We start from the raw sequence: 144,179 nt of genomic DNA on the forward strand, positions 1-144,179 counted from the left end.
TGAGGCACCTAATTGTCAGCACACACATAAGTACTAGAATCTGTAGTGAACTGAGAAGTTTGTTACGCTTGTTACGTTTGCCACGTGCGGACATCCGTTACCATCAACAGTTCCTTATGCATCTACAGTGGACTACTTGGGGATTGGAAAACTGTGGGACTGGACGACTGGGGGACTTGACTACTCGGGGACAGGACTATTTGACTACTAGGGGATTGGACTACTGGGGGACTGGACTACTGGACTACTGTGAGACTGGACTAATGGGGGACTTGACTACTGGGGGACTGGACTAATGGTGGACTGGACTACTAGGGGACTGGACTACTGAGGGACTGGACTACTGGACTACTGTGAGACCGGACTAATGGGGGACTGGACTACTGGGGGACAGGACTACTGTGAGACTGGACTACTGGGGGACAGGACTACTGGGAGACTGGAGTACTGGGGGACTGGAGTACTGGGGGACTGGACTACTGGGAGACTGGACTAATGGGGGACTGGACTAATGGGGGACTGGACTACTGGGGGACTGGACTACTGGGGGACTGGACTACTGGTGGACTGGACTACTAGGGGACTGGACTACTGAGGGACTGGACTACTGGACTACTGGACTACTGGGGGACTGGACTACTGGGGGACAGGACTACTGGGAGACTGGAGTACTCGGGGACTGGAGTACTGGGGGACTGGACTACTGGGAGACTGGACTACTGGGGGACAGGACTACTGGGGGACAGGACTACTGGGGGACAGGACTACTGGGGGACTGGAGTACTGGGGGACTGGACTACTGGGGGACTGGACTAATGGGGGACTGGACTACTGGGGGACTGGACTACTGGGGGACAGGACTACTGGGGGACAGGACTACTGGGAGACAGGACTACTGGGGGACAGGACTACTGGGGGACAGGACAACTGGGGGACAGGACTACTGGGGGACTGGACTACTGGGGGACAGGACTACTGGGGGACAGGACTACTGGGGGACAGGACTGCTGGGGGACTGGAGTACTGGGGAACTGAACTACTGGGGGACTGGACTACTGGGGGACTGGACTAATGGGGGACTGGACTAATGGGGGACTGGACCACTGGGGGACTGGACTACTGGGGGACTGAACTACTGGGGAACTGGACTAATGGGAGACTGGACTACTGGGGGACTGGACTACTGGGGGACTGGACTACTGGGGGACAGGACTACTGGGGGTCTGGACTGCTCAGGTAGTGGTCTACTGGGGGACTAGAGTACTGGGGGACTGGACTACTGGGGGACTGGACTACTGGGGGACTGGACTACTGGGGACTGGACTAATTGGGGACTGGACTAATGGGGGACTGAACTACTGGGGGACTGGACTACTTAGGGGACTGGACTACTGGGGACTGGACTAATTGGGGACTGGACTAATGGGGGACTGAACTACTGGGGGACTGGACTACTAGGGCACTGGACTACTGGGGGACTGGACTGCTCAGGTACTGGTCTACTGGGGGACTAGAGTACTGGGGGACTGGACTACTGGGGGACTGGAGTAATGGGGGACTGGACTACTGGGGACTGGACTAATTGGGGACTGGACTAATGGGGGACTGAACTACTGGGGGACTGGACTACTTAGGGGACTGGACTACTGGGGACTGGACTAATTGGGGACTGGACTAATGGGGGACTGAACTACTGGGGGACTGGACTACTAGGGCACTGGACTACTGGGGGACTGGACTACTAGGGCACTGGACTACTGGGGGACTGGACTACTGGACTACTGGGGGACTGGACTAATGGGGGACTGAACTACTGGGGGACTGTACTACTAGGGGACTGGAATACTGGGGGACTGGACTACTGGACTACTGGGGGACTGGACTACTGGGGACTGGACTAATTTGGGACTGGACTACTGGGGGACTGGACTACTGGGGACTGGACTACTGGGGGACTGGACTACTGGGGGACTGGACTACTGGGGGATAGGACTACTGGGGGACAGGACTACTGGGGGACTGGACTACTGGGGGACTGGACTACTGGGGGACTGGACTACTGGGGGACTGGACTACTGGGGACTGGACTAATTGGGGACTGGACTACTGGGGGACTGGACTAATGGGGGACTGGACTACTGGGGGACAGGATCACTGAGGGACGACTAATGGGGGACTGGACTACTGGGGGACTGGAATACTTGGGGACTGGATTACTGGGGGACTGGATTACTGGGGGACTGGGCTACTGGGGAACTGGACTACTGGGAGACTGGACTACCGGACTACTAGGGGACTGGACTACTGGGGGACTGGACTACTGGGGGACAGGACTACTGGGGGACTGGACTACTGGGGAACTGGACTACTGGGAGACTGGACTACTGGGAGACTGGACTACCGGACTACTAGGGGACTGGACTACTAGGGGACTGGACTACTGGGGGACTGGACTACTGGACTACTGGGGGACTGGACTACTAGGGGACTGGACTACTAGGGGACTGGACTACTAGGGGACTGGACTACTAGGGGACTGGACTACTGGGGGACTGGAGTACTGGGGGACAGGACTACTGGGGGACTGGAGTACTGAACTACTAGGGGACTGGACTACTGGGGGACTGGACTACTGGACTACTGGGGGACTGGACTACTAGGGGACTGGACTTCTAGGGGACTGGACTACTGGGGGACTGGACTACTAGGGGACTGGACTACTGGGGGACTGGAGTACTGGACTACTAGAGGACAGGACCACTGGGGGACTGGAGTATGGGAGACTGGACTACTAGGGGACTGGAATACTGGGGGACTAGACTACTAGGGGACTGGACTAGTGGGGGACTGGAGTACTGGGGGACTGGAATACTGGACTACTGGGGGAGTGGACTACTAGGGGACTGGACTACTGAGGGACTGGACTACTGGACTACTGTGAGACTGTACTAATGGGGGACTGGACTACTGAGGGACATGACTACTGGGGGACTGGACTACTCGGGGACGACTACTGGGGGACTGGACTACTGGGGGACTGGACTACTGGGGGACTGGAGTACTGGGGGACTGAACTACTGGGGGACTGGACTAATGGGAGACTGGACTACTGGGGGACTGGACTACTGGGGGACTGGACTAATTGGGGACAGGACTACTGGGGGACTGGAGTACTGGGGGACTGGAGTAATGGGGGACTGAACTACTGGGGAACTGGACTAATGGGAGACTGGACTACTGGGGGACAGGACTACTCGGGGACTGGACTACTGGGGGACTGGACTACTGGGGACTGGACTAATTGGGGACTGGACTAATGGGGGACTGAACTACTGGGGGACTGGACTACTTAGGGGACTGGACTACTGGGGGACTGGACTACTAGGGGACTGGACTACTGGGGGACAGGACTACTAGGGGACTGGACTACTTAGGGGACTGGAGTACTGGGGAACTGAACTACTGGGGGACTGGAGTACTGGGGGACTGAACTACTGGGGGACTGGACTACTGGGGGACTGGACTACTGAGGGACTGGACTACTGGACTACTGTGAGACTGTACTAATTGGGGACTGGACTACTGGGGGACATGACTACTGGTGGACATGACTACTGGGGGACTGGACTACTGGGGGACTGGACTACTGGGGGACTGGAGTACTGGGGGGCTGAACTACTGGGGGATTGGACTACTGGGGGACTGGAGTACTGGGGGACTGGACTAATGGGGGACTGAACTACTGGGGAACTGGACTAATGGGAGACTGGACTACTGGGGGACTGGACTACTGGGGGACTGGACTACTGGGGGACAGGACTACTGGGGGTCTGGACTGCTAAGGTACTGGTCAACTTGGGGACTAGAGTACTGGGGGACTGGACTACTGGGGGACTGGAATACTGGGGGACTGGACTACTGGGGACTGGACTAATTGGGGACTGGACTAATGGGGGACTGAACTACTGGGGAACTGGACTACTTAGGGGACTGGACTACTGGGGACTGGACTAATTGGGGACTGGACTAATGGGGGACTGAACTACTGGGGGACTGGACTACTGGGGGACTGGAGTACTGGGGGACTGGACCACTGGGGGACTGGACTACTGGGGGACTGGAATACTGGGGGACTGGACTACTGGGGGACTGGACTACTGGGAGACTGGACTACTGGGGGACTGCACTACTGGGGGACTGGATTACTGGGTGACTGAACTACTGGGGGACTGGACTACTGGGGAACTGGACTACTGGTGGAATGGACTACAGGGGGATAGGAATACTTGACTACTGGGGGACTGGGCTACTAGGGAACTGGACTACTGGGAGACTGGACTACCGGACTACTAGGGGACTGGACTACTGGGGGACTGGACTACTGGGGGACAGGACTACTGGGGGATTGGAGTACTGAACTACTAGGGGACTGGACTACTGGGGGACTGGACTACTGGACTACTGGGGGACTGGACTACTAGGTGACTGGAATACACTGGGTCTGGACTACTAGGGGACTGGAATATTGGGTGACTGGACTATTGGGGGACAGGACTACGGGGAGACTGGACTACTGGGAGAGTGGACTACTCGGGGACTGGACTACTGGGGAACTGGAATACTGGGGGACTGGACTACTGGGGGACTGGACTACTTGGGTACTGGACTACTGGACTACTAGAGGACAGGACTACTGGGGGACTGGAGTACTGGGGGAATGGACTACTGGGGGACTGGACTAAAGGGGGACAGGACTACTGGGGGACTGGAGTACTGAACTACTAGGGGACTGGACTACTGGGGGACTGGACTACTGGACTACTGGGGGACTGGACTACTAGGGGACTGGACTACTAGGGGACTGGACTACTAGGGGACTGGACTACTGGGGGACTGGAGTACTGGACTACTAGAGGACAGGACCACTGGGGGACTGAAGTACTGGGAGACTGGACTACTAGGGGACTGGAATACTGGGGGACTAGACTACTAGGGGACTGGACTAGTGGGGGACTGGAGTACTGGGGGACTGGACTACTGGACTACTAGGGGACTGGACTACTGGGGGACTGGACTACTAGGGGACTGGACTACTGAGGGACTGGACTACTGGACTACTGTGAGACTGTACTAATGGGGGACTGGACTACTGGGGGACTGGACTACTGGGAGACTGGAATACTGGGGGACTGGACTACTGGGGGACTGGACTACTGGGAGACTGGACTACTGGGAGACTGGACTACTGGGGGACTGGACTACTGGGGACTGGACTAATTGGGGACTGGACTAATGGGGGACTGAACTACTGGGGGACTGGACTACTTAGGGGTCTGGACTACTGGGGGACTGGACTACTAGGGGACTGGACTACTGGGGGACAGGACTACTAGGGGACTGGACTACTTAGGGGACTGGAGTACTGGGGAACTGAACTACTGGGGGACTGGAGTACTGGGGGACTGGACTACTGGGGGACTGGAGTACTGGGGGACTGAACTACTGGGGGACTGGACTAATGGGAGACTGGACTACTGGGGGACTGGACTACTGGGGGACTGGACTAATTGGGGACAGGACTACTGGGGGACTGGAGTACTGGGGGACTGGAGTAATGGGGGACTGAACTACTGGGGAACTGGACTAATGGGAGACTGGACTACTGGGGGACAGGACTACTCGGGGACTGGACTACTGGGGGACTGGACTACTGGGGACTGGACTAATTGGGGACTGGACTAATGGGGGACTGAACTACTGGGGGACTGGACTACTTAGGGGACTGGACTACTGGGGGACTGGACTACTAGGGGACTGGACTACTGGGGGACAGGACTACTAGGGGACTGGACTACTTAGGGGACTGGAGTACTGGGGAACTGAACTACTGGGGGACTGGAGTACTGGGGGACTGAACTACTGGGGGACTGGACTACTGGGGGACTGGACTACTGAGGGACTGGACTACTGGACTACTGTGAGACTGTACTAATTGGGGACTGGACTACTGGGGGACATGACTACTGGTGGACATGACTACTGGGGGACTGGACTACTGGGGGACTGGACTACTGGGGGACTGGAGTACTGGGGGGCTGAACTACTGGGGGATTGGACTACTGGGGGACTGGAGTACTGGGGGACTGGACTAATGGGGGACTGAACTACTGGGGAACTGGACTAATGGGAGACTGGACTACTGGGGGACTGGACTACTGGGGGACTGGACTACTGGGGGACAGGACTACTGGGGGTCTGGACTGCTAAGGTACTGGTCAACTTGGGGACTAGAGTACTGGGGGACTGGACTACTGGGGGACTGGAATACTGGGGGACTGGACTACTGGGGACTGGACTAATTGGGGACTGGACTAATGGGGGACTGAACTACTGGGGAACTGGACTACTTAGGGGACTGGACTACTGGGGACTGGACTAATTGGGGACTGGACTAATGGGGGACTGAACTACTGGGGGACTGGACTACTGGGGGACTGGAGTACTGGGGGACTGGACCACTGGGGGACTGGACTACTGGGGGACTGGAATACTGGGGGACTGGACTACTGGGGGACTGGACTACTGGGAGACTGGACTACTGGGGGACTGCACTACTGGGGGACTGGATTACTGGGTGACTGAACTACTGGGGGACTGGACTACTGGGGAACTGGACTACTGGTGGAATGGACTACAGGGGGATAGGAATACTTGACTACTGGGGGACTGGGCTACTAGGGAACTGGACTACTGGGAGACTGGACTACCGGACTACTAGGGGACTGGACTACTGGGGGACTGGACTACTGGGGGACAGGACTACTGGGGGATTGGAGTACTGAACTACTAGGGGACTGGACTACTGGGGGACTGGACTACTGGACTACTGGGGGACTGGACTACTAGGTGACTGGAATACACTGGGTCTGGACTACTAGGGGACTGGAATATTGGGTGACTGGACTATTGGGGGACAGGACTACGGGGAGACTGGACTACTGGGAGAGTGGACTACTCGGGGACTGGACTACTGGGGAACTGGAATACTGGGGGACTGGACTACTGGGGGACTGGACTACTTGGGTACTGGACTACTGGACTACTAGAGGACAGGACTACTGGGGGACTGGAGTACTGGGGGAATGGACTACTGGGGGACTGGACTAAAGGGGGACAGGACTACTGGGGGACTGGAGTACTGAACTACTAGGGGACTGGACTACTGGGGGACTGGACTACTGGACTACTGGGGGACTGGACTACTAGGGGACTGGACTACTAGGGGACTGGACTACTAGGGGACTGGACTACTGGGGGACTGGAGTACTGGACTACTAGAGGACAGGACCACTGGGGGACTGAAGTACTGGGAGACTGGACTACTAGGGGACTGGAATACTGGGGGACTAGACTACTAGGGGACTGGACTAGTGGGGGACTGGAGTACTGGGGGACTGGACTACTGGACTACTAGGGGACTGGACTACTGGGGGACTGGACTACTAGGGGACTGGACTACTGAGGGACTGGACTACTGGACTACTGTGAGACTGTACTAATGGGGGACTGGACTACTGGGGGACTGGACTACTGGGAGACTGGAATACTGGGGGACTGGACTACTGGGGGACTGGACTACTGGGAGACTGGACTACTGGGAGACTGGACTACTGGGGGACTGGACTACTGGGGACTGGACTAATTGGGGACTGGACTAATGGGGGACTGAACTACTGGGGGACTGGACTACTTAGGGGTCTGGACTACTGGGGGACTGGACTACTAGGGGACTGGACTACTGGGGGACAGGACTACTAGGGGACTGGACTACTTAGGGGACTGGAGTACTGGGGAACTGAACTACTGGGGGACTGGAGTACTGGGGGACTGAACTACTGGGGGACTGGACTACTGGGGGACTGGACTACTGAGGGACTGGACTACTGGACTACTGTGAGACTGTACTAATGGGGGACTGGACTACTGGGGGACATGACTACTGGGGGACTGGACTACTGGGGGACTGGACTACTGGGGGACTGGAGTACTGGGGGACTGAACTACTGGGGGACTGGACTACTGGGGGACTGGACTACTGGGGGACTGGACTACTGGGGGACTGGAGTACTGGGGGACTGAACTACTGGGGGACTGGACTACTGGGGGACTGGAGTACTGGGGGACTGGACTAATGGGGGACTGAACTACTGGGGAACTGGACTAATGGGAGACTGGACTACTGGGGGACTGGACTACTGGGGGACTGGACTACTGGGGGACAGGACTACTAGGGGTCTAGACTGCTAAGGTACTGGTCAACTTGGGGACTAGAGTACTGGGGGACTGGACTACTGGGGGACTGGAATACTGGGGGACTGGACTACTGGGGACTGGACTAATTGGGGACTGGACTAATGGGGGACTGAACTACTGGGGGACTGGACTACTTAGGGGACTGGACTACTGGGGACTGGACTAATTGGGGACTGGACTAATGGGGGACTGAACTACTGGGGGACTGGACTACTGGGGGACTGGAGTACTGGGGGACTGGACCACTGGGGGACTGGACTACTGGGGGACTGGAATACTGGGGGACTGGACTACTGGGGGACTGGACTACTGGGAGACTGGAGTACTGAACTACTAGGGGACTGGACTACTGGGGGACTGGACTACTGGACTACTGGGGGACTGGACTACTAGGGGACTGGACTACTAGGGGACTGGACTACTAGGGGACTGGACTACTGGGGGACTGGAGTACTGGACTACTAGAGGACAGGACCACTGGGGGACTGAAGTACTGGGAGACTGGACTACTAGGGGACTGGAATACTGGGGGACTAGACTACTAGGGGACTGGACTAGTGGGGGACTGGAGTACTGGGGGACTGGACTACTGGACTACTAGGGGACTGGACTACTGGGGGACTGGACTACTAGGGGACTGGACTACTGAGGGACTGGACTACTGGACTACTGTGAGATTGTACTAATGGGGGACTGGACTACTGGGGGACTGGACTACTGGGAGACTGGAATACTGGGGGACTGGACTACTGGGAGACTGGAATACTGGGGGACTGGACTACTGGGGGACTGGACTACTGGGAGACTGGACAACTGGGAGACTGGACTACTGGGGGACTGGACTACTGGGGACTGGACTAATTGGGGACTGGACTAATGGGGGACTGAACTACTGGGGGACTGGACTACTTAGGGGACTGGACTACTGGGGGACTGGACTACTAGGGGACTGGACTACTGGGGGACAGGACTACTAGGGGACTGGACTACTTAGGGGACTGGAGTACTGGGGAACTGAACTACTGGGGGACTGGAGTACTGGGGGACTGAACTACTGGGGGACTGGACTACTGGGGGACTGGACTACTGAGGGACTGGACTACTGGACTACTGTGAGACTGTACTAATGGGGGACTGGACTACTGGGGGACATGACTACTGGGGGACATGACTACTGGGGGACTGGACTACTAGGGGACTGGACTACTGGGGGACTGGACTACTGAGGGACTGGAGTACTGGGGGACTGAACTACTGGGGGACTGGACTACTGGGGGACTGGAGTACTGGGGGACTGGACTAATGGGGGACTGAACTACTGGGGAACTGGACTAATGGGAGACTGGACTACTGGGGGACTGGACTACTGGGGGACTGGACTACTGGGGGACAGGACTACTGGGGGTCTAGACTGCTAAGGTACTGGTCAACTTGGGGACTAGAGTACTGGGGGACTGGACTACTGGGGGACTGGAATACTGGGGGACTGGACTACTGGGGACTGGACTAATTGGGGACTGGACTAATGGGGGACTGAACTACTGGGGGACTGGACTACTTAGGGGACTGGACTACTGGGGACTGGACTAATTGGGGACTGGACTAATGGGGGACTGAACTACTGGGGGACTGGACTACTGGGGGACTGGAGTACTGGGGGAATGGACCACTGGGGGACTGGACTACTGGGGGACTGGAATACTGGGGGACTGGACTACTGGGGGACTGGACTACTGGGAGACTGGACTACTGGGGGACTGCACTACTGGGGGACTGGATTACTGGGTGACTGAACTACTGGGGGACTGGACTACTGGGGGACTGGACTACTGGTGGAATGGACTACAGGGGGATAGGAATACTTGACTACTGGTGGACTGGGCTACTAGGGAACTGGACTTCTGGGAGACTGGACTACCGGACTACTAGGGGACTGGACTACTGGGGGACTGGACTACTGGGGGACAGGACTACTGGGTGATTGGAGTACTGAACTACTAGGGGACTGGACTACTGGGGGACTGGACTACTGGACTACTGGGGGACTGGACTACTAGGTGACTGGAATACACTGGGTCTGGACTACTAGGGGACTGGAATATTGGGTGACTGGACTATTGGGGGACAGGACTACGGGGAGACTGGACTACTGGGAGAGTGGACTACTCGGGGACTGGACTACTGGGGAACTGGAATACTGGGGGACTGGACTACTGGGGGACTGGACTACTTGGGTACTGGACTACTGGACTACTAGAGGACAGGACTACTGGGGGACTGGAGTACTGGGGGAATGGACTACTGGGGGACTGGACTACAGGGGGACAGGACTACTGGGGGACTGGAGTACTGAACTACTAGGGGACTGGACTACTGGGGGACTGGACTACTGGACTACTGGGGGACTGGACTACTAGGGGACTGGACTACTGGGGGACTGGACTACTAGGGGACTGGACTACTGGGGGACTGGAGTACTGGACTACTAGAGGACAGGACCACTGGGGGACTGAAGTACTGGGAGACTGGACTACTAGGGGACTGGAATACTGGGGGACTAGACTACTAGGGGACTGGACTAGTGGGGGACTGGAGTACTGGGGGACTGGACTACTGGACTACTAGGGGACTGGACTACTGGGGGACTGGACTACTAGGGGACTGGACTACTGAGGGACTGGACTACTGGACTACTGTGAGACTGTACTAATGGGGGACTGGACTACTGGGGGACTGGACTACTGGGAGACTGGAATACTGGGGGACTGGACTACTGGGGGACTGGACTACTGGGAGACTGGAATACTGGAGTACTGGACTACTAGAGGACAGGACCACTGGGGGACTGAAGTACTGGGAGACTGGACTACTAGGGGACTGGAATACTGGGGGACTAGACTACTAGGGGACTGGACTAGTGGGGGACTGGAGTACTGGGGGACTGGACTACTGGACTACTAGGGGACTGGACTACTGGGGGACTGGACTACTAGGGGACTGGACTACTGAGGGACTGGACTACTGGGGGACGACTACTGGGGGACTGTACTAATGGGGGACTGGACTACTGGGGGACATGACTACTGGGGGACTGGACTACTGGGGGACTGGACTACTGGGGGACTGGAGTACTGGGGGACTGGACTACTGGGGGACGACTACTGGGTGACTGGACTACTGGGGGACTGGACTACTGGGGGACTGGAGTACTGGGGGACTGAACTACTGGGGGACTGGACTACTGGGGGACTGGAGTACTGGGGGACTGGACTACTGGGGGACTGGACTACTGGGGGACTGGAGTACTGGGGGACTGGACTAATGGGGGACTGGACTACTGGGGGACTGGACTACTGGGGGACTGGACTACTGGGGGACTGGAGTACTGGGGGACTGAACTACTGGGGGACTGGACTACTGGGGGACTGGAGTACTGGGGGACTGGACTAATGGGGGACTGGACTACTGGGGGACTGGACTACTGGGGGACTGGACGACTGGGGGACTGGACTACTGGGGGACTGGACTACAGGGGGATAGGACTACTGGACTACTCGGGGACAGGGCTACTGTGGAACTGGACTACTGGGAGACTGGACTACCGGACTACTAGGGGACTGGACTACTGGGGGACTGGACTACACTGGGTCTGGACTACTAGGGGACTGGAATACTGGGGGACTGGACTACTGGGGGACAGGACTACGGGGAGACTGGACTACTGGGAGACTGGACTACTCGGGGACTGGACTACTGGGGAACTGGAATACTGGGGGACTGGACTACTGGGGGGCTGGACTACTGGGGTACTGGACTACTGGACTACTAGGGGACAGGACTACTGGGGGACTGGAGTACTGGGGGAATGGACTACTGGGGGACTGGACTACAGGGGGATAGGACTACTTGACTACTGGGGGACTGGGCTACTGGGGAACTGGACTACTGGGAGACTGGACTACCGGACTACTAGGGGACTGGACTACTGGGGGACTGGACTACTGGGGGACAGGACTACTGGGGGACTGGAGTACTAGGGGACTGGACTACTGGGGGACTGGACTACTGGGGGACTGGAGTACTGAACTACTAGGGGACTGGACTACTGGGGGACTGGACTACTAGGGGACAGGACTACTGGGGGACTGGAGTACTAGGGGACTGGACTACTGGGGGACTGGACTACTGGGGGACTGGAGTACTGAACTACTAGGGGACTTGACTACTGGGGGACTGGACTACTAGGGGACTGGACTACTAGGGGACTGGCCTACTAGGGGACTGGACTACTGGGGGACTGGAGTACTTGACTACTAGAGGACAGGACCACTGGGGGACTGGAGAACTGGGAGACTGGACTACTAGGGGACTGGAATACTGGGGGATTAGACTACTAGGGGACTGGACTAGTGGGGGACTGGAATACTGGGGGACTGGACTACTGGACTACTGGGGGACTGGACTACTGGGGGACTGGACTACTAGGGGACTGGACTACTGAGGGACTGGACTACTGGACTACTGTGAGACTGTACTAATGGGGGACTGGACTACTGGGGGACATGACTACTGGGGGACTGGACTACTGGGGGACAGGACTACTGGGGTACTGGACTACTGGGGGACTGGACTACTGGGGGACTGGATTACTGGGGGACTGGAGTACTGGGGGACTGAACTACTGGGGGACTGGACTACTGGGGGACTGGAGTACTGGGGGACTGGACTAATGGGGGACTGTACTACTGGGGGACTGGACTACTGGGGGACTGGACGACTGGGGGACTGGACTACTGGGGGACTGGACTACAGGGGGATAGGACTACTGGACTACTCGGGGACTGGGCTACTGGGGAACTGGACTACTGGGAGACTGGACTACCGGACTACTAGGGGACTGGACTACTGGGGGACTGGACTACACTGGGTCTGGACTACTAGGGGACTGGAATACTGGGGGACTGGACTACTGGGGGACAGGACTACGGGGAGACTGGACTACTGGGAGACTGGACTACTCGGGGACTGGACTACTGGGGAACTGGAATACTGGGGGACTGGACTACTGGGGGGCTGGACTACTGGGGTACTGGACTACTGGACTACTAGGGGACAGGACTACTGGGGGACTGGAGTACTGGGGGAATGGACTACTGGGGGACTGGACTACAGGGGGATAGGACTACTTGACTACTGGGGGACTGGGCTACTGGGGAACTGGACTACTGGGAGACTGGACTACCGGACTACTAGGGGACTGGACTACTGGGGGACTGGACTACTGGGGGACAGGACTACTGGGGGACTGGAGTACTAGGGGACTGGACTACTGGGGGACTGGACTACTGGGGGACTGGAGTACTGAACTACTAGGGGACTGGACTACTGGGGGACTGGACTACTAGGGGACAGGACTACTGGGGGACTGGAGTACTAGGGGACTGGACTACTGGGGGACTGGACTACTGGGGGACTGGAGTACTGAACTACTAGGGGACTGGACTACTGGGGGACTGGACTACTAGGGGACTGGACTACTAGGGGACTGGACTACTAGGGGACTGGACTACTGGGGGACTGGAGTACTTGACTACTAGAGGACAGGACCACTGGGAGACTGGACTACTAGGGGACTGGAATACTGGGGGATTAGACTACTAGGGGACTGGACTAGTGGGGGACTGGAATACTGGGGGACTGGACTACTGGACTACTGGGGGACTGGACTACTGGGGGACTGGACTACTAGGGGACTGGACTACTGAGGGACTGGACTACTGGACTACTGTGAGACTGTACTAATGGGGGACTGGACTACTGGGGGACATGACTACTGGGGGACTGGACTACTGGGGGACAGGACTACTGGGGTACTGGACTACTGGGGGACTATGGGGTACTGGACTACTGGGGGACTATGGGGTACTGGTGTACTGGGGGACTATGGGGTACTGGTGTACTGGGGGACTATGGGGTACTGGTGTACTGGGGGACTGTGGGGTACTGGACTACTGGGGGACTACTGGGGGACTTGACTACTGGGGGACTATGGGGTACTGGACTACTGGGGGACTGTGGGGTACTGGTGTACTGGGGGACTGGACTACTGGGGGACTTGACTACTGGGGGACTATGGGGTACTGGTGTACTGGGGGACTGGACTACTGGGGGACTGTGGGGTACTGGACTACTGGGGGACTACTGGGGGACTTGACTACTGGGGGACTATGGGGTACTGGACTACTGGGGGACTGGACTACTGGGGGACTATGGGGTACTGGTGTACTGGGGGACTACTGGGGGACTATGGGGTACTGGACTACTGGGGGACTTGACTACTGGGGGACTATGGGGTACTGGACTACTGGGGGACTGGACTACTGGGGGACTATGGGGTACTGGTGTACTGGGGGACTATTGGGTACTGGACTACTGGGGGACTACTGGGGGACTTGACTACTGGGGGACTATGGGGTACTGGACTACTGGGGGACTGTGGGGTACTGGACTACTGGGGGACTATGGGGTACTGGACTACTGGGGGACTGGACTACTGGGGGACTATGGGGTACTGGTGTACTGGGGGACTATGGGGTACTGGACTACTGGGGGACTGGACTACTAGGGGACTGGACTACTAGGGGACTGGACTACTGGGGGACTGGAGTACTTGACTACTAGAGGACAGGACCACTGGGGGACTGGAGAACTGGGAGACTGGACTACTAGGGGACTGGAATACTGGGGGATTAGACTACTAGGGGACTGGACTAGTGGGGGACTGGAATACTGGGGGACTGGACTACTGGACTACTGGGGGACTGGACTACTGGGGGACTGGACTACTAGGGGACTGGACTACTGAGGGACTGGACTACTGGACTACTGTGAGACTGTACTAATGGGGGACTGGACTACTGGGGGACATGACTACTGGGGGACTGGACTACTGGGGGACAGGACTACTGGGGTACTGGACTACTGGGGGACTATGGGGTACTGGACTACTGGGGGACTATGGGGTACTGGACTACTGGGGGACTGTGGGGTACTGGACTACTGGGGGACTGTGGGGTACTGGACTACTGGGGGACTGTGGGGTACTGGACTACTGGGAGACTGTGGGGTACTGGTGTACTGGGGGACTATGGGGTACTGGTGTACTGGGGGACTATGGGGTACTGGTGTACTGGGGGACTGTGGGGTACAGGACTACTGGGGGACTGTGGGGTACTGGACTACTGGGGGACTATGGGGTACTGGACTACTGGGGGACTGTGGGGTACTGGTGTACTGGGGGACTGGACTACTGGGAGACTGTGGGGTACTGGACTACTGGGGGACTTGACTACTGGGGGACTATGGGGTACTGGTGTACTGGGGGACTGGACTACTGGGGGACTGTGGGGTACTGGACTACTGGGGGACTACTGGGGGACTTGACTACTGGGGGACTATGGGGTACTGGACTACTGGGGGACTACTGGGGGACTATGGGGTACTGGACTACTGGGGGACTGGACTACTGGGGGACTATGGGGTACTGGTGTACTGGGGGACTACTGGGGGACTATGGGGTACTGGACTACTGGGGGACTATGGGGTACTGGACTACTGGGAGACTGAACTACTGGGGGACTATGGGGTACTTGACTACTGGGGGACTATGGGGTACTGGACTACTGGGGGACTATGGGGTACTGAACTACTGGGGGACTATGGGGTACTGGACTACTGGGGGACTATGGGGTACTGGACTACTGGGGGACTATGGGGTACTGGACTACTGGGGGACTATGGGGTACTGGACTACTGGGGGACTATGGGGTACTGGACTACTGGGGGACTATGGGGTACTGAACTACTGGGGGACTATGGGGTACTGGACTACTGGGGGACTATGGGGTACTGGACTACTGGGGGACTATGGGGTACTGGACTACTGGGGGACTATGGGGTACTGGACTACTGGGGGACTATGGGGTACTGGACTACTGGGGGACTACGGGGTACTGGACTACTGGGGGACTATGGGGTACTGGACTACTGGGGGACTGGACTACTGGGGGACTATGGGGTACTGGTGTACTGGGGGACTTGACTACTGGGGGACTGTGGGGTACTGGACTACTGGGGGACTTGACTACTGGGGGACTTGACTACTGGGGGACTATGGGGTACTGGTGTACTGGGGGACTATGGGGTACTGGACTACTGGGGGACTATGGGGTACTGGACTACTGGGGGACTGTGGGGTACTGGACTACTGGGGGACTGTGGGGTACTGGACTACTGGGGGACTTGACTACTTGGGGACTGGACTACTGGGAGACTGGACGACTGTGGCCGATGTTGACGTCAGGAGGAAATGATGGTGTTAACGACGAATGGATCGGGGAGGTGGGTGTGACTTTAAATTGGCCAACTTCCATAGCGGCATGGGTTGTTCGCCTACATTTGTGTCTCAGAATCACAATCTCACAATCTTTGAAATTACATCAAATACAACATACCGTAGCCTTGTTAACATACGTGGGTGAACGTATTTTATCAATGTCACATATATCGATGAGGCACACGCCACCAGTGGCACATTCATGATTAACATAAAATTTAAATACCTAACCTTAGGCATTAACGCCAGTTTTAGGCTTCACCTCAGTGTGTCAGATGTTGTCTTGACGAGTGGGTGTTCACATTCGGCAACACGTGGCTGCATTATAAAACCATACTTTGCTCAGCAACCCTTGGTTGATTCTTTACCCTGTAAAGTACACAAACCAAATACCTTGCTCTCCGGTTTCACCTCATGTTTTGACTTAATGAAGACTGGCATGTCTCTTTACGAAACCGATCAGCTTTGGGTAGATAGGCTGAATACCGCCGTGATGCCCATGTGCTGACTGTCAGGTGTTGTGGGGGAGGTACATGCGGGGCGGGCGGCCGTGTCTTCTTGACGATTACCAGTCAGGGTTTGTTAGCATTTGGAAATATCATCGATCTGCCATCTCCGTCTGTTGACGAAACCGTTGCGAAACAATACACAAGTTTGGGGTGACATTGTAGACACATGGGGATGTTATCGTTAAACTCAATACAAGTTGTTAACATAAACGCAAAACAAATATAACAATGTTATTTAAGAAAACAAAATTCTCATCTTACGAGATGTTTCTGGAAGTGGCTAACACGATATGATCCTAAATTTGATGTACTGCGTTGATTCGGTTGCAAATTATTTGTCCACATGGTCCCCTCCGAGGTCCACATCCTTGTGCAAGCGATGCTGGAGTACCTGGACCCCGCTGCTGTAGAAAGCACCTTCATGCTGGAGTACCTGGACCCCGCTGCTGTAGAAAGCACCTTCATGCTGGAGTACCTGGACCCCGCTGCTGTAGAAAGCACCTTCATGCTGGAGTACCTGGACCCGCTGCTGTAGAAAGCGCCTTCATGCTGGAGTACCTGGACCCCGCTGCTGTAGAAAGTGCCTTCATGCTTGAGTACCTGGACCCCGCTGCTGTAGAAAGCACCTTCATGCTGGAGTACCTGGACCCCGCTGCTGTAGAAAGCACCTTCATGCTGGAGTACCTGGACCCCGCTGCTGTAGAAAGCACCTTCATGCTGGAGTACCTGGACCCCGCTGCTGTAGAAAGCGCCTTCATGCTGGAGTACCTGGACCCCGCTGCTGTAGAAAGCGCCATCATGCTGGAGTACCTGGACCCCGCTGCTGTAGAAAGCGCCTTCATGCTGGAGTACCTGGACCCCGCTGCTGTAGAAAGCGCCTTCATGTTGGAGTACCTGCACTCCGCTGCTGTAGAAAGCGCCTTCATGCTGGAGTACCTGCACTCCGCTGCTGTAGAAAGCGCCTTCATGCTGGAGTACCTGGACCCCGCTGCTGTAGAAAGCGCCTTCATGCTGGAGTACCTGGACCCCGCTGCTGTAGAAAGCACCTTCATGTTGGCGTCTAATGTCCTCCTCAGCAGACATGACGTCATCATCATTTCCAGAATGCATTTCATTCTTTACGCTTGGTGAGGGTGGAAATCTGACGGTGCCAAATCTGGTGGATACGGAAGATGTTCATGTAGTTCAAAGGTTCAAAGCATGGCAACAACAGACGTGTACAGCTTCATTATCCTGGTGGAACAACACATGTTTTGGGAGGTTTCCACGACGTTTAGCCTTGATAGTCTCCTGTAGTTGTTTACGCAGTGTTCGATATTAGATCAGAACTTTGGATCAGAACTTTAGATCAGAACTTTAGATCAGAACTTTGCAAGGTTTCTGAATCCTGTAAACAAACGCCCCAGGTCCCGAAACTAAACATCTAAATGTTAACAAAATGTTAAATGTTAACATCCAAACATGTCATCCGAAGAAGTCTGTCCCTTCAGCTGGCAAGATGATGGCTTTGGTTTTCTGGGATTCCACACGACTCCCACTTGTGGACCAACAACGGAAAGGTCAGAGCATGAATAGTCGCTATTATCCTAATCTGCTTACCAAATGCATCAAAATATCCAAGCTATACAACTAAAACTAAAGGTGTGTTGTTCCACCAGGTCAATGCACCTGCGCATCAGCAAGTTGTCACGAAGGCTGCCGTGCATGACCGTGGCCTTGAACTCGTTCAACATATTCCGTGTTCGGCAGATTTGGCACCGTCAGATTTCCACCCTCATCAAAATGTAAAGGAAGAACTTTGGTTAAAAAACATCATTTCTGCCGTGGAAGACCATGTATACGACCTGGAGGAGGCGTCCACACCTGCAGGGTCCAGGAACTCCCGCATCGTGGGCAGACGTGTGTCGGCCTTTGGGGGGAATTATGATAGTAATAATTATGAAGTAATAAGCAGGCTCCATGAATGCACACCAGTATCGTTAGTTGCAGAACTTTCCGTCGTATGGTTCAAGATATTTACAAAAAAGGGATCTATTTTGTTTGACAAACTGTTTTCAAGTAAAATTGGATTTAACAAAAAGTTGAAATTTAATCAAAAGTGAAATCGATGCTCGTTTTGTTACTGCGCTACTCATTGACCATGGAAAACAAATGATATTTGTCAATATTGGTAGTAACCAGCCGTTGCTGATGAGAGTTGTTGATACAAGAAAATAATCCATACTGCGCTACGTTTTAATGAGTTACTGCCAATGGCTACAGGTCGATGCGAGGGGATATATAACAGGGAGTTATCTCTTTAACTGTACAGCTTAACCTCAACAATGAAGGTGTTCCTCATCTGCTGCTATTTTGTCTTCCTAGCCGGTAAGCAATTTTTCGAAAGCCTGGTTTAAAAACACAAGCCTTAGGTTGACCATTCCAATGTAAAATGTTGCACCACTGCCACCTGTTGATAACTTTTTCACGCAACGTTCATTTTTGCTCGCATTGATTTTGACCTTTGTTCGTGGTATTACAGCGTTACATATCTTAACATTCGCGAACTAAATTTCACTACCCCTTTCTACGATTTCCAAACGTTCTCCCCGTATTACAATGATCGCTCACTGTCCTTTCATGTCCCCTACCTTTGACATATTTCCTAGGAATATTCCATCCTTCAGGTACTGTTCTATTCCCCTCCTTCGCTTTGATTTTCATGATTCCTCGCCATATTCCATCCATCAGGTACTGTTCTATTCCCCTCCTTCGCTTTGATTTTCATGATTCCTCGCCATATTCCATCCATCAGGTACTGTTCTATTCCCCTCCTTCGCTTTGATTTTCATGATTCCTCGCCATATTCCATCCTTCAGGTATTGTTCTATTCCCCTCCTTCGCTTTGATTTTAGATTCCTCGCTATATTCCATCCTTCAGGTATTGTTCTATTCCCCTCCTTCGCTTTGATTTTCATGATTCCTCGCCATATTCCATCCATCAGGGACTGTTCTATTCCCCTCCTTCGCTTTGATTTTCATGATTCCTCGCCATATTCCATCCATCAGGTACTGTTCTATTCCCCTCCTTCGCTTTGATTTTCATGATTCCTCGCCATATTCCATCCTTCAGGTATTGTTCTATTCCCCTCCTTCGCTTTGATTTTAGATTCCTCGCTATATTCCATCCTTCAGGTATTGTTCTATTCCCCTCCTTCGCTTTGATTTTCATGATTCCTCGCCATAGTCCATCCTTCAGGTATTGTTCTATTCCCCTCCTTCGCTTTGATTTTAGATTCCTCGCCATAGTCCATCCTTCAGGTATTGTTCTATTCCCCTCCTTCGCTTTGATGTTCATGATTCCTCGCCATATTCCATCCTTCAGGTATTGTCCTATTCCCCTCCTTCGCTTTGATTTTCATGATTCCTCGCCATATTCCATCCTACGATATTGTTCTATTCCCCTCTTTCGCTTTGATTTTCATGATTCCTCGCCATATTCCATCCATCAGGTACTTTTCTATTCCCCTCCTTCGCTTTGATTTTCATGATTCCTCGCCATATTCCATCCATCAGGTACTGTTCTATTCCCCTCCTTCGCTTTGATTTTCATGATTCCTCGCACTAGTCCATCCTTCAGGTATTGTTCTATTCCCCTCCTTCGCTTTGATGTTCATGATTCCTCGCCATATTCCATCCTTCAGGTATTGTCCTATTCCCCTCCTTCGCTTTGATTTTCATGATTCCTCGCCATATTCCATCCTTCAGGTATTGTTCTATTCCCCTCTTTCGCTTTGATTGTCATGATTCCTCGCCATATTCCATCCATCAGGTACTTTTCTATTCCCCTCCTTCGCTTTGATTGTCAAGATTCCTCGCCATAGTCCATCCTTCAGGTATTGTTCTATTCCCCTCCTTCGCTTTGATTTTCATGATTCCTCGCCATAGTCCATCCTTCAGGTATTGTTCTATTCCCCTCCTTCGCTTTGATTGTCATGATTCCTCGCCATAGTCCATCCTTCAGGTATTGTTCTATTCCCCTCTTTCGCTTTGATTGTCATGATTCCTCGCCATATTCCATCCATCAGGTACTTTTCTATTCCCCTCCTTCGCTTTGATTGTCAAGATTCCTCGCCATAGTCCATCCTTCAGGTATTGTTCTATTCCCCTCCTTCGCTTTGATTGTCATGATTCCTCGCCATAGTCCATCCTTCAGGTATTGTTCTATTCCCCTCCTTCGCTTTGATTTTCATGATTCCTCGCCATAGTCCATCCTTCAGGTATTGTTCTATTCCCCTCCTTCGCTTTGATTTTCAAGATTCCTCGCCATAGTCCATCCTTCAGGTATTGTTCTATTCCCCTCCTTCGCTTTGATTTTCATGATTCCTCGCCATAGTCCATCCTAAGATATTGTTCTATTCCCCTCCTTCGCTTTGATTTTCATGATTCCTCGCCATATTCCATCCATCAGGTACTGTTCTATTCCCCTCCTTCGCTTTGATTGTCATGATTCCTCGCCATAGTCCATCCTTCAGGTATTGTTCTATTCCCCTCCTTCGCTTTGATTGTCATGATTCCTCGCCATAGTCCATCCATCAGGTATTGTTCTATTCCCCTCCTTCGCTTTGATTTTAATGATTCCTCGCCATAGTCCATCCATCAGGTACTTTTCTATTCCCCTCCTTCGCTTTGATTTTCATGATTCCTCGCCATAGTCCATCCTTCAGGTATTGTTCTATTCCCCTCCTTCGCTTTGATTGTCATGATTCCTCGCCATAGTCCATCCTTCAGGTATTGTTCTATTCCCCTCTTTCGCTTTGATTGTCATGATTCCTCGCCATATTCCATCCATCAGGTACTTTTCTATTCCCCTCCTTCGCTTTGATTGTCAAGATTCCTCGCCATAGTCCATCCTTCAGGTATTGTTCTATTCCCCTCCTTCGCTTTGATTGTCATGATTCCTCGCCATAGTCCATCCTTCAGGTATTGTTCTATTCCCCTCCTTCGCTTTGATTTTCATGATTCCTCGCCATAGTCCATCCTTCAGGTATTGTTCTATTCCCCTCCTTCGCTTTGATTTTCAAGATTCCTCGCCATAGTCCATCCTTCAGGTATTGTTCTATTCCCCTCCTTCGCTTTGATTTTCATGATTCCTCGCCATATTCCATCCTAAGATATTGTTCTATTCCCCTCCTTCGCTTTGATTTTCATAATTCCTCGCCATAGTCCATCCTTCAGGTATTGTTCTATTCCCCTCCTTCGCTTTGATTGTCATGATTCCTCGCCATAGTCCATCCATCAGGTATTGTTCTATTCCCCTCCTTCGCTTTGATTTTCATGATTCCTCGCCATATTCCATCCATCAGGTACTTTTCTATTCCCCTCCTTCGCTTTGATTTTCATGATTCCTCGCCATAGTCCATCCTTCAGGTATTGTTCTATTCCCCTTCTTCGCTTTGATTTTCATTATTCCTCGCCATATTCCATCCTTCAGGTATTGTTCTATTCCCCTCCTTCGCTTTGATTTTCAAGATTCCTCGCCATATTCCATCCTTCAGGTATTGTTCTATTCCCTTCCTTCGCTTTGATTTTCATGATTCCTCGCCATATTCCATCCTTCAGGTATTGTTCTATTCCCCTCCTTCGCTTTGATTTTCATGATTCCTCGCCATATTCCATCCTTCAGGTATTGTTCTATTCCCCTCCTTCGCTTTGATTTTCATGATTCCTCGCACTAGTCCATCCTTCAGGTATTATTCTATTCCCCTCCTTCGCTTTGATTGTCATGCTTCATCTCTGTGTTATAGCCTTCGGGTACAGTTTTAGTGCCGTCCTTCGATATAATAAAATATTTTTTCGCATACATGTCGGATGACAAAAGTGCTTCCTTGGCACGGAAAACGTATCACAGAACAGATAGTTGTCTTGTTCAGCGGGGATAATTCTTCAAACAACGTCAACAGTCTACGCCAACGAGCAGATAAATACGTAGGTTATGCAACTTCAAAGGGAGCTATATGAGATCCTGATGTCGGTCTTCTAGGGCGCACGTGACTCTTGGACTAGAACACTGGGTCTTCACATAACGACAGCCACCAAGTTTCCACCGTGCTTCTTTCAGCAGAAATTTCTTGTGGCTAATTGTCGCTTTTATTATTACCCTACGATTTACTGAGAACCAAGAACAAAACAAACTCGAATCCGACAGCAACTCACAAGGTAACCATGGTTACCCGGTGGCACTTACACTGTCAAATAAGTGTTTAGGATGTGGACACGGACATGACGTGTTTAGATCTAAACATGATTAGGAATGTGTTTGATCTGTCCTCAACGGGAAAAACCTTTGGTGTGTTCTATCCAAACGCATTTAGGTGAACACACATGAAATGAGCAATCGTTTCACAATATCCCCATAACAAACACAATTTCCCCCTGAACCATACATGTTCAGAATTTATACACATTAAAACATGTATATGTATATGTAAGTATTATCTACGTATATGTAAATGTCATCTACGTATATGTAAGTATCATTTACGTATATGTCAGTGTCATCTACGTATATGTAAGTATCATCAACGTATATGTCAGTATCATCTACGTATATGTAAGTATTATCAACGTATATGTCAGTATCATCTTCGTATATGTAAGTATTATCTACGTATATGTAAGTATCATCTACGTATATGTAAGTATTATCTACGTATATGTAAGTATCATCTACGTATATGTAAGTATTATCTACGTATATGTCAGTATCATCTACGTATATGTAAGTATTATCTACGTATATGTAAGTATCATCTACGTATATGTAAGTATTATCTACGTATATGTAAGTGTCATCTACGTATATGTCAGTATTATCTACGTATATGTAAGTGTCATCTACGTATATGTCAGTATCATCTACGTATATGTAAGTGTCATCTTCGTATATGTAAGTGTCATCTACGTATATGTAAGTGTCATCTACGTACATGTAAGTGTCATCTACGTATATGTAAGTATATCATCTACGTATATGTAAGTGTCATCTACGTTTATGTAAGTATTATCAGCGTATATATAGAATACTAAACAAGCCCCCGTGTGATACCAATTTTATGAAACGAGGGAATAGTTCTGGTACCTGACGAGCGAAAGCGAGTCAGATACCATAACTATTCACGAGTTTCATAAATTGGTTTTACACGGGAGCGAGTTTAGTATTGTATTTATTACTGGCTATTTATAACGTTTTTAGAATTATACTGTTGAGTGTGAATTGGCTGACACCTACACGATCCACGGCATAATCCAACTGAGTTTAACACAGTAATACTTCAAATACGTCAAAAGTTGAAACGTATGAATTTAATACCATCCAACGGTTCACCTTTAGAATTCAGGCGTCCGTTCCACAAAATTATCGTAGCGTTAAGGTTATCGCAACTTATATACTTTAACTTAGACCAACGACTGTCGTCGCGCTACCGTAAGATCGCCTTGTGGAACGGGGCCTTGCACCTCAAAGTTTACAATCACGTCACAATACCCGATGACGTAATTTGTGGAATTTTGTTGCAAGATCCTTCGGCGAAACAATTCCATGTGACGTCAATCTAGCAACAAGGTTGCTGGGGTCATCGAGTGTGCATAAGCTCCTCTCAGTTATCTATCATCTCCACACGCAATGTCGTTGAATAAGCCAAGGGATGTTGAGAGCTTTCAATATTTGTTCGTGAAACGTGTTCCGAGAGTACATAAGCACGCGTTTTGGTATTACACAATGTGTAATACAGCTGTATGTTTATTATATGGGTGATCTCTTCACGAGCAAGTAATAAATTTCAGTATCATCTACGTATATGTAAGTATCATCTACGTATATGTAAGTATTATCTACGTAAATGTAAGTGTCATCTACGTATATGTAAGTATTATCTACGTATATGTAAGTATCATCTACGTATATGTTAGTATCATCTACGTACATGTAAGTGTCATCTACGTATATGTAAGTATCATCTACGTATATGTAAGTGTCATCTACGTATATGTAAGTATTATCTACGTACATGTAAGTATCATCTACGTATATGTAAGTGTCATCTACGTATATGTAAGTATTATCTACGTATATGTCAGTATGATCTACGTATATGTAAGTATTATCTACGTATATGTCAGTATCATCTACGTATATGTAAGTATTATCTACGTACATGTAAGTGTCATCTACGTATATGTAAGTATTATCTACGTACATGTAAGTGTCATCTACGTATATGTAAGTATTATCTACGTATATGTCAGTATGATCTACGTATATGTAAGTATTATCTACGTATATGTCAGTATCATCTACGTATATGTAAGTATTATCTACGTACATGTAAGTATCATCTGCGTATATGTAAGTGTCATCTACGTATATATGTAAGTATTATCTACGTATATGTCAGTATCATCTACGTATATGTAAGTATAATCTACGTACATGTAAGTGTCATCTACGTATATGTAAGTGTCATCTACGTATATGTAAGTATCATCTACGTATATGTCAGTATCATCTACGTATATGTCAGTATTATCTACGTATATGTCAGTATCATCTACGTAGATGTTGGTATCATCTTCGTTGATGAAAGTATTATCTACGTATATGTCAGTATTATCTACGTATATGTCAGTATCATCTACGTAGATGTTGGTATCATCTTCGTTGATGAAAGTATTACGAACGTAGTTGATAAAGACATTTTAGACAGTGGCACTAATAATACCCTTCCATACTGAGAGAAGCTTGTCCAAGCGTCCCTGTCTTACCTCACTATATCTACAACGATATTTCGCCACAGGTACTTCTTTCTACTTAAGTAATCGAAACACGAATCTTGACCGCATTATTCCAACTATAAACAATATGACAAATTTATCTTACACACTCTCAATACCAACAACATTCGTTCTGTAAATGACGTCAGTGTCTCGCCTCAACAGGAAGTTGAACAAAGACTGTTGACAGCTTCCTTCATCCGGGTCCTCACCTCAACAGAGGAACATAACGTTACACCGACACCTTGAAATAAGCAATAAATTAATTGCAAGGACATCAAACAAACAACCGTTATCACCCCCAGCTGGCGGGGATTATCTGATATGTCCACTATCTGTTCATCTGTTATCTGTTGTCATGTTATCTGTATAGTTCATGTTAAAGAATTGGTAAATTGACGCCATCTTGTTAAGTTGATAGTTTTACAACCTCGACCAGATGCCATAAACAACTGTCCGGGTGAATAAGTGTTTGTTACAATGTATTTATTGCAGAGTAATCTATATCGTGTACATTGACCACATGTCATGAATCTTGATGACATTGATAATGTGATGGTTAGGTGAGAGAGAAGAATGTATGAAAATATATGTTAATTATTCCTATCACGTTATTATTGTCTGTTTATTGATATTTTTTTATAACATTTGCACTTATACGGATTAATACATGAATATAGGATAATATAAAAGGATCATAATTATGTTAATGTAGTTATATTTTCTGACAGCGTCATATTTCCCAAATACATTGATCCCACGTATATCGGCTAAAGGTTGAGTTGAAGTGAAATGGAGGTTAACGTTGCACCTATATAGCGACACGCATGCACGTGTGTGCGTGTTTGTGTGTGTGACTGCGTGTACTAGCCCGGACTTGTGCCTGTCTTAGCCCTTGAGATGCCATAGTTTAACATGAATACCCCACTCAGACACGGTATACTCCGGTGTTTTATCACTTTATGCCGAACGCCAGACAGAGTAACAACAAGTACCATCTTTTAACGTATTTTAGTATGACGCGGCCGGGGATCGAACCCCGTACCTTCCGCTCTCCGGGCGGACGCTCTACCCCTAGACCACGGAGGCGACCGGCTTTAGTTTGAACCAACACAGAACGTAACAAACAGTATGATGAAGCAAGTCGAATTAGGAGATAAACCTTTAATCGAAGATTAGAAACCTTTGCATTTTTATACCCACTACGAAATGGAAGGGGAAAATAGGAATGAATGCTGTCCGTCCGTCCATCCGTCCGTCACGTTTCGTTTCCGGAGCAGAACTAAAAAACCTTGAGAGATATGTTCACCAACCTTGGCACATAGATAGGGCTAGTGGTGAACTGGTACCTTTTGACAGTTTGGGGGGTTTTGAAAAGAATATTTTACGAGTCTCCAAAGCAATGACTTTGACTTTGACTTAAAATGGGAGTAATGCTCGTTTCCATAGCAGATCTTTAAAACCGTAAATATTTCCTGTCTTGCACACAACGGATGTGTCATATTGGGGTTATATGGGTATTTCATGCTTGTTTTCAATTATCTCAATTCTGACAACGTTAGATAATGGACAGGTGAACATGTTTAGGAATGTGTTTAATAGGCGAACATGTTTAGGAATGTGTTTAACATGTAAACATGTTTAGGAATGTGTTTAACAGCTGAACATGTTTAGGAATGTGTTCAGCAGCTGAACACGTTTAGGAATGTTTTTAACAGGTGAACATGTTTAGGAATGTGTTTAACAGGTGAATCTGTTTTGGGTCTAAACGTGTTTAGACTTGTATTCTCCAGGATATACCACGTTCACAACATTCTGTTGAATACCCCAACCCAGCCAGAAAATGACGGGGAAGCCAGACACCATCAATAGCAGTTTTCTGTCCTGCAGTGTGTCTGGGGAGTGTGACTGAGCATTGTCTGTGTGATGACAATACCCTGGGTAATCGACGTTGTTACAAATGTTTGTACGTCACATCTGTCGGGAAATCTAACTTCAGTTTCCAGGTAAACATGTATTCAAAATGTGGACAATGCTGTCAGAAAACCTAATTGGTTTTAAAAGCAGGACACTCTCTTCAACTGTAGTGTACTCGTTCATTTGTCAGCTTGACCACCTTTGTTTAGAAAATAAATTGTAGCATGATGTCACGTCCGGAAGGGTAGGTAACTTAATCGGCTTCCACTGTGGGTGTTTCCTCAAATACTCCCCAGAAGAGTAAGGGGTATTAGAAATAACAGTCGATTACAGAACCACAAACATGTAGCGACTGATGGTAATGGATTGATGAGAAAAGGGAAGGACTAGGTGTAACATGACAGTCAACAGAAAATCAACAGAACATGGCGATATATTGTCAATGTGCAAGCAGCCAAGAAAGATGACAGGTGTGTGTAGTCAAAAAATGAACGTTTGAGATGACTTGATCGATGCCCCCACGATTGGTCAAACATTCGTTTTTGCGGTGTGGTACGGTTCGAACCAATCTCCATATGACAATTTGAGGGAGTCTTTTCAACTCCTTTCGTGGCCCAGTTCGGCTAACGTAGCGGGTGGCCTTTGGCGTCTGCGTACACGTCTCCCAATCATGACCCAGACGTGCTCTGTGGAGAAAAACGAATAAGCAGAAAAACGACTTGTGTGTCACATACATCTAAGCAGAAAAACGACTTGTATGTCACAGACATCTAAGCAGAAAAACGACTAGTCTGTCACAGACATCTAAGCAGAAAAACGACTAGTGTGTCACATACATCTAAGCAGAAAAACGACTAGTGTGTCACATACATCTAAGCAGAAAAACGACTTGTATGTCACATACATCTAAGCAGAAAAACGACTTGTATGTCACAGACATCTAAGCAGAAAAACGACTTGTATGTCACAGACCTCTAAGCAGAAAAACGACTTGTATGTCACAGACATCTAAGCAGAAAAACGACTTGTATGTCACAGACATCTAAGCAGAAAAACGACTTGTATGTCACAGACAACTAAGCAGAAAAACGACTTGTATGTCACAGACATCTAAGCAGAAAAACGACTTGTATGTCACAGACATCTAAGCAGAAAAACGACTTGTATGTCACAGACAACTAAGCAGAAAAACGACTTGTATGTCACAGACATCTAAGCAGAAAAACGACTTGTATGTCACAGACATCTAAGCAGAAAAACGACTTGTATGTCACAGACAACTAAGCAGAAAAACGACTTGTATGTCACAGACAACTAAGCAGAAAAACGACTTGTATGTCACAGACATCTAAGCAGAAAAACGACTTGTATGTCACAGACAACTAAGCAGAAAAACGACTTGTATGTCACAGACATCTAAGCAGAAAAACGACTTGTATGTCACAGACATCTAAGCAGAAAAACGACTTGTATGTCACAGACATCTACGTAGAAAAACATGTCGTATGTCACAGACATCTACGTAGAAAAACATATCGTCTGTCACTGACATCTACGTAGAAAGGCATCTTGTGAGTGACAGATCTACACAGAAAAACTTCTTGCAGATCACAGACATCTACGCGGAATACGACTTTGCGTGTCACTGACATTTACGTCGAAAGAAAATACCGTCTTGTATGTCACATACATCAACGCAGAATAAGATCTTGTGGGTCGCAAATATTTATGCAGGAAAAGTGTTTGTAGGTCGCGGACATCTACCTACGCAGAAAATAAACATCCGGCAGGTCACAGACACTTCAGCAGAAAACGTCTTGTATGTCATAAACATATACGCAAGGAAATAACTTGCGGGTTGGGGACATTTACGCAGAATGACATTTTGTATATCACAGACATCTACTCAGAATAACATTGTGTTGGTCGCAGAATTCTATGTAGAAGAAAAAACGTCTTGTAGTTTCCAGACATGTACGTAGAAAAGTAATGTTTGGCAGGTCACCGACATTTAAGCAAAAACATCACTTGACCGGGCAAAGATATCTACGCAAAGGTCACAGACATATACGCAGAAGAAGATCTTTTTTGGTCGCAGGCATATACGCTGAAAAACATCTTGCAGGTCGCGGACATCTACGCAGAAAAACATCTTGGATGTCGCAGGCACATACGCTGAAAAAAAACCATATGACCGGTAATAGACATTTTATCAGAAAAGTTAGCTGTTGGCATGTCACAGACATTTAAGAAGTAAAAACCTGGAAGGTCACAGACATCAGCTGAAAATGAACCGATAACACAAGGGTGCAATAACACTTCCATAGTTAATTATAGTGGCAACACGTGAATAGTTTATCATGGTGGCAATACGTGAATAGTTTATTATAGTGGCAATAAGTGAATAGTTTATCATGGTGGCAACACGTGAATAGTTTATCATGGTGGCAATACGTGAATAGTTTATCATGGTGGCAATACGTGAATAGTTTATTATGGTGGCAATACGTGAATAGTTTATTATGGTGGCAATACGTGAATAGTTTATCATGGTGGCAATATGTGAATAGTTTATCATGGTGGCAATACGTGAATAGTTTATTATGGTGGCAATACGTGAATAGTTTATTATGGTGGCAATACGTGAATAGTTTATCATGGTGGCAATATGTGAATAGTTTATCATGGTGGCAATACGTGAATAGTTTATTATGGTGGCAATACGTGAATAGTTTATCATGGTGGCAATATGTGAATAGTTTATCATGGTGGCAAAACGTGAATAGTTTATCATGTCGGCAATACATGAATAGTTTATTATGGTTGCAATACGTGAATAGTTTATGATGGTGTCAATACGTGAATAACTTCTTTGAGTGGCATTTAGAAGTTGGTGTGATGAATACGTGAATAGTTTATTATGGTGGCAATACGTGAATAGTTTATCATGGTGGCAACACGTGAATAGTTTATTAAGGTGGCAACACGTGAATAGATTATAAGGGTGGCAACACTTTCACAGATAATTATGGTGGCAACACTTAAATAGTTTATTAGAGTGGCAACCCTTAAATAGCCCTGTTGATGTTAGTGCCCTGATATTGTTGTGATATTGCCTTCATGTTGTGATAGTGTCCTGATGTTGTGATATTGCCCTGATGGTGTTGTGATATTGCCCTGATGGTGTTGTGATATTCCCCTGAAGTTCTTGTGATTGTGCCCTGATGTTCCTGTGATATTGGCCTGATGGTGTTGTGATAGTGACCTGGTGTTGTTGTGATAGTGCCCTGATGGTGTTGTGATATTCCCCTGAAGTTCTTGTGATTGTGCCCTGATGTTCCTGTGATATTGCCCTGATGTTGTTGTGATACTGCCCTGATGTTGTTGTGATACTGCCCTGACGTTGTTGTGATATTGCCCTGATGTTGTTGTGATATTGCCCTGATGTTGATGTGATATTGCCCTTATGTTGTGATATTGCCCTGATGTTGTTGTGATATTGCCCTGATGTTGTGATATTGCCCTGAAGTTGTTGTGATATTGCCCTGATAGTGTTGTGATATTACCCTGATGTTGATGTGATAGTACCCTGATGTTGTGAGACTGCCCTGATAGTGATGTGATAGTACCCTGATGTTGATGTGATAGTACCCTGATGTTGTGATACTGCCCTGATGTTGTTGTGATATTGCCCTGATGTTGTTGTGATATTCCTCGATGTTGATGTGATAGTACCCTGATGTTGTGATATTGCCCTGATGTTGATGTGAGAGTACCCTGATGTTGTGATATTGCCCTGATGTTGATGTGGTAGTGCCTGATGTCCTTTTATAGTGCCCTGGTGTTGATGTGATATTACCCTGATGTTGTGATATTGCCCTGATGTTGTTGTGATACTGGCCTGATGTTTTTTTGATATTGCCCTCATATTGATGTTGTGATAGTGTCCTTATGTTATTATAATGCACTCATATTGATGTGATAGTACCTGATTTTGTGATAGTGCCCTGATGTTGTGATATTGCCCTGATGGTGTTGTGATAGTGCCCTGATGTTGTTTTGATAGTGACCTGATGTTGTTTTGATATTGCCCTGATGATGTTGTAATATTGCCTTCATGTTGTTGTGATAGTGTCCTTATGTTATTATAATGCCCTGATGTTGTTGTGATATTGCCCTGATGTTGTTTGATAGTGCCCTGATGTTGTTGTGATAGTGCCGATGTTCCTGTGATATTGCCCAGATGGTGTTGTGATAGTGCCCTGATAGTGTTGTGATAATGTCCTGATGTTGTGATAGTGCCTGATGCTGTTGTGATAGTGCCTGATGCTGTTGTGATAATGTCATGATGTTGTGATAATGTCCTGATGTTGTGATTGTGCCTGATGCTGTTGTGATAGTGTCCTGATGTTGTTGTGATAATGTCATGATGTTGTGATAGTGCCCTGATGCTGTTGTGATAGTGTCCTTATGTTATTATAATGCCCTCATATTGATGTGATAGTACCTGATTTTGTGATAATGCCCGGATGTTGTGATATTGCCCTGATGGTGTTGTGATAGTGCCCTGATGTTGTTGTGATAATGTCATGATGTTGTTGTGATAGTGCCCTGATGTTGTTGTGATAGTGCCCTGATGGTGTTGTGATAGTGTCCTGATGTTGTTGTGATAGTGCCCTGATGGTGTTGTGATAGTGCCCTGATGTTGTTGTGATAGTGCCCTGATGTTGTGATAGTGCCCTGATGTTGTGATAGTGTCCTTATGTTATTATAATGCCCTCATATTGATGTGATAGTACCTGATTTTGTGATAGTGCCCTGATGTTGTGATATTGCCCTGATGTTGTGATAGTGCCCTGATGTTGTTGTGATATTGCCCTGATGTTGTTGTGATAGTGCCCTGATGTTGTTGTGATAGTGCCCTGGTGTTGTTGTGATATTGCCCTGATGTTTTGATAGTGCCCTGATGTTGTTGTGATAGTGCCCTGATGTTGTTGTGATAGTGCCCTGATGTTGTTGTGATAGTGCCCTGATGTTGTTGTGATAATGTCATGATGTTGTTGTGATAGTGCCCTGATGTTGTTGTGATAGTGCCCTGATGTTGTTGTGATAGTGCCCTGGTGTTGTTGTGATAGTGCCCTGATGTTGTTGTGATAGTGCCCTGATGTTGTTGTGATAGTGCCCTGATGTTGTTGTGATATTGCCCTGATGTTGTTGTGATAGTGCCCTGATGTTGTTGTGATAGTGCCCTGATGTTGTTGTGATAGTGCTCGATGTTGTTGTGATAGTGCCCTGATGTTGTGATAATGTCATGATGTTGTTGTGATAGTGCCCTGATGTTGTTGTGATAGTGCCCTGATGTTGTTGTGATAGTGCCCTGATGTTGTTGTGATAATGTCATGATGTTGTTGTGATAGTGCCCTGATGTTGTTGTGATAGTGCCCTGATGTTGTTGTGATAGTGCCCTGATGTTGTTGTGATAATGTCATGATGTTGTTGTGATAGTGCCCTGATGTTGTTGTGATAGTGCCCTGATGTTGTTGTGATAGTGCCCTGGTGTTGTTGTGATAGTGCCCTGATGTTGTTGTGATAGTGCCCTGATGTTGTTGTGATAGTGCCCTGATGTTGTTGTGATATTGCCCTGATGTTGTTGTGATAATGCCCTGATGTTGTGATAGTGCCCTGATGTTGTTGTGATAGTGCCCTGATGTTGTTGTGATAGTGCCCTGATGTTGTTGTGATAGTGCCCTGATGTTGTTGTGATAATGTCATGATGTTGTTGTGATAGTGCCCTGATGTTGTTGTGATAGTGCCCTGATGTTGTTGTGATAGTGCCCTGATGTTGTTGTGATAATGTCATGATGTTGTTGTGATAGTGCCCTGATGTTGTTGTGATAGTGCCCTGATGTTGTTGTGATAGTGCCCTGATGTTGTTGTGATAGTGCCCTGATGTTGTTGTGATAGTGCCCTGATGTTGTTGTGATTGTGCCCTGATGTTATACGACATTGATGTCTTGTTCTGGCTGCAGCGGCTGGGCGAGTCCGGCGACTGATCGGAGGGGGAGATGCACAACCTGGTTCCTGGCCTTGGCTCGGCTCCCTACAGAAGCAGCTCAGTGGCTCCTTCATCCATCTCTGTAGTGTCAGCATTATGAACGACAACTGGGCCCTGACCGCCGGACATTGTGTCGACAACACATCATTGTAGGTACCTCACGCGCCCATCCAACCCCCTCACGCGCCCATCCCACCCCCTCACGCGCCCATCCAATCCCCTCACGCGCCCATCCCACCCCCTCACGCGCCCATCCCACCCCCTCACGCGCCCATCCCACCCCCTCACGTGCCCATCCAAACCCCTCACGCGCACATTCCACCTTTTCACACATCCACCCAACTTCCTCACACACATCACCTATTGTCTGCCGATTGTGATAGTGGTCACAGCAGGATACACATGGGGTTTTGTCTGCCGATCCTGATGATGGCCACAGCAGTATACACATGGGGTGTTGTCTGCCGATTCTAATAATGGTCACAGCAGGATACACATGGGGTTTTGTCTTCCTACACAAGAGATTTTGTCTGCCGATTCTGATTATTGTCACAGTAGGACACACATAGGGCTTTATGTGTGCAAATAGTGATAACGGATTCAGTGGTACACACTTGTTAATAGCTTTCACCAATCAGTCACTCACACCATGTACATTAGGACTCAATGTAAACTAAAAGGCAGAGGAAAATAAGTCGGGCCATCTTCCCAAGGCAAGGGAGATAACTAACAGTGAAAGTCCTTGCCGAACTCAGCTGGAAGCTCCAGCTCGATCGTAACGCCATCATTGGCTATTACAAGTTGACCAATCAGATCCCACCTCTCATGTCACTTGCATCTGCTCCAAGCAAATTGGCGGTGACCAGTCAGAACGATCTGATCGATAATCAAGATCTTTATTGTAACAAAACGTGTCTTACATCGCAAAGTCCATCAGATCACCTGAGCACCTTGAATAAAAACAGGAAATGATTTGGAAAATATCTGTTGACGCCCAGTTGGTGGTACACTATGCTTTGCAAATCCTGCAATCGCCCGAAATCTGCAGGACATTTTTCGAAACGGATGTCGGTTTCGTTACGTAATTTTGATTGTTCTATGCATAGACTCGTTAGTCCAGGGTAAATGTAACTCCATAATTCCTGCCAAGTTCGGCAAGGTTAGAAACTGGATTTCTATAGTCAGAAAACTCCCTTGCCTCTGGAAGATGAGGTCGGGTTTAAAGTATGTGTAAAACATAGAAAACAAAATAAGTTTGTTTAAAAGCAATTTTATGTTATAAAGTAATCACTGGATATTCGTCGTTTAGACACACACATTCAACACATGTACACGTGGGGTAAGAAAATTGACTTTGTATGTAGCATTTAATCTCTATCACTAATGACGTGTGTGAGCTCCCGCTGCATTAATGCACGCAATCACACATCTTCTCATGGATGACGTCAAACGTCGGATGACGTGATTTGGTATTCACTGCCATTCTTATCTCAGTGCTTGTTCAAGCTACTTGTAGGTTCTGCGCACCGTGAGGTCGACAATGAATCCGGCTGTGATCCCACAGACGTTCTATTGGGTTCATATCCGGGGAACAGGCCAGGGAAGAACATTGACGTTGTCCTTATTGCGAAAATCCTGAGTCGCGCTGGCAGTATGGGGTCTGGCGTTATCGTGCTGAAAAAAGTCCCCTATGTCTGGTTTTTAAGAAAGGGAGTACGACTGTTTGCAAAACTTGATGCCTGCACTCATTGGCATTCATATTGCCTTGGATTATCACTAAGCGCGCCTTCTTGTTGCCACAACTGCCGCCCATACAATGTCACTTCCGCCACTGTACATATGCACCTCGCGAACGCATGCTAGTGCCAAACGTTTTCCCCGACGTCTGTAAACTCTCTGTCTGTCGTCATTACGAAATAAACACACGTGTCTTGGGTCTGTCTGTCTGTGTCTTGGGTCTGTCTGTCTGTGTCTTGGGTCCTCCTGTCTGTCTGTGTCTTGGGTCCTCCTGTCTACCTTTGTCTTGGGTCCTCCTGTCTACCTGTGTCTTGGATCCTCCTGTCTACCTTTGTCTTGGGTCTCCTGTCTGTCTGTGTCTTGGGTCTCCTTTCTGTCTGTGTCTTGGATCCTCCTGTCTACCTGTGTCTTCGGTCCTCCTGTCTGTCTCTGTCTTGGGTCTCCTGTCTACCTGTGTCTTGGGTCCTCCTGTCTGTCTGTGTCTTGGGTCTCCTGTCTACCTGTGTCTTGGGTCCTCCTGTCTGTCTGTGTCTTGGGTCTCCTGTCTACCTGTGTCTTGGGCCTCTTGTCTGTGTGTGTTTTGGGTCTGTCTGTCTGTGTCTTGGGTTCTTCCGTCTACCTGTGTCTTGGGTCCTCCTGTCTGTCTGTGTCTTGGGTCCTGTCTGTCTGTGTCTTGGGTCCTCCTGTCTACCTGTGTCTTGGGTCCTCCTGTTTACCTGTGTCTTGGGTCCTCCTGTCTACCTGTGTCTTGGGTCTCCTGTCTACCTGTGTCTTGGGTCCTCCTGTCTACCTGTGTCTTGGGTCTCCTGTCTGTCTGTGTCTTGGGTCTCCTGTCTACCTGTGTCTTGGGCCTCCTGTCTAACTGTGTCTTGTGTCCTCCTGTCTACCTGTGTCTTGGGTCCTCCTGTCTGTCTGTGTCTTGGGTCTCCTGTCTACCTGTGTCTTGGGCCTCTTGTCTGTCTGTGTTTTGGGTCTATCTGTCTGTGTCTTGGGTCTCCTGTCTGTCTGTGTCTTTGGTCCTCCTGTCTGTCTGTGTCTTGGGTCCTCATGTCTACCTGTGTCTTGGGTCCTCCTGTCTACCTGTGTCTTTGGTCCTCCTGTCTACCTGTGTCTTTGGTCCTCCTGTCTACCTGTGTCTTGGGTCCTCCTGTCTACCTGTGTCTTGGGTCCTCCTGTCTGTCTGTGTCTTTGGTCCTCCTGTCTACCTGTGTCTTTGGTCCTCCTGTCTACCTGTGTCTTGGGTCTCCTGTCTGTCTGTGTCTTGGGTCCTCCTGTCTACCTGTGTCTTGGGTCCTCCTGTCTGTCTGTGTCTTGGGTCCTCCTGTCTGTCTGTGTCTTGGGTCTCCTGTCTACCTGTGTCTTGGGTCCTGTCTACCTGTGTCTTGGGCCTCCTGTCTACCTGTGTCTTGGGTCCTCCTGTCTACCTGTGTCTTGGGTCCTCCTGTCTGTCTGTGTCTTGGGTCCTCCTGTCTACCTGTGTCTTGGGCCTCTTGTCTGTCTGTGTCTTGGGTCCTCCTGTCTGTCTGTGTCTTGGGTCTCCCGTCTGTCTGTGTCAAGGGTCCTCCTGTCTGTCTGTGTCTTGGGTCTCCTGTCTACCTGTGTCTTGGGCCTCTTGTCTGTCTGTGTTTTGGGTCTGTCTGTCTGTGTCTTGGGTCTCCCGTCTGTCTGTGTCTAGGGTCCTCCTGTCTGTCTGTGTCTTGGGTCCTCCTGTCTACCTGTGTCTTGGGTTCTGTCTACCTGTGTCTTGGGTCCTCTCCGTCTACCTGTGTCTTGGGTCCTCCTGTTTGTCTGTGTCTTGGGTTCTCCTGTCTACCTGTGTCTTGGGTCTCCTTTCTCTCTCTGTCTTGGGTCCTGTCTGTCTGTGTCTTTGGTCCTTCTGTCTACCTGTGTCTTGGGTCCTCCTGTCTACCTGTGTCTTGGGCCTCCTGTCTACCTGTGTCTTGGGTCTGTCTGTCTGTGTCTTGGGTCCTGTCTGTCTGTGTCTTTGGTCCTTCTGTCTACCTGTGTCTTGGGTCCTCCTGTCTACCTGTGTCTTGGGTCCTCCTGTCTACCTGTGTCTTGGGTCTCCTTTCTCTCTCTGTCTTGGGTTCTGTCTACCTGTGTCTTGGGTCCTCCTGTCTACCTGTGTCTTGGGTCCTCCTGTTTGTCTGTGTCTTGGGTCCTCCTGTCCACCTGTGTCTTGGGTCTCCTTTCTCTCTCTGTCTTGGGTTCTGTCTACCTGTGTCTTGGGTCCTCCTGTCTACCTGTGTCTTGGGTCCTCCTGTTTGTCTGTGTCTTGGGTCCTCCTGTCTACCTGTGTCTTGGGTCCTCCTGTCTACCTGTGTCTTGGGTCCTCCTGTTTGTCTGTGTCTTGGGTCCTCCTGTTTGTCTGTGTCTTTGGTCCTTCTGTCTACCTGTGTCTTGGGTCCTCCTGTCTACCTGTGTCTTGGGCCTCCTGTCTACCTGTGTCTTGGGTCTGTCTGTCTGTGTCTTGGGTCCTGTCTGTCTGTGTCTTTGGTCCTTCTGTCTACCTGTGTCTTGGGTCCTCCTGTCTACCTGTGTCTTGGGCCTCCTGTCTACCTGTGTCTTGGGTCTGTCTGTCTGTGTCTTGGGTCCTGTCTGTCTGTGTCTTGGGTCCTCCTGTTTGTCTGTGTCTTGGGTCCTCCTGTCTACCTGTGTCTTGGGTCCTCCTGTCTACCTGTGTCTTGGGTCCTCCTGTTTGTCTGTGTCTTGGGTCCTCCTGTTTGTCTGTGTCTTGGGTCCTCCTGTCTACCTGTGTCTTGGGTCCTCCTGTTTGTCTGTGTCTTGGGTCCTCCTGTCTACCTGTGTCTTGGGTCCTCCTGTTTGTCTGTGTCTTGGGTCCTCCTGTCTACCTGTGTCTTGGGTCTCCTGTCTGTCTGTGTCTTGGGTCCTCCTGTCTACCTGTGTCTTGGGTCCTCCTGTCTACCTGTGTCTTGGGTCCTCCTGTTTTTCTGTGTCTTGGGTCCTCCTGTTTGTCTGTGTCTTGGGTCCTCCTGTCTACCTGTGTCTTGGGTCCTCCTGTTTGTCTGTGTCTTGGGTCCTCCTGTCTACCTGTGTCTTGGGTCCTCCTGTCTACTTGTGTCTTGGGTCCTCCCGTCTGCCTGTGTCTGCCTATCGCTAGCATCCATGTTCTACACATTTTCATGACGTCAGCTGTACGGTAACGCGTTTTGTGTTTAAGCGATGTGTTTATATATTCTGCAGTTGGGTGATTCTAGTGAACCAATTAACTGTTAAAAAATATTGAATCAATTGTTGTTTTTTTAAACTGAACAATATGAGCATTTTCTATTGTCTCTTAGTTTATATACATATTATTAATGGAACTGTTTGATGAAATGAATGTGACAGGTTTTAACTGATTCATTCATTCATTCATGACAGCTGAGGCAGCTGACATTGAATGCACATGTGTTTCATGCCAGTCGGCTGTACATACAATTGAGTTCGACCGATGCTGAACGTCCCTGTAGAACAGTCATGTGGCAAGGCTCGTGTCATCTGTGTCATCTGTTCTCAATCATATCTAAATCAGAATACATGTAGCAAGCGTGACGACTATATAGTTGGGTGAGCAGTCAGCAGCATAGGAACAGGCTGTTGTTTCATCAACCCCTCAACTACAAAGGGGCCACACATTACATACGTACAGTCACTACAGGGATAAATTACATACATACAGTCACTACAGGGATACATTACATACATACAGTCACTACAGGATATATTACATACGTATAGTCACTACAGGGATACATTACATACTTACAGTCACTACAGGGATAAATTACATACATACAGTCACTACAGGGATACATTACATACATACAGTCACTACAGGATATATTACATACGTATAGTCACTACAGGGATACATTACATACTTACAGTCACTACAGGATATATTACATACATACAGTCACTACAGGATATATTACATACTACAGTCACTACAGGGATACATTACATACTTACAGTCACTACAGGATATATTACAAAGGGGCCACACATTACATACGTACAGTCACTACAGGGATACATTACATACATACAGTCACTACAGGGATACATTACATACATACAGTCACTACAGGATATATTACATACTTACAGTCACTACAGGATATATTACATACTTACAGTCACTACAGGATATATTACATACATACAGTCACTACAGGATATATTACATACGTACAGTCACTACAGGATATATTACATACATACAGTCACTACATGATACATTACATACATACAGTCACTACAGGATACATTACATACGTACAGTCACTACAGGATATATTACATACGTACAGTCACTACAGGATATATTACATACATACAGTCACTACAGGGATACATTACATACGTACAGTCACTACAGGATATATTACATACGTACAGTCACTACAGGATACATTACATACGTACAGTCACTACATGATACATTACATACATACAGTCACTACAGGATACATTACATACGTACAGTCACTACAGGATATATTACATACGTACAGTCACTACATGATACATTACATACATACAGTCACTACAGGGATACATTACATACGTACAGTCACTACAGGATATATTACATACGTACAGTCACTACAGGATATATTACATACATACAGTCACTACAGGATACATTACATACATACAGTCACTACAGGATACATTACATACATACAGTCACTACAGGGATACATTACATACATACAGTCACTACAGGATATATTACATACATACAGTCACTACAGGGATACATTATATACTTACAGTCACTACAGGATACATTACATACATACAGTCACTACAGGATATATTACATACTTACAGTCACTACAGGATACATTACATACATACAGTCACTACAGGATATATTACATACATACAGTCACTACAGGATACATTACATACGTACAGTCACTACAGGGATATATTACATACATACAGTCACTACATGGATATATTACATACTTACAGTCACTACAGGATACATTACATACATACAGTCACTACAGGGATACATTACATACATACAGTCACTACAGGGATACATTACATACATACAGTCACTACAGGGATACATTACATACATACAGTCACTACAGGATATATTACATACATACAGTCACTACAGGGATACATTACATACTTACAGTCACTACAGGATACATTACATACTTACAGTCACTACAGGATATATTACATACTTACAGTCACTACAGGATATATTACATACATACAGTCACTACAGGGATACATTACATACGTACAGTCACTACAGGGATACATTACATACTTACAGTCACTACAGGATACATTACATACATACAGTCGTTACAGAATACATTACATACATACAGTCACTACAGGGATACATTACATACATACAGTCACTACAGGATATATTACATACATACAGTCACTACAGGATATATTACATACATACAGTCACTACAGGATACATTACATACATACATACATACAGTCACTACAGGATACTTTACATACATACAGTCACTACAGGATATATTACATACATACAGTCACTACAGGGATACATTACATACATACAGTCACTACAGGATACATTACATACATACAGTCACTACATGGTACATTACATACATACAGTCACTACAGGATACATTACATACATACATACAGTCACTACAGGATACATTACATACATACAGTCACTACATGGTACATTACATACATACAGTCACTACAGGGATACATTACATACATACAGTCACTACATGATTCATTACATACTTACAGTCACTACAGGATACATTACATACATACAGTCACTACAGGATACATTACATACATACAGTCACTACATGGTACATTACATACATACAGTCACTACAGGGATACATTACATACATACAGTCACTACAGGATTCATTACATACTTACAGTCACTACAGGATACATTACATACATACAGTCACTACAGAATACATTACATACATACAGTCACTACAGGGATAAATTACATACTTACAGTCACTACATGGATACATTACATACATACAGTCACTACAGGATATATTACATACGTATAGTCACTACAGGGATACATTACATACTTACAGTCACTACAGGATATATTACATACATACAGTCACTACAGGGATACATTACATACATACAGTCACTACAGGATATATTACATACGTATAGTCACTTCAGGGATACATTACATACATACAGTCACTACAGGATATATTACATACATACAGTCACTACAGGATATATTACATACGTAGAGTCACTACAGGGATACATTACATACTTACAGTCACTACAGGATATATTACAAAGGGGCCACACATTACATACGTACAGTCACTAAAGGGATACATTCCATACATACAGTCACTACAGGGATACATTACATACATACAGTCACGACAGGATACATTACATACTTACAGTCACAACAGGATACATTACATACTTACAGTCACTACAGGGATACATTACATACATACAGTCACTACAGGATACATTACATACATACAGTCACGACAAGGATACATTACATACTTACAGTCACGACAGGATACATTACATACTAACAGTCACTACAGGGATACATTACATACATACAGTCACTACAGGATACATTACATACATACAGTCACTACAGGGATACATTACATACATACAGTCACTACAGGGATACATTACATACATACAGTCACTACAGGATATATTACATACATAGAGTCACTACAGGGATACATTAAATACTTACAGTCACTACAGGATACATTACATACTTACAGTCACTACAGGATATTTTACATACTTACAGTCACTACAGGATATATTACATACATAAAGTCACTACAGGGATACATTACATACGTACAGTCACTACAGGGATAGATTACATACATACAGTCACTACAGGATACATTACATACGTACAGTCACTACAGGGATACATTACATACGTACAGTCACTACAGGATATATTACATACATACAGTCACTACAGGATATATTACATACATACAGTCACTACAGGATACATTACATACATACAGTCACTACATGGATATATTACATACTTACAGTCACTACAGGATACATTACATACATACAGTCACTACAGGGATACATTACATACATAAAGTCACTACAGGGATACATTACATACATACAGTCACTACAGAGATACATTACATACATACAGTCACTACAGGATACATTACATACATACAGTCACTACAGGGATACATTACATACTTAGAGTCACTACAGGATACATTACATACTTACAGTCACTACAGGATATATTACATACTTACAGTCACTACAGGATATATTACATACATACAGTCACTACAGGGATACATTACATACGTACAGTCACTACAGGGATACATTACATACTTACAGTCACTACAGGATACATTACATACATACAGTCGTTACAGAATACATTACATACATACAGTCACTACAGGGATACATTACATACATACAGTCACTACAGGATATATTACATACATACAGTCACTACAGGATATATTACATACATACAGTCACTACAGGATACATTACATACATACATACAGTCACTACAGGATACTTTACATACATACAGTCACTACAGGATATATTACATACATACAGTCACTACAGGGATACATTACATACATACAGTCACTACAGGATACATTACATACATACAGTCACTACATGGTACATTACATACATACAGTCACTACAGGATACATTACATACATACAGTCACTACAGGATACATTACATACATACAGTCACTACATGGTACATTACATACATACAGTCACTACAGGGATACATTACATACATACAGTCACTACAGGATTCATTACATACATACAGTCACTACAGGATACATTACATACATACAGTCACTACAGGATACATTACATACATACAGTCACTACATGATATATTACATACATACAGTCACTACAGGGATACATTACATACATACAGTCACTACAGGATATATTACATACATATAGTCACTACAGGATATATTACATACATAAAGTCACTACAGGATATATTACATACATACAGTCACTACAGGGATACATTACATACATACAGTCACTACAGGATATATTACATACGTACAGTCACTACAGGGATACATTACATACATACAGTCACTACAGGGATACATTACATACATACAGTCACTACAGGGATACATTACATACATACAGTCACTACAGGATATATTACATACATACAGTCACTACAGGATATATTACATACGTACAGTCACTACAGGATACATTACATACCTACAGTCACTACAGGATACATTACATACATACAGTCACTACAGGGATACATTATATACATAAAGTCAGTACAGGGATACATTACATATGTACAGTCACTACAGGATATATTACATACATACAGTCACTACACGGATATATTTGTCTGCCACAACTTCAACTGTTTCCCAACATTTCCCACTGTTCCTCTACATGATCAATTGTTCCCTTACATGTTCAACTGTTCCCTTACATGTTCAATTGTTCCCCTACATGTTCAATTATTCCCCTACATGTTCCACTGTTCCTCTACATGTTCCGCTGTTCCTCTACATGTTCAACTGTTCCTCTACATGTTCCGCTGTTCCTCTACATGTTCAATTGTTCCCCTACATGTTCAACTGTTCCCTTACATGTTCAAATGTTCCCTTACATGTTCAATTGTTCCCCTACATGTTCAATTATTCCCCTACATGTTCCACTGTTCCTCTACATGTTCCGCTGTTCCCCTACATGTTCAACTGTTCCCCTACATGTTCAGCTGTTCCCTTACATGTTCAACTGTTCCTCTACATGTTCAACTGTTCCTCTACATGTTCAACTGTTCCTCTACATGTTCAACTGTTCCTCTACATGTTCAGCTGTTCCTCTACATGTTCAACTGTTCCTCTACATGTTCAGCTGTTCCTCTACATGTTCAACTGTTCCTCTACATGTTCCACTGTTCCTCTACATGTTCAACTGTTCCTCTACAAGATCAACTGTTCCTCTACATGTTCAGCTGTTCCTCTACATGTTCAACTGTTCCTCTACATGTTCAGCTGTTCCTCGACATGTTCAACTGTTCCTCTACATGTTCAACTGTTCCGCTACATGTTCAACTGTTTCCCTGCATGTTCCACTGTTCCTCTACATGTTCAGCTGTTCCTCTACATGTTCAACTGTTCCTCTACATGTTCAACTGTTCCTCTACTTGTTCAACTGTTCCGCTACATGTTCAACTGTTTCCCTGCATGTTCCACTGTTCCTCTACATGTTCAGCTGTTCCTCTACATGTTCAACTGTTCCTCTACATGTTCAACTGTTCCACTACATGTTCAACTGTTTCCCTGCATGTTCAACTATTCCTCTACATGTTCAACTGTTCCCCTACATGTTCAACTGTTCCTCTACATGTTCAACTGTTCCTCTACATGTTCAGCTGTTCCTCTACATGTTCCACTGTTCCTCTACATGTTCAGCTGTTCCTCTACATGTTCAACTGTTCCTCTACATGTTCAACTGTTCCACTACATGTTCAACTGTTTCCCTGCATCTTCAACTATTCCTCTACATGTTCAACTATTCCTCTACATGTTCAACTGTTCCTCGACATGTTCAACTGTTCCTCTCCATGTTCAGCTGTTTCCCTGCATGTTCAACTATTCCTCTACATGTTCAACTGTTCCTCTACATGTTCAACTGTTCCTCTCCATGTTCAGCTGTTTCCCTGCATGTTCAACTGTTCCCCACTCGTGGTTTGATGCCCCATGTGTTCCATTGTTCCCCACTTGCCAAAATGATTAATTGTCTTCGTCGTGTTCTCGGTTCCAGTCCTCTGTCAGGCTACAAGTTGCGTTTCGGCGTCAAAAATCCAACCGCGACATCACCCGACCAACAGGATGTTGGCATCTCCAACATCATCATTGTAAGTACCACTCCTCTCCGACGACAGCCTTATGTATCAGTACCACACCTCTCCTCCGACACACTTATGTATCAGTACCACTCCTCTCCCCCGACAGCCTTATGTATCAGTACCACTCCTCTCCCCCGACAAACTTATGTATCAGTACCACTCCTCTCCCCCGACAAACTTATGTATCAGTACCACTCCTCTCCCCCGACACACTTATGTATCAGTACCACTCCTCTCCCCCGACAGACTGATGTATCAGTACCACTCCTCTCCCCCGACAGACTTATGTATCAGTACCATTCCTCTCCTCCGACAGACTTATGTATCAGTACCACTCCTCTCCTCCGACAGCCTTATGTATCAATACCACTCCTCTCCTCCGACAGACTTATGTATCAGTACCACTCCTCTCCTCCGACAGCCTTATGTATCAATACCACTCCTCTCCTCCGACAGACTTATGTATCAGTACCACTCCTCTCCCCCGACACACTTATGTATCAGTACCACTCCTCTCCTCCGACACACTTATGTATCAGTACCACTCCTCTCCCCCGACAAACTTATGTATCAGTACCACTCATCTCCCCCGACAAACTTATGTATCAGTACCACTCCTCTCCCCCGACAGACTTATGTATCAGTACCACTCATCTCCTCCGACACACTTATGTATCAGTACCACTCCTCTCCCCCGACAAACTTATGTATCAGTACCACTCCTCTCCCCCGACAAACTTATGTATCAGTACCACTCCTCTCCCCCGACAAACTTATGTATCAGTACCACTCCTCTCCCCCGACAAACTTATGTATCAGTACCACTCATCTCCCCCGACAAACTTTTGTATCAGTACCACTTCTCTCCCCCGACAGACTTATGTATCAGTACCACTCATCTCCTCCGACACACTTATGTATCAGTACCACTCCTCTCCCCCGACACACTTATGTATCAGTACCACTCCTCTCCCCCGACAGACTTATGTATCAGTACCACTCATCTCCTCCGACACACTTATGTATCAGTACCACTCCTCTCCGACGACACACTTATGTGTCAGTACCACTCATCTTCTCCGACACACTTATGTATCAGTACCACTCCTCTCCTCCGACACACTTATGTATCAGTACCACTCCTCTCCTCCGACACACTTATGTATCAGTACCACTCATCTCCTCCGACACACTTATGTATCAGTACCACTCCTCTCCTCCGACACACTTATGTATCAGTACCACTCCTCTCCTCCGACACACTTATGTATCAGTACCACTCATCTCCTCCGACAAACTTATGTATCAGTACCACTCCTCTCCCCCGACACACTTATGTATCAGTACCACTCCTCTCCCCCGACACACTTATGTATCAGTACCACTCCTCTCCTCCGACACACTTATGTATCAGTACCACTCATCTCCTCCGACACACTTATGTATCAGTACCACTCATCTCCTCCGACACACTTATGTATCAGTACCACTCCTCTCCTCCGACACACTTATGTATCAGTACCACTCCTCTCCGACGACACACTTATGTATCAGTACCACTCATCTCCTCCGACACACTTATGTATCAGTACCACTCCTCTCCCCCGACAGACTTATGTACCAGTGCCACTGCTATCATTGATGACAACGTCACTTCCTAGACTTATAGACCATATTGACCCCAACACGTAAATGTGGTATCATTGACGACAATGTCACTGCCCAGACTTATAGACTATATTCACCCCAACATGTAAATGTGCTATCATTGACGACAATGACACTGCCTAGACTTATAGACTATTGACCCCAACACGTAAATGTGCTATCAATGACGACAATGTCACTGCCAAGACTTATAGACCATATTGACCCCAACACGTAAATGTGGTATCATTGATGACAATGTCACTGCCCAGACTTATAGACCATATTGACCCCAACACGTAAATGTGCTATCATTGACGACAATGACACTGCCTAGACTTATAGACCATATTGACCCCAACATGTAAATGTGTTATCATTGATGACAATGTCACTGCCCAGACTTATAGACCATATTGACCCCAACACGTAAATGTGCTATCATTGACGACAATGACACTGCCTAGACTTATAGACCATATTGACCCAACATGTAAATGTGCTATCATTGATGACAATGTCACTGCCCAGACTTATAGACCATATTGACCCCAACACGTAAATGTGGTATCATTGATGACAATGTCACTGCCCAGACTTATAGACCATATTGACCCCAACACGTAAATGTGCTATCATTGACGACAATGACACTGCCTAGACTTATAGACTATTGACCCCAACACGTAAATGTGCTATCAATGACGACAATGACACTGCCCAGACTTATAGACCATATTGACCCCAACACGTAAATGTGCTATCATTGACGACAATGTCACTGCCCAGACTTATAGACCATATTGACCCCAACATGTAAATGTGCTATCATTGACGACAATGACACTGCCCAGACTTATAGACTATATTGACCCCAACACGTAAATGTGGTATCATTGACGACAATGACACTGCCCAGACTTATAGACCATATTGACCCCAACACGTAGATAACCTGAAAGCGAGACAGTCAAATCAGGGACACTGTCTGTTTAGTGAGTGAGTGCGTATCGCCCCGTGTGGGGATCTGAGCTATATATACAGACTCCCTGGTCAAATCAGCATCTTCTCTTCTCAGCACCCTCAGTGGTCCCGCCGAGGATACGGTGAACCCAACGACCTTGCCCTCTTGAACTTTGACCAAACATTGACCTTTAACGAGGGGACACAACCCGCACTGTTCAACATCTCCACATCCAGTACAACACCGCCGGAGTCGGACATCAATGACTGCTACCTCGCCGGCTGGGGAGCGGAGAAAGGTGGGTCGCGTCTAATTGTCACATGAACTGCAGTTGAACTGGGTCCATCCCATTATGAAGGCACAACTGTGTAGATATCCCATGGCAGAACATGCCCTATGCCGACATCCGCTGTTCTCGGACCCTAACACTGAACCAGCTTTATGCATACGTTGTCTCTTCGCCACATCTACCGTCGTGTCAATCTATATGTAGAGAGGGGCAGGTGACGAATGCGTGGCGCCGTTCAGAATCCGCTGATCGTGGAATCTAATGTCAGCTTCAACAGATAATGATCTTTGGGCTGTCAGCACCCGTGTTGGTCCATGCTCCGGTACCCCGCCCCTTACCCTAAAGGCCCGCCCCCAATGAAGATGCGAGTCAGTATGGGTCTTCAGCAGCCTTTGCTTGTCTCCCCGTGAAGATGCGGCTTAGAACTGGTCTTCAGCAACCCTTGCTTGTTGTAAGAGGCGACTAACGGGATCGGGGTGTCAGGCTGTACTGTCACTGGATTGTCTGGTCCAGACGCGATTACTAACAGGCAGCCGTGAAAAAACAGGAGGAAATACTGAGTGTGGCGTTAAACAACAACCAAGTACCCGGATGATTTTGGCCTTTCCTTTAACATAATGATGTAATTGTACAAGGTAACACTACCTCCAACTCAGTGTGCCATACCCTTCCATGTAGTCGGCGTGCTGCCATGTCAGCAACTTCACAATAAATCAGAACCGTTCAACTAATTCAGTCCGCGAACTCCGTCATCCAGGCGACTGAGATTAAACCCCCGATCAACCAGACTCCAGGGAGCATCTTGGGACATGACTTTGGTGCTAGGGTAACTCGGGTACCCATGACAAGAATACTCTCTTCCTTACTCTGTTGCGTGCACATGTTATATGGCATTCTGTTGTTTCAAGATGTCAACTGGACTGTTCCCGATTCACTACAGCAAGCATCAACCCGAGTTATCCCCCTTGCTGACTGCCACAAATTCTTGAGCAGCATCCAGCCTCAACAACTCTGCGCCATCAACACCGACAGTCCAAACACCATCTGCCACGTGAGTCGCCTTGTTACCCTAGGACGCGTACGACGTTATGAACAGACTTGTATAACCACAAGTCTGACAGATACTATACAGAGATATTGTTTTATCATATAATGGGTAGGTTTCTCGGCAGGATAAAGCCAACGGATAAAAACGGTATCCGTTGGGGTCATATGAGGTAGAGATGCAAATATCAAAGGTCAAGTAGGGACTACTTTCACTGTTTATAAACAAACGTGGCGTAGCCCTTGTCATTCGGCGATCGAGTCAGAATTAACCATCGGGAATCTGGAGAAACCACGGGGATAATAAGTATCATTTCAGAAGAACTGTCTTATATACTGAAAATCAGTGTCTAAATGTGACGTAGCTTAGGCATTTTACAAGTTTAGGCAACTTTGGAGATATGAATTGCGAAACAATTTTCGCACTAGCCAAGCGGGATCACTTTACATATCTGTTCTTGTAGATCCCTGCGGGTTGGAACCTTTTCCACAAATTAAAACAGTTGGATTTGGCCGAAATATGTACGAATTGTTACCTTGTTTCGTTTTGTCGATGTGTGTACATCTGACTGCACTTCGTAACGTTATAACAGGACCGGCCGACTGTCAACAACGTCTATAGCTGACTGTGGCCGTGACGTTTCACAGACTAGGGTTAGAATATCTTCTCTTTGATAAAGGGCAGTTACTCTATCGGACTGACCGATGGATTGCCGCGTAAGGCAAGAAAAGACAATTTGTCTTGTCAGTTGTTGTTTTGCATATATGTAGTTACGCCACTGTATAAGACACAGGTTTCTCTTGGAACTATATTGGCTACTGTCCGATTGACACATCACTTACCCACTGACGTAATATATATTAATGCGGACATTCCAGGAAAAATTGCAATGTTTAGATAAAATTTGTGAGAGATGGAAAGAGATTTTCGAACAGAATTGAATAATGACATTATATGATAAAGAGGTTATCACGCTTGTGTGTTTGGGGATGGTAAATGTCATGTATTTGGAATAAACACCATGTATTAAGCTCGCCAAGGCTTACTAAATACAATGTTTATTTCTAATACAGGAAGTTTACCATCCCCAAACACACTGCCGTGATAACCTCTATTTATCATCCAAAACTGGCTTCCACAGGAGATATCGCTTTGGTGAGATCAAGCGATGTCTACTTTTCAGATATCGCTGCATCACAATGCTTTGCAGACCATTGTGACGTCACAATCAAAGGCATCACTAATGGTTCCGCGAATGAAGCTGTTAGCAGTACTTTTTACTTAAGACACTGTCAACATGGGGCGGTATTCATAAACATTCTTAGAGTGCTAAAGAGGTCTTAAGTCTGAGAAAATTCTTAGAAATACCAAAAGTTACTCTTAAATCTAAGAATTTTCTTAGCGAGTTAAGAGTATTCTTAAGAAAATTCTAAGAATGTTTATGAATACCGCCCATGGTCTACAAACTGAAAAAGTTGGAAGATGTGTTGAATGATAAATAAAATCTTACCCTCGTGTCTTCTGATATGAAATATATCAACACTCGTTGATAAAAGTGGAAACTCGTGTTGATATGTGTGTACCACACAAGCGTCCTCCCAGTAGGGAGTCTTCCGTCCGCTGTCAACCCCTCGTGTGTACCACACAAGCGTCCTCCCAGTAGGGAGTCTACCGTCCGCTGTCAACCCCTCGTGTGTACCACACAAGCGTCCTCCCAGTAGGGAGTCTACCGTCCGCTGTCAACCCCTCGTGTGTACTTCACAAGTCGGCTCACTGTTGTTGTGCAAGTTGACGGAATCATAAATTATTACTTTTTTTTATTTTGTAAGATGCGTAACGGGTAATACACGGCATGTTCCGTACTGGCGTATGTCCTCGCCTGAATTCTTAGGTAGATTTATAGATAGAGCTACACACTGAGTCTGTTCATGGGTTTTGCTGAAGTGGCAAATGTCCCAGACTATTAGGCTAGTACGTTGCTAATATCAGGCTAGTACGTTGCTACTATTAGGCTAGTACGTTGCTACTATTAGGATAGTACGTTGCTACTATTAGGTTGGTACGTTGTTACTATTAGGATAGTACGTTGTTACTATTAGGATAGTACGTTGTTACTATTAGGCTAGTTCGTTGCTACTATTAGGCTAGTACGTCGGGCGATGTACATTACTGCAGTCCAGGGTTCTTGGACAGTCTCTCGCAGTCGTAGATTCGAAGCTTGAATATCATTCATATCCATACCTACAATCGATCGTGTGTTTCACCTGCATCACTTTTGGATGTCAACACACAGCTGACATGCCGTGATATAACTTTCGTACTCACTCACTATATGTCACTCACACTATGTCCCTCATTCAGTCTTGCTTGACAACGGTATAAGGATCTATACCGAAACGTCGCTTTTTACAGTATTAAAGAAGTTGTTATCCATAAAATTGTGTCTATCTTGTCATCCGCCAACTTCTAAGTAATGCCTATCAAACAAGTTACTCACTATATCACTCACCCATCTATCCACTCACTCCACTCACTCTGTTGTTTCAGGGGGACAGTGGCGGAAGTCTGGTGTGTCGCCATGACGAAAAATACGTGGTTGTCGGGGTCCTGTCATGGTCGACACTGCATTGCCCCGTCACAATGCCTACGGTGTGCACCAAACTATCCTCCTTCAGCGACTGGATCAACAGTAACGTCGCCGGTTGAACACTCGCGGCGTCACAACATCGTCAGCTGAACACTCACAGCGTCACAATATCTTCGGCTGAAGACTCAAAACGTCACATTATCAGATCACAGGATTAACGTTACAGGTGTCGGTCTTTATGTACTATTTAGTGTCTCCGTTGATAGCCGACATGGTATTAACAGACAGGAGATAAACATATATCAGGTAAACAGACGGGAGATGCACAGAGAGGAGATAAACAGACAGGAGATAAACAGACGGGGCATAAACAGACATCAGATAAACAGACAGGAGATAAGCAGACAGGAGATAAACAGACAAAAGATAAACAGACGGGAGATAAACAGACAGGAGATAAACAGACAGAAGATAAACAGAGAAGATAAACAGACAGGAGATAAACAGACAGGAGATAAACAGGAGATAAACAGACAGAAGATAAACAGACAGGAGATAAACACAGAAGATAAATAGACAGAAGATAAACAGACGGGAGATAAGCAGACAGGAGATAAACAGACAAAAGATAAACAGACGGGAGATAAGCAGACAGAAGATAAGCAGACAGGAGATAAACAGACAGGAGATAAACACACAGAAGATAAATAGACGGAAGATAAACAGACAGGTGATAAACACACAGAAGATAAACGGACAGGAAATAAACAGACGGGAGATAAGCAGACAGAAGATAAACAGACAGAAGATAAACGGACAGGAGATAAACAGACGGGAGATAAACAGAGACAGGAGATAAACAGACAGAAGATAAACAGACAGGAGATAAACAGACAGGAGATAAACAGACAGAAGATAAACGGACAGAAGATAAACAGACAGAAGATAAACAGACGGGAGATAAACAGACAGAAGATTTGGGGGGGGGGGGGGGGTAATAACAAGGTTTCATTAGAATGCACAAACAAACGTCAAACACAAGTTTAGAACACCATACTTACTGTGTATGGAGTTAAACAACCCTATACAGTACTGTGTAATGGTCCGCATTTTCCAAATGACAACGATGTACACATGGCGACGGTGTTATAAACATACCTGATATTAGTGAGTACACCACTGCTGGGGTCGTTGACCTTTCAACTTCATTGGCTTCGTGGTGTCAGGGGACACAAGCACTTGTTTACCGCGTACATAGATGACGTCATATCGTCCGTCGTCGTCTCTGTGACCTTGTGCTTCAAACATGCCATGCAAATAATTTCACGAAATAAATCCGTTTGACACAAAGTGCAATTTGCTAGCGTCTTTCAACACCGACCATGGGCTGAGCGAGTGAGTGAGGGCGGGAGGGAGTGGGTGTGTGTGTGTGGGGGGGGGGGGGGGGGGGGGGGGGAGGGAGCGATCTATAAACTCTGGCTGTGGTGTCGAATCACAGGACTCTGATTAAGACAATGAAATATAAATAAATACACCAGACGCGATATGCCATCTCACCAAATGTCACAACCAACTCACATCTTTCGGTCCCAGTATGAATTTGTCTTTACATCGGTTACATTATACCCAAATCCTACCTCGGTATATCTTTATCACACGGTGTTCTGTGCGATACTCGTACATATTCTCTCTCGTCCACGAATCCATGACGTCATGAGTCATGACGTCAATAACATGTACTCGTACATAGAGGTTATCACGCGAGTGTGTCTGCATAAGAAATAAACATTGTATTTAGCGAGCCTTGGCGAGCTAAATAAAAAGAGTTTATTCCTAATACAGGATATTTACCATCCCCAAACACACAAGCGTGATAACCTCTTTATCACATAATCTCATTCTTTAATTCTTTTCCTGGAATGCGCGCATTAATATTTATTACGTCACAGGGTAAGTGGTGTGTCAGTCGGACAGTGACAGTAGCCAATATAGTTCCAACTGAAATCTGTTTCTTATACAGAGGCGAAGCAACATATACGCAAAATAACAATTGTTTTTAATTGCCTTTCGCGGCAATCCATCGGTCTGTCTGCTAGAGTAACTGCCCTTTGTCAAAGGGAAGCTACTCTAACCCTAGTCTTTGAGACGTCACGGCCACGGTCAGACGTTGTTGACAGTCGGTCTGTCCTGTCATAACGTTAAGAAGTGTAGTCAGATGTACACACAGCGACCAAACCAAACAAGGTAACATTTCAAACATATTTCGGCCAGATCCAACTATTTTAATTTGTAGAGAAGGTTTCAAGCCGCAGAGGTCTACAAGCACAGATATGGCTAGATCTACTGATCCCGCTTGGCTAGGCCTCGTGCCCTCGCAAAATTGTTTCGAAAGTTATATCTCCAAAGTTGACAAAACTTATAAAATGCCTTAGCTACGTCACAGTTAGACACTGACTTTCAGTATATTAGACTGTTCTTTTGATAATGATAGCAATTATCCCTGTAGTATATCCAGATTCCCGATGGTTAATTCTGACTCGATCGCCGAATGACAAGGGCGACGCTATGTTTTTTTTTATAAACAGTGAAAGTAGTCCCTACTTGACCTTTGATATTTGCATCTCTATCCGCATATGACCCCCACGGATATCGTTTTTATCTGTTTGCTTTATCCTGCCGAGAAACCTACCCATTATTTGATAAATATTCGAGATCGTATGATCGCAGTTACAAAAACGGATATTTTCATTGTTAAATCACAGCTCCCCTGTTCAAAAGCGATGATCCGACACCTTCTCGTTAGGTACAGCGACTTATATGGATAGCATGAAATACAGTTGAATTGGTATGTGTGCGGGGTGCGTGCGTGCGTGCGTACGTGCGTGTGTACGTGTTAGGGCTGGGACGAGTCCAAATTTACTGCCCGGGTACCCGACCCCCTATTACCCGACCCTACCCGGCTACCCACTGCAAGTCTCAAGAGTAGGGAACAAAATGTCTGATTGATAATTGTTTTACCGCAGCCCTGCCTAAAACTATTCACATACATGTATCAAACAATCAGATCATGCGTTCACTGAAGTTTACTGAAGCTTTATCTTTACTCAAACATATACAAGTCAAAAGGAATGTGTACATCGTCAGAGAGAAATGCTAGCTTCTTGTAGTGTAACCACTGAGCTACAATAAGTTTTTGTCATTAAACAATATATCACGTGACTAACCACGGATCCGGGTAGTCCTGTGGGTACCCGGGTCCTACTCAGGACCCACCTGACCCGAGTACCCGAGTTACCCGTCCCAGCCCTAGTACGTGTGCATACACACCTATTATAATTAATTGGTATGTGTGACATCAACAGTCCATATGTGGGGATTCCGGGTTGACATAGATCCACAGTAGTCTATACTTGTAATTGGCGAATATTGGGGGGTGGGGTGTTCCTCACATCAATCACTGGTTTGTCTGGTAGAGGCTGTCATCATACAGTTGGAATATTGCTGATTGTTGGGTAAACAAAAAATTGGAATGAAGTAAAAAGTTTGTACTTTTGGCGTGGTGGAGTATTATCATGATTGATCTTGTGGTGAGAGGACCACCACTTCATCTGCTGCGTGATCAACTATCAAGTGACATTATTGCTACGAAACTACAGACGTATAACCTCCTTCAGTCGTGAGTAAATAGGAAAACAATTATATTGACCACCGATTTCAAGCATTGGGCATTCAGTATTTTCAAACAAGGAATCTGAAAAAGATTTCATATATTTCATTTCACACTCGCTCTAGTTTCGTTTCCTGCATGTTTCATTTTTACATATTTTGCACTGAATCATGGGAAGTAAAAATGGCTGCGCCCATAGCCAAAGCATGATCCCCTCCGTATTGTAGGTGAGGTGCCATTGCACACGTCAAATGTAACGACATGATAATGATCTGAATAATTGTGTGTTTTTCTTTGTCAGTAATTAGGATCGCCTCGCCCGATTGAAAGCAGGTATGACGCATAAACATTGTCTGTAAACTAAATGAATCTGTTTTCGCGCACGTCATTTAGAATCGTGATCGGCCATCGGTTCACGGTGCAGTATGCAATTCTACTAAATTCTAGCGTAATACATGTAGTACACAAGCGGGACAAATGGCAGTTTGTTGAGTTTAATCACTCCATTATTACCTAGTTGTGGTTGTTATTAGAGTCAACACTGGTTGATTACACTTTTGGTTCATATCCTCCAAATTACATGGTTTTGCAAAAATAATTGTTCACATACAATGTGAAATGATACTCTGTGAATGTCGGGTGCGGCTGCGTTGATACAGCCGCAGCAGCGGTAGCGCATTGAAAAGAACACACCAGATGATTGTAAAAAATGGGATGTCCAAAATGTCAACCGAAGATTGGCCCAACTTACATGCCAGAACATTACTGACTGCTTCTGGTCCCGTTAGGTGTCACCCTATCTCACCCGAGACAGGTTCTTTTGGGGGACAGGTCTGGAGAAACCTCTGTGGGTGGGTGCAATTTGGTACCCCTACAAAGATAAAAAATTTACCCCAGACCGCAAGTATAATTTCATACTCCTATTCAATAAGCAATAAATTACGTTATGTGAAATAACCCAATGAAATAAGCAATAAACCACAGAAACTCGGTGATAGTGTGTTTAACATACTATTTTTGTATAGAGAAAAACAATCACTCTCTATACAAATGTTTAAATGTGAATGCAAATACTCTTTTACTTGTGATGTTTTTGGTTGTGTATGTTGTATGATGATACATGTAGTTGTATGCATAGTTGTATGTTTGTGTATATACTGAACTGCAAATGTCAGAAAATAATGCATGAAAGTTTCCCATTAAAATGTCAATGCTTTTTTGGAGGTATCACGTTTCTGACATTAGTCTATGTCCAAATTTAATGTAAATTTTGCTCTTTATCCTTACGATATGAATGGACTGCTCCACTGTGATGTCACACAATTAGCGAGAAATCACGATAAAAATGGCTGTTCGAAAACGTAAGATGTTTTAAAACCTAGAAAAAAAGTTTAATAGGACCTAATATTTATGAATTGACTTTCACTTTGTATGACTTCATTTGAGTATGAACCTTCATAGAGTGAGGACCAAACTGTATGAACGTCGAAGCTTATCACTATTTTGTACGTCATAGAATCTAGATCTTACGCAATGTTTACTATGTGTGACTTCATGTTTAGACTGACAGCCGTACAACAACCAGCTGTATCGTGGAATAAAATAGTTCCTCATAACGAGAGGCGACATGAACGTATATATGCTCAACATGCTCTACAGGAACAACTTTTGTAGTTTCTTTACAGCAAATGTAAGATGAGAAATGTCTGATAAGAACTACCTCAGTATGTCAGTCACAATGACAGCGCGTCGTAATACATTTACATCAAGTACAAGACGTCAAAATGGTCGACATGATTAAAGTGTCGGGAAAGATTTCGGAAATTGTTAATGAACCTGTGGCTGTTACATGCTTTTATTCATCATTGATCAACTGGTCGATCATTGTGATTAAAGATGTGTTAATTAGACATTAAGTAAAATTCATAGATTGCTGTAGACTGTCAGTGTCAGCCTAGACACGGATCAAGTCAATACTTCGATAGTGTGGATGTGCATTTCTTCGTTTTGTTCTCTAAGGTTCTGTCGTAGCGAGGATATTCGTAAACGATCTTTCAGTCAAACTCTCTGACGTTGCTCAATGTATACTGAAACGCTGAGTTGAAGATTGAAGGGTCTAAATGATTGGAAAGAACAATTCTGTATGTATTCGTGCAAGGGAATTCCCAGGGTTCCCCTAGGAATGTGGAAGAAGTCCGTCAGTGTTTACATCAAGAACACAGTCTCATGAAACACGTATGAACATCAAATTGTGTCGTTCAAACACTTACGAACGTCAATTTCTCGGAAATGTGACCGATCTCTCGTCCAATAAAAAGCTGTGTATCGTGTAAACTTCAAATTAAAAAATTATAACCTTATAAATGTATATAAAGCGAGATTAAATATGGTACAAAATTTCTCATTTTAAGGGGTACGAAATTTCTAGGGGTACAAATTCGTTTGGTGTGCGAAATTATCGCAACCCCCATGGAAGTACAGCAATATTATGTTGCCTCCAAAAGTTTCAACACTTACAGTGTATGGGCATTATCCTGCTGCTACGGTATGGCACGTCCCTGCATTTGCACAAGGAGTAGAACATTTTACATGAACTATGTTGGTCATGTTGATCCGGTAGTGTACGCCATTCAAATTACCATTAACAATGAGTTGTGGTGCCACCCCATACCATTATGCTAAAACGCTCTCCTGGATGCATGTAGACCCTTGCACGACCATCAGAGCTGTCTACATGAGACCTGGACTCATCTCTGAAAAGTATACTGTCCCAGTCTTCTCCTTGGTATTTATTCCATAGATGCAACAACCGAATATGGTTCTCTTGTTGACATGACTTCACACACCGGCGACAGACACATTGCAAGTCATGAGTGTTGCCATGTTGTTGATAAATATTGTGTTTCTATTAAGATTAAAACGTGTGGCAATTTTGTTTTGCACCATTCCTGTTTGTAAATGTTTGGTTTTCCATAAGCAAGCTTGTGTAAGCGTTATTTAAGTTCAAGCAAAAGTGTTTTTATGAGCACTTGACAGCTAAGCAATCATTGGATGCTGTTTACAGTCAATAACCGTGTGTGACTGAGTATCATGCTCCCAACAAACACCCAAACATTCAAATTGCAAGCTGTGTATGAACATGCACATGCAATTTGTGAACTACGACCTTAAGTTTGAGATGTCTTCATGAATATGTATTGAAAGACAAAAAACTTTTTAACTTTATATGAAACAGTTACTTATTTCCGTTATCATTATAAAAATGGACCACTTTAATATCCACACTAACAAAGCTGATGTATGAGACAATAACACTTTGATTTTTTTACATATCCTCCAGGAATTTGTCGAAGAGAAAACGACAAATATACAAATATCTAGATTTGACTAGACCTTGTTATTGTACCTGGTGCACAGCCTATCCAGGATATCTTTTGTTTTGGTTGACATGGTAGAGTTTTTCCTCATTGTCGTTTTCTTGTCTGTAGCATACGTCCTGACAATGAGCAGTGAGAGCGTGAACCAAACACCCTGATCTCGCTCACTCAGGAATGTCTTGCCAGGAACAGCAAGAGGTACGTGACAATAGTTGAGGTGAGAAACATCATTGCACTGATGTTGATGTTAGCATCATCCATAAGGCAGAATCTTCTTGTACCTCACATGTAGAATTTTCACCTTTGTTCAAGACATTAAAATTGAAATTCTTGAATGTTTGCTTTTTCCAATCAACAGTGCTAAAAATGAAGCTGAAACTTCCTCTTTTCAAGACAGAGCTACAGATAAGCTGCGTATTACCGTAAAATACCCCCCGAAAGTATTCAAAACCCAATCACTTTCAATTAACTTGCGTACAGAAATGCATGCATTGAATGAAAGACTCAAATGGATAAAAACAGCTCTCGTAAACATGGTAAATACCCAATGTAGCTTTTCAGCATCTGTACAAAGGAGCTAAATTCCGAAACACAATTACGAGCTAATTTGCTTTCCGAGTCAAGCCGATAGTTAGAACCCTTATATACATCCAACACGTTATCTGGAGGTGAGTCAAGGGCTTCTGCGCTGACAGGTAGATGTGTGTGTTTCCTACAGGAGGAGCTGGAGGTGCTGCACTCTATCTATGATGGCGATGGGAAGTTTAAACAGATCAGCCCCACCTGCTTCCAGTATAAGGTAGGTGAATGGAATAGGTCATCAGCAACCCATGCTTGCCGTAAAAGGCGACTATGCTTGTCGTAAGAGGCATCTTATGGGCAGGCCTCAAAGTTAATTTTTTTTTCCAGGTAGCCTGTGGTAAAATCAACAAGACAAGCCCAAATTTTAGGTAGCCAAAAACATTTGAAATTATCTTTTATCAAATAACTACTATATACAATGTATTGTGTACAAGTCATAGCACTAGGCTTGAAACTGTATATTAGTAAAGAGTATACTTGAATTTTGTTATTTCTTACTCGAATGATGCAATTTATTTTACTAGATGACATAGATATATCCGTGCTTTTCCAATAAGCATTGTCAACTAAAATAAAATCGTAGTTACATTATAATTATGTATTTCTGTTCATTGTCGACTTTTTGAGGAATTATTCCCGAGTACAGTTATCAATAGCAGACATGTTTTCCACAATCTGAGTTCTTTTCGTTGGCATGCAGGAGACAATTGACAGTCTGTCATTAACAGATTTCTATAGGTTTTCGACAATGTGTGTTTAGATCGTAACTGAATATATTCAAAGTAATAAGACATTAAAACTGAATCCCGGTGTTGTAAATGGTGTTACATTTCATTATGCCATGAATATTGTTCCAGGTTCACTCTTTTGTTAAATTAGCAAATAATTTATTTCCCGCAAAAGGCGCTCAGTAACATGAAGAAATACCTCTGTTTTCGAAACTACGTATGAATAACACGTTCATCGAAGACTCTCATATGACACATCACTGGAAAGATTGTTTTTTAATCTACACGGTCGTAACATCACTACACGGTCGTAACATCACTACACGGTCGTAACATCACTACACGGTCATAACATCACTTGGTGTCTGGATCTGTAGCAATTCTAACATGGAATTTTATTGGATAAAATTGGTTTCTAATGACGCTTACTTGCCGAAATCTGATGTAAGGTTCGTGATTGGTCAAATTTGAGCATGTGCCCTAAGGCAGCCAATCAAATTACAGCTATGGTACTGTCCTTGTGTGTTATGAATTTCAGATTTTGACGAAATATTTTTGTTAAACCTTGTTATTCCTAATGTTTTAAAGCAAGAAATTGCGATCTATATTTAAAATATGGAACTTCATGGATGTTTCATGCTTGGTTACGCGCTTTGCCAAAGATTTTTCATGCATATATTTTGGCATTAAACGTGTCCGAGTGAGGCGATGAAAGCCGAGATGTATTTGACTTAAATTAAATGTGATTGAACGAAAAGATGGAAAAAACAACTTAGATGTAAGTTTGTCAACTTTTAGAAATATTTTTGTTCATTGTATTTATTACCTTACTTTGTATAGTATATTTAAAATTTTCCTTCAAACGTCTTTATTTTGCACTTTGACATGTTCGATGTGGACTCGACGAAGTGTGTGTCCGAGAATTTTATTTTCAATAACATTGTGGAAAATAGTGAATATTTTTTTAATCTATCTATAAAAAATTATGAATTGAAATGGAAAAGGTATTTCGGACATTGTGACAGTTTACATAACCGAACCCCTCGTAATGCTGCATTGAGCTATGGGAATGTTAATGAAACAGATGATGAGTACGGTGTATGCATACCATTGCGACTGTGAAAACACTGGCGATCGAGAAAATGGCATCACAAATATCGATCAAATTATTTATGTTTGTTTCTACGTATGTGAAGCAATGGAATTTAGTCACCACAAGATACTTTTCAAGGTAGTCATTTGGTGACCTCTGAATTTTTGTCAGTAGACAAATTGAAATTTAGGTCTCAATGGTGACCGTTTTAGTTGCAACTTTGAGGCCTGATGGGATTGGGTGGTCAGACTCGCTGACTTGGTTGAGGCATGTTATTGTATCCCAATTGTGTAGATCGATGCTCATGATGTCAATCAATGGATTGTCTGGTCCAGACTCAATTATTAACAGACCGGCTGTCATAAAGCTGCAATATTGCTGAGTGCGGCGTTAAACAACAAAGAAAGAAACAAGGTAGGTGCTGGCCCCGATATGACAACAGCTTGTTGAACTGAGTTCAGTATTGTCTGTGATAACATCAGTGTCGCTGTGTGGTGTTCCAGTACGGCGAGGATGGTGATCATCAGGCGTTCCTGGTGGAGATATCCTGGGGTGACAGTTATCCCGAAGAAGCCCCCAACGTCAACCTCGACCTCTTCTACAACAAGCACATGTATGACAACTGTTTTTCTCTTCTGTAACATTTTATCTTTCACAAAAAATTAAATTGACAAAATGTCTTTTTTGTTTTGGTTGTAATCGCTTCAGTACTTCAATCAATCGTATACTTTTATTGGGGAAAAGGCATATCCATGTGGAATCAAAGGAACCAAACTGAAAATAGATAAACTTTTAAAACTACTTAAAAACTTATATCTAATTGAGAAATTTATTGCTATAACAAAAGATAACGAAATTAACTTTAACAAAAAATGTTCTCAGCATTTGATTATTGCCTCCTTGTTGATATAAGTTTGAAATATGATACTGTTTGTTTCAAAACCTTAACATTTTTTCATCTTTATTGTGTCATACTATTGCAATCAGAAATATGTTTTGACTGAATACTGAAGTACTTTACATCGCAGGGGACAATATAAAAATAACAAAAAAATATAACTTCTACAATGAACACATGTACACTAAACAAGTTCTTCAGGAAATTGAATAATAGAATTCTGTTGTGATTGATTATAATGTTGCTAAGTATGTGCGATGACATCTCCCTACAGACTTGATGGCGTGAAGGAGAAAGTACGAAGTGGGATCCTGGAGGAGGTGAGTGTCTGAGTGGGAAGTCCACGTCCAGAAGCAGATAAGGCCGAGTCGGAGCCAAGTGAGCTTTAATCACTTATGAGTTTTAGTCCGTCGTGGACCAGACTCACAAATTTACTTGTCCTCACCAATGATGACACTTGACTTTCTTTGAATCCAAATGTCAATATGGCAACAACAACAGGCATATTGAAAAAGCAATAATTCACCTTATCCTTACTCATACTAATTGCTTATCTCATCTCATTCCAAGAAGGCAGTGAAAACTCCAGTGCTGTGTTCCCCCCGAAAGAGAAAACATCTCACCCGAATGCACCCGTCGGCGCACCCAGCCGCACCGGAAGCATGTGACAAGCTGGTACACTTATCACTCACGCCACATGGGTGTTGGGCTTGATTTCTGAGCCGTCATAATAATCCAAGCCATCCTATCAAATATAGAAATATTTCACTTGCATTACCATCTTCAAGCCTTCTTCATCATACTGCTACTTTATTTTTTAAGAAATTCAAGGCCCAGCATAGCACTTAAACATAGTCCTCAAGCATCTTACCAGTGATGCTTACGAACCCCTTGAAGAAACTGGATTCGAACATCTGACAAAGAAAACTTTGCTACAGCTGCCAGAAAGCTATAGATTTCAGCCGCGCTTGATTCGATTATAGTGACATCTGGGGTCTCTGATGGGATCGCGAAGAATAAACTGCCAGGTTAACCAGACAGATAGTTTCACATTCCATTTTTATCATCTATCCTTGTTTCTGAAGATATGGACCACCTCCATGGTCTAATGGTAGAGAGTTCGCAAGATGTTTCCATGAGTTTAGTTGAACAGATCACGATTTGAACCACACATATCGTGGATCCAACCACCAACCTTGGGATTCAAGCAAATAGTATGAGTCAGGATAAGGTGAAACATGTATTTTGGGGTGTACAAATATTTATGTTTTAGTCTGTTTTCAGTCGTACAAATGGGTACAAATGGGTATCTCTCATACCTCTAGTCGCATGTTTAAAAGGAAGCCAGAAGCTGGAATGTAAACATTAAACTTGTTTCCGTTCGGTTGCGCACACACCTCTCTATGACATGTCACAAATCTCTCAGCGCGCCTCTGAGCTGGTTGCTCGAGAAAGACTTTCGCAATAGACTGCTAGTTTGTATTCTACTAGTACTTATTGTGTGTCTACAGTTGTTGTTCTAATACAGTAGTAATAATAATATGTTTTACCTGTAGACTCCTGGAATGTAATCCTTGGTAATCCATTGTTTGTGTTCAACATGCGTTTCACTGTTTGACTTGATTATACATGTGGCAGCATGTCGGGCTTTTCTGCCTCGTGTCAAAGTATAATACTGTCTAAAGTAGATCCTCACAAGTATTGTCCTTCCTGCATAATTAAGGACGGATTTTCAACGTGTTCGTGGGATAAACGTTGTAAAGAATGTGAGCACTTAAATAAAGTTTAATTGATATCTTCGTGCGTTGGCGAAGCGGGCTACTGACCAGTGCTACAAGCAGAGTAGGTCATCGGGTGGATCCCTGGACTCTGCAGCCTCTACATCTGGCCCTGGGGGTGGCGCGTCGGCCACACCCAAGAAATCAGAAGACCCGCCCCAGTCAACTTATGTTTTCGACAAGACACGTGACCGTTTGCCTGCTGATGATACTACCCGCACGACTGATCTTCGTCAATCGGTTGATCGAGAGCGTCACTCAGCCACCCCCGTTATGACAGGACTGGCTCGTGACAACGACCATGAGGGGACTACGGTCTTCAGTTGGTCCGTCATGTCCTACCAACGACGATAAGGACGTCGTGCAGGTCGAAAGTGAACACAGATCCCACTCTACAAGTCGTTCCCGCCCCGGGACGACAGGTCGAGTGCCTCGTCGAGAGACAGTAAATGACACAAGGACGTTCGACGTTCGCCTTCGAGGTCGTCAGGAGTTCGATTCGGACGATAACTACGATAGGGATCGTAGTACTTCTACAGTTAGAGATCGTAGCCCTCGTCCCCACGGAGACGTGTGACGCTCTCGAAGGGAGTTTTTTGGGAGATCAGCGTCGTAGAGATAATGATAGATCGTCACCCTCGTCTCACTTTCATATCGACCCGGCTTTGATAGGCCAGATCACGGCGGCGGTACTAGCCTTGACGTCGTCGACCGAGAAGGGTTCGACCACATCGGATGTCCATGGACTATCGATCTGTACACCGGTTCCTTCATCTACGCCTACACAATCGACGTCGACAATGGATTGTGACGACAGCCTGGCTATGGCTTGGCTATCTCACTTTTCTGCCTGAGTTATCAAAAGATGATGACAAACCGCGAGCCTCCGTTCATACTACACCTATTCGTAGACGCGTCATTGGAAGGCTGGGGAGCGCATTTCAGGGATGACCAAGCGGCCGGGCTGTGGTCGCCAGAAGAAAAGGTCCTGCACATCAACTGCCTTGAGATGGAAGCAGTGATTCGGGCGGTCGTGTTCTGGAAACTTCGACTCCGTCGGAAACAGCTGATGATACAGTCAGAAAACTTCACAGTCGTCCACTGCATCAACAAACAGAGAAGGACTCGGTCGGCGGCCCTTCTGGGACTGCCTCCGTGGCCTAGTGGTAGAGCGTCCGTCCGGAGAGCGGAAGGTTCGGGGTTCGATCCCCGGCCGCGTCATACCAAAAGACGTTAACAGATGGTACTTGTTGTTACCCCGTCTGGCACTCGGCATTAAGGGGAGAAAACAAGGACTGGTTGGCTCGGACAACTAGCCGACGCCCTGTCGAGACCATCGAGGTTGTCTCCCATGGAGTGGATGATCCATTCGACAGTCTTTTCATCTGCTGACAGATCGACTGGTTGCCCCAAGTAGATCTCTTCGCAACCCGGTACAACAACTGCCTTCCTCGATTCGTGTCGCCGGTTCCAGACCCACGGGCATGGGACCACGGCGCTCTAGCGATATCGTGGGAGGGTCTAGACTCTGATTTGGTCGCGACTTATTGGCCGTCCGGAACGTGGTTCCCGGAACATCTTCAGATCATCGATCAGCCACCGTTCCCGTTCCCAGATCGAGACGACCTCCTTCTTCATCCTCACAACGATCAGTCTGGTCATCTCGGCGCCTGAAAGGGTCGACGATCTCGACTGATCTGGCAGCTTGGCTTCTGTGGTGCCGTCTCCTACGGGTGACAGGCTCACTAAAATTACGGAGTTGCAGAAAATTCTACGTGCCTTCATGGTTGAAGATCAGTCAAATTAATTCCGACTGCCGGCCTGGGACCTCGATATCGTTCTGTGCTACCTGTCTAGTCAGACTTACGAGCCTCTCGATCAGGTCGCGTTCGACATTGTCTCAGAAAACGACTTTCCTTCTCTTGCTGGCTACGGCAGCGAGAGTATCGGAACTACAAGCCATTGACCTCGACCGGATAACGTTCGATCAGCGTAACCATGGCAACGTCCATCTTGGTCTCAGATGGAATTTTTAGAGCAAAAAATCACATTCCTGGCCAAGATTCGAGAATGTTCCACATTCCTTCCTTGTCTGCCATTATGGGCTCTCATGATCACGCTGTTCCCTACCTGTGCCCAGTTCGTGCGCTTCGTATTTACCTGCAGCGATCTGAACAGCGACGACAACATTTTCGACGGCTGTTCATGCCGCTCTCAACCAATGCAAAGAAAGAGATTACACATTATACTCTCTCCTTTTGGTTGAGAGCGGTCATTCTCAGAGCTTACGAGGCGCAAGGACTCGCACCTTCCACCTCCTCTCATCTGCACGAAGTTCGAGCCATAGCTTCAACATGAAGCACAGTTTGGTCCACTCGTAGTGGCACAACAGATCTCCCAGAAAAGACAGTGAATTTGTGCTTTATTCACTTTGGACTTTTTGCTTGACACTTCGTGCCAGATAACAGGTTACAATAAAAACTGTTGGTGAATGTACACATTCTTATGGTTTTTGTTGCGTGCAGTACTTCGGCTGTTTTATTATGGTTATTCGGTGTATGCATCGTCTTCCCATACTTTATAGTACTGCTCGTATTTTTTAGTTACCTTGTATACTGCGAGTTGCTCTGTAACTAAATTATGCGCCAACCACACTTCGATCGCAATTCAACTGACGTGTGCAGTTGTCCTGTCGCATCGATAATTAGTTGTGTGTCGAAGAGCATTAACCATGCTATTTTTAGTTACCTTGGATACGACGAGTCGTTCTGTAACTACATTATAAGCCGACCACACTTCGATCACAATTCAACTGACGTGTGCAGTTGTCCTGTCGCATCGATACTTACTTGTGGGTCGAAGAGCATTAAACATGCTGTTTTAGTTACCTTGTATACTGCGAGTTGCTCTGTAACTAACTATACGTCGACCACACTTCGATCGCAGTTCAACTGACGTGTGCATTTATCCTGTCGTATCGATAATTAGTTGTGTGTCGAAGAGCATTAACCATGCTGTGCGTTTGTGAAAAACAACTTGTCTCGTCCGTGCATCTGGTCGAATGTTCTATTGTCACTACAGGGGTGAGGAACTTCGTACATTCGACGTGAACGAGGTCACTTCCTGATTACTTTCCCGACCCTCCTTCCAGTGTTCCGTCGAATTCTACCCATTTGTGCGACTGAAAACAGACTAAAACATGGGTTTTTCAGATTGAAAAACAATGTTTTATTGGTCTGTTTTCAGTCGTACGTTCCCACCCAGCCATCCCCACATGGAAGTAATCTAGTCCAGTCCTGCTTGATGGCTTATTCTTCGAGATTTGTGACGTCATAGGGAGGTTCCAGCTTCTGGCTTCCTTCTAATCGTGCGACTAGAGGTATGAGAGATACCCATTTGTACCCATTTGTATGACTGAAAACAGACCAATAAAACATCGTTTTTAATCTGAAAAACCCATACTTATCCTGAGTCATACGCTATAGCGCCCAGTGGGCCATTATTGACCATTAAAAAATGATATTGATCGTCACCGAAAGCAAAATGGCGGTCAATCAAGATTCAATATACGACTAGCTACTGAAAACAATAAAATCTGCTAATCCTCATTGTATGTCAACCAAGTGAAAGTCGTTAGCCACGACTTACAAATGATCGTCCAGACTTTGAGGGTTTGGCAGACTGGGTTCGACTGATCTGCATCGGTCGACTGGCTGTCGTCACGCTTTCGCTTCTTGTCTGAGGTTACGTATCGTAGCATTGTGAGGATAATGAGGTACATAAATGATGCAAGGTATTTATGTACAGTTGTAAACACCTTTCACTCAAATTAACAAGATGTTCTTAGTAATTAATACTCGATTAATCAGTGTCAACTCAGTTTATTGCCTATTACAGTGATTGACCGATTGGACTATCATGTAGGTACGATGTATTTACAGCAATCATAACAAACAAAGCTTGTCAGTGTAGATAATCTTCATTGTGTTACAACTGCAGACAGAAACTGCTCAGTCCTAACTGTTGATCATGCCCGGTCAAAATTTAAGAATGTCCGGACAATACTTTTTAAAATGTCCGGACAGAAAAATTTAAATGTCCGGTAAGCAATATTTTAAACCGGACATTTGTGATTCCCAATCGGACATGTCCGGCGCATATGACGGTTTCCGGACCCCTGCCGCCCACCCATCCATATCTGGCGTGGTCACATGCTTCTGGTGCGGCTGCGCGGCGGTAGGGTGCATTCACTTTTCGTACAAAATGTTGTGAAATTTGGTATTTTTTACTTATGCTGCATTACTCCTTAATGCATTCACTACTTACCTTACGACAAAAAACTGGGACAGCGTACCGACGATGGTCCTGGGTGAAGATAAATAAACTGTTCCTGAATGAACAGTTAATTCCAAAGGCTAATTACCCTGGAGCCATGACATCTATATGCCTCGAAACACTTTATTGTCGTTATTTATAAGATGCTAATCCCAATTGTTAATCCTCATTGTATTGTATATCGACTGTCTGCCATCCTGAACGAGATGTGCAAGTATGTCACTGATGGATTACTGTTCTTTACATTTATGACTTACTAAATGTCGGTTGACCTTGGTTGTATAAGCCTTGGTCCAGATATGAAAATTGGAGAGACAGAGAAAGAGAGAGAGACAGGTCTTACTCTTAGCCTGGCTACGGCTAGGCTGGGTGCGCCGGGCTAGGGCTAGGCTGGGTGCTCCGGGCTAGGGCTAGGCTGGGTGCTCCGGGGCACCAAGACAGCAACCGATTTGGGACACCCATTGTCTGAATGAACATTTAATTCCAAAGGCTACACCAGTCAAAATAGGCAACTATCTCAGACATTATGTTGGTCACTTCTTGCTATTTGTTAGGTGGCTGTTGTTGACATTTCAGACTGTGGCAAGTTATCCAGGTGAGCTACAGTGCCATGGCAACTGTTTTGACAGCTAAAACTTTTTATTATTTTTGTGTTTGTATAATTGTTTTGTCTGTTTTTGCAAGAATTGATTTTCTTGAATTTAGGAAGACTTGCATTATAGTGTATGGGTTCCCTAAAACGTGAATTATTTGATGGATGATGAAATTGTCACCTTTTCATTGTATTTGCTATCACAACCCTGACATCTGTAATTGTTGTTTAGGTGGAGAATCTCTTGAGTTCCCCGATGACGTTCTCACTGTTTGAATGGGTGAAGGACAACCTCGCCTCGCTTCTCGAAGAACAGCCTGAGTCTGCCCCAGTCAACCAGGTCAGCCAGGATTATCTCCCTTGCATGGCTGCCAGATTTATCTCCCTTGCATGTCTGTTCTGTACACAACATAGAGTACCCTGACATGGTAGTGGTACGAGTGACACAGTGTCTCAAGTAACAAAAGGAAGGAATTTAGGCATTTTTTACCCCCTGAAAATTCACGCACTTACTTGCAAGCTTACTACCCATTGGAAATCGTGTGCTGATACATCCTCCATGCAAAAGAAAATGTTTTAGGTATACAGGAAAAATTGGGAACAAAAATCTTAACTAAGCCTCTTTTCCTCTGCTGGCCAACTGACTAACTCAAATCACAATTCCACTTTCCTGTCTCTCCCAAATGGCCAACATACAGGGACCTAGTAAGTGTGAGACATCCCCCCTCACGCATCTCAGCCCTCTCACCTCTAGAACAACCTGATCCCCCCTGACCGCATCTCAGCCCTCCCAACTCTAGAACAACCTGATCCCCCCTGGACGCGTCTCAGCCCTCCCACCTCTAGAACAACCTGATCCCCCCTGACCGCATCTCAGCCCTCCCAACTCTAGAACAACCTGATCCCCCCTGACCGCATGTCAGCCCTCCCACCTCTAGAACAACCTGATCCCCCCTGACGCGTCTCAGCCTCCCAACTCTAGAACAACCTGATCCCCGCTGGACGCGTCTAAGCTCTCCCAACTCTAGAACAACCTGATCCACCCTGACGCGTCTCAGCCTCCCAACTCTAAAACAACCTGATCCCTCCTGACTGCATCTCAGCCCTCCCAACTCTAAAACAACCTGATCCCCCCTGACCGCATCTCACCCTCCCAACTCTAGAACAACCTGATCCCCCCTGGATGCATCTCAGCTCTCCCAACTCTAAAACAACCTGATACCCCCTGACCGCATCTCAGCCCTCCCACCTCTAGAACAACCTGATCCCCCCTGACCGCATCTCAGCTCACCCACCTATAAAACAACCTGATCCTCCCTGACCGCATCTCAGCCCTCCCAACTCTAAAACAACCTGATTCCCCCTGACCGCATCTCAGCTCTCCCACCTCTAAAACAACCTGATCCCCCCTGACCGCATCTCACCCTCCCAACTCTAGAACAACCTGATCCCCCCCTGGACGCATCTCAGCTCTCCCACCTATAAAACAACCTGATCCCCCCTGACCGCATCTCAGCCCTCCCAACTCTAAAACAACCTGATCCCTCCTGACCGCATGTCAGCCCTCCCACCTCTAGAACAACCTGATCCCCCCTAGTTCAGTCACCTGTCAAACTCTAAAACAACCTGATCCCCCCTAGTTCAGTCACCTGTCAAACTCTAAAACAACCTGATCCCCCCTAGTTCAGTCACATGTCCAAGCCTCTAAAACAACCTGATCCCCCCTAGTTCAGTCACATGTCCTAGCCTCTAAAACAACCTGATCCCCCCTAGTTCAGTCACATGTCCAACTCTAAAACAACCTGATCCCCCTAGATCAGTCACATGTCCAAGCCTCTAAAACAACCTGATCCGCCCTGGTTCAATCACATGTCCAAGCCTCTAAAACAACCTGATCCCCCTAGTTCAGTCACCTGTCCAAGCCTCTAAAACAACCTGATCCCCCCTAGTTCAGTCACATGTCCAACTCTAAAACAACCTGATCCTCCCTGGTTCAGTCACATGTCCAAGCCTCTAAAACAACCTGATCCTCCCTGGTTCAGTCACATGTCCAAGCCTCTAAAACAACCTGATCCCCCCTAGTTCAGTCACATGTCCAACTCTAAAACAACCTGATCCCCCCTGGTTCAGTCACATGTCCAAGCCTCTAAAACAACCTGATCCCCCCTAGTTCAGTCACATGTCCAACTCTAAAACAACCTGATCCCCCCTAGTTCAGTCACATGTCCAACTCTAAAACAACCTGATCCCCCCTAGTTCAGTCACATGTCCTAGCCTCTAAAACAACCTGATCCCCCCTAGTTCAGTCACATGTCCAACTCTAAAACAACCTGATCCCCCCTAGTTCAGTCACCTGTCCAAGCCTCTAAAACAACCTGATCCCCCCTGGTTCAGTCACATGTCCAAGCCTCTAAAACAACCTGATCCCCCCTAGTTCAGTCACATGTCCAACTCTAAAACAACCTGATCCCCCTAGTTCAGTCACATGTCCAACTCTAAAACAACCTGATCCCCCCTAGTTCAGTCACATGTCCAACTCTAAAACAACCTGATCCCCCCTAGTTCAGTCACATGTCCAACTCTAAAACAACCTGATCCCCCCTAGTTCAGTCACATGTCCAAGCCTCTAAAACAACCTGATCCCCCCTAGTTCAGTCACATGTCCTAGCCTCTAAAACAACCTGATCCCCCCTAGTTCAGTCACATGTCCAACTCTAAAACAACCTGATCCCCCCTAGTTCAGTCACATGTCCAAGCCTCTAAAACAACCTGATCCCCCTAGTTCAGTCACATGTCCAACTCTAAAACAACCTGATCCCCCCTAGTTCAGTCACATGTCCAACTCTAAAACAACCTGATCCCCCCTAGTTCAGTCACTTGTCCAACTCTAAAACAACCTGATCCCCCCTAGTTCAGTCACATGTCCAGGTCTAAAACAACCTGATCCCCCCTAGTTCAGTCACATGTCCTAGCCTCTAAAACAACCTGATCCCCCCTAGTTCAGTCACATGTCCAAGCCTCTAAAACAACCTGATCCCCCCTAGTTCAGTCACATGTCCAACTCTAAAACAACCTGATCCCCCCTAGTTCAGTCACATGTCCAACTCTAAAACAACCTGATCCCCCCTAGTTCAGTCACATGTCCAAGCCTCTAAAACAACCTGATCCCCCCTAGTTCAGTCACATGTCCTAGCCTCTAAAACAACCTGATCCCCCCTAGTTCAGTCACATGTCCAACTCTAAAACAACCTGATCCCCCCTAGTTCAGTCACATGTCCAAGCCTCTAAAACAACCTGATCCCCCTAGTTCAGTCACATGTCCAACTCTAAAACAACCTGATCCCCCCTAGTTCAGTCACATGTCCAACTCTAAAACAACCTGATCCCCCCTAGTTCAGTCACATGTCCAACTCTAAAACAACCTGATCCCCCCTAGTTCAGTCACATGTCCAGCTCTAAAACAACCTGATCCCCCCTAGTTCAGTCACATGTCCTAGCCTCTAAAACAACCTGATCCCCCCTAGTTCAGTCACATGTCCAAGCCTCTAAAACAACCTGATCCCCCCTAGTTCAGTCACATGTCCAAGCCTCTAAAACAACCTGATCCCCCCTAGTTCAGTCACATGTCCAAGCCTCTAAAACAACCTGATCCCCCCTAGTTCAGTCACATGTCCAACTCTAAAACAACCTGATCCCCCCTAGTTCAGTCACATGTCCAACTCTAAAACAACCTGATCCCCCCTAGTTCAGTCACATGTCCAACTCTAAAACAACCTGATCCCCTCTAGTTCAGTCACTTGTCCAACTCTAAAACAACCTGATCCCCCCTAGTTCAGTCACATGTCCAGCTCTAAAACAACCTGATCCCCCCTAGTTCAGTCACATGTCCTAGCCTCTAAAACAACCTGATCCCCCCTAGTTCAGTCACATGTCCAAGCCTCTAAAACAACCTGATCCCCCCTAGTTCAGTCACATGTCCAAGCCTCTAAAACAACCTGATCCCCCTAGTTCAGTCACATGTCCAAGCCTCTAAAACAACCTGATCCCCCCTAGTTCAGTCACATGTCCTAGCCTCTAAAACAACCTGATCCCCCCTAGTTCAGTCACATGTCCAAGCCTCTAAAACAACCTGATCCCCCCTAGTTCAGTCACATGTCCAACTCTAAAACAACCTGATCCCCCCTAGTTCAGTCACATGTCCTAGCCTCTAAAACAACCTGATCCCCCCTAGTTCAGTCACATGTCCAAGCCTCTAAAACAACCTGATCCCCCCTAGTTCAGTCACATGTCCAAGCCTCTAAAACAACCTGATCCCCCCTAGTTCAGTCACATGTCCAAGCCTCTAAAACAACCTGATCCCCCCTAGTTCAGTCACATGTCCAACTCTAAACAACCTGATCCCCCCTAGTTCAGTCACATGTCCAACTCTAAAACAACCTGATCCCCCCTAGTTCAGTCACCTGTCCAACTCTAAAACAACCTGATCCCCCTAGTTTAGTCACATGTCCAAGCCTCTAAAACAACCTGATCCCCCCTAGTTCAGTCACCTGTCCAACTCTAAAACAACCTGATCCCCCTAGTTCAGTCACCTGTCCAACTCTAAAACAACCTGATCCCCCCCTGGTTCAGTCACCTGTCAAACTCTAAAACAACCTGATCCCCCCTAGTTCAGTCACATGTCCAAGCCTCTAAAACAACCTGATCCCCCCTAGTTCAGTCACATGTCCAACTCTAAAACAACCTGATCCCCCCTAGTTCAGTCACATGTCCTAGCCTCTAAAACAACCTGATCCCCCCTAGTTCAGTCACATGTCCAACTCTAAAACAACCTGATCCCCCCTAGTTCAGTCACATGTCCTAGCCTCTAAAACAACCTGATCCCCCCCTAGTTCAGTCACCTGTCAAACTCTAAAACAACCTGATCCCCCCTAGTTCAGTCACATGTCCAAGCCTCTAAAACAACCTGATCCCCCCTAGTTCAGTCACATGTCCAAGCCTCTAAAACAACCTGATCCCCCCTAGTTCAGTCACATAACCAAGCCTCTAAAACAACCTGATTCCCCCTAGTTCAGTCACATGTCCAGCTCTAAAACAACCTGATCCCCCCTAGTTCAGTCACCTGTCCAAGCCTCTAAAACAACCTGATCCCCCTAGTTCAGTCACATAACCAAGCCTCTAAAACAACCTGATCCCCCCTAGTTCAGTCACATGTCCAGCTCTAAAACAACCTGATCCCCCCTAGTTCAGTCACATGTCCAAGCCTCTAAAACAACCTGATCCCCCTAGTTCAGTCACATGTCCTAGCCTCTAAAACAACCTGATCCCCCCTAGTTCAGTCACATGTCCAAGCCTCTAAAACAACCTGATCCCCCTAGTTCAGTCACCTGTCCAAGCCTCTAAAACAACCTGATCCCCCCTAGTTCAGTCACATGTCCTAGCCTCTAAAACAACCTGATCCCCCCTAGTTCAGTCACATGTCCAAGCCTCTAAAACAACCTGATTCCCCCTGGTTCAGTCACATGTCCAAGCCTCTAAAACAACCTGATCCCCCCTAGTTCAGTCACATGTCCAAGCCTCTAAAACAACCTGATCCCCCCTAGTTCAGTCACATGTCAAACTCTAAAACAACCTGATCCCCCCTAGTTCAGTCACATGTCCAAGCCTCTAAAACAACCTGATCCCCCCCTAGTTCAGTCACATGTCCTAGCCTCTAAAACAACCTGATCCCCCCTAGTTCAGTCACCTGTCCAAGCCTCTAAAACAACCTGATCCCCCCTAGTTCAGTCACCTGTCCTAGCCTCTAAAACAACCTGATCCCCCCTAGTTCAGTCACCTGTCAAACTCTAAAACAACCTGATCCCCCCTAGTTCAGTCACATGTCCAACTCTAAAACAACCTGATCCCCCCTAGTTCAGTCACCTGTCCAACTCTTAAACAACCTGATCCCCCCTGGATGCATGTCAGCTCTCCCAACTCTAAAACAACCTGATCCCCCCTAGTTCAGTCACATGTCCAACTCTAAAACAACCTGATCCCCCCTAGTTCAGTCACCTGTCCAAGCCTCTAAAACAACCTGATCCCCCCTAGTTCAGTCACCTGTCCTAGCCTCTAAAACAACCTGATCCCCCCTAGTTCAGTCACCTGTCAAACTCTAAAACAACCTGATCCCCCCTAGTTCAGTCACATGTCCAACTCTAAAACAACCTGATCCCCCCTAGTTCAGTCACCTGTCCAACTCTTAAACAACCTGATCCCCCCTGGATGCATCTCAGCTCTCCCAACTCTAAAACAACCTGATCCCCCCTAGTTCAGTCACATGTCCAACTCTAAAACAACCTGATCCCCCCTAGTTCAGTCACATGTCCAACTCTAAAACAACCTGATCCCCCTAGTTTAGTCACATGTCCAACTCTAAAACAACCTGATCCCCCCTAGTTCAGTCACATGTCCAAGCCTCTAAAACAACCTGATCCCCCCTAGTTCAGTCACATGTCCAGCTCTAAAACAACCTGATCCCCCCTAGTTCAGTCACATGTCCAAGCCTCTAAAACAACCTGATCCCCCCTAGTTCAGTCACATGTCCAACTCTAAAACAACCTGATCCCCCCTAGTTCAGTCACATGTCCAACTCTAAAACAACCTGATCCCCCCCAGTTCAGTCACATGTCCAACTCTAAAACAACCTGATCCCCCTAGTTTAGTCACATGTCCAACTCTAAAACAACCTGATCCCCCCTAGTTCAGTCACATGTCCAACTCTAAAACAACCTGATCCCCCCTAGTTCAGTCACATGTCCAACTCTAAAACAACCTGATCCCCCCCTAGTTCAGTCACATGTCCAACTCTAAAACAACCTGATCCCCCCTAGTTCAGTCACATGTGTAACTCTAAAACAACCTGATCCCCCCTAGTTCAGTCACATGTCCAACTCTAAAACAACCTGATCCCCCCTAGTTCAGTCACATGTCCAGCTCTAAAACAACCTGATCCCCCCTAGTTCAGTCACATGTCCAACTCTAAAACAACCTGATCCCCCCTAGTTCAGTCACATGTCCTAGCCTCTAAAACAACCTGATCCCCCCTAGTTCAGTCACATGTCCAACTCTAAAACAACCTGATCCCCCCTAGTTCAGTCACATGTCCAACTCTAAAACAACCTTATCCCCCCTAGTTCAGTCACATGTCCAACTCTAAAACAACCTGATCCCCCCTAGTTCAGTCACATGTCCAACTCTAAAACAACCTGATCCCCCCTAGTTCAGTCACATGTCCAACTCTAAAACAACCTGATCCCCCCTAGTTCAGTCACATGTCCAAGCCTCTAAAACAACCTGATCCCCCCTGGTTCAGTCACATGTCCAAGCCTCTAAAACAACCTGATCCCCCCTAGTTCAGTCACATGTCCAAGCCTCTAAAACAACCTGATCCCCCCTGGTTCAGTCACATGTCCAAGCCTCTAAAACAACCTGATCCCCCCTAGTTCAGTCACATGTCCTAGCCTCTAAAACAACCTGATCCCCCCCTGGTTCAGTCACATGTCCAACTCTAAAACAACCTGATCCCCCCTAGTTCAGTCACATGTCCAAGCCTCTAAAACAACCTGATCCCCCCTAGTTCAGTCACATGTCCAAGCCTCTAAAACAACCTGATCCCCCCTAGTTCAGTCACATGTCCTAGCCTCTAAAACAACCTGATCCCCCCTAGTTCAGTCACATGTCCAAGCCTCTAAAACAACCTGATTCCCCCTGGTTCAGTCACATGTCCAAGCCTCTAAAACAACCTGATCCCCCCTAGTTCAGTCACATGTCCAAGCCTCTAAAACAACCTGATCCCCCCTGGTTCAGTCACATGTCCAAGCCTCTAAAACAACCTGATCCCCCCTGGTTCAGTCGCATGTCCAAGCCTCTAAAACAACCTGATCCCCCCTGGTTCAGTCACATGTCCAAGCCTCTAAAACAACCTGATCCCCCCTAGTTCAGTCACATGTCCAAGCCTCTAAAACAACCTGATCCCCCCTAGTTCAGTCACATGTCCAACTCTAAAACAACCTGATCCCCCCTAGTTCAGTCACATGTCCAAGCCTCAAAAACAACCTGATCCCCCCTAGTTCAGTCACATGTCCAAGCCTCTAAAACAACCTGATCCCCCCTAGTTCAGTCACATGTCCAACTCTAAAACAACCTGATCCCCCCTAGTTCAGTCACATGTCCAAGCCTCTAAAACAACCTGATCCCCCTAGTTCAGTCACATGTCCAACTCTAAACAACCTGATCCCCCCTAGTTCAGTCACATGTCCAAGCCTCTAAAACAACCTGATCCCCCCTAGTTCAGTCACCTGTCCAAGCCTCTAAAACAACCTGATCCCCCCTAGTTCAGTCACATGTCCAACTCTAAACAACCTGATCCCCCTAGTTCAGTCACATGTCCAAGCCTCTAAAACAACCTGATCCCCCCTAGTTGAGTCACATGTCCAAGCCTCTAAAACAACCTGATCCCCCTAGTTCAGTCACATGTGTAACTCTAAAACAACCTGATCCCCCCTAGTTCAGTCACATGTCCTAGCCTCTAAAACAACCTGATCCCCCCTAGTTCAGTCACATGTCCAAGCCTCTAAAACAACCTGATCCCCCCTAGTTCAGTCACATGTCCAAGCCTCTAAAACAACCTGATCCCCCTAGTTCAGTCACATGTCCAAGCCTCTAAAACAACCTGATCCCCCCTGGTTCAGTCACATGTCCAACTCTAAAACAACCTGATCCCCCCTAGTTCAGTCACATGTCCAAGCCTCTAAAACAACCTGATCCCCCCTAGTTCAGTCACATGTCCAAGCCTCTAAAACAACCTGATCCCCCCTAGTTCAGTCACATGTCCAACTCTAAAACAACCTGATCCCCCCTAGTTCAGTCACATGTCCAAGCCTCTAAAACAACCTGATCCCCCTAGTTCAGTCACATAACCAAGCCTCTAAAACAACCTGATCCCCCCTAGTTCAGTCACCATAAATTGGTTACGGTGTGACATAAGCTACTCAAGCACACCAACCCATCACAGTGGCCTAGCTAATCAATCACAAGTCAACCTTTGGTCCACCTTTACTGTAAACTCAGAGGGGCGGTCGGGTAGCCTAGTGGTTAAAGCGTTCACTCGTCACGCCAAAGCCCCGGGTTCTATTCCCGACATGGGTACAATGTGTGAAGCCCATTTCTGGTGTCCGTCGCCATGATATTGCTGGAATATTGCTAAAAGCGGCGTAAAACCACACTCACTCACTCACTCACTACTGTAACCTCAGTAACCTCTGTGGTTACAATACATGGTGACTCTTTGCTTAACTTAAATAATGCTCACATATAACACATCCCCCCTGTTGTTACCCTGTCTAGCGCTTGGCATTAAGGGGCTGAGTGGGATATTCATGTTAAACTGCGGCATGGTATCTCAGAGGGCTAGCACTATAGATTGCCATCAGTCCTAACTAGTACAGACAGACAGACACACTCAGACACACACAGAGACACACACAGACACAAAGACACACATACACACACGCATCACTATGTGAATTCAATCATTTTGGATGCGACGTTTAACCCCATTTCACTGCGCCCAAACATACCCCTCATCATACCCTGGCAGCTTCCTGTTTCTGCCTGTTCAGACGCTGCCTGACTGAGACTGCAACGGACCATGATAGAGGCACACGCATCAAACAAACCCCTCCATCTTTTATTCAAGCCAATGCACTTTAACTGATTCCAACGCCACTTTTAGCAATTTTCCAGCAATATTATGGTTGGGATCACAGGAAAATGGGCTTCACACATTGTACCCATGTGGGGAATCGAATCCGGGTCTTCGGAGTGACGAGTCAATGCTTTAACCACTAGGCTACTCTACAGCCCTGTTTAAACTTAAGAACAAGTGAGTGTTTCACTGAACATGTAAACATGCCTGCATCTGCCAGTTTCTGTGTGTAGATAGTCTATGTTTTTGTCCTTAGGCTGAGAGCAGGAGTGACACCATTCTGGCTGAGGATAATTCCCCCGAGAAGAAAAGGGAGAAGAAGGAACAGATGACAAAAGCCCAGAAGAGGAAGTACTTTGACAAATATGGCGCCAACACAGACCGGCCGAGGGGCTGGGACTGGGTGGATGTGGTCAAGCATCTCAGTCAAACCGGGGGACAACAGCAGAAGAATGATTCTTGACCTGGATGGGGATTAGTACTCGTGGCACTCGAGGGAGGGGTTAATACACGTGGCACTCGAGGGAGGGGTTAATACACGTGGCACTCGAGGGAGGGGTTAATACACGTGGCACTCGAGGGAGGGGTTAATACACGTGGCACTCGAGGGAGGGGTTAATACACGTGGCACTCATGGGAGGGGCTAGCACAGGCTCTTGTGGAGGAGGAAGGGTTAATTTGGGCTCTTGTGGGTGAGGGAGGGTTAAGACAGGTTCTCGGAGGGTTAATACAGGCTCTTGTAGGGGAGGGGGGTTAATACAGGCTCTTGTGGGGAGGGAGGGTTAATACAGGCTCTTGTGGGGAGGTAGGGTTAATAAAGGCTGTTGCGGGGAGGGAGGGTTAATACAGGCTCTCGTAGGGGAGGGAGGGTTAATACAAGCTCTTGTGGGGAGGGAGGGTTAATACAGGTTCTCATAGGGGAAGGAGGGTTAATACAGGCTCTTGTAGGGGAGGGAGGGTTAATACAGGCTCTTGTGGGGGAGGGAGGGATAATACAGGTTCTCGGAGGGTTAATACAGGCTCTTGTAGGGGAGGGAGGGTTAATACAGGCTCTTGTAGGGGGTTAATACAGGCTCTTGTGGGGATTGAGGGTTAAGACAGGTTCTTGTGGCGGATGGAGGGTTAATACAGGCTCTTGTGGGGAGGGAGGGTTATACAGGCTCTTGTAGGGGAGGAAGGGTTAATACAGGCTCTTGTAGGGGAGGGGGTTAATACAGGCTCTTGTAGGGGAGGGAGGGTTAAGACAGGCTCTTGTAGGGGATGGAGGGTTAATACAGGCTCTTGTGGGGAGGGAGGGTTAAGACAGGTTCTCGGAGGGTTAATACAGGCTCTTGTAGGGGAGGGAGGGTTAATACAGGCTCTTGTAGGGGAGGGAGGGTTAATACAGGCTCTTGTAGGGGAGGGAGTGTTAATACAGGCTCTTGTAGGGGAGGGAGGGTTAATACAGGCTCTGGTAGGGGAGGTAGGGTTAATACAGGCTCTTGTAGGAGAGGGAGGGTTAAGACAGGCTCTTGTGGGGGATGGAGGGTTAATACAGGCTCTTGTGGGAAGGGAGGGTTAAGAGAGGCTCTTGTGGGGAGGGAGGGATAATACAGGCTCTCGTAGGGGAGGGAGGGTTAATACAGGTTCTCGTGGGGGAGGGAGGGTTAATACACGACACTCTCCTGGGTCTGTACTGGGGATGAGGGCTCTGATGACATTGAGAAACATTTGCTATGTCGTGAAAATGTGCTTTGAATTGAGTTTTGGGCAGAGTGTGGGAATCTTGAATATGCTTGAGGATCAATGGCCTTCCATGGACTGAAAATAGATGGAACGGTTTCCAACTTAATTTGACTTCAGTTGATGATAATTACTTGCCTCAGGGTAACAGGATAGCTAAAGAGTTGCCGGCTGGTCCACACACAACTCCAGAGGATTTAGATCATCCTAAGATTGATACAACTCGTGGAGGGTCAAGGTCATGCTAAAAATGAGTGAATATGGTTTTACGCTGCTTTTAGCACTATTCGAGCAACATCACGGCAGGGGACACCAGAAAGGGCTTTACACATTGTACCCATGTGGGGAACCGAACCTGGGTCTTTGACATGACAAGCAAGCACGTTAATCACTAGGCTACCTGGACGTCCCGATAACGATGAATACAATCAGGGAGGGTCAAGGTCACCCTACAGATGACATACATTTTGGTAGGGTCAAGGTCACGCTTAAGTTGGCATACATTTTGGGAGGGTCAAGGTCAAGCTAAAGTTGGCATACATGAAAACTTATGAATATGAATAGTGTCATAACATTTTTTTATAATCAAATACTAGAAATATATCTCGATGTTTAGAGTAACTGCCATGCTCAGTTAATTATTCGGGAGATCCGTGTAGGTTTGTGTGACAGTAAATCGTACATTACTAACGAGAATTGTTGCCTGTGGTTGTGGCAGTGATTTGTGTGGCCAGTGTTCAGCTAACATAAAGTAGCCTGCAGCCTCCCTCCGGGCTGCCCTAAAATCGGGACTCTGTACAGTCAGTGTAAATTTAAAATTATTTTATCATTAAGATAATGTTATTTTCCCTGTAAAATAGTGTATTTTGTAAATAAAACTGTCTCACAGATTTGTGATTTGGGTTTCTTTTATTCAATTAGTTATTGACCAATGGAGTTCACAGGGACCTTCTCTGTCTGTCTAACTTCTCTTATCTTATGTGCAGCTTAGTTGGAACAAGTTTGAAAATTTGCTGCTGCAGTCAAGTAGGTTTCAAACGTAGCTCTAACATACACGAAGCTGGGAAACTTAATACTGAACAGTGCAACCTGATATTATGTTGCATGCAGGTCTGATACAGGTCTCATGCAGGTCTCATGCAGGTCTCATGCAGGTCTGAAACACGTCTCATGCAGGTCTGATACGCGTCTCATGCAGGTCTGAAACAGGTCTCATGCAGGTCTGATACAGGTCTCATGCAGGTCTGATACAGGTCTCATGCAGATCTGATACATGTCTCATGCAGGTCTGATACGCATCTCATGCAGGTCTGATACAGGTCTCATGCAGATCTGATACAGGTCTCATGCAGGTCTGATACGCATCTCATGAAGGTGTGATACAGGTCTGAAACAGGTCTCATGGAGGTCTTATACATGTCTTGTGCAGGTCCGATACATGTCTCATGCAGGTGTGATACAGGTCCGAAACAGGTCCCATGCAGGTCTGATACAGGTCTCATGCAGGTCTGATAAATGTCTCATGCAGGTCCGATACAGGTCTCATGCAGGTCTGATACACGTCTTGTGCAGGTCTGATACACGTCTCATGGAGGCCTGATACGCCTCTCATGCAGGTCTGATACACATCTCATGCAGGTCTGATACACGTCTCATGCAGGTCTGATACAAGTCTCATGATGCATTGAATCACATCTTGTGCAGGTATGATACACGTCTCGTGGAGGCCTGATACATATCTCATGTAGGTCTGATACATATCTCATGGATGCTGATACACGTCTCATGGAGGTCTGATGCACGTCTCATCGACGTCTGAAACACGTATCATGCATATCTGATACACGTCTCGTGGAGGCCTGATACACCTCTTGAGCAGGTCTGATACATGTCTCGTTGAGGCCTGATACACGTCTCATGTAGGTCTGATACATGTCTCCTAGAGTCCTGATACGTGTCTCATGGAGGCTTGATACACGTCCCATGCAGGTCTGATACACGTCTCATGGAGGCCTGATACACGTCTCATGCAGGTCTGATAGACGTCTCATGCAGGTCTGATACACCTCTCGTGGAGGTCTGATACACGTCTCATGGAGGTCTGATACACGTCTCGTGGAGGCGTGATACACGTCTCATGCAGGCCTGATACACTTCTCTTATAGGTCTGATACACAATAATTGGAGGCCTGATACACGTCTCATTGAGGCCTGATACACGTCTCGTGGAGGCCTGATACACGTCTCGTGGAGGCCTGATAAAGGTCTCTTGGAGGTCTTATGCAGGTCTGATACACGTCTCATGCAGGTCTGATACACATCTCATGCAGGTCTGATACACGTCTCATGGAGGTCTGATACACGTCTGATGCAGGTCTGATACACGTCTCATGGAGGTCTGATACACGTCTCATGCAGGTCTGATACACGTCTCATGCAGGTCTGATACACGCCTCATGCATCTAAATATATGACGGCGGTCTATAAATAATCAAGTCTGCACCAGACAATCGAGTTATTGACATCATGAGCATCGATCCACACAATTGAGATACGATGAATGAATCAAAAGTCAGCAAGCCTGACCACCCGATCCCGTTAGTCGCCTCTTACGGCAAGCATGGGGTGATGAAGACCTATTCTCTGCCCGGAATTCCACGGGTCCTTTAATATTAGCAATCAGTATGAACATGTGTTTGTGGAAGGATAGCGTGCACATCGCTTCCGCCCATCACTGAGCTCTCTGCGCGTGAGATGAGATCTGGTGATGGTAGCATGTCCGGGTTAATCCGCACCAAGGCATCATCTCTCGCTCTGCAACTCGACATTTCTTTCAATGCCTCTTTGTGTTCATAACATCCTTCTTTCCCCCGACATAACGTGTCATTTTGATGTGTCCGTCAATGTAGGTTGTGTTTTGTTTGTATGTTTGTTGTTTAACGCCGCACTCAGCAATATTCCAGTAATCTAATGCTTATTCACAATACAAGATACTTGCCATCCGAAAACACACCTGCCTCATAACCCCAGTGCATTATGGGTAATATTTGACTTCGGTGAATTATCCAGACAAGTGCAAAAACAGCACGAGTACAATTCTGTATGTGTAATAATTAATAGGTATTCAATGCATTTACCGAAAAGTAAGAATTTAAAAACAAATATCAACAACAAAATATCCGAAAAGATACTTTTAGATTTTTATTTAAGAAATAGGATGACAATGATTTGTCAAAAAGGTGAAAAAAGTGTTGATGGTTAACAATAAACATATAAAAAGCACTCCTTTAATGACAACAGTATGTATTTATCATTTTGGCTACTAGTGACGAACGTATTGCTAAGTCTGGTATGGTGGCCCTAAAAGTCTCCTAAAATATTTGGCCACCTAGCGGGAATTATGTGCGAACTACGTCACTTCCGTGACCTAATTTTTCATCATGAATATGCAGACGATTTAGTTCAGGTCGTAGGAGAAAGCTTACTTGGAAAATTGCGGGTTATATCATTGACCATTGACAGATAGGGGTAAAGCAATATTAAAAAGATGCCATAACTAGTATCAACGTATTAATAAATGATCAAAGTAGACGGAATAGTCCGAGGAAATTGAAATTGTTTACGAGGCGCGCACTTCCTGGTTACTGATTTGCATAAATATACAACCGCTAACGGAAATAACATGCCGCGATACAACGGGGTCCGAGTATATACGTCGATTGACGTCAGCTGATGTGTTACAGTTGATTTTAAGGTGTATGCTTTCTATCATTGTGAAGCAGAAAGAAGAAAACCATTTTATACCATTAATAAACACTTGAAACGAGCTTCTAAAGCTCTGGGTATGTCTTCTAACAAGCAAAATGTTCTCCGACGGGACTCCGGCAATCAGGCGAAGTAGGTGGGCAACATGTTAAAACCATGTAGAGTGGATAAATTAGACAGTTTTCAGAAAAATCAAGTCAGACGTGCAATTGTTAAACTTTAGAAAGTTAGTACATGTCACTACGACTTGAAGAAATACCTTAAAACTGAACATGATTTAATTGTTACAAAGTACACGCTATGGAAACGTTGCATATGTTTATAAACAGATACAACATGATAAGTGGGCAAATTAGGACTGTGTTATGTGGACGATCTGACATCCTTCGTCTCCGAAATCATTGTCTCAGAACCATCAAGCAAAAACGTGAAGAAGGATATGAGCCTGTTTTGCAAGATGAGACATGGGTAAGTGCCTCTCACACAGCCAGCTGTCACCCGGTACCCAGGGAGGACTGTCGGGAGTCGGGGAGAAAGTAACCATTGGGAGAAGGTGAACGACTTATCCTTCTCCATGCTTGCTGTGCTTGTCAGGGATTTCTCCTCATTTCTCTGTGACCTCGTCTTTCGAGCCAAGGCCAAGGAAAACAAGGACTACCACACAGAAATGAACAACAAGGTATTTCTGGAGTGGGTGAAAAATAAATCGGTCCTGCTTTGACTGCCAAGTCCCTTAGTACACACACACACACACACACACACACACACACACACACTGCACCCCACCCAAACTCCATGTAACCTCTCTACATTGAGTTCACACAAGGTGTACGTGAAAGCTGCCAAGCACGTTAAAGTTGGTACAGTGTCCAACTGGGAAACATAAATTCCGGTCGTGTAGTTTTGCGTTTTACCAGTACTATCCGGGCACAGACTTAACAAAAGTACCACAAACTACCGGTACTTTATTTTTCGAGTCGAATAACAAATACATATATCCAGCATCCGGGTCCCTAACCGCGTTGTCGGTTGAATACATTTTTCGATCCCCATTGTCTTTATTACGTGACAACACGCTCAGGATACAGGAAGTAGATCGTGGACGGATAGAGAGAAGATCGTGGGGGGTTGGGGGTGATTGGAGTGCTGATGACGCCGAACAGATGGCTGATTCACAGCATCCTTGTTGCTGAGGAGGAAGAGGAATCATCCTGATAGAAAAAGGATATAATTTGTTCAAGGAACTTAACCTATATAGTGGGAATCGGGCAATGAGACAACGAGAAACTGATCTTTATTCAGGAAAGATATATACTGGGGTAGCCAGCTTGACTTCCCACGGAATTGAAGCTTTCTAGGCAGCGCCCAGTTCACCAGCACGTCGTGTAGATACAGTGACCCTCTACACTTGCGCGGCAGACACAAGTACCCCCTATCGACACGGACGGTGGTGCAGGCGAGTGCTTCAAACGTTTGTCCGTCACAACAACGTATTCTTGCTGTAAAAGGCGACTATGACGGATCGGGTGATCAAATTCGCTGTCTTGGTTGATACATGTCATCCCAATTGCGTGGATCGATGCTCATGATATCAATCACTGGATTGTCTGGTCCAGACTCGATTATTTACAGACCGCCGTCATATGGCTGGAATATTGCTGAGTGCGTTCAACAACAAACCAACCAACCAGTCTGGTCCGGAGGAGAAGAAAGCCGAGTCCCTTAGTATCAAAGACAAGGCACCAGTTCACAGTATGCAGGACCCGGACAGCAAGGCCCCGACATCTAATACTCTTTAAGGAGTGAGTGAGTGAGTCTTAAGGAGTGGGTGAGTGAGTGAACCTATGTCCTGCAGGAACTCTTCGTTGTCGCCATGTACACAACAGCTGATTGTACGTTCCCTGGCCTCAGCAATCGATCGCACAGAAACTGACCGTCTAAGTGTGAAACTAAGTTTGTCTATGACTTCATTCCACAGCTAGGTATATATGTCTATCACAACACACGTGCATGTACACACGTGAAGCCATATACCTTGTAGGTTTTTTTCAACATACACCGTAACAAGAAACATACGAGGATTTAAGGATAAAAACGCTTTTGAAAAACCTTTTTTATGTACTTACATAAACACACAGCATATTCTACTTATTGTAACGCGTGTTCTGGAGTATCGGTAGTGGAGGGGACGCCACAGATCTTGGCGTCCTCCTCGTGGTTTCAGAGTCCCCGACTCGCCAGGTTTATGTTTCTAAATCCGCCCCCGCACGGTTTCGTGGGTTTCACCAATTTGATAAACGTCCAAGACCTGCATCACATCAGGCTTTCCATGATATCTCACGCTATACATTAAGCTGAAATTCGTGATGGAGGTAAGACCACGTCCATTTCATCACAACACAGAGGTGAGGTGAGGTGAGGTGAGGTGAGGTGAGGTGAGGTGAGGTGAGGTGAGGTGAGTTGAGGTGAAATGGGGTTCAACGTCGCGTTCAAGATTGTTGCACTTATATTGCGACGTGCATGCACGTGTCTGTACGGACAAATGCCGATTTTATTGTGCTAGCCCACTGAGATATCATGCCGCAGTATAACATGAATACCCCACTCAGACACAGGATACTGACTCCGAGGTGATAGTCCTTGTTTTAGACCCTTAATGCCGAAGTGCCAGGCAGGTTTACAATAAGTACCACTTTTTTTAACGTCTTTCGGTATGACGCGGCCGGGGATCGAACCCCCGACCTTCCACTCTCCGGGCAGACGCTCTACAAGCAGATCACTGAGGCGGCTCAGCAGCAGAGAGAAGCCATTATCTTCTTCCCCATCTTTAGAGGAAGTCATCAAGCGACACCCAACAGAACCACAGTAAACAGCGCTTGAACTGACCACTCGATGACTACCTCCAACAGAACCACAGGAAACAGCGCTTGAACTGACCACTCGATGACTACCTCCAACTGATGCTGGTGTTTCCAGCCACTGCCTCAGTTGGTCTTCTCCTTGTCTCTGTTGTACGCTGAGCTGAAGCACGTGTCGAGGATGTTGAGGACGCACACCACGAAGAAGAAGCCGTACACGCAGATCAGCCGCATCCTCTCCGTGACATCACGTGGCCCCGCCACCTTGTACAAGGTAAAGTCGTGCAGCCACGTGGTGAAGATGATGGCGAGGACAGACGTTGCAGTGTGGACGCTGTACATCAACGACGGTAGCCGTATCCAGGGGCAACGCCGCGCACCTGTGTGAATGAGTGAGTGAGTGAGCGAATGCGGGTGAGCTATAATATAAACCTTTACATTACAGCCTGTGTCCTTGTCTGTTCTCTATCACGTGGTTTAAGGATAAACCGAACCTGGGAATCAGGAATGTGGAAAACAAATTGGATAGAGATGCTACGTTGTATGACTAACAATCAATTCGTACTTCACAACTAATCAAGTGCTGCACGTTAACTGACTAGTTAAGGGAAGGGGAGGGGGGGTGTGTGACTACGTCACAATTACATCATGACATTAATATCGAGACTTACCATAGAAATATGCATATGCTGCAACGAAGAAGTAAGGTATTTCTAGGGAGAACTCAACCGCACACGTGGCCATGAACCAAGGGAAAGAACTCGGGTCCGCCATGTAGGGATCACGGAAATCTTTAAGGTAGGAAAGCCGCATATTTTTCAACTGAAAATAAGGAAAGATTGATAAACAACACATAAGATAAAAACATACCCTCATTTCATTTTTGTGATATTATATAATTTATTTATGTCGAAAAATGTAAGGCTACGCCTCTTTCTTGTGAGTTGGTGGAATCCTATATGCCGTACTGCATGAGTGTGTGTGTATGTGTGTTTGTAGTATTTTGAATGTGTGTGTGTGTGTGTGGGGGGGGGGGGGGGGGGGGGGGTCCTGTATGCCCTACTCTGATGATAATGAGTACGTTAGATATTATTTCTGTCGCGGATGTGAGGAATATTTCAATGATATAACGGCAGGCAGCCGACCTTAAATACTTTGGTCAAACCCACAAGCAGTAAGCATAAAATGGGATTCGAACCACTGAAAGGCATTCTGACGTCAGTAGCGGACGCCCCCGTCCCGAGTGGTCATGAACGCAATCAATCACCCGATTTCAACTCGACTAAAACAAAGCTGTTCCATCAAACGTGTTGGGGGCGACATTTCCGAGGTAAACAAGAGCCACATTTGTTTGCATATTGTCAAATATGAGGCACGCGTGTTCGATGCTCATAGCTCTATGTTAGTACTATAGTGTGCTAATTGGAGTGAATTGCGCTTCCGCAAGGACGGAATGCAAGTCTGATAGACCACGTCCGGCCACAGTCGGCAGCTCCTTGTGGACAGAAGTAGGCCTGACCCCGAGAACAGAGGTCATGTAAGTTGTGAGACCGGGCGACTGACACTATGTTGTCAGGTGACATAGTGATGCCATATGACGAGGCGTCGTGGAGAGGTGACGTGATGATACGTCGTGGAGAGGTGACGAGATGATGCGTCGTGGAGAGGTGACATGATGATGCATCGTGGAGAGGTGAGGTGATGATGCGTCGTGGAGAGGTGATGTGATGATGCGTCGTCGAGAGATGACGAGATGATGCGTCGTGGAGAGGTGACGTGATGATGCGTCGTGGAGAGGTGACGTGATGATGCGTCGTTGAGAGGTGACGAGATGATGCCTCGTGGAGAGGTGACGAGATGATGCCTCGTGGAGAGGTGACGAGATGATGCGTCGTGGAGAGGTGACGTGATGATGCGTCGTGGAGAGCTGAAGTGATGATGCGTCGTCGAGAGATGACGAGATGATGCGTCGTGGAGAGGTGACGTGATGATGCGTCGTGGTGAGGTGACGTGATGATGCGTCGTGGAGAGGTGACGAGATGATGCGTCGTGGAGAGGTGACGAGATGATGCGTCGTGGAGAGGTGACGTGATGATGCGTCGTCGAGAGATGACGTGATGATGCGTCGTGGAGAGGTGACGTGATGATGCGTCGTGGAGAGGTGACGTGATGATGCGTCGTGGAGAGGTGACGTGATGATGCGTCGTGGAGAGGTGACGAGATGATGCCTCGTGGAGAGGTGACGAGATGATGCGTCGTGGAGAGGTGACGTGATGATGCGTCGTGGAGAGGTGAAGTGATGATGCTTCGTCGAGAGATGACGAGATGATGCCTCGTGGAGAGGTGACGAGATGATGCGTCGTGGAGAGGTGACGTGATGATGCGTCGTGGAGAGCTGAAGTGATGATGCGTCGTCGAGAGGTGACGAGATGATGCGTCGTGGAGAGGTGACGTGATGATGCGTCGTGGAGAGGTGACGTGATGATGCGTCGTCGAGAGATGACGACATGATGCGTCGTGGAGAGGAGACGTGATGATGCGACGTGGAGAGGTGACGTGATGATGCGTCGTGGAGAGGTGTCGTGATGATGCGTCGTGGAGAGGTGACGAGATGATGCGTCGTGGAGAGGTGACGTGATGATGCGTCGTGGAGAGGTGACGTGATGATGCGTCGTCGAGAGATGACGTGATGATGCGTCGTGGAGAGGTGACGAGATGATGCGTCGTGGAGAGGTGACGAGATGATGCGTCGTGGAGAGGTGACGTGATGATGCATCGTGGAGAGGTGACGTGATGATGCGTCGTGGAGAGGTGACGTGATGATGCGTCGTCGAGAGATGACGAGATGATGCGTCGTGGAGAGGTGACGTGATGATGCATCATGGAGAGGTGACGTGATGATGCGTCGTGGAGAGGTGATGTGATGATGCGTCGTGGAAAGATGACGTGTTGATGCGTCGTGGAGAGGTGACGAGATGGTGCGTCGAGGAGAGGTGACGAGATGATGCGTCGTGGAGAGATGACGAGATGATGCGTCGTGGAGAGGTGACGAGATGATGCATCGTGGAGAGGTGACGTGATGATGCGTCGTGGAGAGATGACGTGTTGATGCGTCGTGGAGAGGTGACGAGATGATGCGTCGTGGCGAGGTGACGAGATGATGCGTCGTGGAGAGGTGACGTGATGATGCGTCGTGGAGAGGTGACGAGATGATGCGTCGTGGAGAGGTGACGTGTTGATGCGTCGTTGAGAGATGACGAGATGATGCGTCGTGGAGAGGTGACGTGATGATGCATCATGGAGAGGTGACGTGATGATGCGTCGTGGAGAGGTGATGTGATGATGCGTCGTGGAAAGATGACGTGTTGATGCGTCGTGGAGAGGTGACGAGATGGTGCGTCGAGGAGAGGTGACGAGATGATGCGTCGTGGAGAGGTGACGAGATGATGCGTCGTGGAGAGATGACGAGATGATGCGTCGTGGAGAGGCGACGAGATGATGCATCGTGGAGAGGTGACGTGATGATGCGTCGTGGAGAGATGACGTGTTGATGCGTCGTGGAGAGGTGACGAGATGATGCGTCGTGGAGAGGTGACGAGATGATGCGTCGTGGAGAGGTGACGTGATGATGCGTCGTGTAGAGGTGACGAGATGATGCGTCGTGGAGAGGTGACGTGATGATGCGTCGTGGAGAGGTGACGTGATGATGCGTCGTGGAGAGGTGACGTGATTATGCGCCGTAGAGAGGTGACGAGATGATGCGTCGTGGAGAGGTGACGAGATGATGCGTCGTGGAGAGGTGACGTGATGATGCGTCGTGGAGAGGTGACGAGATGATGCGTCGTGGAGAGGTGACGTGATGATGCGTCGTGGAGAGGTGACGAGATGATGCGTCGTGGAGAGATGACGAGATGATGCGTCGTGGAGAGGTGACGAGATGATGCGTCGTGGAGAGGTGACGTGATGATGCGTCGTGGAGAGGTGACGTGATGATGCGTCGTGGAGAGGTGACGTGATGATGCGTCGTGGAGAGATGACGTGATGATGCGTCGTGGAGAGGTGACGTGATGATGCGCCGTAGAGAGGTGACGAGATGATGCGTCGTGGAGAGGTGACGAGATGATGCGTCGTGGAGAGGTGACGAGTTGATGCAGCGTGGCGATGCGTCGTTGTTGCATGTTTACGTACAATACTTCCCATGCTTACAGGCTACATTTAAACAAACGGACCCTCGCGAAGTACAAAATAGCCTCTGGACCCTCGAGAGAGTGCAACCTAGCCTCCTGGATCCCCGGGAGAGTACAACCTAGCCTCCTGGATCCTCGAGAGTGTAAAACCTAGCCTCCTGGATCCCCGGGAGAGTACAACATAGCCTCCAGGATCCTAGAGAAAGTACAACATAGCCTCCTTGATCCCCGAGAGAGTACAACATAGCCTCCTGGATCCTCAAGAGAGTACAACATAGCCTCCTTTATCTTCGAGAGAGTACAACATAGCCTCCTGGATCTTCGAGAGAGTACAACATAGCCTCCTTGATCCTCGAGAGAGTACAACTTAGCCTCCTTTATCCTCGAGAGAGTACAATATAGCCTCGTGGACCCTCGAGAGACTACGACACTTAATTAAGAAGGAACTTAATTTTAGTTGCAGTCAATATCGGTATTTAAATACGTTAACCTGCAACAAGTTGTGGTGCTATTGTTTAACACTGCTGCAATGTATATACTGACTGAAAAATGTAACTGTGCTTCATATAAAGTTCAATGAAAGTAAATGTATTCTGAGATTAAATGATCCATCTTCAATAAGATATTCATGAAGACATCTCCTCGACTTTAAGGTTGAATGTTTGCGTGTTTGTTGGGAGCATGATACTAATACACGTCTGTTTTTAATATGAACTGCACGCAATGATTGTTCAGCTATCAGGTGCCGTAGTAACGTTGACGCAAAGCGGGGACTTGCTGAACATGAACGTCCACGCGCCGCGGATATACTGCAAACAGGAATGGCACAAAAACGAAGTTGCCAGACATTTTAATGTTCATCGAAGCACAACATTATCTTTTTGCAGACGCTATCTGCAGCAGGGCAACACTCACTGACCGACCGTCCTCGTGTGACGTCACGTAAACATGACAACCATATTCGGTTGGTGCATCTACGGAATCTATATCAAACTGCGACATTACCAGCTCAGACAATTCATGGGTTAAAACCTATAAGAGGCAGAACCGTACGCAACCAGTTGAGGGAGCACAACATCCGGCCCGACGTCTAACAATACGCCCAAGTTTGCTTTCACGTCACCGTCAGGCACCTAGCTTGGTGTAGACAACATCTGGACGCGACGTTAAACCCCATTTCACCTCACCTCACCTAATATGAAGCACAGTTTCTTTTTTTCCTGTAGTTTCCCAACAATTAAACTTTAAATTTTGATGCCAAAACTAGACTTCATAATAGTGACCGGCATTCATTTACAGTATCAGAACACTTCTGAGGAAAGAGGTTTTAGAAACCAGGAAGTACTTCCACTATCACAAGCAGACCCGGCAGTAAATATCCCACATCCATGTCTTTAATGTCACCAAAGAACAACCACCTCAGCCGACTTTATGAAAACCTTATGTACTGTAAGGTCACTTCCGGTTTGGGAGAACATGGTCAGGATTGTTTACTTAATGACAAAGGAATATGAACTTCCGGGCAGATGGATCTACTTCCGGTTTGATAACGTCCGCAACCGTAGTCGTGACAGCATTAGAGAAAACATTTTAGAACTAAATTTAAATGCACATACACACATCACACATGCACAAACGCAAGCAAATACATAAGCACACACGCACGCACGCACGCACATCCATGCACGCAGAGACACACACCTTACACACAGATACACTCACGCGCACTCACACGCACGCTCTCGCAGGCACACACTTACACATGCATACGTACAGAGAAACACACGTTTTATTTACAATGACATGTATAATTACTTTCACTTTATAAATTCAACATCTAACAGTAAAAGTGGATCCCTGCTACAAGTTCATGTCTCTGGACCTAACAGCGACTCTAAAGCTGGAGTAGTTATAACCTGACAGAAATTACAGCCCCAAATACACACACTAACAGTCCCCTATGCTGCACCCCGTACACACAGAGAGTACAGCCCCCCCTCCCCCCCAACATACACACACAGTACAGCCCCCCATGCACCCCCACATACACAGCACAGTCCCCACATACACACAAAGTACAGCCCCCCCCCCCCCCCCCCCCGACACATACACACACATACACACACAGTACAGCCCCCCTCCCTGACATGCACACAAAGTACAGCCCCCCTGTACACACACAGTACAGCCCCCCCCCCCCCCCCCCCCACAGTACAGCCCCCCGCCCTGACATGCACACACAGTACAGCCCCCCCACCCCTGACATACACACACAGTACAGCCCCCCATGCACCCCCACATACACAGCACAGTCCCCACATACACACAAAGTACAGCCCCCCCCCCCCCCCCCCGACACATACACACACAGTACAGCCCCCCTCCCTGACATGCACACAAAGTACAGCCCCCATGTACACACACAGTACAGCCCCCCCCCCCCCCCCCCCCCCCACAGTACAGCCCCCCGCCCTGACATGCACACAAAGTACAGCCCCCCCAAACACACAGAGTACAGCCCCCCCCACACACAGCCCCCCCCCCGCCGCCGTGACATGCACACACAGTACAGCCCCCACCCCGACACATACACACACATACACACAAAGTACAGCCCCCCTGTACACACACAGTACAGCCCCACCCCACCCCCGCCCACACACACACAGTACAGCCCCCCGCCCTGACATGCACACACAGTACAGCCCCAACCCCCGACACATACACACACATACACACAAAGTACAGCCCCCCTGTACACACACAGTACAGCCCCACCCCACCCCCGCCCACCCCCAAACAGTACAGCCCCCCGCCCTGACATGCACACACATTACAGCCCCCCCAAACACACAGAGTACAGCCCCCCCCACACACACACAGCCCCCCCCCCCCCCCCGCCCTGACATGAACACACAGTACAGCCCCCCCCACCCCCGCCCTGACATGCATACACAGTACAGACCCTCGCTCCCACGAGCAGACACAGTACAATCCCCTAATCCCACATACACACACAGTACAGACCCCCATGCACCCCCACATACACAGCACAGTCCCCACATACACACACAGTACAGCCCCCCGCCCTGACATGCACACAAAGTACAGCCCCCCTGTACACACACAGTACAGCCCCCCCCCCCCCCCCTCCCACACACACACAGTACAGCCCCCCGCCCTGACATGCACACACAGTACAGCGCCCCCCCCCCCCCCCAGCCCTGACATACACACAGAGTACAGCCCCACCCCCACCCCTGACATACACACACAGTACAGCCCCCCCAAACACACAGAGTACAGCCCCCCCCCCCCCCCCCCCACACACACACACACACAGCCCCCCCCCCCCCCCCTGACATGCACACACAGTACAGCCCCAACCCCCGACACATACACACACAGTACAGCCCCCCTGTACACACACAGTACAGCCCCCCCCCCCCCCCCCCCCCCCCCACACACACACACACGCACAGTACAGCCCCCCGCCCTGACATGCACGCTCCCACGAGCAGACACAGTACAATCCCCTAATCCTACATACACACACAGTCCAGCCCCCGCTCCCTCCACAGTCCCCTCTCTCTCAGTACTCACCCACTGCGGATAGACCCAGGACGGGAACAGCGCCTGTGTGTCGAACAACACGGTGGAGGGGATTTGGAAGACGAAATAGCCACAGAAGACCACGTCTAGTGCCGTCCTGAGGCCCATGTTGACTGGCGTTGACTGGCGGAGAGCCGCTTCCTGAGAAAAGTGGAGCGTGATTGCTCACGTCGTGGATGACTGCACAGCCGGATTGTACCAGGATATAGATCACGTCATATCCGGCTCCGATAGACAAACAAATCACCAAGGCGAGCCACGTTGGGGTGGAGACATGGCACGAAGACAGATGGCCGTCGATGGAGAAGTGAGTGAGTGGGTTGGAGACAGTTTGTTTCCGGGAGGAAAGCCAGGAGTGGTGCAGGTCTCAGACGATTACCACTTTGGTGAAACCCACGTGCATGGATTTTTGCCGTGCCCAGGGGCCGAAACTGCACAGCGGGTGGGTAGGGTGCGTGGGCTGACTGAATAGGTAGAGAGTTTGTAGAGTGAGTAGGTAGAAAGAATAGGTGGAGTGAGTGGAGAATACTACGTTGGCTGACCTTGGTCAGGCGCTGCAAGGGGAGTGGGTCGGACTCCCTCAAATCGCCATCGGGAGACTCATTTCCCATCTTACCCCGAGTGTCCTTTGCGGTCAGAACATCTTCTGTCACTCGTCTTCACTATTTGTAATATATTCCCAATGCGTTCATTATTATCACACAACTATTACTTGAAACTGATATCTTTTAAAACGAATGATCTGAGTGTGACATTAAGATTTGTTTGTTTGTTGTTCAACGCCGCACTCAGCATTATTCCAGCTATATGACAGCGGTCTGTAAATTATCGAGTCTGGTCCAGAAATTCCAGTGATAGATATGAGCATCGATCCACGCAATTGGGATACGATGACATGCATCAACCAAGTCAGCGAGCCTGACCACCCGATCCCGTTAGTCGCCTCTTACGACAAGCATAGTCGCCTTTTCCGGCAAGCATGGGTTGCTGAAGACCTATTCTACCTCGGATCTTCACGGCAAGCATGGGTTGATGAAGACCTATTCTACCTCGGATCTTCACGGCAAGCATGGGTTGATGAAGACCTATTCTACCCCGGATATTCACGGCAAGCATGGGTTGATGAAGACCTATTCTACCCAGGATCTTCACGGCAAGCATGGGTTGATGAAGACCTATTCTACCCCGGATCTTCACGGCAAGCATGGGTTGATGAAGACCTATTCTACCCCGGATATTCACGGCAAGGAAGGGTTGATGAAGACCTATTCTACCCCGGATCTTCACGGCAAGCGTGGGTTGATGAAGACCTATTCTACCCCGGATCTTCACGGCAAGCATGGTTTGATGAAGACCTATTTTACCCCGGATCTTCACGGCAAGCATGGGTTGATGAAGACCTATTCTACCCCGGATCTTCACGGCAAGCATGGGTTGATGAAGACCTATTTTACCCCGGATCTTCACGGCAAGCATGGGTTGATGAAGACCTATTTTACCCCGGATCTTCACGGCAAGCATGGGTTGATGAAGACCTATTCTACCCAGGATCTTCACGGCAAGCATGGGTTGATGAAGACCTATTCTACCCCGGATCTTCACGGGAAGCATGGGTTGATGAAGACCTATTCTACCCCGGATCTTCACGGGTCAGACACATGAAGAGAATCAGCCACGCACTAGCGACCACTCGAGCGTGTAATCAGATCGCCCACCCACACGAAGAGAGACACTCCTCTACAGGTTATTGTCAACTCCCGGTAGTATGATTCACATTTAACAGCAGGGTGGAACTCTAGGAAACGCTCATTCCGATACAGAGGGAATATGTGAAAGGACAGCGCAGGAAATTAGTGGTCGGTCTTACTCACTGTATTGCTGAAGTGAGTGACTGAGGTTTTACGTCGCTTTTAGCAATAATCCAGCAATATCACGGCGGGGGACACCAGAAATTGGCTTCACACATTGTACCCATGCCGGGAATCGAACCCGGGTCTTCGGCGTGACGAGCGAACGCTTTAACCACGAGGTTACCCGACCGCCCGTTGCTGGAGTACCTGCTTGTATTGTGCGAACCACCAGGAAACAGATGAAACCAGTCACTGTACATAGCCGGGCGTGTGGAGATATCACGTGATAAGGCACAGATGAAACCAGTCACTGTACATAGCCGGGCGTGTGGAGATATCACGTGATAAGGCACAGATGAAACCAGTCACTGTACATAGCCGGGCGTGTGGAGATATCACGTGATAAGGCGTGATACGAAAGTGTCCTGAATGCGGTGATCATGTGACAGATGTTTCCGTATTCACAAAAAAAGTAAAAGATTCCCGGGGCCTAGACTTGAGGAAAGGACCTTGGAAATAATATGTTTGTTTGTTGTTTAACGTGGCAATAGTCCCGCTATGTGGCAGTGGACTGTCGACAGGCACCAGCCAGACCAGTGATTAATAACACGAGCAACAATCAAAGACGTAACATTCAACATCGAAGTCAAATAATCCGGACCATTTTGTTGCCTTCTCCGACAAGCACTGATTCTCCTATTCTTAACTGGAATCACCACATATCAAACAGGTCTTGCAACCAAAATATTACACCCATAAAGAAACAATGCTCGCATCTGAAACAAACAAAAACGATCCGTTAACATTCTACAGCAAGAATGAGATATCGGATGTCGACATGCTGTTAGGCAGAGCCAATCGCATCACAGTGTACAGATCGGGTAGACCAGGGGCATGCTACAAGCAGATCGGATACTAAGATCGGCTTCCAAGAACATGCCTCGCAGTGGGGATCGATTCTCTCAACTGTACTGATCCTATCCCAAATAATGATTGAGCGTCGATTCATATGTGATAAGTAGTGGACCCCAGTCCTGGTCTGTCCAATTGACGTGATCTTCAGCCCAGCCTGTCGTGTTTGGTCAGTGGGAAGCGAACGCTGGTGAGACCAGCCTCACGGAGACGATGACGCACTGAGTAGAAACGTTAAAACCACTGGCATTCCGCTTTTTATTTCCGAGTGTGGTGACAGACACGAAGTGATGACGTCTTGCTGCAGTCAGGAGAAATCTGCCACGTTCCAAACGTCTGGCACTGATTCCATGCCCTGCTGAGCAAACTTTGGCTGACATCAAAGACGTTGGCAACGTGACGTTGTGCTGACCCAGTTTGAAGCATGCTTATGCATCAGCCTCCTTCTTCGGTCGTCTAACGACACCTTTGAAGCTTGGGGCATAAGTACGTTCAGTTGTTCTAATCCTCAGCAGCAAGTGGTGTTGTGCCCTCTGATACTCATGGGCAACCATTCTGTTTGTTTGACTTAGCTACTGCATGTCATCGATCCCAATTCCATGGATCGATGCTAATGTAGTCAATCACTAGAATTGTCTGGTCCAGACTAGATTACTAACAGACCGCCGTCATACAGCTGGATTATTGCTGAGTGCGGCGTTAAACAACAAACCAACAACATATACATACGTAAAATCCGGCAAGGTGTGAATTGACATTTGTAGATAGCGCTGGGGGTTGGGAGGCTAATGATTATAGAGGAGATACGCCGAATGTTTTGGTATACATTAAACAGACATAGAGGAAAGAATTTCGGTGCATTTATACTCGATGTACAGTTATTGCGAAATGTGGAAGCGATATTTCCACATGTCTAAATCTGAGATTATTATCTTTGGCAGAGGAAAGCCGTAAACAAACAAAATACAATTTCACCACGGGAACACTCAGCTGGAAATCGTTCACTACTATAGATATTAGGCATAAAATTCCATAAAAATAAAATAAAAATATATTTGATGTAAAGTCGCCCATAAAGGATCTTCTGAGAAAATCACGAGATATTAACCTTCCACTTGACTGTATTTTGAAAGCATTTAATGTTATGATTTGATACCCATGACAGAGACCTACTTCAGTGGTACATGGCGAACGAGTAAGAGCACTTCTAAGTATCCAAGTAGTCAAGAGAGCTCTAGGTTGCTGGATTAAAACTGTACCGAATACTGAACAAGTTAAAATAACCAAACTAGATAGTGACTATATTAACATCGACGCCATTATTAGCACTTATCGGTGTAACTGGTCTAACCCTGTAGAAAGTTTACTGAACTCGTGTGGACTCGGCGAAGTAAAACACCTGGTGACTTAAATACAAACTGGCTTGTCTCAACCGACAGAGAACTAACATCAATTCTTCCAGACATGGGGAGGGGCGGTCGGGTAGCCTAGTGGTTAAAGCGTTCGCTCGTCACGCCGAAAACCCGGGTTCGATTCATGGGTACAATGTGTGAAGCCCATTTCTGGTGTCACCCGCCGTGATATTGATGGAATACTGCTAAAAAGCGGCGTAAAATCAAACTCACTCACTCACTCCGGACATGGAGATGGAAATACCATCGTTTGAAAACTATCTTCTATTACCCAAATCTATAGCTATTCCGCTTTTAATATTTGGAACACCAAATCACAACCTACCCGTTGAGACGAGCCGATGGAATAATTCCATAAAGATCAAGGCTTATGTACACTTTGCAATTCTCCAACTGTACTGACGAGCTCCATTATATATTATGTTGTGAAGCCTTTGTTGATAAATGATTGTCGCTTACACCTGTGAAATATCTTGTATGGTCTAATGTACATTCATTTCAACGTTTGATCACAACTACTAAGTTAATAGAATTGAAATGCCTGTCTGAATTTATATCGATTGTATTTAATGCCTTGAAATCCAAACATAAATCTCCACGGCTATCTTGGCACTATCTGTATCCACATTCAAGCCATACGACAGCGGGGAGGACCACGTCACACATGGTTGCCATGGGGAAGAACGTGGACTGGTTCTTTGCCTTGACGCGCAAACGTTTCTCCAATAGCTACTTCACTGCTACAAGTATTGGGCAATAGGTTTGTCAAAGAATTTATTATCGAGACGTTCAGAGTGTGCTGTTTATTTTGTTGGACGATGTGCTGTGATGATATCTATGTAATTGATTGTTTTTAACATTCATGTCATTTCAGGAAACCGAGTTCGACACACGTTCACCTTCTACATACATTTACATTTCGAATCAGTTATACAGAGTGTGTTTATTTTTTTGAAGTTTCGAATATAGATTCGATACCTGCAAATCATTGGCAACCGAACATGACAGCAGCAGTGATGGTGGGTGCTCACCTACAAACGGTCTATATATCCGCCATGTGGTAGTTGCCGGTCTATATATCCGCCATGTTGTAGTTGCCGGTCTATATATCCGCCATGTTGTAGTTGCCGGTCTATATATCCGCCATGTTGTAGTTGCCGGTCTATATATCCGCCATGTGGTAGTTGCCGGTCTATATATCCGCCATGTGGTAGTTGCCGGTCTATATATCCGCCATGTTGTAGTTGCCGGTCTATATATCCGCCATGTTGTAGTTGCCGGTCTATATATCCGCCATGTGGTAGTTGCCGGTCTATATATCCGCCATGTTGTAGTTGCCGGTCTATATATCCGCCATGTTGTAGTTGCCGGTCTATATATCCGCCATGTTGTAGTTGCCGGTCTATATATCCGCCATGTGGTAGTTGCCGGTCTATATATCCGCCATGTTGTAGTTGCCGGTCTATATATCCGCCATGTAGTAGTTGCCGGTCTATATATCCGCCATGTTGTAGTTGCCGGTCTATATATCCGCCATGTTGTAGTTGCCGGTCTATATATCCGCCATGTTGTAGTTGCCAGTCTATATATCCGCCATGTTGTAGTTGCCGGTCTATATATCCGCCATGTTGTAGTTGCCGGTCTATATATCCGCCATGTGGTAGTTGCCGGTCTATATATCCGCCATGTTGTAGTTGCCAGTCTATATATCCGCCATGTTGTAGTTGCCGGTCTATATATCCACCATGTGGTAGTTGCCGGTCTATATATCCGCCATGTTGTAGTTGCCGGTCTATATATCCGCCATGTTGTAGTTGCCGGTCTATACCTCCGCCATGTTGCCATGCAAGCCGCTGCCGAGCTCTGAGCTTGCGTATTGTTAGTAACGATGAAGTAATGAAAACGTTGATGAAGAAAGCGATGACGATGACGATGACACTGGTGATGCTGATGATGATAACACTGCGCACATACAAACAATAATTACAAAACTATCTCCCTGGTGCAAGTTCGGCCATACTTTGGATTGAATTTTCAATTTATATACTTCTTTGTGAGAATTGTGTGGGAAGTTGAACAATATATAACAAAATCATCATTATTTTGTTAAATCATAACTTTGGTCTTGGTGTTCTACAAAACGTTTAGTATTTCAACTTATCTAGATCATCAAGGCATAAAGTGGCCTTATGGTCAGGTCCGTTTAAATAGATCCCTGATAGCAGACCATACGGTCTCTGCCCTGATATAAGAAAAATATAAATTAATATTTAATTTATCCAGCCTATTAAAGCATAACGTGGCATTGTGGTCAGGTCCATTTTAAATAAATCCCTGATGTAAGAAACGTGTGAATCTAAAAGGTTCATCTTCTTTTCTTGTTAGAGGTGTTGTAGCCAGACGGACCCGACCGATAGGCGGCGCTGAACGTGGTGTCCAGCACCAACAACAGGGGAACAAAGAGGTATGGCGAGTAGATGGCGAACAACGTGCTTCTCTCCTTTAGATCTCGAGGACCCGGATGCTTTGAAGTGGAGAAGTCGTAGGTGAACACGTGATACACAATAGCGATGACGGTGGTGGCGACGTGGGCTCCATAGACGGCGGCGGGAAGACGTAGCCACTTGCATTTAGCAGCTCCTGTAAAGATAAACATAGATATTGATTTCAATACAAATCATCAAAACAATTAACATCAAACCCAGGGCGCCGTTGTTCAAAACAACGTTTTCGCTACTACTGTCGTAATTCTATGTTAATGTATGGGAGTAAGAATTACCTTAGCGCTAAGTTTATTTTGTGCAACTGCACCCAGAGCAGTCGAAACTAAGGACTTATTGCCAGAATTATTATAGAGCCAGACTAGTTTTCAATCAATGTCTGACTTTTGCCAGCCCGGAACCAGATTAGAGCCAGACTATGTGCCAGACTAGTGCCAGACTATGTGCCAGACTATGTGCCAGACCAGTGTCAGACTATGTGCCAGACTATGTGCCAGACCAGTGCCAGACTATGTGCCAGACTATGTGCCAGACTATGTGCCAGACCAGTGCCAGACTATGTGCCAGACCAGTGCCAGACCAGTGCCAGACTATGTGCCAGACCAGTGCCAGACTATGTGCCAGACTAGTGTCAGACTATGTGCCAGACTATGTGCCAGATTATGTGCCAGACTATGTGCCAGACCAGTGCCAGCCCAGTGCCAGACTATGTGCCAGACTATGTGCCAGCCTATGTGCCAGCCTATGTGACAGACCAGTGCCAGCCCAGTGCCAGACTATGTGCCAGACCAGTGCCAGACCAGTGCCAGACTATGTGCCAGACTATGTGCCAGACTATGTGCCAGACCAATGCCAGACTATGTGCCAGACCAGTGCTAGATTATGTGCCAGACTAGTGTCAGACTATGTGCCAGACCAGTGCCAGACTATGTGCCAGACCAGAGTCAGACTATGTGCCAGACTATGTGCCAGACCAGAGTCAGACTATGTGCCAGACTATGTGCCAGACTAGAGTCAGACTATGTGCCAGAACAGTGCCAGAATATGTGTCAGACTATGTGCCAGACTATGTGCCAGGCCAGAGTCAGACTATGTGCCAGAACAGTGCCAGAATATGTGCCAGACCATGTGCCAGCCCAGTGCCAGACCAAAGTCAGACTATGTGCCAGCCCAGTGCCAGACTATATGCCAGGCCAGTGCCAGACTATGTGCCAGACCAGAGTCAGACTATGGGCCTGACTAGTGCCAGACTATGTGCCAGACTAAAGTCAGACTATGTGCCAGACCAGTGCCAGACCAGTGCCAGACTATGTGCCAGACCAGTGCCAGACCAGTGCCAGACCAGTGCCAGACTATGTGCCAGACTATGTGCCAGACTATGTGCCAGACCAGAGTCAGACTATGTGCGAGAACAGTGCCAGAATATGTGTCAGACTATGTGCCAGACTATGTGCCAGGCCAGAGTCAGACTATGTGCCAGACTATGTGCCAGACCAGAGTCAGACTATGTGCCAGAACAGTGCCAGAATATGTGTCAGACTATGTGCCAGACTATGTGCCAGGCCAGAGTCAGACTATGTGCCAGAACAGTGCCAGAATATGTGCCAGACTATGTGCCAGGCCAGTGCCAGACTATGTGCCAGACTATGTGCCCGACTAGTGCCAGACTAGTGCCAGACTATGTGCCAGACCAGTGCAAGACTAGTGCCAGACTATGTGCCAGACCAGTGCCAGACTATGTGCCAGACCAGTGCCAGACTATGTGCCAGCCCAGTGCCAGACTATGTGCCAGCCCAGTGCCAGACTATGTGCCAGACCAGTGCCAGACTATGTGCCAGACCAGAGTCAGCCTATGTGCCAGACTATGCGCCAGACTAGTGTCAGACCAGTGCCAGACCATGTGCCAGACCAGTGCCAGACTATGTGCCAGCCTATGTGCCAGCCCAGTGCCAGACTATGTGCAAGACCAGTGCCAGACTATGTGCCAGCCTATGTGCCAGACTATGTGCCAGACTATGTGCCAGACCAGTGCCAGACTATGTGCCAGACTAGTGCCAGACTATGGGCCAGACCAGTGCCAGACTATGTGCCAGACCATGTGCCAGCCCAGTGCCAGACTATGTGCCAGACCAGTGCCAGACCAAAGTCAGACTATGTGCCAGCCCAGTGCCAGACTATATGCCAGACCAGTGCCAGACTATGTGCCAGACCAGAGTCAGACTATGGGCCAGACTAGTGCCAGACTATGTGCCAGACTAAAGTCAGACTATGTGCCAGACCAGTGCCAGACCAGAGTCAGACTATGTGCTAGACCAGTGCCAGACTATGTGCCAGACTATGTGCCAGACCAGTGCCAGACTATGTGCCAGACCAGTGCCAGACCAGTGCCAGACTAGTGCCAGACCAGTGCCAGACTATGTGCCAGACCAGTGCCAGACTATGTGCCAGACTATGTGCCAGACCAGAGTCAGACTATGTGCCAGACTATGTGCCAAACCGGTGCCAGACTAGTGCAAGGCTATGTGCCAGACTATGTGCCAGACTATGTGCCAGACCAGTGCCAGACCAGTGCCAGACTAGTGCCAGACCAGTGCCAGACTATGTGCCAGACCAGTGCCAGACTATGTGCCAGACCAGTGCCAGACTATGTGCCAGACCAGAGTCAGACTATGTGCCAAACCGGTGCCAGACTATGTGCCAGACCAGTGCCAGACCAGTGCCAGACTAGTGCCAGACTAGTGCCAGACTATGTGCCAGACCAGTGCCAGACTATGTGCCAGACCAGTTCCAGACTATGTGCCGGCCCAGTGCCAGACTATGTGCTAGACCATGTGCCAGACCAGTGCCAGACTATGTGCCAGACCAGTGCCAGACTATGTGCCAGACCAGTGCCAGACTATGTGCCAGACCAGTGCCAGACTATGTGCCAGACTATGTGCCAGACTATGCGCCAGACTAGTGTCAGACCAGTGCCAGACCATGTGCCAGACCAGTGCCAGACTATGTGCCAGACTATGTGCCAGCCCAGTGCCAGACTATGTGCAAGACCAGTGCCAGACTATGTGCCAGCCTATGTGCCAGACTATGTGCCAGACTATGTGCCAGACCAGTGCCAGACTATGTGCCAGACTAGTGCCAGACTATGGGCCAGACCAGTGCCAGACTATGTGCCAGACCATGTGCCAGCCCAGTGCCAGACTATGTGCCAGACCAGTGCCAGACCAAAGTCAGACTATGTGCCAGCCCAGTGCCAGACTATATGCCAGACCAGTGCCAGACTATGTGCCAGACCAGAGTCAGACTATGGGCCAGACTAGTGCCAGACTATGTGCCAGACTAAAGTCAGACTATGTGCCAGACCAGTGCCAGACCAGAGTCAGACTATGTGCTAGACCAGTGCCAGACTATGTGCCAGACTATGTGCCAGACCAGTGCCAGACTATGTGCCAGACCAGTGCCAGACCAGTGCCAGACTAGTGCCAGACCAGTGCCAGACTATGTGCCAGACCAGTGCCAGACTATGTGCCAGACTATGTGCCAGACCAGAGTCAGACTATGTGCCAGACTATGTGCCAAACCGGTGCCAGACTAGTGCAAGGCTATGTGCCAGACTATGTGCCAGACTATGTGCCAGACCAGTGCCAGAATATGTGTCAGACTATGTGCCAGACTATGTGCCAGGCCAGAGTCAGACTATGTGCCAGACTATGTGCCAGACCAGAGTCAGACTATGTGCCAGAACAGTGCCAGAATATGTGTCAGACTATGTGCCAGACTATGTGCCAGGCCAGAGTCAGACTATGTGCCAGAACAGTGCCAGAATATGTGCCAGACCAGTGCCAGACTATGTGCCAGGCCAGTGCCAGACTATGTGCCAGACCAGTGCCAGACTATGTGCAAGACCAGAGTCAGACTATGTGCCAAACCGGTGCCAGACTATGTGCCAGACCAGTGCCAGACCAGTGCCAGACCAGTGCCAGACTAGTGCCAGACTATGTGCCAGACCAGTGCCAGACTATGTGCCAGACCAGTTCCAGACTATGTGCCGGCCCAGTGCCAGACTATGTGCTAGACCATGTGCCACACCAGTGCCAGACTATGTGCCAGACCAGTGCCAGACTATGTGCCAGACTATGTGCCAGACTATGTGCCTGACCAGAGTCAGACTATGTGCCAGAACAGTGCCAGACTATGTGCCAGACTAGTGCCAGACCAGTGCCAGACTATGTGCCAGACTATGTGCCAGACTATGTGCCAGACTAGTGTCAGACTATGTGCCAGACTATGTGCCAGACTATGTGCCAGCCTATATGCCAGACTATGTGCCAGACCAGTGCCAGCCCAGTGCTAGACTATGTGCCAGACTATGTGCCAGCCTATGTGCCAGCCTATGTGACAGACCAGTGCCAGCCCAGTGCCAGACTATGTGCCAGCCCAGTGCCAGACCAGTGCCAGACTATGTGCCAGACTATGTGCCAGACTATGTGCCAGACCAATGCCAGACTATGTGCCAGACCAGTGCTAGATTATGTGCCAGACTAGTGTCAGACTATGTGCCAGACCAGTGCCAGACTAGTGCCAGACTATGTGCCAGACCAGTGCCAGACTATGTGCCAGACCAGTGCCAGACTATGTGCCAGCCCAGTGCCAGACTATGTGCCAGCCCAGTGCCAGACTATGTGCCAGACCAGTGCCAGACTATGTGCCAGACCAGAGTCAGCCTATGTGCCAGACTATGTGCCAGACTAGTGTCAGACCAGTGCCAGACTATGTGCCAGACCAGTGTCAGACTATGTGCCAGACTATGTGCCAGCCCAGTGCCAGACTATGTGCAAGACCAGTGCCAGACTATGTGCCAGCCTATGTGCCAGACTATGTGCCAGACCAGTGCCAGACTATGTGCCAGACTAGTGCCAGACTATGGGCCAGACCAGTGCCAGACTATGTGCCAGACCATGTGCCAGCCCAGTGCCAGACTATGTGCCAGACCAGTGCCAGACCAGTGTCAGACTATGTGCCAGACTATGTGCCAGACCAGTGCCAGACTATGTGCCAGACTAGTGCCAGACTATGGGCCAGACCAGTGCCACATTATGTGCCAGACCATGTGCCAGCCCAGTGCCAGACTATGTGCCAGACCAGTGCCAGACCAAAGTCAGACTATGTGCCAGCCCAGTGCCAGACTATATGCCAGACCAGTGCCAGACTATGTGCCAGACCAGAGTCAGACTATGGGCCAGACTAGTGCCAGACTATGTGCCAGACTAAAGTCAGACTATGTGCCAGACCAGTGCCAGACTATGTGCTAGACCAGTGCCAGACCAGTGCCAGACTAGTGCCAGACCAGTGCCAGACTATGTGCCAGACCAGTGCCAGACTATGTGCCAGACTATGTGCCAGACCAGAGTCAGACTATGTGCCAGACTATGTGCCAAACCGGTGCCAGACTAGTGCCAGGCTAGTGCCAGACTATGTGCCAGACTATGTGCCAGACTATGTGCCAGACCAGTGCCAGACCAGTGCAAGACTAGTGCCAGACAAGTGCCAGACTATGTGCCAGACCAGTGCCAGACTATGTGCCAGACTATGTGCCAGACCAGAGTCAGACTATGTGCCAGACTATGTGCCAAACCGGTGCCAGACTATGTTCCAGACCAGTGCCAGACTAGTGCCAGACTAGTGCCAGACTATGTGCCAGACCAGTGCCAGACTATGTGCCAGACCAGTTCCAGACTATGTGCCGGCCCAGTGCCAGACTATGTGCTAGAGCAGTGCCAGACTATGTGCCAGACTATGTGCCAGGCCAGTGCCAGACCAGTGGCAGACCAGTGCCAGACCAGTGCCAGACCAGCGCCAGACCAGTGCCAGACTAGTGCCAGACCAGTGCCAGACTATGTGCCTGACCAGAGTCAGACTATGTGCCAGAACAGTGCCAGAATATGTGTCAGACTAGTGCCAGACTAGTGCCAGACCAGTGCCAGACTATGTGCCAGGCCAGAGTCAGACTATGTGCCAGAATATGTGCCAGACCAGTGCCAGAACAGTGCCAGAATATGTGCTAGACTATATGCCAGACCAGTGCCAGACTATGTGGCAGACCAGAGTCAGACTATGGGCCAGACTAGTGCCAGACTATGTGCCAGACTAAAGTCAGACTATGTGCCAGACCAGTGCCAGACCAGAGTCAGACTATGTGCTAGACCAGTGCCAGACTATGTGCCAGACCAGTGCCAGACTATGTGCCAGACCAGTGCCAGACTAGTGCCAGACCAGTGCCAGACTATGTGCCAGACCAGTGCCAGACTATGTGCCAGACTATGTGCCAGACCAGAGTCAGACTATGTGCCAGACTATGTGCCAAACCGGTGCCAGACTGGTGCCAGGCTAGTGCCAGACTATGTGCCAGACTATGTGCCAGACTATGTGCCAGACCAGTGCCAGACCAGTGCCAGACCAGTGCCAGACCAGTGCCAGACTATGTGCCAGACTATGTGCCAGACCATTGCCAGACTATGTGCCAGACCAGAGTCAGACTATGTGCCAGACTATGTGCCAAACCGGTGCCAGACTATGTGCCAGACCAGTGCCAGACCAGTGCCAGACTAGTGCCAGACTATGTGCCAGACCAGAGTCAGACTATGTGCCAGCCCAGTGCCAGACTATGTGCCAGACCAGAGTCAGACTATGTGCCAGACTAGTGCCAGACCAGAGTCAGACTATGTGCCAGACTATGTGCCAGACCAGTGCCAGACTATGTGCCAGACTAGAGTCAGACCAGTGCCAGACTATGTGCCAGGCCAGAGTCAGACTATGTGCCAGAATATGTGCCAGACCAGTGCCAGAATATGTGCCAGACCAGTGCCAGACTATGTGCCAGACTATGTGCCAGACCAGTGCCAGACTATGTGCCAGACTATGTGCCAGACTATGTGCCCGACTAGTGCCCGACTATGTGCCAGACTAGTGCCAGACTATGTGCCAGACTAGTGCCAGACTATGTGCCAGACCAGTGCCAGACTATGTGCCAGACCAGTGCCAGACTATGTGCCAGACCAGTGTCAGACTATGTGCTAGACTATGTGCAAGACTATGTGCCAGACCAGTGCCAGACTATGTGCCAGACTATGTGCCAGACCAGTGCCAGACTATGTGCCAGACTAGTGCCAGACTATGGGCCAGACCAGTGCCAGACTATGTGCCAGACCATGTGCCAGCCCAGTGCCAGACTATGTGCCAGACCAGTGCCAGACCAAAGTCTGACTATGTGCCAGCCCAGTGCCAGACTATATGCCAGACCAGTGCCAGACTATGTGCCAGACCAGAGTCAGACTATGGGCCAGACTAGTGCCAGACTATGTGCCAGACTAAAGTCAGACTATGTGCCAGACCAGTGCCAGACCAGAGTCAGACTATGTGCTAGACCAGTGCCAGACTATGTGCCAGACCAGTGCCAGACTATGTGCTAGACCAGTGCCAGACCAGTGCCAGACTAGTGCCAGACTATGTGCCAGACTATGAGCCAGACCAGAGTCAGACTATGTGCCAGAACAGTGCCAGACTATGTGCCAGACTAGTGCCAGACCAGTGCCAGACTATGTGCCAGACTATGTGCCAGACTATGTGCCTGACCAGAGTCAGACTATGTGCCAGAACAGTGCCAGACTATGTGCCAGACTAGTGCCAGACCAGTGCCAGACTATGTGCCAGACTATGTGCCAGACTATGTGCCAGACTAGTGTCAGACTATGTGCCAGACTATGTGCCAGACTATGTGCCAGCCTATATGCCAGACTATGTGCCAGACCAGTGCCAGCCCAGTGCTAGACTATGTGCCAGACTATGTGCCAGCCTATGTGCCAGCCTATGTGACAGACCAGTGCCAGCCCAGTGCCAGACTATGTGCCAGCCCAGTGCCAGACCAGTGCCAGACTATGTGCCAGACTATGTGCCAGACTATGTGCCAGACCAATGCCAGACCAGTGCTAGATTATGTGCCAGACTAGTGTCAGACTATGTGCCAGACCAGTGCCAGACTAGTGCCAGACTATGTGCCAGACCAGTGCCAGACTATGTGCCAGACCAGTGCCAGACTATGTGCCAGCCCAGTGCCAGACTATGTGCCAGCCCAGTGCCAGACTATGTGCCAGACCAGTGCCAGACTATGTGCCAGACCAGAGTCAGCCTATGTGCCAGACTATGTGCCAGACTAGTGTCAGACCAGTGCCAGACTATGTGCCAGACCAGTGTCAGACTATGTGCCAGACTATGTGCCAGCCCAGTGCCAGACTATGTGCAAGACCAGTGCCAGACTATGTGCCAGCCTATGTGCCAGACTATGTGCCAGACCAGTGCCAGACTATGTGCCAGACTAGTGCCAGACTATGTGCCAGACCAGTGCCAGACTATGTGCCAGACTAGTGCCAGACTATGTGCCAGACCATGTGCCAGCCCAGTGCCAGACTATGTGCCAGACCAGTGCCAGACCAGTGTCAGACTATGTGCCAGACTATGTGCCAGACCAGTGCCAGACTATGTGCCAGACTATGTGCCAGACTAGTGCCAGACTATGGGCCAGACCAGTGCCACATTATGTGCCAGACCATGTGCCAGCCCAGTGCCAGACTATGTGCCAGACCAGTGCCAGACCAAAGTCAGACTATGTGCCAGCCCAGTGCCAGACTATATGCCAGACCAGTGCCAGACTATGTGCCAGACCAGAGTCAGACTATGGGCCAGACTAGTGCCAGACTATGTGCCAGACTAAAGTCAGACTATGTGCCAGACCAGTGCCAGACTATGTGCTAGACCAGTGCCAGACCAGTGCCAGACTAGTGCCAGACCAGTGCCAGACTATGTGCCAGACCAGTGCCAGACTATGTGCCAGACTATGTGCCAGACCAGAGTCAGACTATGTGCCAGACTATGTGCCAAACCGGTGCCAGACTAGTGCCAGGCTAGTGCCAGACTATGTGCCAGACTATGTGCCAGACTATGTGCCAGACCAGTGCCAGACCAGTGCAAGACTAGTGCCAGACAAGTGCCAGACTATGTGCCAGACCAGTGCCAGACTATGTGCCAGACTATGTGCCAGACCAGAGTCAGACTATGTGCCAGACTATGTGCCAAACCGGTGCCAGACTATGTGCCAGACCAGTGCCAGACTAGTGCCAGACTAGTGCCAGACTATGTGCCAGACCAGTGCCAGACTATGTGCCAGACCAGTTCCAGACTATGTGCCGGCCCAGTGCCAGACTATGTGCTAGAGCAGTGCCAGACTATGTGCCAGACTATGTGCCAGGCCAGTGCCAGACCAGTGGCAGACCAGTGCCAGACCAGTGCCAGACCAGCGCCAGACCAGTGCCAGACTAGTGCCAGACCAGTGCCAGACTATGTGCCTGACCAGAGTCAGACTATGTGCCAGAACAGTGCCAGAATATGTGTCAGACTAGTGCCAGACTAGTGCCAGACCAGTGCCAGACTATGTGCCAGGCCAGAGTCAGACTATGTGCCAGAATATGTGCCAGACCAGTGCCAGAACAGTGCCAGAATATGTGCTAGACTATATGCCAGACCAGTGCCAGACTATGTGGCAGACCAGAGTCAGACTATGGGCCAGACTAGTGCCAGACTATGTGCCAGACTAAAGTCAGACTATGTGCCAGACCAGTGCCAGACCAGAGTCAGACTATGTGCTAGACCAGTGCCAGACTATGTGCCAGACCAGTGCCAGACTATGTGCCAGACCAGTGCCAGACTAGTGCCAGACCAGTGCCAGACTATGTGCCAGACCAGTGCCAGACTATGTGCCAGACTATGTGCCAGACCAGAGTCAGACTATGTGCCAGACTATGTGCCAAACCGGTGCCAGACTGGTGCCAGGCTAGTGCCAGACTATGTGCCAGACTATGTGCCAGACTATGTGCCAGACCAGTGCCAGACCAGTGCCAGACCAGTGCCAGACCAGTGCCAGACTATGTGCCAGACTATGTGCCAGACCATTGCCAGACTATGTGCCAGACCAGAGTCAGACTATGTGCCAGACTATGTGCCAAACCGGTGCCAGACTATGTGCCAGACCAGTGCCAGACCAGTGCCAGACTAGTGCCAGACTATGTGCCAGACCAGAGTCAGACTATGTGCCAGCCCAGTGCCAGACTATGTGCCAGACCAGAGTCAGACTATGTGCCAGACTAGTGCCAGACCAGAGTCAGACTATGTGCCAGACTATGTGCCAGACCAGTGCCAGACTATGTGCCAGACTAGAGTCAGACCAGTGCCAGACTATGTGCCAGGCCAGAGTCAGACTATGTGCCAGAATATGTGCCAGACCAGTGCCAGAATATGTGCCAGACCAGTGCCAGACTATGTGCCAGACTATGTGCCAGACCAGTGCCAGACTATGTGCCAGACTAGTGCCAGACTATGTGCCAGACTATGTGCCCGACTAGTGCCCGACTATGTGCCAGACTAGTGCCAGACTATGTGCCAGACTAGTGCCAGACTATGTGCCAGACCAGTGCCAGACTATGTGCCAGACCAGTGCCAGACTATGTGCCAGACCAGTGTCAGACTATGTGCTAGACTATGTGCAAGACTATGTGCCAGACCAGTGCCAGACTATGTGCCAGACTATGTGCCAGACCAGTGCCAGACTATGTGCCAGACTAGTGCCAGACTATGGGCCAGACCAGTGCCAGACTATGTGCCAGACCATGTGCCAGCCCAGTGCCAGACTATGTGCCAGACCAGTGCCAGACCAAAGTCAGACTATGTGCCAGCCCAGTGCCAGACTATATGCCAGACCAGTGCCAGACTATGTGCCAGACCAGAGTCAGACTATGGGCCAGACTAGTGCCAGACTATGTGCCAGACTAAAGTCAGACTATGTGCCAGACCAGTGCCAGACCAGAGTCAGACTATGTGCTAGACCAGTGCCAGACTATGTGCCAGACCAGTGCCAGACTATGTGCTAGACCAGTGCCAGACCAGTGCCAGACTAGTGCCAGACCAGTGCCAGACTATGTGCTAGACCAGTGCCAGACCAGTGCCAGACTAGTGCCAGACTATGTGCCAGACTATGAGCCAGACCAGAGTCAGACTATGTGCCAGACTATGTGCCAAACCGGTGCCAGACTATGCGCCAGACCAGTGCCAGACTAGTGCCAGACTAGTGCCAGACTAGTGCCAGACTATGTGCCAGACTATGTGCCGGCCCAGTGCCAGACTAGTGCCAGACCAGTGCCAGACTAGTGCCAGACCAGTGCCAGACTATGTGCCAGACCAGTGCCAGACTATGTGCCAGACTAAGTGCCAGACCAGAGTCAGACTATGTGCCAGACTATGTGCCAAACCGGTGCCAGACTAGTGCCAGGCTAGTGCAAGACTATGTGCCAGACTATGTGCCAGACTATGTGCCAGACCAGTGCCAGACCAGTGCAAGACTAGTGCCAGACCAGTGCCAGACTATGTGCCAGACCAGTGCCAGACTATGTGCTAGACTATGTGCAAGACTATGTGCCAGACCAGTGCCAGACTATGTGCCAGACCAGAGTCAGACTATGTGCCAGACTATGTGCCAAACCGGTGCCAGACTATGCGCCAGACCAGTGCCAGACTAGTGCCAGACTAGTGCCAGACTATGTGCCAGACCAGTGCCAGACTATGTGCCAGACTATGTGCCAGACTATGTGCCGGCCCAGTGCCAGACTATGTGCTAGACCAGTGCCAGACTATGTGCCAGACCAGTGCCAGACTATGTGCCAGACCAGTGCCAGACCAGCGCCAGACCAGTGCCAGACCAGTGCCAGACTATGTGCCAGACCAGTGCCAGACTAGTGCCAGACTATGTGCCAGACCAGTGCCAGACTAGTGCCAGACTATGTGCCAGACCAGTGCCAGACCAGTGCCAGACCAGTGCCAGACTAGTGCCAGACTAGTGCCAGACCAGTGCCAGACCAGCGCCAGACCAGTGCCAGACTAGTGCCAGACCAGTGCCAGACTATGTGCCTGACCAGAGTCAGACTATGTGCCAGAACAGTGCCAGAATATGTGTCAGACTAGTGCCAGACTAGTGCCAGACCAGTGCCAGACTATGTGCCAGACCAGAGGCAGACTATGTGCCAGACCAGAGTCAGACTATGTGCCAGACCAGTGCCAGACTATGTGCCAGACCAGAGGCAGACTATGTGCCAGACCAGAGTCAGACTATGTGCCAGACCAGAGTCAGACTATGTGCCAGACCAGTGCCAGACTATATGCCAGACCAGTGCCAGACTATGTGCCAGACCAGTGCCAGACCAGTGCCAGACTATGTGCCAGACTATGTGCCAGACTATGTGCCAGACCAGTGCCAGACTATGTGCCAGACTATGTGCCAGCCCAGTGCCAGACCAGAGTCAGACTATGTGCCAGACTATGTGCCAGACTATGTGCCAGACCAGTGCCAGACTATGTGCCAGACTATGTGCCAGACTATGTGCCAGACCAGAGTCAGACTATGTGCCAGACTATGTGCCAGACTATGTGCCAGACTATGTGCCAGCCCAGTGCCAGACCAGTGCCAGACTATGTGCCAGACCAGAGGCAGACTATGTGCCAGACCAGAGTCAGACTATGTGCCAGACCAGTGCTAGACTATGTGCCAGACCAGAGTCAGACTATGTGCTAGACTAGTGCCAGACTATGTGCCAGACCAGAGTCAGACTATGTGCCAGACCAGTGCCAGACTATGTGCCAGACTATGTGCCAGACTATGTGCCAGACCAGTGCTAGACTATGTGCCAGACCAGAGTCAGACTATGTGCCAGACTATGTGCCAGACCAGTGCCAGACTATGTGCCAGACCATGGCCAGTGCTAGACTATGTGCCAGACCAGAGTCAGACTATGTGCTAGACTAGTGCCGGGACGAAACTTGGGAGTAACCAAATGTGGACATTTGGCCTGAAAATGCAGATCCTGTAGCCACAATGTCTGTGGTGCGGTAACATGATGGTGAGTGAATGAGTCTTTCTTTGTTTGTTTATTTGTTGTTAATTTGTTGTTTGTTTATTTATATGACAGCAGTCTGTACATAATCGATTCTGGACCAGACAGTCCAGTGACTGACATCATGAGCATCGATCTACGCAATTGGGATGACATGCATCAAGTCCATCCGATCTCGTTAGTCGCCTCTTACAACAACTCGTTGCTATATGCCTGAAATAATGCCGATGCGATGGTAAATTTAACTCACTCACTCACTCACTCCTACGGCAAGCATGGATTGCTGAAGGCCAATTCTAAACCGGATCTTCACGGGTCTGGTGAGTGAGTCAGTACGGTACAGATCAGATACGCGACGAAACCCCCACTGACGCTGATGATGCTACATGTTGGTAAGACGCCAGGATAATCAAGGCAGACACCTGGTCGACCAAGCTCCTCCCCAGAGCGTGACACTTCGTGACACTCTCGGTAACGAGGCTGACCAGTGTGGGTCACAAATGTATAAACGTTTATACTTTTGTTTATGTCTTTGGGAATGCCATCATAGTGTATTTGAAAAGGTTTACGACTGACCATATGTCCCAGATGAATTACCTTTTCGTTTGTTTAATCAGACTGGTTCGAGATTACATTCTTACTCTACCAATTGTACATGGTCGTTGTAATGGAAGCAAAAATTCTAATTGACAAACCAAAAAAACAGGAGCAGGGCCGCTGATCATGCTGTCGACCACTGGTTTGTCTCTTCATGAGACAAACTGAGTTTATCACATCACTGGCCGCCATTGTGTAGCTGCAAACAGGCTTGGTTCGTTGGTTTGTTGTTTAACGCCGCACTCAGCAATATTCCAGCTATATGACGGTGGTCTGTAAATAATCGAGTCTGGACCAGACAATCCAGTGATTGATATCATTAGCATCGATCCACGCAATTGAGATCGATGACATGCATCAACCAAGTCAGCGAGCCTGACCACCCGATCCAGTTTGTCGCCTTTTACGACAAGCATAGTCACCTTTTACGGCAAGCATGGGTTGCTGAAGACCTATTCTACCCCGGAATCTTCACGGGTCTAAAGCTGTAAATTGCCTTGGAAAACATTCACTCTTGAACTCCGCTATGTACAGCAGGTGCTTGCTGAAAGGTAGGACTTCTCCATTCCAAACATACTCCACTAACAAGATTCACACACACATTGGCTTGCGACCCGTGAAGATCCGGTCTTCAGCTTTCCGTAAAAGGCAACTATGCTTGTGGTAAGAGTGAGTGAGTGAGTTGGGTTTTAACGCTGCTTTTAACAGTATTCCAGTGATATGCGGCGTGTCAGCTTCATTTGGGAGGAAAGCCCGGAGTGATGCAGGTCTCAGACGTTTATCACTTCGGGGAAACCCATGAGCACGGGTATGGTGCTGACAAACCTAGAAACATAATCGGGGCGAACCGGGATTCGAACCCACAATCATAGGTTTCTGGCGTGCCCAAGGGACGCGACTCTGCACAGCGAATCGCGGCCCCTTAGACGACTGGGCCACCCGTGCCCCAGCTTGTGGTAAGAGGCGTCTAACGGGATCGGGTGGTCAGATTGCTGACTTGGTTGATGCATGTCATCGTATGCCAACTACGTGGATCGATCCTCATGATGCCAATCACTGGCTTATTTACGGACCGACGTCATATAGCTGGAGTATTGTTGAGTGCGGCGTTAAACAACACTCAAACAAACACATTGGCTTGCAGAAACGATGTGACACAGACAGCTGGCCATTAACATGAAGTGGTTCCTCCTACCTTTGAAGTAGGCATAGGCCGCGACGAAGAAGAACGGGAACTGGAAGATGATCTCGCAGTAGATGAAGGAGAGAAACCATTGTGGAGGTTCCATCATCATGGGGTCCCGGAACTCCCGACAATACCATTCCTTCAGCGCCACCACCTGGAGACACGGTTCGGAGATTCATATAATGGAGACATATGATATGATACATGTCGGTTCAAATGCAGTTCAGCACTCAGATTAGGAGGTACCCAACAGAGTGGGGTACTCATCACGACACACGTGTAGCAAATATATCCTCGGATCATAGCTTTTCAGACATCATACGTTTACGGTCATGTTTCTGGCGACTACTCGCGCTATAATGGGGTGTAGCAGCACACAGACATTCTAAAATAATCAGATGATGGCATTTGTGAAGAGAAAGTTGTCTTTTATAAGTGAAAGGGATGTCTTACAGTTGTTCATGTGATTCGAGAGAAATCTACGAAAATTTCTTAAGCGTCTGAAAACCCATAACACGTGGATATATTGAAGCGCAGTAAAATCAACTCCCTGGATTACCTCCCTTTAAGCACCCACCCACACCCCGATATTATCTCTAATTTAGCCCAACAAATACCCCACCCCACCCCACCAGATACGCAATTACAGTTCATGGACTCTATTCAACTCAACCTACATGATTTAGGGGGTTTTCGCTTTTCACTTTCAAACGAAGAACACAGCAACTGTCATTGTCAGTATCGTGTTGTAGGCCGAATCCTTTGAATGCAACCACTTACTAACCGCGATTAATGTATCGAGGTATGGTGAACACTATCACAACCAACAACATGGCCATTCACCCGGATGTACCAGGCCCCTCCAAAGAGTGGCATACAAGGTGAGGTTTTACTCACGGTTGATGGCCTGTTCCCAGTATCGAGTCATGGCCAACCTTTCACCTTTGACCCGAGACGCTAACTATGTTTTTGGGAGAACACTTCGCGCGTATACATTCAGCACATTACCTGATCTGGGAAAAACGACGACGGGAAAATAGCTTGTGAATCTATGAGTATTGTGATTGGGATGTGTGAGGCGAAATATAGAAAGAAGACGAAGTCTAACACTCGCGCCATGGTGGGGTGAGCCTTGTCGTCAGTGTCGCAAGCTAAACAAAGCGGTGTGCGGGTTGACCGTCTCGGCGTAAGGGAGGTAACTCCTGTGTCCCGTTATATTTCATTCGTACCCACTCGCATGTTTCCAGAACCCACAACAAGGCCCTCCCCCCTCGTCGAAACGGCACACAAGCCAATCAGAAAGCGCGTCAGGATATGGGTACTTCGATAAATATAATTCCCAGTATTTGAATTTTTTATTTTTTTATTTTTTTTATTTTTTAAACGTTTTTTTTTTTAAATGTGGAAACATGTAGATTGTCGGTTCCCCATTCAGTGTCCCCCTATTCAGAATGATGTCATAGTAGTTGATGTTGTTACTTGTCGGGCCATGTTGATTGAGAGATTTCCAATGTTCAAGTGCTTTTCATTACATTCAGGAGACGGCTCCCTTGACTGCGACATGCGTCAATGTGAGCCATGACTTGTCGTGGCTTTCCAAAAACTATATTCAGTGTAAATATCCAATGTGATGGCATTCCAATATATAAACAATTAAAACAAAGTGATAAACTGATCACCTATTTCAAAACAAATTATTTAATTACCTGTTACATATAAACATATGTCACAATAACTCACCCACCCACACCCATATTGTGTTGCGGACATATTGCGGACAATATTTACAAATTTGTTTGTGACAGATCAAGAGAGCTCATATTTCAATAAAGACAACACAAATATAAAGAAATTTCATACTTTCGATTGAAAAAAAATGTTTTACTGAAATATTAGATTAGTAAAGTGAACATGTAACCAGAGATATGGCTGATTTTGCTGAGGTCATTCATATGTTTCCTAGAACTCATGGCCCATGTCAAAAGTAGACAACTAAGGTCTATGTCAGCTCAGCTGAGTTTGGTTTGTGCTTTTATTAACGATCTATGTCGGCGTTGCTCTGGGGTACAAACGTCATGTGTACCAGCTCGCTCTTACATGTATACAGACAACCCTCTTCCATGACAATGATGTTTAACTTCGCTTTATTAGCTTATTTATAAACGGGCGATTCGTGTAGATGGATTATAAATGTCACAATTAGGTAATATATTTTCAACGGATTTAATTGGTAAAAATATATATTTGGGTGATTATCTGATTTGTATGATGCCCCTACACAAACACCTCTGTGTGTTGCCAGATGCGTGTAACATACTTTTATTACATTCACAAGAGATAACTGAAGAAAAAACGCAGGTTGCTAGAAGAAAAAAATGATTCTCAATAAACATTCACAACCATATGATTGTTTATATACTACAAATCATAAACGTGAATGTGTTGAAGATTCGAACGAATTATTTCGATAATTGTGAAAGAAGCGGACGCTATCGTAAACAGATGAGCATGATATACTGACAGAAATTGTTATTTAAAACTGAATGTAATAAATAATATGGGTTTTAAATTACCTAAATGGGTGATGTACATATATTCTGGTTTATCATATAATGGGTAGGTTTCTAGGCAGGATAAAGCCAACGGATAAAAACGATATCCGTTGGAATCATATGCGGATAGAGATGCAAATATCAAAGGTCAAGTAGGGACTACTTTCACTGTTTATAAACAAACATGGCGTCGCCCTTGTCATTCGGGGATCGAGTCAGAATTAACCATCGGGAATCTGGATAAACTACAGGGATAATTGCTATCATTATCAAAAGAACAGTCTAATATACTGAAAATCTGTGTCTAACTGTGACGTAGCTAAGGCATTTTATAAGTTTTGTCAACTTTGGAGATATAAATTTCGAAACAATTTGGCGAGGGCACGAGGCCTAGCCAAGCGGGATCAGTAGCCATATCTGTGCTTGTAGACCTCTGCGGCTTGAAACCTCATCCACAAATTAAAATAGTTGGATTTGGCGGAAATATGTTTGAATTGTTACTTTGTTTCGTTTTGTCGCTGTGTGTACATCTGACTACACTTCCTATTGTAATGACAGGACAGACCGACTGTCAACAACGTCTGACCGTGGCCGTGACGTCCCATAGACTAGGGTTAGAGTAGCTTCCCTTTGACAAAGGGCAGTTACTCTAGCAGACAGACCGATGGATTGCCGCGAAAGGCAATTAAAAACAATTGTTGTTTTGCGTATATGTTGCTTCGCCACTGTATAAGAAACAGATTTCAGTTGGAACTATATTGGCTACTGTCACTGTCCGACTGACACATCACTTTACCTGTGACGTAATAAATATTAATGCGCGCATTCCAGGAAAACTCGCAATGTTTCGGTAATGTTTGTGAGAGAGGGGAAGCGATTTTGAAGCACAGAATTAAAGAATGACATTATATGATAAAGAGGTTATCACGCTTGTGTGTTTGGGGATGGTAAATATCCTGTATTAGGAATAAACACTGTGTATTTAGCTCGCCAAGGCTCGCTAAATACAATGTTTATTCCTAATGCAGGATATTTACCATCCCCAAACACACTCGCGTGATAACCTCTATTGATCTAATCTGTTATATAACTAGTATATTACTTACAATTTCATCAGTTTATGGTATATCTAGTACATAGTCTGTACTCGGCAATGTCTTAACATTAGTTTATTCTTTTTAAAACTTTAAATTTGAACGAGCTTTGCATATATTTGTTTGTTTACATGACGGTTGCTCGTACATAATGGAGCCATCACCAGGCAAACCAGCAATTGATATTGTAAACAACGATCCACGCGGTCGAGATACGATGCCACCAGTCAACCAAGTTACGACAAGCATCACTTTATACTTAATTTGGAATTCCACACGGAGTTGGAAAATGAACATGGTCTCACTATGTTGCTGTCTGTGTCTAGAAATACATGTACTTCTATACATGTCTTAGACATGGTGGGTATGGCGTTCCTTTATCATCTTATTGTAATTAATTCATGTAAAATATGTTTATTATTTGTTAATGCTGTCTATGAAAGGACAGATTCAGTCAGGAAAAAAATGAGTTATAAAAATGTTGTTTAAAGCATTGAAAAAACAATGTTAAATTACAACGCTTAACTGAATATGTCTGCGAAATTCATTGTTGAATTTACTTAAATCCGATCACCACCTTCGTCTTGTCAGTTTTCTTCATAATACATTATTATTAATCTTAATATTTTTAAAAAAATTTAAGAAATTGAAACAAAAGACGAACAGCTGAGAATGAATAGGTTAAATGGCTTGGCAAATATACTTCAGTACAAAAGATTATACTTGTATTTGTATCAGAGAGGTTCAATACTTTTACAACAGTTCTAAGCGAGCGCTGCTGTAATGCCGAAATTAATTTTACTATAAAACGCGTATAAAATTAGAGTTTATTTTACTCTTATCGTTCTTGTTTGAAGTAGTTCTCGTGTTCATGCGCCAATGGAAACCTTCGAGAGGGACACGACATTCGTCACCACTCGCCCCATTCCGTCACCTGCAAGAAGGATCGCCCCCCTGTCGATGAATGTTATGTTAGAAAATATTAACCAATCAAAATGCGCGTAGTTCTTCAAGTAGTTCTGACAAGTTCTTCGATCAAGGAATCCCTCAGGAATAATTTTTGATTTTACATATGTCTTGCATCTAAAAATATACCCAAGATACAGTTATATGTGTTCAATAATACTTAAGTATTAATAATACTGTAAGTCCCGATGTGCGTTAAATTGCATCCGAAATTATATAATATATAGGGGAAATATACGTGAATCATTACGCAACGAATTGACAATTCTTTTAATTATGTCCCTTTTTGCTAGGACGAAACCCGGTCGCAAATATGGCCATAAGAGGGGCTCGAGTCGCTATTCGGCTTGTCCCGGAATAACACGAGTTGGTCACGAAGTCAGTGTGAAATGCATATCGATTTTTCTTTGAATGTGACTTGTTAAGTGAAGAAGGGACACTTTACTTAGAAACATAATCAGTATAGCCGGAAATACACCAACTGACATTCAACGGAAATGGGGATTGACCAGAGTGAGTGAGTTAAAATTTAACGTCGCATCGGCATTATTTCAGCACAAGATAACAAAAAATATCGATTATGTACTGAGTTATATACATAATACAAAGAGATTACTTTAACTATTTTGTTCTCACTGTTTACTTATCTTTCCTATTCTTTTCTTTCCTTCTGTTCATGTTTCCGTGATAGTGCTGGGATATTGCTAAAACCATACTCACTCACTCACTCACTCTGTTCATGTTTAGTACAAGCTGTAAATCATTTGTGTACATATCTGGGAGAAGGTGTCCCAAGTTGGAGAACTTGTACCAAATCCCATTCACTTTTTGTGAATAAAATATGTGTAAGCCAACCATAACAAGAGTACAAATTTGTGTGTTGTTTAACGACGCATGCAGTAATATCCCATCTATATGACGACTGGCTGTAAGTAATCATTCACAGAGTCACGCACAATAACATCAAGGCGTGGCCACATTTAATTGTTTGTTTCAACATGAGCAAGCAGTGGAGCCGACCTTGAGATGTGTAGGGTCATGAACTGAACACGTCAAGGACATCCACGTTTTCTGCAGCGACACTGACACATCTTCTCGAGGCAAGGGAGTTAACTGACTTTAAAAGTCCAGTTTCCACCCTTGCCGAACTAGGCTGGTATTATGGAGTTATATTTTGACTGGACTAACGAGTCTATGCATGGTCCAATCAAAATCGCGTACCGAAATCGAAATCCGGTTCGTAAACTGTCGTACAGATTTCGGTCGATTGCAGGATTTGCAAAGCATGTGGACCGCCAACTCTTTGTCAACAGATTTTTTCAATTTTGTCAAGTTTTTAATCAACTTGCGCACGTGATTGGATGTACTTTGCGATGTAAAACCCGTTTTATCACAATATAAATCTTGATTATTGATCAGATCGTCTTCGCTGGGCGCCGTCATTATGTTTGAAGCAAATGCAAATGATACGAGAGATGGAATCTGATTGGTCCATAGGAGAGGCATAGAAGGGACACAACTCATAATAACCACTGGTGGCACTACGATCGAGCCCAGAAATTCCAGCCTGGTCCGGCAAGGGTTGAAACTGGACCTTTATAGTCAGTTAACTCTCTTGTCTCGGGAAGATGCACTGACATGACTGATGCCAACTCAAATAAAATACTCTTTGTTGAATTATTAAGAAATGTTCTTACTGATAGTCAGCACCTTGGGACTTATAGGTCAGACAACACCTGACTATGTGTTGGGGTACTGACCACTTGGTGGACATGGTCAACCATACATGTGCATAGGGCTGTGTTTAAACACGTGCAGGATCTGTAAACACGTGGATGCCGCGAGGACATCACTACCTACCCGCGCCATCCCCCAAGTCTAACAGTGTACTAAGGCTCATGATGTAAAACGTGAACGTGTTCAAGACCAAGTCATGTCTATAATCTATATGAACAACTCAACATGGTCACGGAAAACGTCGGCACACAGTTACCCCCCTTTCATTAATCAACCAGAAATGCGTAGCTGTGTTTAATGCAAATTAATTGTATTAAACATGCTATGTTGGACGGACTAGTGAGTGAGTGAGTGAGTGAGTGGGTAACTTGGGGGAGTTTGTTTCCACCCCGCTTTGGAGACTTGAGAATTGAAGTAATTTTAACCAAGCATGATCATGTCAACAAACAAACGTAGGAATGACAGCTTTAGCCTGAAAGTTGTAATGACAGCTTAAGTCTGAAGATTAAAATGACAGCTTTAGTCTGAAGGTTGTAATAACAACTTTAGTCTGAAGGTTGTAATGACAGCTTTAGTCTGAAGGTTGCAATGGCAGCTTAAGACTGAAGATTATAATGAAAGCTTTAGTCTGAAAGTAGTTATGGCAGCTTAAGTCTGAAGTTTATAATGGCAGCTTGTGTCAGAAGGTGGTAATAACATCATTTATCTGAAGGTTGTAATGACAGCTTTTGTCTGAAGATTATAATGACAGCTTTTGTTTGAAGGTTGCAATAACCGACGTAATCTGAAGGTTGTAATGACAGCTTTAGTCTGAAAATTATAATGACAGCTTTTGTCTGAAGGTTGTAATGCCAGCTTTAGTCTGAGGATTATAATGACAGCTTTTGTCTGAAGGTTGTAATGGCAGCTTTTGTCTGAAGGTTGTAATGGCAGCTTTTGTCTGAAGGTTGTAATGACAGCTTTAGTCTGAAGGTTGTAATGACAGCTTAAGTCTGAAGGTTGTAATGACAGCTTTTGTCTGAAGGTTGTAATGCCAGCTTTAGTCTGAGGATTATAATGACAGCTTTTGTCTGAAGGTTGCAATGACAGCTTTTGTCTGAAGGTTGTAATGGCAGCTTTTGTCTGAAGGTTGTAATGACAGCTTTAGTCTGAAGGTTGTAATGACAGCTTAAGTCTGAAGGTTGTAATGACAGCTTTTGTCTGAAGATTGTAATGCCAGCTTTTGTCTGAAGGTTGTAATGACAGGTTTAGACTGCAGTTTGTAATGACAGCTTAAGTCTGAAGGTTGTAATGACAGCTTAAGTCTGAAGGTTGTAATGACAGCTTAAGTCTGAAGGTTGTAATGCCAGCTTTTGTCTGAAGGTTGTAATGCCAGCTTTAGTCTGAGGATTATAATGCCAGCTTTTGTCTGAAGGTTGCAATGACAGCTTTTGTCTGAAGGTTGTAATGGCAGCTTTTGTCTGAAGGTTGTAATGACAGCTTTAGTCTGAAGGTTGTAATGACAGCTTAAGTCTGAAGGTTGTAATGACAGCTTTTGTCTGAAGGTTGTAATGCCAGCTTTAGTCTGAGGATTATAATGACAGCTTTTGTCTGAAGGTTGCAATGACAGCTTTTGTCTGAAGGTTGTAATGGCAGCTTTTGTCTGAAGGTTGTAATGACAGCTTTAGTCTGAAGGTTGTAATGACAGCTTAAGTCTGAAGGTTGTAATGACAGCTTTTGTCTGAAGGTTGTAATGACAGCTTTAGTCTGAAGGTTGTAATGACAGCTTTAGTCTGAGGATTATAATGGCAGCTTTTGTCTGAAGGTTGCAATGACAGCTTTAGTCTGAAGGTTGTAATGACAGCTTAAGTCTGAAGGTTGTAATGACAGCTTTAGTCTGAAGGTTGTAATAACAGCTTAGACTGAAAATAATGTTATCTTTTTTTGAGCAATCACATAATCATGTTTTAATTATAGTTCCACGTTGAACAATGGATTATATGAATATTGTTGTTTTTCAACTTACTTCAATGAATACAGAATGCGAGTGTAATCGAGACAGGTACTCTCTCCCTCACTCACTTATTCATGTGAGTCAAGCAGTATGTGTGTGTATGTGTCTGTGTGTTTGTATGTTTAAGTATCAGTGTGTGTGAGTGCGACTGTATGTGTGTGTCTTTGTCTGTGTGTTTGTATGTTTAGGTATCAGTGTGTGTGAGTGCATCTGTATGTGTGTGTATGTGTCTGTGTGTTTGTATGTTTAGGTATCAGTGTGTGTGAGTGCGACTGTATGTGTGTGTATGTGTCTGTGTGTTTGTATGTTTAAGTATCAGTGTGTGTGAGTGCGACTGTATGTGTGTGTTTGTGTCTGTGTGTTTGTATGTTTAGGTATCAGTGTGTGTGAGTGCGACTGTATGTGTGTGTATGTGTCTGTGTGTTTGTATGTTTAAGTATCAGTGTGTGTGAGTGCGACTGTATGTGTGTGTTTGTGTCTGTGTGTTTGTATGTTTAAGTATCAGTGTGTGTGAGTGCATCTGTATGTGTGTGTATGTGTCTGTGTGTTTGTATGTTTAAGTATCAGTGTGTGTGAGTGCATCTGTATGTGTGTGTATGTGTCTGTGTGTTTGTATGTTTAGGTATCAGTGTGTGTGAGTGCGACTGTATGTGTGTGTATGTGTCTGTGTGTTTGTATGTTTAAGTATCAGTGTTTGAGTGCATCTGTATGTGTGTGTATGTGTCTGTGTGTTTGTATGTTTAAGTATCAGTGTGTGTGAGTGCATCTGTATGTGTGTGTATGTGTCTGTGTGTCTGTATGTTTAAGTATCAGTGTGTGTGAGTGCATCTGTATGTCTGTGTGTGTGCCTGTGTGTGTCTCTCTGTTTGTACGTTTATGTATGTGTATCTATGTGTGTGAGTCTATCTGTATGTCTGCGTACGTGTCTATCTGTATGTCTGTCTGTGTTTCTCTCTGTGTGTGGCGTGCAAATGTTTTCTCCTGAAGGCGGTGCCCAATTCTCGCCCTACAGATGACTGACACACAACATCCCTGTCCCTGTGGTGGAAGGTCAGTCATCCTGATGGAATACGTCAATACAAGGACACACTTTGTCCAAGGAAGTTAGACTGCAGTGTGGACATATACATAGCAATAAGTAATAGGGAACTGAGTTTTATTCAGGTAAAATATGCAATGCAGTACCTGCAATAACACAATAGATATTGTAGAAAATGTTCTGCATTAGGAATTGCATTTAGCAATACTTGAAGCATTGGCGTCCATATGGCTGTAGCGAGGGCGCTGACCGACTTATATGCCACATGGACTACGAACGCGCCGCGCTGGTACGTGAACCCCTGCCTCACGAGGACCCTCTTACCACACCCTTAGTACTAACAGGTGAGAGTTATGTGAGAATCGATAAGAACACCACCCTCAGGCATTTATCCACTGCGTTAATTTATCACATTCATCGAAACATATCAGAAGACAGTATCCCCCTTGATCTATATTTTATTCGGAAAATATCGTAAATATCCAGAAAATGGCGTCCTACATAATGAATTCGAGACATGTAGTTCAATGCGGTTGGTGTGTTGCAAATGTGATGCAAACACGACGTGATATATTTTACTAAACATCGAGCTGACTCTCCGTGATATATCTCACTATACATCAAGCTGACACTGTGATATATCTCACTATACATCGAGCTGACACTGTGATATATCTCACTATACATCAAGCTGACACTGTGATATATCTCACTATACATCGAGCTGACACTGTGATACATCTCACTATACATCAAGCGAACACTCCGTGACATATCTCACTATACATCAAGCTGACACTGTGATACATCTCACTATACATCAAGCTGACACTGTGATATATCTCACTATACATCAAGATGACACTGTGATATATCTCACTATACATCGAGCTGACACTGTGATACATCTCACTATACATCAAGCTGACTGTGTGACATATCTCACTTGACATCAAGATGACACTGTGATATATCTCACTATACATCAAGCTGATACTGTGATACATCTCACTATACATCGAGCTGACACTGTGATACATCTCACTATACATCAAGCTGACACTGTGATACATCTCACTTGACATCAAGCTGACACTGTGATATATCTCACTATACATCAAGCTGACACTGTGATACATCTCACTATAAATCGAGCTGATACTGTGATACATCTCACTATACATCAAGCTGATACTGTGATACATCTCACTATAAATCGAGCTGATACTGTGATACATCTCACTATACATCAAGCTGACACTGTGATACATCTCACTTGACATCAAGCTGACACTGTGATACATCTCACTACACATCGAGCTGACACTGTGATACATCTCACTATACATCAAGCTGACACTGTGATATATTTCACTATACATCAAGCTGACACTGTGATATATCTCACTATACATCGAGCTGACACTGTGATATATCTCACTATACATCAAGCAAACACTCCGTGCCATATCTCACTATACATCAAGCTGACACTGTGATACATCTCACTATACATCAAGCTGACACTGTGATATATCTCACTATACATCGAGCTGACACTGATACATCTCACTATACATCAAGCTGACTGTGTGACATATCTCACTTGACATCAAGATGAAACTGTGATACATCTCACTTTACATCGAGCTGATACTGTGATACATCTCACGAGACATCAAGCTGACACTGTGACATATCTCACTTGACATCAAGCTGACACTGTGATATATCTCACTATACATCAAGCTGATACTGTGATACATCTCACTATACATCAAGCTGATACTGTGATACATCTCACTTGACATCAAGCTGACACTGTGATATATCTCACTATACATCAAGCTGATACTGTGATACATCTCACTATACATCAAGCTGATACTGTGATACATCTCACTATACATCAAGCTGACACTGTGATACATCTCACTTGACATCAAGCTGATACTGTGATACGTCTCACTATACATCAAGCTGACACTGTGATACATCTCACTATACATCAAGATGACACTGTGATACATCTCACTATACATCAAGCTGATACTGTGATTTATCTCACTATACATCGAGCTGACACTGTGATACATCTCACTATACATCAAGCTGACACTGTGATACATCACACTTGACATCAAGCTGATACTGTGATACATCTCACTATACATCGAGCTGATACTGTGATACATCTTACTATACATCAAGCTGACACTGTGATACATCTCACTTGACATCAAGCTGATACTGTGATACATCTCACTATACATCAAGCTGACACTGTGATACATCTCACTATACATCAAGATGACACTGTGATACATCTCACTATACATCGAGCTGACACTGTGATACATCTCACTATACATCAAGATGACACTGTGATACATCTCACTATACATCGAGCTGATACTGTGATACATCTCACTATACATCAAGATGACACTGTGATACATCTCACTATACATCAAGCTGACACTGTGATACATCTCACTATACATCGAGCTGATACTGTGATACATCTCACTATACATCAAGATGACACTGTGATACATCTCACTATACATCGAGCTGATACTGTGATACATCTCACTATACATCAAGCTGATACTGTGATACATCTCACTATACATCGAGCTGATACTGTGATACATCTCACTATACATCAAGAAGACACTGTGATACATCTCACTATACATCAAGCTGACACTGTGATACATCTCACTATACATCAAGCTGATACTGTGATACATCTCACTATACATCAAGCTGACACTGTGATACATCTCACTATACATCAAGATGACACTGTGATACATCTCACTATACATCGAGCTGATACTGTCATACATCTCACTTGACATCAAGCTGACACTGTGATACATCTCACTATAAATCGAGCTGATACTGTGATACATCTCACTATACATCAAGCTGACACTGTGATACATCTCAATTGACATCAAGCTGACACTGTGATACATCTCACTATAAATCGAGCTGATACTGTGATACATCTCACTATACATCAAGCTGACACTGTGATACATCTCACTTGACATCAAGCTGACTTTGTGACATATCTCACTATACATCAAGCTGACACTGTGATATATCTCACTATACATCAAGCTGACTTTGTGACATATCTCACTATACATCAAGCTGACTTTGTGACATATCTCACTATACATCAAGCTGAGACTGTGATATATCTCACTATATATCAAGCTGACTGTGTGACATATCTCACTATACATCAAGCTGATACTGTGATATATCTCACTATACATCAAGATGACACTGTGATATATCTCACTATACATCGAGCTGACACTGTGATACATCTCACTATATATCAAGCTGACTGTGTGATATATCTCACTATACATCAAGATGACACTGTGATATATCTCCCTTGACATCAAGCTGACACTGTGATACATCTCACTATATATCAAGCTGACTGTGTGATATATCTCACTATACATCAAGATGACACTGTGATACATCTCACTATACATCAAGCTGACTTTGTGACATATCTCACTATACATCAAGCTGACTTTGTGACATATCTCACTATACATCAAGCTGAGACTGTGATATATCTCACTATATATCAAGCTGACTGTGTGACATATCTCACTATACATCAAGCTGATACTGTGATATATCTCACTATACATCAAGATGACACTGTGATATATCTCACTATACATCGAGCTGACACTGTGATACATCTCACTATATATCAAGCTGACTGTGTGATACATCTCACTATATATCAAGCTGATACTGTGATACATCTCACTTGACATCAAGCTGACACTGTGATACATCTCACTTGACATCAAGCTGACTTTGTGACATATCTCACTATACATCAAGCTGACACTGTGATATATCTCACTATACATCAAGCTGACTTTGTGACATATCTCACTATACATCAAGCTGACTTTGTGACATATCTCACTATACATCAAGCTGAGACTGTGATATATCTCACTATATATCAAGCTGACTGTGTGACATATCTCACTATACATCAAGCTGATACTGTGATATATCTCACTATACATCAAGATGACACTGTGATATATCTCACTATACATCGAGCTGACACTGTGATACATCTCACTATATATCAAGCTGACTGTGTGATACATCTCACTATATATCAAGCTGACTGTGTGATATATCTCACTATACATCAAGCTGACACTGTGATACATCTCACTATACATCGAGCTGACACTGTGATACATCTCACTATACATCGAGCTGACACTGTGACATATCTCACTTGACATCAAGATGACACTGTGATACATCTCACTTGACATCAAGCTGACACTGTGATACATCTCACTATACATCGAGCTGACACTGTGATACATCTCACTATACATCAAGCTGACTTTGTGACATATCTCACGAGACATCAAGCTGACACTGTGATACATCTCACTATACATCGAGCTGACACTGTGATACATCTCACTATACATCAAGCTGACACTGTGATATATCTCACTATACATCAAGCTGGCACTGTGATATATCTCACTATACATCAAGCTGACACTGTGATATATCTCACTATACATCAAGCAAACACTCCGTGACATATCTCACTATACATCAAGCTGATACTGTGATACATCTCACTATAATTCGAGCTGATACTGTGATACATCTCACTTGACATCAAGCTGACACTGTGAGACATCTCACTATAAATCGAGCGGATACTGTGATACATCTCACTATACATCAAGCTGACACTGTGATATATCTCACTATACATCAAGCTGACACTGTGATATATCTCACTATACATCAAGCTGACACTGTGATATATCTCACTATACATCAAGCTGACTTTGTGACATATCTCACTATACATCAAGCTGACACTGTGATATATCTCACTTGACATCAAGCTGACACTGTGATATATCTCACTATATATCAAGCTGACTGTGTGACATATCTCACTTGACATCAAGATGACTCTGTGATACATCTCACTATACATCAAGCTGACACTGTGATACATCTCACTATACATCGAGCTGACACTGTGATACATCTCACTATACATCGAGTTGACACTGTGAAATATCTCACTTGACATCAAGATGACACTGTGATACATCTCACTTGACATCAAGCTGACACTGTGATACATCTCACTATACATCGAACTGACACTGTGATACATCTCACTATACATCAAGCTGACACTGTGATATATCTCACTTTACATCAAGCTGACACTGTGACATATCTCACTTGACATCAAGCTGACACTGTGATATATCTCACTATACATCAAGCTGACACTGTGATATATCTCACTATACATCAAGCTGATACTGTGATACATCTCACTATACATCAAGCTGACACTGTGACATATCTCACTTGACATCAAGCTGATACTGTGATACATCTCACTTTACATCAAGCTGACACTGTGATACATCTCACTATACATCAAGCTGACACTGTGATATATCTCACTTGACATCAAGCTGACGCTGTGACATATCTCACTTGACATCAAGCTGACACTGTGATACATCTCACTATACATCAAGCTGACACTGTGATATATCTCACTTTACATCAAGCTGACACTGTGACATATCTCACTTGACATCAAGCTGACACTGTGATATATCTCACTATACATCAAGCTGACACTGTGATATATCTCACTATACATCAAGCTGATACCGTGATACATCTCACTTGACATCAAGATGACACTGTGATACATCTCACTATACATCAAGCTGACACTGTGATACATCTCACTATACATCGAGCTGACACTGTGATACATCTCACTATACATCGAGCTGACACTGTGACATATCTCACTTGACATCAAGATGACACTGTGATATATCTCACTTGACATCAAGCTGACACTGTGATATATCTCACTAAACATCAAGCTGACACTGTGATACATCTCACTATAAATCGAGCTGATACTGTGATATATCTCACTATACATCAAGCTGACACTGTGATATATCTCACTATACATCAAGCTGACTTTGTGACATATCTCACTATACATCAAGCTGACACTGTGATACATCTCACTATACATCAAGCTGACACTGTGACATATCTCACGAGACATCAAGCTGACACTGTGATATATCTCACTATACATCAAACTGACTTTGTGACATATCTCACTTGACATCAAGCTGACTTTGTGACATATCTCACTTGACATCAAGCTGACTTTGTGACATATCTCACTATACATCAAGCTGACACTGTGATATATCTCACTATACATCGAGCTGACACTGTGATACATCTCACTATACATCAAGCTGACACTGTGGCATATCTCGCGAGACATCAAGCTGACTTTGTGACATATCTCACTGTACATCAAGCTGACTTTGTGACATATCTCACTATACATCAAGCTGACTTTGTGACATATCTCACGAGACATCAAGCCGACTTTGTGACATATCTCACTATACATCAAGCTGACACTGTGATATATCTCACTATACATCGAGCTGACACTGTGATATATCTCACTATACATCAAGCTGACACTGTGATATATCTCACTATACATCAAGCTGACACTGTGATATATCTCACTATACATCGAGCTGACACTGTGATATATCTCACTATACATCAAGCTGACACTGTGACATATCTCACGAGACATCAAGCTGACACTGTGACATATCTCACTATAAATCAAGCTGACACTGTAACATATCTCACGAGACATCAAGATGACACTGTGGTACATCTCACTGTACATCAAGCAAACACTCCGTGACATTTGTAATAGTCGTAGAGATATGACCACGCCCATTCCATCAGACTGGTTCACAGTTCCTTACATCAACAGCACAGAGAAGCCATTATCTTCTTCCCCTTGAAACTCTAAACTGACCACTCGATGACTACCTCCAACTGATGCTGGTGTTTCCAGCCACTGCCTCAGTTGGTCTTCTCCTTGTCTCTGTTGTACGCTGAGCTGAAGCACGTGTCGAGGATGTTGAGGACGCACACCACGAAGAAGAAGCCGTACACGCAGATCAGCCGCATCCTCTCCGTGACGTCACGTGGCCCCGCCACCTTGTACAAGGTAAAGTCGTGCAGCCACGTGGTGAAGATGATGGCGAGGACAGACGTTGCAGTGTGGACGCTGTACATCAACGACGGTAGCCGTATCCAGGGGCAACGCCGCACACCTGTGTGAGTGTGTAAGTGAGTTAATGAATGCGGATGAGCTATAATATAAACCTTTATGTGGCGGTCTGTTTCTCTGTCTCTTCTCTAGTATACTTATCATACTTATTAGTTAAATATTATTCATTATATATTATAAAATAATTACTCAATTATTAATGCGAAAAGATACCATCAACCTATAAACCACATTGTCTCACCCAATTTGTAAAATCATTTGGAGGGTCTAATTTATAAATTTCTTCGTAAATGGAACGGATATTGTCTTATCACATCTATTTTTCACATTCTGGTAACCGAATGCAAGGCGTGACGCGTGCTTGTTTGGATAAAGGTTACATTGTTTAGGATGCCATCTGAAGAATACTCAATACATTGAGAAGTGAGGTGAAATGGGGATTAACGTCGCGTCCTAGTTATTGCACTTATATAGCGACGTGCATGCACGTGTGTGTGGCTGCTTCTTCTAGTCCAGACTGATGCCGATTAATAGTGCTAGCTCACTGAGATACCATGTTGTAGTTTAACATGAATACCCCACTCAGACACAGCATACTGACTCCGAGCCGACCAGTCCTTGTTTTAGACCCTTAATGCCGAACGCTATACAGGGTAACAACAAGGACCATCTTTTAATATCTTATGACGATCCGGGTATGACGCGGCCGGGGATCGAGCGGACGCTCTACCACTCGACCACGGAGGCGGTCTAATCAATACATAATTTATTATAAATCAATAGTTGCACAATCGATAACTGACTTGTGATGGGGAGGAATTACGACACAGTTACATCATGAGATTAACATCGAGACTTACCATAGAAATACGCATATGCTGCAATGAAGAAAAAGGGTAATTCTAGGGAGAACTCAACCGCACACGTGGCCATAAACCAAGGGAAAGAACTCGGGTCCGCCAAGAAGGGATCACGGAAATCTTCGAGGTAGGAAACCCACATATTTTTCAACTGGAAAGCAGGAAAGATTGATAAACAACATATATGAGATAAAAAATACCCTCATTTCAATTTAGTGAGTGATTGAGTGAGTATGCTTTTAGGCGGCTTTTAGCAATGTTCTAGCAATATCATGGCGGGGGACACCAGATATGGGCTTCACACACTGTACCCAAGTGGGCAATCGATCCCGGGTCTTCGATGTGACGAGCCTGGTGGTTTTAAATAACCCCCAGACTACCCCGCCGCCCTTTTTTCATTTCAATGGTATTAAATAGTTTGCATATTTCGAAAAGTAGAACCAAAACATTTAAGCGGACATTTTCCACCTGTGTTTGGTAGGGTTTTGGTCTGGTGACAGGGCTGGCAACTCCATGCGATCACTGGGCTCCAGCTCTACGTAGGCAGCAACGACCCTGGCGTGATGAGGTCGTGCACAATGGACGCTGAGTATGAATACACCAACAGGAGGGACTACTTTTATCTGTCACACACCACACACACACGCTCTCTCTCTCTTCCCCCAAGCCACTTGCAAACCTCTAGGACCATGCAACCCCCTCCAGAGTCCCCCCCCCCCTCTCAGTACTCACCCACTGCGGGTAGACCCAGGGCGGGAACAGCGCCTGTGAGTTGAACAACACGGTGGTGGGGATGTGGAAACCGAAGTAGCCACAGAAGACCACGTCCAGTACCAGCCTGAGACCCATGCCGACTGACGCGTATTGGGGGCGACTCGCTTCCTCGCCCAAGTAGGGGAAACTGGGCCAGTGATGGCGGATGTCGTGGATGAGTGCACGGCCCTGACTGTACCAGGATGTAGTTCACATCTCACGCCTGCCCTCAAGTACGTGTGTCTATGTAGTTCAGTTGAAAATATTATGTTATATGATGATGTCTGGTGGTGGATTTTGTCGTGGTTTAATTTAGTACTCCCAAAATTACTGAGTACCCCCCTAACACACACACACACACACACACACACACACACACACACACACACACACACACACACACACACACACACACACACACACCATACAGCACATCATATCATGGTGAACGTACGGTTTCTTTTCTAAACATCAACTGTGTCATCATATGTGGTTGTCTTATAGTTTCTGTAAACTAAGTAAGGCCATTTTTGATTAGTTGAGTAGTGAACATGCTTTTCATGCTACATACATAACCCTAACCCTAACCCTAACCCTAACTCTAACCCTAAGCCTAACTCTAACCCTAACCCTAACCCTAACCCTAACCCTAACTCTGTGACATCAGGAGGGGGGGCATCTTTGCTTTGCAGGGGAAGTTGTGGGAAACAATAGGTTCTGGTCAGTTAAGTTTGTTTTAGAAAAGCTGTTTTATAATAAATAAAAAATATTAATAAAATTGTTGTAATGATACTTTAATCGTTCATAACAGAACTTTGACTATTTCATGTGTGTAGTAGGGAACAGAACAACTGATGATACCGAATAACGTTGGACGGTTCTGTATGTGCAGCTGCTTTTTGTACTATTTGGTGTGTTTAATATACTGTAGGTTTTATGTACTGGCAGTGGGTGACCAGGTAAATACCTGCTCGTGAGACCACGTGGTTCAGCCGATAGCTTGTAATCATAAATGAATAGATGTCAGTCATTAAATTCATAATATGGTAAAGTTCAGTATAGAAACACATTGTGCTAATATTTCTATTGTAATGTACCAGTTACTTGCTCTTCAATTTCTGTTAATGTTTTGCATCTTTTAATGTATTTGTGATATTTTATGTTGTATGTTCTATACAAGTGTAAACAATATAACCGCAATCCATTATTTGCAAGCGACTATGATCGTAGATATATCTGTGAAGGTCAGTTACAGCTGGTTTACTGATTGTTACATAGGGTGGACATACATTCGAATCCATATGCATTCATTGTGAGAATATTGATAAAGAGGTCTGTATATGTCCGTAAATAAGTGGTTAGACGATTATCAGGTTCATAATATGTACAGTAAGAACATTTACATATGTATATACTCTCCAATAAATGAGACGCAAAAGTAGTATGAACTGTGATTGATTTGTGTGGAAAGAATGACGTGCTGCAGACACTTGGTGAAAAGATGGAAAAATCGCAAAAACACAACCACGTGAGAACCTGGCGCCGAAACACACCAACATGACATGAACGTGCAAGATCATTTGTTGGGCTATTAAAACGTTGAGTTTTCACTTGCTGCCATCACACTCTTACAGCATGTGAACAGCGAAAACTTACCACGACTGACACGCGGCCTTCGTCAAGGAGATCCCTTATCACCGTATTTTTTACATTTTGCGTTGAACTTTGGGGTATACTGATCTGAAAAATGAAAACATTAGGGTATAAATCTTGATAATATTCAATTTTTGTCACAATTCGCTGATGATACACATTAACACTAGATGGTACAGAAAATGTCTCTCTGCTGTGGTTTATGTTGTGCGTGCTGTGTTTAATGTTCTGCAGTTTTTCGCGCGTTTTTCTGGGTTAAGAATTAATATGGAGAAGACCAAAATAATTAGGATTGGCTCAAAAAGATCAAAACACAAACTATGTAAAGAGTGAAAAGTACAAACAGAATTTAAACTGTTAGGGATACTTTTCGATATCGACCTACAATATATGGTGCAAAGGAAAACTGCGACGACAAAATAAATATGATACAAAAAAGAAACGAATGCCTGGCAGGTTCGAACACTCACGCCTATTGGAGAAATACGGTATTGAAATCCCTATTGTTAATTAAATTAAACCACGTCCTCTCGGTATTGCCGCACCCATCAACTGAATCCACTGAATATCTACAAACATTATGCCTTTTTTATTTGGAATGGTAAACCGGACAAAGTAAGACGAGATATAATGACCTGTATCCCAAAACACAGGGGAGTTACGGTATCAAAAATTAAAAACTATCGCTGCCCAAAACGTTAGATGGATTAGTTGGTTAATATTTAATAATCAAGAGTAGGCTGTTCTTTTTATTTTAAACATCCAGTGGCGGCATCCAATTGTTCCCCAGTCGGGTTACATCTCATAAACAAGGATTTTATTAATATAACTTCCGTTAATATTGTAATATATGAATGTTTTTCATACCTCCATGAACCAAAAAAAATATACAGTCAATGCTTATAATTAAATTCGACAACGTAAAACATGTTTTATCTACAATAGTTTAACCCCAAACAGTTCAAAACATATATCAAAACAGACAAAAATGACGACATTGATAAACATTCAAGGTGTAGGAATACATACAGTGGCGTGACATGAATCAGGTGATCGTTTAATTTATGCACATAACTTGACACGCCTACACAGTCAGTAGCCAATCAACGGAGGGTGGGATTAAAACAATGTTCATTGGACCCGTCAATTAAGGCAAGAGGCGAAAAGAACTGCAACAGTCAGACTGTAACGAACCGGAAGAAATATGTCCGAGAGAAGGCGGCTGTTTCAAATAACATGGTCATTTACTGCGTGATTCAAACATTACTTCCCTGATAACGGTAAAACACAGTTGGAGAAATGCTAGTTAGAAATGAAACCCGAAGACATGAAAGTTGAACCGAGGCGAGCGGGAAAAAAGACAGGCGAGCGAGCCTGCACGTTTGCTGTTTCATTCATTCTCGGCCTTCGGTTTCAAAGAGTAGTTTGGACAATGAATATGCACGAAAGTCGTTAAATGTCCTGTGCATGACGATACATGTGAGCAGAAAGGGAAATCCCTCGACTGTAATATTGGGTTTCCCCGACATTCCGCGCAGTAATAAAAGTAGTGCGCCGCGGTGGGCGTGGCCTAATTTTTTACATTCATTGGGAAATGAATGCAATAACACGTGACCAATTCAGCTAATCAGACTGCAGGAATTGCCATGAACACAACGAAAATTTAATTATTTGTGATTTAATGCGTAGCTATCATATATAATGATATAAAAATAGGAGAGAAATCGGTTACATGTAACCATTGGTATGAAAAAATACTTATCTCTGTTAACGATTTGATAAATGAAAAAGTTTTTTCCCCTATACTTTACAAGAATTAATGAACACATTTTGTTAGATACACATTTTCTGATACATGAATGCATTAAGAAAGCTATTGATGAATTAAAATGCTTAACTTTAGACATTATAGTGAGTGAGTGAGTTTGGTTTTACGCCGCTTTTAGCAATATTCCAGCAATATCACGGCGGGAGACACCAGAAATGGGCTTCACACATTGTACCCATGTCGGGAATCGATCCCGGGTCTTCAGCGTGACGGGCTAACGCTTTAACCACAAGGCTACCCGACCGCCCCTTTAGACATTATAAAGGAACGCTTGCCAATCCTATATTTCCTTACGTACTATTTGTTTTTAAAAAAAGAGGTACGGGTAAATACTACAAAATTCTCAAAAATAACTCAAGTTTTACTAGACTACCTTATCGGAAAGAATTGAAGATATGCCCCTTAAACATGTTAGAGATAACGAGGGGGGAATTTTCAATTTTATACCATATAAATATACACTGAGTTCAGATTTGATTTGGATACAATATAGCATTTGGCACAATATATTGCCAACACGAAATTGTCTTTACATGATAAGATATATTGACTCACCCAAGTAAACATTCACTTAAAACTATAGAAAACCTGTTTTGGGACTGTTATGATTTTGCTGCTAGTGTTCTTAGTGCTGTAAAGGTAGTGTAACCATGCTGTTAATGGTATGAGTTTTCTAAAATACTGTTGGAAATACTAGAAAAAAGCTTTTCTCCTAAATACAAGATAGAATGTTTCACAGACAGTTACTATGAAATATCGAGTAACCATCTATCTACCTACCTGCGGTTTGAAATATTTCAGTCAAAAGGAGTCATATCGACAAGTTTACAGGAGGTGAGGTGAGGTGAAATTGGGTTTAACGTCGCGTCCAAGATTATTGCACTTATATAGCGACGTGCATGCACGTGTATGTGTGTGTGTGTGGCTGCTTGTACTAGTCCGGACTGATGCCGATTTATAGTGCTTGCTCACTGAGATACCATGCCGCAGTTTAACATGAATACCCCACTCAGACACAGTATACTGACTCCGAGCCGACCAGTCCTTGTTTTAGCCCCTTAATGCCGAGCGCCAGACAGGGTAACAACAAGTACAATCTTTTAACGTCTTTTTGTATGACGCGGCCCGGGATCGAACCCTGGACCTTCCGCTCTCCGGGCGGACGCTCTACCATAAGACCACGGAGGCGGTCAAGTTTACAGGAGAAACATTTGAACGAAAACAGGAAGTTCAGATTAAAAGTCCAATTTGCAAACTCTGAAACGGACAATAGAAATATGCGCTCCGTTATAATAATAAAGAGAATAATGTCCTCATAAAACATCTGATCCATGAATACACAAAAGTCAATTGGAGAATTTAAGATGTGCATGTTAGAAAATAACAAAACGACGCTGCATTTGTTTTGTCAACACTGCTCCCATGATGCATGCTGCCTTCCCTGTGCAAAGTCCGTAGTCCGCAGTAGGAAACGTATACAGGATCTTTACACTTGTGAAAGATGGAGGGAATCCATTTATTTCTTTAGATAGGGTGTATTACCGAGCTGCCCAAGATGTCATGTGTGCTTAATAAAACAAAGAAGGTAGGGGTCGTCTCAAAAACAAACCAGGACAGTGAAAGGACATTCGATAGCTTTGATACAGGGGTGATTACGCGTCAACTGCACAAGCGTCATGAGCAGAAGGATATCTGACATCTTGCAATGACCATCAGACCATCTTAAGCGGCAGTTCAACACATGGAGACAAATCACCTGACTAAGAAACCAGTTAAGTACAAGACAGATTTCCTGGCGGCGCAACACGGTCACGTTGTCTTCCGTACGCCAGTCAGACACTGAGAGTTCAACCATATTGAGCTTATCTTGACTATCGTTAAAGAGTTCAAGGCACGACATGACAACGTTCAAACTGACCCATGTCAAAGGGTTGATCAGCCACACCAGATGCATGGCAAAAGACTGAAGATCACGTACTTGAGATAGAACGTCAGTTCCACCAAAATTACGGCGTATATATCAGCCTTGTTGCACCAGTTGTCATACCTTTGGGCGATAGTACAGATCTTTATACGCCATCAGCTGAGTCAGATACTGGCTAAAGACATCATCCGTAGACCAACACATACTTCTCCAACTCCAACTTCCAATACTCTTCCCGTTTCATAGCATATAACTTTTCTATGTCATAACTGCCGCCCCTGTGAACGCATATCTCAATAAAGTACAATGACAGCAATATATTGAGACCATCCCCGTAAGCATGCACGGGCCGGTATGAGGTCATCACCTCGGGACTGGTGTTAAGGAATTACCGCAGGCAATAGGCCGTTTCATACATGCGTTTCAAAGTTTATCGTCATTTTACCTGTTAAAGTACCTTTTGAGGCTAAGCATTGTGTCTCTTAGGATAGGCTAGATCAGGTAGATTTGCGTTATTTTGATATATGCTATTTACAAAGCTCCTTTGTTCGTATTTATTAAATGAAGCCAGAAAAAAACATGTTTCTAGCATTTCCGACAGTACTTAGTTAAACATATAATTTACAGATGTAGTACAAAAGACGTCTTGCCTGTTTTCGTACAAATCAAGAAAACAATTGTCAGGTACTATAACAGGACAACAAGCCTGACTCTTTCCTCTCTTACTGGGCACTTATGCATACACTTCTCAACCAGTAAGTTTTCTAAAATAATAAATAAATCTTATCTTTTCTGTATCTGACTTTCTAAGTGTGCCTACAAGATGTCGCCTTCCTACTGTTGTGTCGGGTCTGTGCCTACACGATGTCGCCTTCCTACTGTTGTGTCGGGTCTGTGCCTACAAGATGGCGCCTTCCTACTGTTGTGTCGGGTCTGTGCCTACAAGATGGCGCCTTTCTACTGTTGTGTCGGGTCTGTGCCTACAAGATGGCGCCTTCCTACTGTTGTGTCGGGTCTGTGCCTACAAGATGTCGCCTTCCACTGTTGTGTCGGGTCTGTGCCTACAAGATGTCGCCTTCCACTGTTGTGTCGGGTCTGTGCCTACGGGATGTCGCCTTCCACTATTGTGTCGGGTCTGTCAAGTGTTGTGCCGGGTCTGTGCCTACACGATAGCGCCTTCCACTGTTGTGTTGGTTCTGTGCCTACAAGATGGCGCCTTCCACTGTTGTGTCGGGTCTGAGCCTACGGGATGGCGCCTTCCACTGTTGTGTCGGGTCTGTGCCTACAAGATGTCGCCTTCCTACTGTTGTGTCGGGTCTGTGCCTACACGATGTCGCCTTCCTACTGTTGTGTCGGGTCTGTGCCTACAAGATGGCGCCTTCCTACTGTTGTGTCGGGTCTGTGCCTACACGATGTCGCCTTTCTACTGTTGTGTCGGGTCTGTGCCTACACGATGTCGCCTTTCTACTGTTGTGTCGGGTCTGTGCCTACAAGATGGCGCCTTCCTACTGTTGTGTCGGGTCTGTGCCTACACGATGTCGCCTTTCTACTGTTGTGTCGGGTCTGTGCCTACAAGATGTCGCCTTCCACTGTTGTGTTGGGTCTGTGCCTACAGGATGGCGCCTTCCACTGTTGTGTTGGGTCTGTGCCTACAAGATGGCCCCTTCCTACTGTTGTGTCGGGTCTGTGCCTACAGGATGTCGCCTTCCTACTGTTGTGTTGGGTCTGTGCCTACAAGATGTCGCCTTCCTACTGTTGTGTCGGGTCTGTGCCTACAAGATGTCGCCTTCCACTGTTGTGTCGGGTCTGAGCCTACAGGATGGCGCCTTCCACTGTTGTGTTGGTTCTGTGCCTACAAGATGGCCCCTTCCTACTGTTGTGTCGGGTCTGAGCCTACGGGATGGCGCCTTCCACTGTTGTGTCGGGTCTGTCCACTGTTGTGTCGGGACTGTGCCTACAAGATGTCGCCTTTCTACTGTTGTGTCGGGTCTGTGCCTACAAGATGTCGCCTTCCACTGTTGTGTCGGGTCTGTCCACTGTTGTGTCGGGACTGTGCCTACAAGATGTCGCCTTTCTACTGTTGTGTCGGGTCTGAGCCTACACGATGGCGCCTTCCACTGTTGTGTCGGGACTGTGCCTACAAACTGGCGCCTTCCTACTGTTGTGTCGAGCCTGTTCCTACAAGATGGCGCCTTCCACTGTTGTGTCGGGTCTGTGCCTACGGGATGGCGCCTTTCACTGTTGTGTTGGGTCTGTCAAGTGTTGTGTCGAGTCTGTGCCTACAAGATTGCGCCTTCCACTGTTGTGACTGGTCTGTGCCTACAAGATGGCGCCATCCACTGGTGTGTCGGGTCTGTTCATCCACTGTTGTGTTGGGTCTGTGCCTTCAAGATGGCGCCTACCACTGTTGTGTCGGATTTGTCGCTACAAGAAGGCGCCTTCCAGTGTTGTTTTGGGACTGTCAGGTGTTGTGTCGAGTCTGTGCCTACAAGATGTCGCCTTCCTACTGTTTTGTCGGGTCTGTGCCTACAAGATGTCGCCTTCCACTGTTGTGTCGGGTCTGTGCCTACAAGATGTCGCCTTCCTACTGTTGTGTCGGGTCTGTGCCTACAAGATGTCGCCTTCCTACTGTTGTGTCGGGTCTGTGCCTACAAGATGGCGCCTTCCACTGTTGTGTCGGGTCTGTGCCTACAGGATGGCGCCTTCCTACTGTTGTGTCGGGTCTGTGCCTACAGGATGGCGCCTTCCTACTGTTGTGTTGGGTCTGTGCCTACAGGATGTCGCCTTCCTACTGTTGTGTTGGGTCTGTGTCTACAAGATGGCGCCTTCCACTGTTGTGTCGGGTCTGTGCCTACAAGATGGCGCCTTCCACTGTTGTGTTGGGTCTGTGCCTACAAGATGTCGCCTTCCTACTGTTGTGTCGGGTCTGTGCCTACAGGATGGCGCCTTCCACTGTTGTGTCGGGTCTGTCCACCCACTGTTGTGTCGGGTCTGTGCCTACAGGATGGCGCCTTCCACTGTTGTGTTGGGTCTGTCCACCCACTGTTGTGTTGGGTCTGTGCCTACAAGAAGGCGCCTTCAACTGTTGTGTCGGGTCAGTCAACTGTTGTGCCGCGTCTGTCTCTTAAGGTTGTTCATACAGACTATTCCCTTCTTAACCGTGAACACATTCAGTGTATTAAAGCACCGCGCCCGTCCATGATGGAATATATGGTGCTATAAGCTCTTGTGCGGGCGAGACCTAATCTACAGTGGCTTCAAACAATCACAAGGTTACTAACCAGACGATGTTTTAGCCGTGCTACATATCTGTGCCTCTATTTATAACTCGGCCAACAAGATCTAGGCACTGACACACACCTGATCCGTAAGGTTTAAAATAGACAGTCACATTGAGTAAACGACCAAACCTTCACATGGAGGAGCATGACCTCTATACAGATCTACTTGAACAGTGATAAGGACCGCCTTTCATAGCTCCATATAAAATAGCCATTTTGTTGAATTAGATTCTGACGAAACTCGTTTGCTTTTGTGTCTTTGTTTTGTTTAACGCAGCACTATTACAGCTATATGGCGGCGGTCTCTAAATAATCGTGTCTGGACCAGACAATCCAGAGATTGACATCATGACCATCGATCTACGCAATTGGCATACGATGACATGCATCAACCAAGTCAGCGAGCCTGACCACCCGATCCCGTTAGTCGCCTCTTACGACAAGCATAGTCGCCATTTACGGCAAGCATGGGTTGATGAAGACCTATTCTACCCCGGATCTTTATGGGTCTTTGTTTTTGTGACAACGGGATATACTCCCATTAAAATGCTGAAAAACGAAACTTTGTCATGGTACTACTCACTTCCATGGCAACACCTTCCTCTGCCTCTCGGCACCAGGGGCGTATGGTT

General features: G+C 46.2%; 6 protein-coding genes across 8 annotated transcripts; 2 read left to right on the top strand and 4 right to left on the bottom strand.

Moving 5' to 3' along the window:
* The first annotated feature begins 19,533 nt into the window (after nucleotides 1-19,533).
* Nucleotides 19,534-53,202, top strand: LOC124115964 (chymotrypsin-like elastase family member 1). The gene is made up of 6 exons (XM_048385250.1): nucleotides 19,534-19,584; nucleotides 33,975-34,149; nucleotides 45,646-45,739; nucleotides 48,456-48,639; nucleotides 49,539-49,681; nucleotides 52,223-53,202. Exons 1-6 carry the CDS (start codon nucleotides 19,542-19,544, stop codon nucleotides 52,379-52,381), a joined length of 798 nt encoding a protein of 265 aa, XP_048241207.1. The 5' UTR covers nucleotides 19,534-19,541; the 3' UTR covers nucleotides 52,382-53,202.
* Nucleotides 53,203-56,075: 2,873 nt separating this feature from the next.
* LOC124115954 (RWD domain-containing protein 4-like) lies at nucleotides 56,076-81,669 on the top strand. 2 transcript variants are annotated; one of them, XM_046477135.2, is made up of 7 exons: nucleotides 56,076-56,156; nucleotides 59,418-59,504; nucleotides 60,025-60,105; nucleotides 62,213-62,322; nucleotides 62,882-62,927; nucleotides 69,545-69,652; nucleotides 79,314-81,669. In XM_046477135.2, the coding sequence occupies exons 2-7, from the start codon at nucleotides 59,481-59,483 to the stop codon at nucleotides 79,518-79,520; spliced, it is 576 nt and encodes a 191-aa protein (XP_046333091.1). In that variant the 5' UTR covers nucleotides 56,076-56,156; nucleotides 59,418-59,480; the 3' UTR covers nucleotides 79,521-81,669. The 2 variants fall into 2 exon arrangements, with proteins under 2 accessions (XP_046333091.1, XP_046333093.1); XM_046477137.2 differs by having other exon boundaries at nucleotides 56,099-56,262.
* Nucleotides 81,670-87,250: 5,581 nt separating this feature from the next.
* On the bottom strand, nucleotides 87,251-95,405 carry LOC124115953 (sigma intracellular receptor 2-like). Of its 2 annotated transcripts, XM_046477134.2 has the most exons (4): nucleotides 95,193-95,405; nucleotides 88,074-88,224; nucleotides 87,496-87,782; nucleotides 87,251-87,444 (listed from the first exon to the last, which is right to left on the bottom strand). In XM_046477134.2, exons 1-3 carry the CDS (start codon nucleotides 95,307-95,309, stop codon nucleotides 87,529-87,531), a joined length of 522 nt encoding a protein of 173 aa, XP_046333090.1. In that variant the 5' UTR covers nucleotides 95,310-95,405; the 3' UTR covers nucleotides 87,251-87,444; nucleotides 87,496-87,528. The 2 variants fall into 2 exon arrangements, with proteins under 2 accessions (XP_046333090.1, XP_046333089.1); XM_046477133.2 differs by having other exon boundaries at nucleotides 87,251-87,782; nucleotides 95,193-95,403.
* Nucleotides 95,406-100,135: 4,730 nt separating this feature from the next.
* LOC125374377 lies at nucleotides 100,136-101,471 on the bottom strand. The gene is made up of 3 exons (XM_048385226.1): nucleotides 101,454-101,471; nucleotides 100,452-101,366; nucleotides 100,136-100,421 (listed from the first exon to the last, which is right to left on the bottom strand). The coding sequence occupies exons 1-3, from the start codon at nucleotides 101,469-101,471 to the stop codon at nucleotides 100,407-100,409; spliced, it is 948 nt and encodes a 315-aa protein (XP_048241183.1). The 3' UTR covers nucleotides 100,136-100,406.
* LOC124115952 (sigma intracellular receptor 2-like) lies at nucleotides 100,425-118,228 on the bottom strand. The gene is made up of 3 exons (XM_046477132.2): nucleotides 117,654-118,228; nucleotides 116,655-116,799; nucleotides 100,425-102,015 (listed from the first exon to the last, which is right to left on the bottom strand). The coding sequence occupies exons 1-3, from the start codon at nucleotides 117,762-117,764 to the stop codon at nucleotides 101,741-101,743; spliced, it is 531 nt and encodes a 176-aa protein (XP_046333088.2). The 5' UTR covers nucleotides 117,765-118,228; the 3' UTR covers nucleotides 100,425-101,740.
* Nucleotides 118,229-132,677: 14,449 nt separating this feature from the next.
* Nucleotides 132,678-134,985, bottom strand: LOC124115968 (sigma intracellular receptor 2-like). The gene is made up of 3 exons (XM_046477153.2): nucleotides 134,841-134,985; nucleotides 134,109-134,259; nucleotides 132,678-133,291 (listed from the first exon to the last, which is right to left on the bottom strand). Exons 1-3 carry the CDS (start codon nucleotides 134,955-134,957, stop codon nucleotides 133,038-133,040), a joined length of 522 nt encoding a protein of 173 aa, XP_046333109.1. The 5' UTR covers nucleotides 134,958-134,985; the 3' UTR covers nucleotides 132,678-133,037.
* Between the last annotated feature and the right edge of the window lie 9,194 nt (nucleotides 134,986-144,179).

The sequence above is a fragment of the Haliotis rufescens genome, unplaced genomic scaffold (assembly GCF_023055435.1).
Source record: "Haliotis rufescens isolate VD_foot unplaced genomic scaffold, xgHalRufe1.0.p SCAF_56, whole genome shotgun sequence".
NCBI lineage: Eukaryota > Metazoa > Mollusca > Gastropoda > Lepetellida > Haliotidae > Haliotis > Haliotis rufescens.

Excerpts from the sequence above, each read along its gene's own strand:
- LOC124115964 (XM_048385250.1), top strand. The coding sequence starts at position 19,542 with ATGAAGGTGTTCCTCATCTGCTGCTATTTTGTCTTCCTAGCCG. Across the intron at positions 19,585-33,974 it reads CTATTTTGTCTTCCTAGCCG|CGGCTGGGCGAGTCCGGCGA; the intron begins GTAAGCAATTTT and ends TTCTGGCTGCAG. Across the intron at positions 45,740-48,455 it reads GCATCTCCAACATCATCATT|CACCCTCAGTGGTCCCGCCG; the intron begins GTAAGTACCACT and ends TTCTCTTCTCAG.
- LOC124115954 (XM_046477135.2), top strand. The coding sequence starts at position 59,481 with ATGTCTTGCCAGGAACAGCAAGAG. Across the intron at positions 59,505-60,024 it reads CTTGCCAGGAACAGCAAGAG|GAGGAGCTGGAGGTGCTGCA; the intron begins GTACGTGACAAT and ends TGTTTCCTACAG. Across the intron at positions 69,653-79,313 it reads AGTCTGCCCCAGTCAACCAG|GCTGAGAGCAGGAGTGACAC; the intron begins GTCAGCCAGGAT and ends TTTTGTCCTTAG.
- LOC124115953 (XM_046477134.2), bottom strand. The coding sequence starts at position 95,309 with ATGGGCCTCAGGACGGCACTAGACGTGGTCTTCTGTGGCTATTTCGTC. Across the intron at positions 88,225-95,192 it reads CCTGGGTCTATCCGCAGTGG|TTGAAAAATATGCGGCTTTC; the intron begins GTGAGTACTGAG and ends CCTTATTTTCAG. Across the intron at positions 87,783-88,073 it reads AGCATATGCATATTTCTATG|GTGCGCGGCGTTGCCCCTGG; the intron begins GTAAGTCTCGAT and ends TCATTCACACAG.
- LOC124115952 (XM_046477132.2), bottom strand. The coding sequence starts at position 117,764 with ATGGCGCGAGTGTTAGACTTCGTCTTCTTTCTATATTTCGCCTCACAC. Across the intron at positions 116,800-117,653 it reads CGTCGTTTTTCCCAGATCAG|GTGGTGGCGCTGAAGGAATG; the intron begins GTAATGTGCTGA and ends CCGTGTCTCCAG. Across the intron at positions 102,016-116,654 it reads GGCCTATGCCTACTTCAAAG|GAGCTGCTAAATGCAAGTGG; the intron begins GTAGGAGGAACC and ends TTATCTTTACAG.
- LOC124115968 (XM_046477153.2), bottom strand. The coding sequence starts at position 134,957 with ATGGGTCTCAGGCTGGTACTGGACGTGGTCTTCTGTGGCTACTTCGGT. Across the intron at positions 134,260-134,840 it reads CCTGGGTCTACCCGCAGTGG|TTGAAAAATATGTGGGTTTC; the intron begins GTGAGTACTGAG and ends CCTGCTTTCCAG. Across the intron at positions 133,292-134,108 it reads AGCATATGCGTATTTCTATG|GTGTGCGGCGTTGCCCCTGG; the intron begins GTAAGTCTCGAT and ends ACACTCACACAG.